The sequence below is a fragment of the Hypanus sabinus genome, chromosome 5, assembly GCF_030144855.1.
Source record: "Hypanus sabinus isolate sHypSab1 chromosome 5, sHypSab1.hap1, whole genome shotgun sequence".
NCBI lineage: Eukaryota > Metazoa > Chordata > Chondrichthyes > Myliobatiformes > Dasyatidae > Hypanus > Hypanus sabinus.
In genome coordinates this window covers 127487175-127631353 of record NC_082710.1, presented here as the reverse complement: position 1 = coordinate 127631353, position 144179 = coordinate 127487175, and the positions used below count along the sequence as shown (strand labels likewise).

Below are 144179 nucleotides of genomic sequence, written 5' to 3'. Positions count from 1 at the left end.
GTGTACCCTAGGCTACTATGGGGGGTGAGGGAGGAGACTGCTGAGCCTCTGGTAATGATCTTTGCATCATCAATAGGGACTGGAGAGGTTCTGGAGGATTGGTTGCAGATGTTGTTCTCTTATTCAAGAAAGGGAGTAGAGACAGCCCAGGAAATTATAGACCAGTGAGTCTTACTTCAGTGGTTGGTAAGTTGATGGAGAAGATCCTGAAAGTCAGGATTTATGAACATTTGGAGAGGCATAATATGATTAGGAATAGTCAGCATGGCTTTGTCAAGGGCAGGTTGTGCCTCTTGAGACTGATTGAATTTTTTGAGGATGCGACTAAACACATTGATGAAGGCAGAGCCATAGATGTAGTATATATGGAGTTTAGCAAGGCATTCAATAAGGCTTATTGAGAAAGTAAGGAGGTATAGGATCCAAGGGGACTTTACTTTGTGGATGTAGAACTGTCTTGCCCACAGAAGGCAAAGAGTGTTTGTAGATAGGTCATATTCTACACGGATGTCAGTGACCAGTGCTGTGCCTCAGGGATCTGTTCTGGGACCCCTACTGTTCATAATTTTTATAAATGACCTGGATGAGGAAGTGAGGGATGGGTTAGTAAATTCGCTGATGACACAAAGGTTGGGGGTGGAGTGGATAGTGTGAGGGGCTGTCAGAGGTTACAGAAGCACATTGATAGGATGCAAAACTGGGCTGAGAAGTGGCAGATGGAGTTCAACCCAGATAAGTGTGAAGTGGTTCATTTTGGTAGGTCAAATATAATGGCAGATTATAGTATTAATGGTAAGACTCTTGACAGTGGAGGATCAGAGGGATCTTGAGGTCTGAGATCACAGGACACCCAAACCTGCTGCACAGATTGACTCTATGGTTAAGAAGGCATTGGCCTTCATCAATCATGGATTCAGTTTAAAAGCTGAGAGGTAATGTTGCAGCTATATAGGACCGTGGTCAGACCCCACTTGGAGTACTGTGCTCAGTTCTGGTCGTCTCACTATAGGAAGGATGTCAAAACCATAGAAAGTATGCAGAGGAGAATTACAGGGATGTTGCCTGGATTGCGGAGCATGCCTGATGAGAATAGATTGAGTGAACTTGGCCTTTTCTCCTTGGAGCGATGGAGGATGACAGGTGACATGATAGAGGTGTACAAGATGACGAGAGGCATTGATCGTGTGGATAGTCAGAGAATTTTTTTCCCAGAGCTGAATGACTAGCATGAGAGGACACAGTTTTAAGCTACTTGGAGGTAGGTACAGAAGAGATGTCAGGGGTAAGTTGTTTTTTTTTTAAATTGTAGAGTGGTGAGTGCATGGAATGTGCTGCCAGTAATGGTGGTGGAGGTAGATATGATAGGGTCTTTTAAGAGACCCCTGTATAGGTACACTGAGCTTAGAAAAATAGAGTACTATGGGTAACTCTGGGTAATTTCTAATGTAAAGACATGTTCGGCACAGCTTTGTGGGCCAAAGAGCCTGTATTGTGCTGTAGGTTTTCTTTGTTTCCATTTCTATAACAATTTTTACAGTTTCCATTACACAAAGAGGCCTGTAAAACGGTTGACTCCCCTCTCCTCCAAATTAAAAAGATTTTCTTTTATATTCAATATTAATTGTTTATATTCAATACCAAATCCATGTTCAAAGTCTAACTTGAACAAGCTGGATGTAACGACCAGCTTCAGAATAGTATTTTACTGAATTCTGAACATAATAAATGTTATTTGTTAAGTCATTTTAAAGTACCTGCAGGTATGATTATTCATTGAAATATACTGCCATTCAGTACATGACTTACTAATTGAATTTGTTGTGAGGATTGAACAATGTTAATAATGGAGAGGAATGCAGATGTGAGGCTTGGCAAGTGGAGGCTGGAGGAGGAGGAGGCAGTGGCGGAGATGAAGGCAAAGGCAAGGGGATGTGGGAGTGAAGAAAGTCGCAATGTCAGACCAGTTTAAGTGCCAGAGCAAATTGGAAAGGATGGGTACGGACCAAATCGTGATGGTGAGTTCCGGGCTTTAGAGCTGCCCGAGAGCAAAAACAACACGATATTTAGTCGAGTCAAGATTCTGGCCAGACTGAAAAGGTCAGTGTGTCGGGACTGAATGCGTGGGATGGGCCAGTTCAGCTTGGTTCTGCTCACTGCTTTGTGACATTCACTTACTGTAGCTCTGCACTGAACAGAGACAATGGCCTGGTCTGGTTGCCGTCATGCCTGACTTCGCATCTGTGACCCAAAAACATTTACTTAGCTCTACGATAAACTGAGGCTATGACCTGCTTCTGATGCAGTGATATCTGGCCTTGTGTCTTTCATGAAACCTCAGCTCTGAATACAATTTGCTTACTTTATTGTTTGCATGATATTTTTTACTCTCTGTGCAGTGTGTGTTTGATGATCTTTCTTTTAATGGGTTACTTTGAGGGTTTCTTTGTTTTGTGGCTGCCTGTAAGGAGACAATTCTCAAGGTTGTATAATGTACAGGTAATTCTATAAGAAATGAACTTTGAACTTCGAAAGTGCGGGACAAATTTTCCTGTACCAAATGACAGATGTGATCAAGAAAAAAACAACTTTCCATCATGAAGTGACATATTAAAACCAAGGAAAGGGATGACAAAATAAGAACTAACATCTTTTTCCTCCCCTCAGGATGTCACAAAATGTCTTTCAGTCATATTAATTTGAAATATCAGTCACCAATGAATAGTAGAAAAATATGGTTGATTTTCATACAAAAATAAATGATTCATTTTATTCTGGTAATGTTAGATAAATTAAAGATGAAAGAGGTGAAATAAGGTATAAAAGAAAGCATGAGTGGAGACAAATACTGAGATATTGATCAATGGTTGATAATTGGTCCATACATGGTTGGCTATGAATTAAGCTATATGGGAATCTCAGTAATTTTGTCTCAGATTTCAGTTCCATTTTCTGAAGTTCAGAAGCATTGATTTGCAGTGCTAACGTTCAGCTTAATAAAAACTTAACATCCAAACTGCTGGAAACATGAGCTAAAGGACAAGAACGAAGGATCAAGGGTAGCGTTATGATTAATAAGACTGTGGCGACTCACTTCCTAGCACACTTGAACCGGCTCACAATTAGCCAGCATGCGGGCACAAAGGCCAGGTCTGCAACAAAGGGTGAAAAGACTGGGGGGTTTGTGAGTACGTGTCTCTTGGAGCGTCCATGCCCGGGGAGGGCGGGATGAGGGAGGCTTTAAAAGCAAGGCTGTGAAGTTTGAATAAAATTATCTTTGACTGCAGTTTACCGAATCCGTGTCATTATTTTAGCGCTGCATGTAGCACACTGCTACAAGACTGAGTTTTCAATAGCTCTGGGCCTGTATTCGATGGAGATTAGTAAATGAGGGACAAATCTCATTGAAACCAATTGAATATTGAAAGGACCAGATCAGATAGATGTGAAGATGTTTCTTGTAATGGTGGAGTCTAGGACACAGTCTCAGAATAGAGAGACACCCCTTTAGAACAGAGATGAGGAGGAATTTGTGGAATTCATTGCCACAGATGGCCATGGAGGCCACATCACTGGGTATATTTTTTAAAAAAATTGATAGGTTCTTGATTAATAAAGGTTTCGAACTCCTCTCATATGTCTGATGATTTTATGGTATTATGGTTTTCTAACTCACTGTTTCATTATTGAGATTGAAATAAAACCAGGAAGGCAAATTAGAACAGGTGAATTAAATGTGGAAGCACGTTCAGAAAGAAAAATAGAGAATAATTGATTAATGTTATAGGTAAGTAAAATGGACATAAAATTTAAAATAAGTAAACATATTTTTCTTCTTTTTTATTAATGTTTTAAAACAATTCACAATCTGAGATTCCAAATTGTTCACTATCTAGGCAAAGAGGATGACTGGCAGCCACCAAAAATAATAACCATTTTTAGAGGGGTAATTTCTGTAGTGAGTTAAATGGGAATTTAATGTGCAAGTGTATACATGCATGAAATGCTTGTTTAAATATTGTTTTTTGCAAAGCTAATGGGAGGAATACAAATGGCCAGTGATCAATTATGATTTATTGCTCATGGACTTCTTACATTACCTAACATCGTTCGAATTTGCACATTAACAACAATGTAAAGCTTTTAGATTCCATTATTTTTCTGCAAAATGTAATTGTTTATTACTATTTGATATTTAAAATCATGTCCTAATGGTCAATTTTGCTATCCAAAGCAATTCCAACAATCGATCCTCAATGTTTGAGATTTTATTTAATCACAAATGCCTAATTTAAAAATAAAACATAATTACTAAATTTTACCAACACTACTTGGTTTCATTTTAGGATTTTCTAGTCTAAAGTTCAAACAAAACTTGCAAAATGAATGCCCAACTGATCAATATCCTGTAAATGAAGACTTAATACAATGGGGAGAGATTTACCAGTTCTCTGCTTCCAACCTTAGTTTTGGTTTATCAAGTTACTGGGCACTTATTTGTAAAGAGATACACACAGAGCAGGTCTTTCTGGCCCACCAGTTGTACTGCCTAGCAACCCACAGATTTGGCTCACAGCCTTATTGCAAAACAAATTATAATGACCTATTAACCTACTAACCAGTGCATCTTTGAACTGTGGGAGGAATCTAGAGCACCCAGAGGAAACCCACACGCACATACACATGGGAAGAATATACCAATTTTCTTAAAGATACTAGAAATGAAATCCAAACTCTGATGCCACAAGCTATAATAGAGTTGCATTGGCTGCTACGCTATTGTAGTCCCTTACTCAAAGATGCCTATACAGTTCCGTCATTCAGAATACCAATATCACCAGAATGTTAGGTAAGTTCCTAGTTTACCTCTGCTCTGCAGAGTTCTTTCCTTCTCTTTCCCCTACTCCCCAGACCCAAGACACCTAACATCCACCAAGCTCTGAAAGGAAGCAAGAAATTTGCAAATTCCCCATGAAAATCCATAGGAATTCAGTACCATTATCTATGTTAAGTTTGAAGATTTCAATCATTTCATTCTTTCCAAATATTTTTAAAGACTGCTTAAGATTATACTTGAAGCCCAAAAACCTACACTTATGCATTTCTACTGTCTGTGAAATCTCACAATCCATTTCTTTCAAAGAGGCATTACTTAAGTTAGCAGAGGAGATGCAAACAATTTCACTAAAATATCTGGAGCAAGTGCAGACTTTGATGGCTGCTTTGCTGAGACACCGAGATGTATAAGCAGAGTCCTCGGACAACATTGTTGTTTTGACACCATGTTTCTATGGTATTTATTGCCTTCATGTACTCCAAGTAATTGTAATTTCAGATACTGCCCACTGTCATGGAATCAAATACATACATAGAGTTAAAGGAGAATCTGGCCACTTCGCCATGAGTGTACATGGAATAGAATAGGGGGCTGAGGATGTAACCTTGTGGAGCACTAGCAGTGGGAATACTCATGACGAAGGTGTGGCTGTCCATCTCTTCTGACTGCAATCTGTTGGTCAGGATGGTGGGGATCCAGCTGCAGAGGGCGTTGCTTACTCCGAAGTGTTGGGGCTTGTTGTTGAGTTTGCTTTGAATTATTGAAATGAAGGTGGACTGTAGACAATGAACAATAGTCTAATGTGAGTGTTTTTACTTATTTACTGCTCCAGGGATAAGTGTAGGGCCAGGGAGATGGCATCCGCCATTGACCTATTCGGGGCAGGCACTTTTTTTAAATTTAGAGATACGTCATAGTAAATGGCCCCTTTGGACCAAAGAGCTATTCCACAGGTAACCAATTGACCTACTAACCCTTTAGATTGTGGGAGGAAACTGCGACACCTGGAGGAAACCAGTGCAGCCATGGTGAGAAAATATAAACCCCTTACAGCCAACAGACAGTGAAAGTGAGTCTCCTGGTGGCGTAAAATCATTATGCTAATGGCTACGTGACCATGTTGCCCCTAAGGAGGCTGGAATTAATATGACCTCTGACAAGCCTCTCAAAGCACGTTATGCTAATCGATGTCCGGGCCACTGGGTGGTAGTTGTTAAGGCAGATTACCTTGAGCATGATCTGAACCACCTGATTTGATCTAATTACTCTGAGGGATAACATGCATACTTAGAATTTAAATTCCCTTTGATAAATGTAAATCTGAAGCACACTGAGATCGCTGAGGAAAGGGAAGCTAATTGGTAAATGGATGTTGTCTGGTGGCTGCAGTGATTTTAGTCTGTTGGTTGGATTCCCCTAGGCAGCAATATTATTACACCTGGTGTTCATCATTCCAAGTACTGAGCACACGTGTGACTGTGCAGCTTAATAGCAAATCTAAAACAGTAACCCAGTGCTCACTGGTTAATGGAGATGACTTAACATACAACTGAAGATCTTGTTACCTTTACTTTCTTCTTTGACACTGAAAATGTATAACAACCCACGTGAGATTCTTTGAAGAGCTTATGCTAATTACATTTTAGAACCACTGATGTCTGTAATTCAAAGGGTTTTGTTTGCTTCGTGATGAGTTCAAGTGGAACATTCCAGAATGCCACTTGCACAAACTGCATATTTTGATATGTCAAGGATGACTGGCTTAGTGCTTAAAACACTGTTGATATAGTTGACATAAAACAGAAAGTTAAGTAACACAAGATGTTCAGTATGTAAGCAGTGTCTTTTATAATGAGCACAGAAAACAAGCAAGAATGGATTCTCCAGTGCATTTGACATCATTGGTTATTAGACAGTAATGACTGTTTGGTGAGAGTTGAGCTTAATTCTTCAAAGTCCTCAAACAGCAGAATTACAAACAATTCTTATTTGTGTCTTCAAACACATATAATATTATTTATTCCATATCTAATCATGAGAAAAAATGAATTTAAGTAAATTTGTCTAGTTTTCCATATTTGGAGATGCTTTATTATTTGACATACTATATTTAAGCTTATACATATAAAGCTCAATTTATTTCATAAGTTAATTAACTAGGTAGCTTAATTTTTCAGACCATTGTTTAATGCTAAGGACATTCAGAATCATATTCAAAAATTCATTCAAGTTGTTTGATTTTTTAATAATGAAGTTTCCTTAAAGTTGATTTCACTCCACATGTCTAATTTCAGTTAGAAATGAAATAGAGACTCTTCTAAAGTAAACATCACGCAGAAATTCTGCTATGACCCTAGGAAAAATTCACTGGGAATGTTTCTCAAGCAGAGATTACTAAACATTCAATGGAAGATCTTGCTGAAACTCTTCTCTTCGCATTTCGGAAGTAAACACCAATTGCAGAAAGTTCTGTGCTGGAAGAGTACATTTATAAAGGGCAAGTTTCTTGGCAGCAAGAATGTGGAAAACTTGCCTCTGTTGAACCCTTGTTATTTCTAGATGACATTTCTACTTTTAGTCACCTCCACAACCCTCAGTCTCCATTAATTTTATCTTGTCTAAAACCATCTGCTGTCAGTAAAGCAGGCAGCATAATCAAGGACAGTTTTATCCTACTGTTGTTATCAGACTATTGAATAGACCTTTTGTACAATAATATGGATTCTTGACGTCACAATCTACCTCACTCTGGTCTTATCACTTACCTGTACTGCACTTTTTTGGTAGTTTTTACACTTTAACCTGCATTGTTATTGTTTTATCTTGTTCTATCCCAATGCACTGTGCAAAGTTTTGATCTGTATGAACAGTATGCAAGACAAGCTTTTCACTGCATCTTGGTACATATGACAATAATAAATTAATATCAATACCATCTTTTGCATCTATTGGCCCATTACAGAATTGCATATATTCAATTTGCTTAATGTCTTGAACATACCAAACTTGAACAAAGTAATTTGCATATCACTTGATGTCCATAGTTGCACACCCTTCCCTGATAGGCTATTCCACTTTCATATTGCTCTATGTGTCCCCATTCCCAATACTGACCCTCTTTGTTTCACCTCAGATCTTTATTTCACCATAGACATTTTTCCTCTAACATCTAATTCTTACCATCTCACTATCCATTGTTCAAATTTAACATTCGACTCGGTCATTCATTTCCCTTCATTGTCGCAGTTACCAAGCATCATTCTCTGATAATGGAATATTCCCTCCACATCTTATAAAGTATAAGTAATTGTGGGCTTTGTGCTTACATAATTGTGGATTGCTTATAGAAAAATAAATCAAAATTAAGATTTGCTCTAAATAGTCAAAAACAGCACCAGTTCAATATAAATCATCAGTTCACGATGCAGGTGATGCAATCCTGATCTGTTTTGTAGTGTAATATAATTAAGAAAAATGTCCATAATTCATAACCACTGACTATCAGAATCTGAGCGCATCAAATAGTTGTTCTCCTTGCCCGGCCTCAGTAATGTTAAGCTGTCTGAGTTAGCGGACCACATGCTGTCTCTCCAGGGAAATCACCAACATTTTATTTTTAAAGAACTCTTCATGCAGCAAATGTCTGATCAAGTTTGCATAGCTGTCCCAAATGCACCCATGATAGACAATAGGGAGCTTTCTAAAATGGCTGATTGTCTCCACTCAGACAGGCAATGGTGCATTATTCCCCCCTCCTTTCTCTTCCCCAGTAGGCCTGGTCAGCAAAACCCTCAACAAGAGGACGTCTACACTGGAAAACAGGCAATGCCAGGCCGGTGCTTGTCCCAAGTTCGTTTTGGTAGGAGTGATAGGAAGTGTGACTGTCTTGCCGTTTCAACAACGCCAGCACATCGGGTCATCAGAGGTCTGTGAACACAGTGGATTCCATCTGCCAGGATTGTCTACTATACATTACAGACAGCCTTTCAGGGTGATGCTTCCTGTATGACCCGGGGAGGTCAGATCAGTGTGCTGCCAGCATTGACTATTGATGGGAAGGCAAAGAGCGATGAAACTTCGCTGGAGGCTGCCAACGACAGCAGGATCCAGATGTACAGGACAAGATAGGTGATATTCGGCTTCAGTGGGTGACTTCGTCCTGGCTAAAGTGGCAAGACTTCTGCTCAGTGCAGATTTCCTATGTGCCCTAAAGAACTTTGTGTCTTTGTGTCTAATGTGTCTTAAGAACTGCTGTCTTGTGGATGTTAAGGACTTTGGGCTGTTATCCTGGTCCCCTAGAAACTTCCCCATAATGACTTTGTCAAGCACTTGCACCACTGCATGTGCATTTACCCGACTGCTGGATGAATTCCCAGACCTCACCAAGCCTACATTTTCCACCACAGTGGCAAAATATGGGGTCGAACACCACATTTCTACAACTGGACGTCAGTCCATGCCTGTGTGTGTAGACTGGACCCAGAGAAACAGGCAGCCGCAAAGGCTGGGTTTGCCAACGTGGAAAGACTTGACATTAAATAGCACCTGGGCTTCACTCCTCCATATTGTCCACAAATCCGATGGTGGATGCTGCCCATGTAGTGATTACCAATGCCTTAGCGAAGCCACTGCCACCTCCTCCAATCGTTTCACTGTGCCAATCCAAGACTTTTTTTGGCATGTTAACTTTTTTCCAAAAATGATCTAGTTAGGGGATACCATCAGGTGCCTTTGTGCTACAAGGACTTTTCCAAAACAGCTGTGAAAACTCCATTCAGCCTTTTTGAGTTTCTGCACATGCTGTTTGGAATGAAAAATACAGCACAGACTGCACAACAGCTGAGGGACTCTGTATTACAAGACTTAGATTTTCTTTCTGTTCATCTGGATGACATACTTGTTGCCAATGCATCCAAAATTTGAACACATATCTCACCTTTGTACATTTTGTGAGTGCTTAAACCAACATGGATTGATTATTAACCCCACTCAATGACAGTCTGGGTTGTCAGTCATTGACTTTCGTATCCATCGCATCTCTGCAGAAGGTGCAAAAACTCTCCCATCAGAAGTAGCAGCTATTATGGATTTCCCACTGCCCCGCATACAAAAAAAAAACTTTTTTAGTTATGGTAAATTTCTAACCCCCTGTATAAAGGCATCATGAGCACCAGGCTTACTGAACAACACTCACAGGCCTGCATATGGCTGACAATAAGTTCAAGGGAGCTGGGGTTTCTCTCCTGTGCTATGCCTCAATCAGTCACCCTCAGCCCATCATGTCTGCAAACTGGAGATGGACTGCTTTTGACTCCATCCATGGCCTCTCACGTCTGGGCCAGAAGGCTTCACAGAAAATGGTTGCACTAAAGTTTACTTGCATTGGCCTCAGGAAGGACATGTGTGTTTCGACTGCAGCTTGTGTGGAGTGCCAGTGGGCGAAAATTAACTCATATTCAGGTGCCATCAGCACCTCTTGAGGTCCTTGAGTAATGTTTTAACCATGTCAATGTGGAAATTGTTGGTCTTCGTCCTCTATCCTGCGGTTTCACACACCTTCTTACCATAATGGACTGTTCCACCAGGTGGCCAGAGGTCATCCCTCTAGCATCGATGATGGCTGCAGATCTGGTTTGGGTGTTCATCAGCACCTGGGTTGCTCAGTTTGGCATCCCATCTGATATTTTCTCTGACCGCGGTCCCCAATTCATTTCAGACCACTGGGCTACGATGGCCCAGAACCTTGGCATTAGGCTACATCACACCACAGCATCTCCTCTGCAGTCAAATTGCCCGTGCTAATGGTTTCCCTCTCCTTAAAGGCTGCTCTGAGGGCTTCCCTGACTGATGAGTGCTGGCATGATCAAATTCTGTGGGTCCTGCTGAGATTCAGAACTGCTCCAAAAGAAGACCTGCAGGCACCCACAGCTTAGTTGGTATATAGGCTGACATTACGAATGCCAGGTGATTTAATTTCTGACCCCATGATCACCTGGTTAGCCTCGCAACAGCATTCCACCCTCCTCAGTAAACTTATTTACTTTTCACCTATTCCTACCCTCCGTCATGGTGCACAGCACTCTTGGGTTCCTGTTGGCCTACTTCCCACCGTTCACTTTTGGCTGGCACCAACATCGCCTTATGCCCTGTTATGATGGCCCATTCTATACTTCGGAACAGGGAAAGGAGACTTTTATCTCAGCTAAGAGGGGTAAACCTGAACATATTTTGGTTGATCACCTTAAACCGGCCCACCAAAATTTAGAATATTCCACTGCACTGCCCCTGGTGTCACAATGTGACGATCAGCGTGTCCACGCGCCTCTGGATAAGCCAGAGGTACCTGCTGTTCCTCCACCCCTGGAAAACAGGACCTGATCCAGGTGGCTTGTCCCGGCTCCAAACAGGCTCACAACGCCAGTTTTAGTGAGTTCTGGGGGGGGGGGGGGGTGTCTATGTAGGGTAGAATATTTGGGAGAATTGTGCATAATTCACAACCATTGAGGTGGGGTTTCACTTTAAGAGGCTGGTCTGACGTGATGACGTTGCATTGTAAGGATTTTAAGTGAGCTTTTGTGTTGTGGGTTTTGGAGTTCAGTAAGATGTGTTATGGGTTTCATTAAGCATAAAATAACTCACTTCATTTTTTTGATATAAACCATAGGTTTCCACAATGAGCTATCAATGATTTGTAGCTATTACACTGGACAACAATTTTTTTTGAGCGTTGCTTTATCACAATTTTTTTTTCTTGGTTATGATAGACCATTTGAAATTAAACACAAATATAGTTTCACACTACTTGGATCACATAGGAATCAGAACTAGAAATTAATTTTAATTAAATACAATGCATTTAATTGTATGACACTGATACTTTGCAATAGTTCCATCTTGTGCCCAAGAATAATCAGCTAGCATTGATGGATTCCAGTTGCCCTGAAACTGTTTCTACATGACTGCAATCTCCTGGTGAAAACTTTCACCATGATTATCACTGACAGTGCCAAGCTTTGCAGGAATGTCATCTAAATGGGAATACAGAAAATGAAATTTTAGTGACATTTTGCACTTCATGCTTTTTTTGCTGGAAGCACGCTGTTAACCAGCTGCACGTAGTTTGGTGCTCTGTAGTTGCCAAGAAATTTTTCAGCAACATCCTTGAATTCCTTCCATGTGATTTCCTCTGGTCCCAATAGAAATTCTTCTAATTGCCTACTGATGATGACCAACAAAAAATGCTTTCCTTAGACTTGGCGTCAATTATTCTGACTTGAATTATGAACTGAAATAAATACTGATGATTTTTTAAAAAATAGAGCATGATAGAGAAGTTGCACAGTGACTTTCATGAGCAGCAGCCCAAAATCCATAAGATACATCCATAAGTTTTCAGAAAGCAAAATCTTTGTTGTACAGTGTTATTAGTGACATACCTAAATATGTCGATGATTTGGAAGTTACCAGACTTTAGGATTTGGGGGCCCATACCAAACTGTAGCTCAAAGACCAAGGAACATTGTAAGAAGAAGGCCCAGCACCTCCCTAGGTCCCCAGCATAGGGTTCCAGCTCGGGTACGTATGGCTCTTGAACTGCTTGTGTTGCCAATCCCAGGGGCTGTGCAGTTTGGGCGGATGGGGTTCTTGGAGGGGACTGAGTAAGGGAAGCAGATACCCACTCCATCTGCTAACTGACCTTCCTCACAGTCGTGGATAGCATACTAATGTTTTCCGTGACCTACTTGATCAGTTGGTCATAGGCGTCCAGTAGGTAGCCCTGGCTGGCAAGGGTCTGTTGCACAATGTCTGCTGGGTTCATTCTTGGCCATTTCATTCTGTTGCAAGGATGTGGCTGGGGTTGAACCCAAGTGCAAGACAGAGTCAGGAGGCATTAGCACAGTAGCGAGCGTGAAATGGGTATCCAGGAGAGACTTTACACAGAGACAAGGTTCACATCGAGAATCCAGGAAACAATACGGAACTTAGAACTGACAGTCCTAAAGAACCAAGAAACAAGGTTACTCATACAAGAGTCGACCAACGAACTGGCAACTCCTTGTTGTGATTCTAAGATTTTTATCCGATATTTACTGATGGAAACCAGGTGTTTGTAATTAGTGGAACTGGGGATGACTGAGAATTAGATGAGGGGATTGAGGGGATTACTGAGGTAATAGCCAGGTGGGAAATTGCCAGATGGGACCAGGACAGGTCCAAGCGTTTCTGCTTGGCAAGATTGCTCCCTTCTGCACAAAGCTTCATCAGTCAGACTGAAATCAACTTTCGTCAAGAAATTATCACCACACAGTCCTATAGCACAGAAGCAGGCCTTTTGTCCAATCTAGACCTTCTCCTGCTTAGTCCCACAACCTGCACCTGGACTGCAGCCTCCATACACCTCTCATCCACACACCCATTAATCATCCTTGAATCAGGGCGGCCTGAACTGAACTCAGTTTGGCCCGGACTCTTTCAATTTTAAGTTTCATACTCTGTTTTCATTTATTTTTTCTTGGTTGCCATTTGTGTGTGGTTTTTTTTGTTCGCGGGTGGGAGAGTCGATGATCTTCTTTGAACAGGTTCCATGGTTTTCTTTGTATTGTGGCTACCTTTGGGTAAGACAAATCTCAGGGCTGTATACTGCATGCATACTTTGGTAACAAATATACTTTGAATCTGTGAATCTTTCATTACCCTAATGTACTAAGAAATGGAATGATATGTGTGGATGCCAGTCATGTAAAGCTTTTCTCTGATCTCAGTGAACATGACTATAATAAACCAATATAAAACAAACTGGGGTATGGAATAGAATAGTTTGTTTATATATATATATCATGAGGTGTTTAACTTTAAGTTGACTATTAAGTGGTAATTCAATACAGGCTTTCCAATGAAAGGATAGTGAGGCAGCAGCAATCTGTGGTGGTAATTCCACTGAGTATTTCTTCTGCCAATAAAACAATCATTCAAAAGACTACTTTAGAGAACCATTAATCAAATGAGGTCCAGAAAGGAGAATATGCTGGAAAGCACTAGAATCTTGATTTACAATAATTCGGTTTACTCACTGACCAAGCTATGAACTCCTGGTGTAATGTAATGCCCTGGTTCACATTTTTACTGAAGGTGCTGCCTGTGAGGGCCACTCCATTGTTCCCCTTACAGACTGCGGAGCTGCTTGACCTACTGTGTATGGATTTCCTGTCAATAGAGTCAGATGCCAGCGACATGGCAAATGCCTTGGTCATTATGATCACTACACCAGATATGCACAAGCCTTCCCTACCAAGGATCAGAGGGAGTCCATTATGGCCAAAGTGTTATGGAAGAAGTATTTCATTTATCATGGCCTCCCCAGGCAGATATAGAGTGATCAGAGATGGGACTTTGAGAATAGGCTCATACATGTGTTACTGAGCAAGCTTGGAATTGAGAGGCTTCAAAGCATCCACCATTGATCCTGTACCTAAATAGACGAGGGTAGCGTGTCTGAGCGACTGGAGTCCTGTCACATTCACCTCAATAATAAGCAAATGCTTTGAGAGGCCAGTCAAGGACTACATCTGCAACATAATACCTCCCACACTGGACCCCCTACAATTCACCTACTGACACAACCGATCAACAGATGACAGAATGGGCACAGCTCTACACACCATCCCTACACATGTGAAGATGAGGGATACTTATGTGAGAATGCTGTTCATGGACGGCAGTTCAGCATTCAACAACATAATTCCCCCAGGCTCAACAGGAAGCTCAGAGACTTCAACCTTCACCCTGTGTTGTGCAGCTGGATCCTGGACTTCTTGACAGACTGCCAGCTGATGGTAAGAGTGGCTCCCTCACCTCTGGCCTTCTGACCCTCAACACGTGCTCGTCAGGGCTGTGTACTAAGCCCCCTCCTTTACCCATGACTGTATCACCACACACAGCTCCAATCTGCTAATTAAATTTGCTGACGACACTACACTGATTGGCCTAATGTCAAATACTAATGAAGCAGCCGACAGAGAAGTCATTACCCTGACACAGTGGTGTTAAGAAAGCAACCTCTCCCTAAGTGTCACAAAAACAAAGGAGCTGGTTGTGGATTACTAGAGGAATGGAGACAGGCTAACCCCTATTGACATCAATGGATCTGGGGTTGAGAGGTTGAACAGCTTTAAGTTCCTTGGCATAAACATCACCGAGGATCTCAGGTGGTCTGTACATACCAGCTGTGTGGTGAGGAAGGCACACCAGTGCCTCTTTCACATCAGAAGGATGAAGAAGTTTGGTGTGGGCCTCCAAACCCTAAGAACTTTCTACAGGGGTACAATCGAGAGCATCCTGACTGGCTGCATCACTGCCTGGTATGGGAACTGTACTTCTCTCAACTGCACGACCCTGCAGAGAGTGGGGCAGACAGCCCAGCACATCTGTAGAAGTGAACTTCCCACTATTCAGGGAATATTTACCAAGACAGGTGTGTAAGAAGGGCCCGAAGGATCATTGGGGACCCAAGACACCCCAACCACAGACTGCTTCAGCTGCCACCATCCAGGAAATTGTACCGTAGCATAAAAGCCAGGACCAACAGGCTGTGGGATAGCTTCTTCCATTAGGCCATCAGACTGACTAATTCATGCTGACACAAATGTATTTCTATGTTATATTGTTGTACATACTATTTATTATAAGTTACTATAAATTGCACATTACACATGTAGACAGACATGTAACATAAAGATTTTTGTTCCTCATGTATATGAAGGATGTAAGTAATAAAATCAATTCAATTTTATTCAATTCAATTCAAGTTGAGGACTATACCTTGTCAACTGCAGGATGATCCCCAGCCCAAGAGGTTCAATCGGACCTTGCTGGACATGCTCAGAATCTTGGAAGTCAGCAAAAAGAACAAGTGGAGTCAACATATTGGACATCTGGTCCACTGCTACACTGTACACAGAATGAAGCTACTGGATACTGGCCATATTATCTGATGTTTGGGCATGAGGTGAGGTTGCCAGTTGGCCTCTGTTTTGGGACTTGCAAGGAAAATCTAACACGGAAGACTTATCTAATATATGTGTCTGATAAGAGAAGGGAGCTGAAAATGGCTTATGAATTAGCTGAGGTCTTGGCTACCAAAGAGAATCAAGGAAATAAGAGGAGGTATGATCAAAAGGTTCGGTTTTCTCAAATCATGCCTGGAGACAGCGTCCTCATAAGGAATTTGGGGCTACCTGGGAAGCATAAGTCGGCTGACTGCTGGGCCGCTATGCCTTATGTAGTGGAGAGTCAGATGCCAAATGTACCAGTTTTCTGGTTGAAACCAAAGGTTGGGAATGGGCCTGTCAAGGTTTGCCATCAGAACTCCTTCTGCCTCTGGGACAAGAGATGCGTGTCGACCTGACCCTGCACCGAGTAAGAGGACTCTGCAGTGATGTGGAGAGACTGTAGGACGAGCAGATCAGCTGCTGCCCCTGAATGGGATATGGACTCAGAAGATGAGGAAATGAGGGTGCCTTTTACTAACTCCTCACTAAATGTTGAAGAGATTCCTAACCCTATTCATGCTGAGGCAGGGGAAATCAGGGGGACTAGCAGTGGACAGGCAGGCTTGCAGCTGGACTATGAAGGTGGCTGTGCTCTGAAGATTCTGAGAATGAAGCTGAGCTCGGTCAGATAGCTGAGGAATCTGAGCTCCTGGAAGGTATGAGTAATAGATCGGGGGAGGCCTCTCCATATAGACCAGCAGTATCCCAAGGAGTGTCTGAATCTGAAGAAGTAGATGATGGGATAAGAAGGTCTCAATGAGTCAGGAGACCCCAGATAGGTTGGCCTATGTATCACTGGGGAAGAGAGTGTTGCAACTATCCTCCTAGTGAGATATGTCACTTCCATTTACAAATGGATTGGAGGTTCTGACATCACAAAATTCCTTTGAAAATTATGTTATTAATGATGGGATGACAAATTATTTCAAAGCCATGAGGACATGACTATTTGTGGTGGGGGGAGAGTGAAAAGCCCTGGTTCACAATTTTACTGTTATGCTGTATATATTTCACTTAGCAGTTCTCTAAGAGTAGTCTGTGCTGCTTTCAGCCTGTCTGGGTAATTGTTGAAGATAAGGATGATGAGGAATATAGAACCATAGAACATTACAGTACAGAAACAGGCCTTTTGGCCCTTCTTGCCTACTCTTACTGATCTGCATCTGAACCATATCCCTCCATACACCTCTCATCCATGTACATGTCCAAGTTTTTCTAAAATGTTAGAAGTGAGCCAGCATTTGCCACTTCAATTGGCAGCTCATTCCACACTCCCACCACTCTCTGTGTGAAGAAGACCCCCCAAATTTCCCTTTAAACTTTTCCCCTTTCACCCTTATCCCATGTCCTCTGGCTTTTTTCTCTCCTAGCCTCAGTGGAAAAAAAGCCTGCTTGCATTCACTCTATCTATACCCATCATAATTTCATATACCTCTGTCAAATCTCCCTATAATATGTGCCATCCAATTAGAATGGTGGAACTGGGGGGAGGTTTTTGGTGCGGGGCATTAAGGTTGGTCTTGGGGCTTTTGTTCAGTGGGTGATGGAGAGAGAAGATGCTGGGAAGGACTGGTCATAGGATTCGACCCAGCGGCAGACCCATTTGTTTGTGACGGATCACGAGCGACATTCGGAAGGTGGTGTCGGCTTTCATGCAGACCAAGGGCCTAGCGTGTGAGTGACAGAGAAGTTCAAGATGAGTTCCAGCTTGTGCACATTTGACTGTTTAATTAAAATGGACCCTTTTCTTTTTGTTTTTCTTTACTAACCCCTTAGTTAAGATTCATAAGTATATTTCCTTTAATCGTATGCTGTGTACTCTTTGTTATTTTGTGGCACTGAGTTGTAACAGGATAGCAAATTACATAGCATCCACACAAACCAGGGTTTGTGGTGGGAGAGCTGTCTCAATCTCATGAGTTTGGTGGGACCAGAGAGTGTCTTCCCTGGACTTATACAGCCAAGGAAACCAGGGGCTTTCAGTAATATTAGACCTCATTGTTCAGTATGGTATTAGAGTCCAGAAACAGTGTCAGGCTTAAGTTATAATGCAGGAGAACAAACATGTCATGTACAGATTGACATCAGGGCGCTTTGGGAATTCACTATCTGAATGTGCTTATTGCAGTTAAGAAGAGTGGCAGACCTGAGACCTCAGTCTCTAGAGAGGAGGCTTACTTTATCAAGAAAACTGCTGAGATCTTTTTTGTACCATATGGTTTAAGCCAACTTTATAATCAAGATAACCATTATAAAGTATTAATGCAAATATGCCCTGAATGCTATTTCTTACATCTGTATCTAACTTGTTCTGAATCAAGGTGATACCTGAAATCTGTTTGATAAAAGCAGTGAAATGATAAATTAATTGTGGGATTGTTGATGTTACCAGTTTAGAATCTTTGGGGAGAGGGGGAAAAGATACTTAATTTTCACACTTTATTGGCTTATTTTTCTAATAAGTACAGCATACACATTAAGCACATCACCTCAAACCACTGGTCATGCTCTTATTATTGTGCTAATTACTGAATTTTTGAAATTACCGAATTAGTGAATTGCTGAAATTACCAAATTACTTAAAATAACCAAGGTGCTGAAGACCACTTGTTACTGACCTTGTCTAACTGGTTCAGAGGGTTCAAATAGTGCACAAAGGCAACCTGCCCATGAACCTCCCCCAACAGCATTGAAAGCTGGGAAACCCCCTTCCCCCCGCTTCACTGACTGTTAACATCATAAATGAATTAAATATTGCTGAATGTATGACATTCACAAACATTTAGGACATATTGAAGTCGGCTATGGGGAAATAAGTTAAAGAGCAGGAAATAAATTGAGGAATTAATTTTCTTTGTGAGCTGACATTGACGTAATGAGCTGAATAATCTTCTTTGTCATGAGGAAAACATTAAAAATAAAATACTTTAAACATTTTGAAGTTAAGGGAGTCAATTAAGAGCACAAAGGTAAAGGTAACTAATTTAAAAATATTAAATAAAACCTTCTTTCAATGCAATCCTACAATCCCTATTCAGTGAGACCACAAATCCTGTGCCATCTAACTTGGCACCAGATTGCAAGTGTGAAATCTAGCAGTGGGGGGGTTGTTGGATGATCTGGTGTCCAGCTTTGTTCTGTTTGCTCTGGACATCTGTGGCTGGGTTTGTTCATATCGAAAACTGCTGCTATTGTCTAACAGACCCAGGGCCTGTGAGTTGCAGCACATTACTCTGTTTATTTCTTAAGTGATGAAGCTTGATGTAGAAATAGTTTTGATACTGGAAAACACAAGTGGCAAATCCAGCCATCTGCTGCCACTACAGCAGAAGAAAAATTGCATATGTGCAGCCAATACAAAATAGTTACCTTGATGATTTCATGTGGATGCAGAAGAAGAAAAAATTGCAAAAATCAATACATTAAGAAATGGAAAGAAACAATCACTTTGCCATCTGTGAAGAACTGAGTATTACAAATAAGTCCTGTTATAGCCTAAATCCACCTGATCAATTTATATCAACCTGGAATATGACTTTTTAATGCAATAGAATTGATCAACATATTAACGTAATTTTCACTTGTGTATTAAGTATAATAAAACTGTGAGCTCATACTTTATATTCTTTTTGTTCCTTTCCTTAATTAATTCACAGGGGAAATGTTTTTCCTGTTTGTTTAATAAAGGAAATGGCTGAGGCTTCTGGGAGGATGGATGAAACAACTGGCAGCTTGAGACAAGTAGAGAATCATTCATGGAATAACTTCGCTGCAACTGTTTCCATCGAGCCTTCCATGTCCCAGTGATAATACACTCACTGAGTGCAAGGATGTGAATTCAAGTCCCATTCTCTGAGACAAGCACATGATCCTGGCTGACACTTCCATGCAATATCGTAGTACACTAACGGAGAGAACATTAATAGAGAAAAAAAATCTGTGAATTACAGTATTTTATACACACACACACACACACACACACACACACACAGTCAGCCCCCCGTATCTGCGGATTCAACTAACCACGGATTGAAAATATTCAAAAAAAGAATTCCAAAAAGTTCCAAAAAGCAAAAGTTTAATTTGCCCAACAACACACACTAAATGCCGGTGGAACACAGCGGGCCAGGCAGCATCTATAGGGAGAAGCGCTGTCGATGTTTCAGTCTGAGACCCTTCGTCAGGACACTGAAGAAGTTTAATTTGCCGCTCGCCAAGCACTACGCTGAATCCACCCAAATGAAGTGATGTAGAGGCATACCCTGCTGTAGCCTCCCACCATTTTCACACATCCTCAGTCTCTCTCCAGCATCTGTTGTTTGAGCATTGTTTGCTTCGTGTCTCATTCATTCGTTACTTGTGTTGTGAGTGAGAGGAAGGAGTTTAAGGCTAGTAAGGGATGGCTGGTTAGCTATGTAAAGTGCTACAGCCTCAAGAACTTAAAGATCATGGGAGAAGCGGCATCGGCTGATGCTTCAGTGTTCCCAGAAGAGCTACGATGGATGCGTCTGTTCTGGACATGTGCAGATATTTTTTCTTGTCATTATTCCCTAAACAATACGGTATAACAACTATTTACATAGCAATTACATTGTATTAGGTATTATAAGTAATCTAAGATGACTTAAAATATACCGGAGGATATGCGTAGTAAATATGCAAATACTACCCCTTTTTATATAAGGAACTTGAGCATCTGTGGATTTTGGTATCCGTGGGGGTTCCTGGAACCAATCCCCCACAGATACCGAGGGACGGCTGTATATATCATGGTTAAATTAAATAAGTAGTGCAAAAAATAGTAATTAAAAATAGTGAGCTAGTGTTCATAGGTTCCATGTCCATTCAGAAATCAGATGGCAGAGGGCAAGAAGCTGTTCCTGAATCATTGAGGATGTGCCTTTAGGCTTCTGTACCTTCTTCCTGATGGTAGCAATGAGAAGAGGGCATGTTCCGGGTGATCAGGGTCCTTAATGACAGATGCTGCCTTTCTGAGGCATCGCTCCTTGAGGATGTTCTGGATACAATGGAGACTACTGGCCCTGATGGAGATGACTAATTTTACAACTTACTGCAACTTCCTTCGATTCTGTGCAGTAACACTCTGCCTCCCCGCCCCCCCCCCCATACTAGAGGGTGATGCAGCCAGTTAGAATGCTCTCCTCAGTACATCTGTAGAAACCTGCAGGTGTTTTTGGTGACATACCAAATCCCCTCAAACTCCTAAAGAAGTATAGCTACTGTCTTGCCTTCTTTATAGCTGCATTGATATACTGGGTCCAGTTTAGGTCCTCAGAGATGTTGACACCCTGGAACTTGAAGTTGCTCACTCTCTCCATTTCTGATCCCTCTATGATGACTGGTGTGTGTTCCCTCATCTTACACTTTCTGAAGTCCACAATCAGTTCTTTGTTTTTTTTTTAGAACAATACAGCACAGTGCAGGCCCTTTGGCCCACAATGTTATGCCGAAACTTAAACCTTGTCTCCCATATAACCTCCCACCTTAAATTCCTCCATATACCTGTCTAGTAGTCTCTTAAACTTCACTAGTGTATCTGCCTCCACCACTGACTCAGGCAGTGCATTCCATGCACCAACCACTCTCTGAGTGAAAAACCTGCCTCTAAAATCCCCCTTGAACTTTCCACCCCTTATCTTAAAGCCATGTATCTTAAAGCCATGTCCTCTTGTACTGAGCAGTGGTGCCCTGGGGAAGAGGTGCTGGCTATCCACTCTATCTATTCCTCTTAATATCTTGTATACCTTGATCTTGTCTCCTCCCATCCGCCTTCTCTCCAGAGAGTAAAGCTCTAGCTCTCTTAATCTCTGATCATAATGCATACTCTCTAAACCAGACAGCATTCTGGCAAATCTCCTCTGTAACCTTTTCAATGCTCTCACATCCTTCCTATAGTGAGGTGACCAGAACTGGACAACATTTTACAGATGTTGAGTCTGCGGAATGCCTGGTTAACATTTATCCTTCAAACATCATTATGGAAACAGATTAATAGGACCTTAATGAGAGTGATTTGTGTTTTGGTTCATTTGCTACAATGATTTTCAAACTACTAACTCAGCCACAAAGTGCTTTGGAATGTTCTGTGGTTGTGAGAGGCATAATAGATCAAATTTGCTGCTCATAGTGTCTTACATGTTCTGGGCTACTGACCAATATTGTTAGTATGAAATAATATTTCCTGGATCTGTTGGAGTCAATGTGCTGCCCAATGCTATCCAGTTACTAAATACTGAAACCCTAATGTGACAGCAGGGCTTTGAATGGTCTAATATTGTTGTAACTACTGAAGTAAGTCAATGGGGAGATGCTGACCCTGGTAGATATAAAAAAAATCTTTATTTGTCATAACAAGCAGGAAACTCAGTAGAATCTCAATGAACTCAAAGTACTTTAAGATAAAAAAAATAACCACAGGTTGATCTATTTAATTTGAATTGCTACAATTGCATGTTACTTTGACATTTTGAATCCACTGAATTGTACATATTTACCTCTGAATGTTCAAACACCTTTATGGGACAAAGTAATTCACATGGATGATTTAAAGGCTTCTGAGGGCAGAGAACCCAGATATTCTTGACAAATATTGTGAGGGATGATTAGCTGAGTACACATATATCCTGATTATTTATGGTAAATATACATATCCATGACATTGTTTCATGTACTAAGTGTCAAAATCAGATTGGAAGCATCCTTGAGCGAGTCACAATGGTACAACATAAATTATCCAGTGTAGCGTGGCATGATGTAAGCAATTAACATGCCCCCATTTTTTACATTTGATTGATGTCCCATGGTCATGCTAAATTATATTTTTCAGCCAGTTTTCTGCTGTAGACCAGTAACTTGTGCTCTGTAGACAGTACTGTTTGTTTACAATGCTGTCCTTCTAACTTCAGATTGATTATCATTTGCAATTTCCACAACTTATGTCAAGAGCAGAAACATGGATTGGCATTGATTGAATGCCTGGCACAATTCATATGACTCCATAGCTCCTGAGTCCCTAATAATAGCATAAAGCATGTAGGGGAGTGAGATGTTTGTAGGTTTCCAAGGGTCAGGGAAAGCTGGAAAAGAGATGTAAGATTTTTTTATAGGACTACGTATCTTAACCTGCTAATAGAAGCTGACGAAGAGTATGAATAATTCTAAGTATCCCCAACATTTGAAAACATTAAACAAAACAAATTTAAAATGGTTTAAATGTAAAATTTATAAATAATATAAAATTCTATTGAAGTTATGTAGATTTTGTACTTGTGCCGTGCATGATTCTGTGCAGCTGGAGTGCTTTCCTGAAGATCTTGCTGCTTAAGATGTTGATGGGATATTCTAAATGAAAACACAGAAGTTTTAAAACGTGGAAGCAGGGCTTTTGTGTGCTCCAGTACAATTTGAATAGACTACTTCAATCTTAACTGCTTCAAAGAGCATCTCAACAAAATGAAGCTTAAAATCCAAGAATTTTCCATATCCAAAGTAAGCCTTTTTACCCTCGTGAAGGATTTCAAGAGTGATAATTCCTCTCCTAGATTCCCATCCTGAACACTACAAAACATTAACTGCAACCTGAGAAGAATGGTGGCTATCCTTATTTACTGTATATTCCTTCTACTTGAGTGTAAATGTGCCCTTAACAGTCTTGCTGCTTGAAATGGGAATTGAATTGAATTGACTTTATTTCTTACATCCTTTGCATATGTGAGGAGTAAATATCTTTGCATACATCTAATTTAAAAGCTCCCGAGGCTGAAGGTCATAATACAAGTTTCAAGCTTCATGAGCAGACATACAATTCTTGTGCACAATTATGTGTAAGACCCAGAATTTATGATTTTTCATAATCTTTATGTTAAACAATTGTTTCCTACCTGTGATTTTGAACTGCACTAATATGGTCTCCCAGGTCAATCCAGGTCACAAGTATTTTTAAGTATAGAAAAAAAATCCAACTCTTCAAATTAGTCTGCATATTTTTTTTTGATGATCGGTTTCCATTAGCAATCTGTTTAGGAAGAAGGGAACAGATTGTTAATTGTTTTGACTTGTGAATTCACAAAGACCTTGAATGCTCAATAAATTAGCTAGCCAAAAATAATCCAGTTGCACTCTTTGATAAGGTGCCTGAGGCACAATTGAGAAGAAGAGACATTACACATCATAAAGTTAGTACATAAAATCAAGCGATCTTTCAAGCTGTCCATGATTTTAATCTGCAGATGCTGGAAATCCAAAGCAACACACACAAATGCTGGAAGAAATCAGCAGGTCAGACAGTATCTATTGAAATGAATTAATAGTCGACCCTTAATCAGAAATTATTCTCCTCACTAAGAATGGCAGGATGAAGGGGGAAGTTCAAGATTATAATTGGACCCTTCAACAGGGAATTTAAGAAAGTCGGACACCTTCAAGATGGAAGAAATATGGACTTATTTTTCCACAAATAATAATTGACAACAGATAAATTATTGAAGTACACCTGGAATTGGTGAGTGTCTGTTCAAGCATAAGGGTAAAGGTTTGTATGCGTAGCTAGATCATGGATTGGCTACCTTTTGCTTTCTATAAAGGAATTAAAATTTGCAAAACAACTAACTGGAATGAATCTAGCTCACCGGGAGTAGATAGGCCAAATGTTTCTGTTCTTGCCATGCGGTTGAAGGAATAGGGGTTGCAATTTGAGTATAGACAAGAAGACACAGGCTCCCTTTCAAGGACATCCCTTTCAAACAGAGGTGAGGAGAATATTCTTTAGCTAATGGTGATGAATCTTGGAATTCATTGCCATAGACAACTGTGGAGGCCAAGTCATTAGATATATTTAAAGTGGAGGTTAATAGATTCTTGATTTTAATGGTTATGGAGAGAAGGCAGGAGAATAAGGTTGAGAGGGAAAATAAGTCAGCTATGATTGAATGCAGAGCAGATTCAGTGGGCCGAATAATTTCCGTTCTTATGCCTGGGTGCTTCTGATATAATTTCACTAGTGCCTTGAACTATTTCAGTAAGAGTTTCTTATTTTTGTGCTCAAACTCTCTTGAAATAAGGGCCAACATTTCATTAGTCTTCCATATTAGTTTCCGTACCTGCGAGTTGGCTTTTTATGCAATTACCATAAAAACACTGAAATTACTTACTATTGCAACTTCCTGGAAGTCTTTTCCATTTAAGTAATATTCTATTCCTTTGTTCTTCCTTCCCAAATAAATAGTTCATATTTTCTCACATTATATATGTTTCATATGGCAGCAATTTAAAGCATAAATGCATGCAGACATAGTAAAGAGGTTCAATTGTTGTTCAGACCAAACAAGTATGGGAAAGAAATTTGATCTGTGACTTTCACCGTGGAATGATTGTAGATGTCAGATGGGTTGATTTGAGCATCTCAGAAACTACTGATCTCCGGGGAATTTCACACACAACAGCGGATATAGTGCAAAAACAAAAATCATACAGTGAGCAGCACTTCTGTGGGTGAAAATGCATGGTTAATGAGAGAGGGTACAGGTTAACTATACTTTGTACTTTGAACTTTGAACATTAAGAATGGCCAGACTGATTCAATATGACTGGAAGGTGACAGTAACTCAAGTAATCACGTGTTACAACAATAGCATGCATAAAAGCATCCCTGAATGTGCAACATGTTGAACCTTGAAGTCGATAGGCTGCAGCAGCAGAAGTCCAGGGATGTATACTCATTGGCTACTTTATTAGGTACAGGAGGTACGGAATAAAGTGGTCACTGAATGTATATGTTTAAAGAAACTCTAATTAGCCATTTTTGATATTCATCACTAGTTTGCCTTCATACCTATAGGTGTTCCCTGACTTGCTCATTTACAGTGATTTTGATGGCCAAATACTGGACAGATGTTTTTCTCTTTTAGTAGCATCTAATTGCTCATTCTCTCATACAGTGTTGAAGGTTCATTAGTCATCTCTGCACTCCCTTACTCACACAGGTGTTTGTTTCTTTTAACCCCTCCAAATTACCTTTGGATAATTTTCACATCCACATACTTCAGCCATTTTGTTCCTTAATTATTAGTCTTGTGCAGGGGGTCAATTCCCAGAATGTTCTTATTCACTATTCTGCTTTCTCACATTTACTGCCCAGCTGTTGACCATATGGCTTTCTTTGACTGCACGATTTGTAATATAGTTCCCTGTATCGCTTGCTAGTCAGAGTGAATTCCCAAAGCCTGATGGGATACTTGGCATTCTATATCCAGCTACAGGCATGTAACAGTGTATATGTTACTTACATGGTCACATGGTCACTTACCTTTTCAAGGTAATCTTACTTACAATGACAGAGCACAAAACATGACATCAGCAATGAAGTCTTTTCAGCCCACATGTTTAGTACATCAAAGAAGTAAAGCTCAAACAGTGAAACGGTTACATGCACAGCACACTAAAGTAATGGTTAGCACAAGGCTTTACAGCACCTGCGACCCGGGTTCAATTCCCTCCACTATCTGTGAGGAATTTGTAAGTTCTCCCCGTGATAGTCTGGGTTTCATCTGTGTGCTCCGATTTCCTTCTATGGTCCAAGACCTACTGGTCGGCAGGTTAATTGATGATGGTAAGTTTTACCATGATAAAGCTCTGATTGGGGAATTGCTGGGCGGCACAGCTCAAATGGCTGAAAGGGGCCTATTCTGCACTGGAACTCAATAAATAGATAACTAACTAAACTTAGGATTATGTGGAAAGTACCTTCAAAAGAGAGAGGCCTAAAAATAAAAGTTAAAACAGAACTGAGGATGAATGTACATGTAGCAATGACAGACAAACAATATGAACAAAAGGAGCAGGAGCAGGTTTTGGATTTATTCTCCTTCATTGAATGTAATCACGACTGACTTTAAGGTCAGCACCAGCTTTCTGTACAAAATCCACAATCAGTGAATGCATTTGATATCAGAATAATATCTCAACCTCTCCCGTGAGGATATTCACAGAGATGTCATAGAGTTACCTTCAATGCTCCATACCTTTCAAGAGATTGCTGCATTACATGGGCACACCAATGCTGAGAGCTTAAGTTCAAGTTAAGTCTGTGTGTGTTGTTGTCACAGACATCCATACATACGGTATAACAGCATTGAAAATTAGCTTAATTTTGCAGAAGCACAGTACAAGATGAACAAACTGAAATTAACATAACGTTATTTAACATAAATAATACAATTATGCAAAACAAACAATAAAATAACCGTACCGACATTAGTGCAAGATTGAAGAGAGAAATATATGCACAATAGTCCAAGATAGTTTCAGTTCCCAGTAAGATCTCAAAATGTTGTAAAGGGGCATATTCTGCAGTCTGTGAATTATGCCATTAATTATGCTTGACATTTCCTTTTAAGGGCCTCTGTAAACTTATTCCTGTTTTGTCACAATCTGCATAAAAAATTAATCGTAGTATTGCACCACCCTGTTTTTAACCGAGTTTTCACCATTTTTAATGAGACTCAGGAAGAAGGACATGTTGGTATCCAGGTAACAGTTTTATTAATTAACGGAGATGGAAGTCAAACTGCCATTTACTTATTAATAGCTAACTACTCAGAATGTGTGAGATCTCTATACACAATGGGGTGCATTATTTACCAATCAATACTGTTTGGGCTGTTCCGTTTTAAAGTTGGTTTCCACTTGCATTTCAGATCTGCCTCCTAGAGATGGATATCAAATATAGGTTATAACATTGCAGCTCAACTGCCCTATAAACCATTATCTAAAATTGGATTGAATCATATTTAAGTCTTTATTTGCAATGCGACTAAATTTCAGTTAAATAAAAACAATAGCAAAGTGAAGACTGTTCAAGTGTTTACTTACATTTGTCTAGAAACTGGATTTTACGTACCTGTTTTTGGTAATGTAATTTTGTGTTAACTAGAATTACAAATGTAAAAAAAGTCACCAAAAACAGTTGCAAAATCCTTTCTTCAGAGGGTGGCACAGTGACCCAGCTAGACCAGCTGTTATCACATTCTTACATCCACCAGCATTCACTCCTGACCTCAGATGCTAAATGTGTGGATTTTGCATGTTCTCTCTTCTGTCTCATGTTTACCTCTGCTCACATCCCAAATGCATTCTGGGAGGTTCTCTGGTCATTGGGCATTAGAATCTGTAAGGAGCCAATGGGAATTTGAGGAGAAAACATTACTAGAAAAATGAATGGAAAGCACAGTAGCAGAGTAGATAGTTTCGCTGAACTCACAGTTCCAGTTTTACAAATTAATTGTTCCAACATGCAACATAATGTCCTTAAAATTTCTATGAGGTTTGATGACCTCTAGGGCCTGAATTTCAGATAATGAACTTATTGTTTCAGAAGCTTTGCCACAGGAATGTAAATTTATAAAATTTACTCCTAGTTATCCATAAATGCTTTAAATCAAAATTGAGTCATGGAACATCATACTTATTAATCAAGCTATTAAGCTGTTTGTATGTACTCCTTGTAATTGAGAAAGGCTTCCTCTGGGCACTCTGATTTGCTCTCACATTCCCCATATCTCCAAACATTACTCAGAATTAGGTTTAATACCACTGGCATGTATCATGAGATTTATTGTTTTTGCCACAGCTATACAATGCAATACGTAATAGTAATGAAAAACTATGAATGACAATATGTATTCTGTATATAATACAGCTGTATATATGAATATAATACATATATGTATATGTATATATGTATTATGTATATGTTACAGCTGTGCAAAAAAAAGTGAGGTAGTGATCACGGATTCAATGTCTATTCAGATATCAAGCAGCAGAGGGGAAGAAGCTGTCCCTAAGGGTGACTTCTTCCTGACAGTAGCAACGAGAAAAGGGTGATGGGGGTCTTTCGTGATGGATGTTAACTTTTTGAAGCATTGCTCCTTGAATATGTCCTGGAGGCTGGGGAGGCTAGAGCGTATGATGGAGCTGAATTTGCTTACAACTTTCTGCAGATTATTTTGATCCTGTGCACTGTCATTCCCCCCCCCCCCCATACCAGAGAGTGTTGCAGCCAGTTAGAGTACTCTCCATAGTACATCTGTTGAAATTGGAGAGTGTTTTTGGTGACATACCATACATGTGAATTGGCAGGTTAATTGTCTGTTGTAAATTGCTCTAAGTATAGGGGTGAAATGTAGAATATGGGGTATGGTAGAGTGGATGAAAATATGAGGAGAATAATAAAAGAGGTCTAATATTGGATTTATGTAGCTGGGTGCTTGATGGTCAGTGTAAGACTTAACGGGTTGAAGAGCTTGTTCCTGTGCTGTATACTTGATGGATAGAAATGGCCTCTTAGTGTGTCATAAAGAAATGAAGCTATGAAAATGTTACAATGACTTACTACCTTTAAGAGATATTAAAATCCTCACTTCTTGCATATACAGTAGGCTTTTGCTAGACAGGCAGCAATAAGTACATAATACATTGACCCACAGAAAATTGGTCATCATTTTTAAAGTAATCTCTCCATTTCAGCCTCATTTTGTGAGACAGCCACAGGAGGTCTCCCTTAAGCATAACTTGCTTATTGCCCATTACGTTACAGGCACTTAAGACAGCAATGAAGGACCTCCATATCTGTCTGTTGTTAGCCACTCAGATGTAGAAGAATTCTTTATTTCTATTTCTGTAAGAATTTTTTTTTTTTTACCAGCAGAGGTTGCTAGCTCTGAGTTGAACTTCCATACCTAGAGGACCAGTGCACCACTGTTAGTCTGGCCTCTACCCTTTGACCTGTTTGGTATGGGTGTCCCTACCAAGAGACAAAACATAAAGCCCTAACCCCAGCAACATAGCTCTCTGGGTTATTGAAGCACTCTAGCCTCCAAACAATGATAAGTTTGTGATCACCTTGGAGGCCTTGGGATTGAAATGGGCTGATAATACCTTGTGGATGAACATGATCTAGATTTTCCATAATCAATAAGAAATAAAGTATAAGGAGAATGTGCAGTCTCGATGCAGACTGCACTAGAGTTCAGGAATGAACCAATAATGTTGTGTCCCTTGTGCATTTGATACATAAAATAAGCAGTGGAACAAAAAGGAGATTCCCAAGACTTCTGGTAGAGAGGAATCAACACAATTGTCATTTTATACAGATAGCTCACTTCCATCTCAGTGCAACTTATAACAATATGATACCTGTTTATTTCTGGCCATCAAAATCACTACCAATGAAAATTAATTACTACTGGAGTGTAGTTTAATCTAACTATTTCAAGCTATAATTCATGTTGTTAATTGCAAACATGTATTAATTGAACATTTATTCTTCTTATAAAAGCTTTTTTCCCTAACTCTTTTCCTCCCTCTATCACTGAGCGGACATTGACTTTATCCACTAAAATTTTCAGCCTTTATGCAGTCCTCATTCTGTTAATTTCACAATCAACATGACTAATGTAGAAAATGCATAGCTGTTCACTCTACTCCCTCCGGTCCCAGAGTCCATTTACCATCAGTCGAATTTTGTCAACTCACACTTTCGGCAATTTGTAACAAAAATACTACTGTAGTTTAAAAAAATAACAAGGGAACATCTGATAAAAGGTGGATGCAATTTATTGCCGCGATTTAGCAAATTATGAACCATTAGGTTCACAAAACTGGGTGCTCATGACAATAACCAATAAAACACAGTTAATTTGGACATAATGTTGTGCCGTTAAGCACAATCTCAAAATATGTAGCTTAAGTTGACCATGGTACCAGCTCAGTGAGAAGCGTAGAAACAACTATATAGGATGTATAATGATTAACAAGTGAACTTGTAGCTAAAAGTCCAAAGTGCAAGCGAAGAAACTTGCAGCATTAGATATTAAACAGCAATACAGAAATTAACTTGGCATTTTAACTGCAATCAAAACAAATTGGATGAGGCCATTAAAAGGTTTTCAGATTCTAGAGTATTTAAAGATATAACAGCAGCTAGCAGGCAGAAAGCAACGGTGTTTAAATTATTTTTTATTTTGCAAAAACGTTCGCTTTCAGGTGTTGAAGGGCTCTTCATTGCAGTTTCCGTAGCAATTTTGTTTTATGATTCAGAGTTGTTAGCCCTGAGCTGAAACCCCAAACCTGGAGGACCCGTTGAACCTGCTATGTCTGGCCTGTATTCTCTGGCTTGTTTGTAGGTGAGCCTACTAAGGACCAAAACACAAAGCCCTGACTCCAGCCAGCATAGCTCTCTAGGTCATTGAGGCACTCAAGCCTCCAAATCCAATGAGGAGTTTATGGTTCCCTGAACACCACCTGAGATGGAGGACCTTCACTGCTGCCCTAAAAGCCAGAAATTTCCTTTCTTTTGCAACAATGTTTAAATAAGTTACTAGTCAATCAGTGACCACAAGATTTCCAATTTACATTCCGGCTTTTTTTTACAAGGACTCAGTTCTGAATTCAACTATTACTATTACAATTGCCACAATTTTCTAGAATGAACATGGAGAAACAAAAGTAATACTGTGGCGACCCACGTCCCAGCGCACTCGAACTGGCTCACAAAGTGGCATGCACCGGCATTGAGGCCGGTCCCAAAGAGGGTGCCAAGCCTGCTTCACCAGCAAGGGGAAAAGCCTGCGCGTGGGACGGGACTGTGAGAGTGTCCTCAACAGACACATGTCTGTCTGGTATGGGAATTACAAGGCATCTGACTGCAGCTCCATGCAAAGGATCTTGAGGGCTGCTGAGAGGATTTTATAAGTCTTCCACCCATCAGAAATATTTATCTGGAGCACTGTGTTCACAGGGTCTTTAGCATTGTTAATGATCCCACCCATTTGTCCAACAATCTCTTTGACCCCTTACTGTTCTGTTTGTACTTTAACAATGACAAACTTGTGTGAGTAAAAACACTGGAACTCTTTTATTCATAGATTTACAGAATGGCTTCAGTCATGGATTCAGCTCGACCATGTTTTTTCTTGGGGAATTTGAGCCCTCAAGAGAGAGAGAGAGAAAGAGAGAGAGAGAGTGTGTGTGTGTGTGTGTGTGTGTGTGTGTGTGTGTGTGTGTGTGTGTGTGTGTGTGTGTGTGTGTGTGTGTGCGAGCCATAAGACTATTGAACTTCCTGCCATCATGTATGAAGCACCAGTGGTGTTATACTGTTTACTGTTTAACTTATGTTGTAAATATTATTATTGGTTAATTTTCTTGTGGTAATATTACTTTATATGTTAAGTATGTGAGTTTTATGTACTCTGTTGTGCATTTGGTCTGTACAAACATTGTTTCTTCTGGCAGGATACGTGTCCAGTTAAATTACAATAAACTGGAACTTGAACTTTTTCTCCAGAATTGTGTCAAACTGTTGGATTGCACTTCTCCAACAACTTAAACTCAAAAGGATACAAATCGAACTTTAGACCAACTGACACTGTTTTATGGTATTTTTGTTTACTATAGTTTTAAATGTTTCCTTTCTTCACGGCTCTTCTATGAATTACAAATTCACTATCGGCTCAGTTGCATAGCCGCCAGTGTAAAACTGTACAGCACCATCAGTTTGAGGTCTATTGCTTCCACAGTCTGTAAAGCATTTGTAAATTTTCCCTTTGACCGTGTGGGGTTCCTCCAGGTGCTCTGGATCACTCCCACATTCCAAAGATGTATTGATTGGTAAGGGTCAATAAGTTATTGGCGCCAAAAGAACTTGCAGGTTGCCCCCAGCATAGACTCAGTTGTGTTGGTCATTGACACAAATGTACACTTCGCTGTACGTTTTGATGTTTAAATGTAAGTACCACAAATTAATCTAATCTTATCTTATCAATCGATCTTAAAAATGGATATACAAATTTTTTCAATGAATTCCTGATCTACAATTCATTTTTCTAAAGAAAGCTTTGAAATGAAGTTTATGCACATCAACTCTGCAACTGCCAGCCTGCATCTCTTCACAGGATCTCCATTTCTATCACGCTGCTGTCAAGACCATGACAAAATCATAGGCTAATTCAAGGACAAAGAAGCAATTTCGAACGAAGCTGGAGGCAGCATCAGATGACCGACAACTCTGGCAGGGTTTGCAAGACATTACTTCCTACAGAGCGAAACCCAGATCATGAATGGCAGTGATGCTTCATTACTAGATAAACTCAACAGTTTCCATGGCCGCTTTGAAAGGGAGAATACAACTACAGCTGTGAAGAGCACTGCTGCACCTGGTGACCCTGTGATCTCCGTCATGGAGGCCGATGTTGGGCTGCCTTTAAAGAGGGTGAACCCTTGCAAGGTGAAGGTCCTGATGGAGTACCTGGTAAGGCTCTGAAAACTTGTGCCAACCATCTAGCAGGAGTATTCAAGGAAATTTTCAAATTCTCACTGCTATGGACGGAAGTTCCCAATAGCTTCAAAAAGGCAACGATTACACTAGTGCCGAAGAAAAAAAATAATCTGAGTTGCCTTAATGACTATCAACTGGTAGCACTCACATTGACAGTGATGAAATGCTTTGAGAGGTTGGTCATGACTAGACTGAACTCTTGCCTCAGCAAGGACCTGGACCCATTGCAATTTGTCTATCGCCACAATAGGTCAATGGCAGATGCAATCTCAATGGCTATTAACACAACCTTAGAACACCTAGACAACACAAACTCCTATGTCAGGATGCTGTTCATCGACTATAGCTCAGCATTCAACACCATCATGCCCACAATCCTGATTGAGAAGTTACAGAACCTGGACCTCTGTACTTCTCCCTGCAATTGGATCCTCGACTTCCTAACTAGAAAATCACAATCTGTATGGATTGGTGATAACATGTTCTCCTCACTGACAATCAACCTCAGAGGTGTGTGCTTAGCCCATTGCTCTACTCTCTGTATACCCATGACTGTGTGGCCAGGCATAGCTCAAATACCATCTATACATTTGCTGATGATACAACCATTGTTGGTAGACTCTCAAGTGGTGACGAGAGAGTGTACAGGAGTGAGATGCCAACTAGTGGAGTCGTGCCTCAGCAACAACCTTGCACTCAATGTCAGAAAGATGAAAGAGCTGATTGCCGACATTAGGAAGGGTAAGATGAAGGAACACATAGCAGTCCTCATAGAGGGATCAGAAGTAGAGAGAGTGGGCAGTTTCAAGTTCCTGGATATCAAGGTCTCTGAGGATCTAACCTGGACTCAACATATCAATGCAGTCATAAGGAAGGCAAGACAGTGACTATACTTCATTAGGAGCTTGAAGAGATTTGGCATGTGAAAAATACACTCAAAGACTTCTATAGTTGTATCATTCTGACAGCTGCATCACTGTCTGGTACGGGGGTGCTACTGCACAGGACCAAAAGAAGCTGCAGAGGTTTGTAAGTTTAGTCGGTTCCATCTTGGCTACTAGCCTACAAAGTACCCAGAACATCTTCAAGGAGCAGTGTCTCAGAAAGGTAGCGTCCATTATTAAGGACCTCCAGCATCCAGAGCATGCCCCTTCTCACTGTTACCATCAGATTGTAGGTACAGAAGCCTGAGGGCACACAGTCAGCGATTCAGGAACAGCTTCTTCCCCTCTGCCATCGGTTCTTAAATGGACATTGAACTCGTAAATACTAACTCACTTTTTTAATACAGTATATATTATTTGTTTTTTGCATGACTTTTATCTATTCAATATACGTATACTATGATTTATCTATCTATTTATTTATTTATTTATTTATTTCCTCTTCTACATTATGGATTGCATTGAACTGCTGCTGCTAAGTTATTAAGTTTCATAACGCATGCTGGTGATAATAAACCTGATTCTGAAGCATATATGCCAATCTCCCTATTGCAACTATAACATGTATTGTCTCTGCAATGTATTTTCAGGCTGCAATATTCCGAGTCATTATATTTATGCCTCTCCTGTGCTATTTCTAAATCCAGGCTGAATTTAAGTCTCTTTCACCAAAAACTGTTTAATTCTACTTCCAACTAATCTCCTAGACTTAGGTTAGTGCCATAAAATCCTCGCCGATGGCTTTTTAATCTGTTCTGAAGAGATTTTATTTTCCCCATTGGTTAATTTGCTCATAAAAAAATGGTTGCCTGTATTACATCACCAGTCAGTTCACTCATTCTCCTCTTTCTGGTCTACATTATACGAGCTGGTCTTCTAAAGTTCCCTGTAAAAAGCTTCCTAGACTTCTGTTCAAAAGTGATTAGAATTGTAGTACATTTTTTTTGTTATTTTTGTAATCGCAGAGTGGTAGTGTATCGGTTAGTGTAATGCCTTATAATGTCAGCAATTGGGCTTCAGTTCTGCCACCGACTGTAACGCATGTATATGGCTTTCCAATGGGTTTCTCCATGTGCTTCGGTTTCTTCCTACAGTCGAAAAATGTACAGGTTAGTAAATTGTGGGCATATTGCTACCCCCAGCCCCCAGCAATTGACATTTTTTACTGTATGTTTCAATGCACATGTGACTAATAAAACTAACCTTTAATCTTTACTTTCTGTACCATTTCACTCCTTTCCCCTTGACACTTTGTTACTTTGATTGGTATTTCAAAAGACTTTCACCCGAAGTTGGTGAAGGTATAAAAACATCTGGGAATGGGACTAACTGGATTTTTCTTCAGTAAGATTTATTGGTTGAGAAAGGAAAAGAAAACAACGTGCGAAGGAGCAGAGTGAATTGCAATCAAGTTAGGTGCAGATGATAACGTAAAGGGAAGGAAAGGGAAAGAAGTGGCTATGAATGAGCAAAAGAGAAAAATAATTAAAAGGAATGAAATGCTTCAAATGCTTTTATTTAAAATGAAGGTTTATTACTATGCATTCTGGAGAGACAATTTGAATGGCATTTCAGGAATATAAACATGTTATTAAAATTGCCCTTGTTCTGTTATGCGCCAGCCGTGAATTTCTACTTAATTGGTAGTTAAAGTGCAAAATGAAGGACCTTTTTTGGGACTCGCAGCGAGTTTGAAGGTGAGCTGCTTCTTTCCTGTGGCTAATGATGAAGCAATTCAAATCTCCCAACAATTGGTGGTGATTCACTATTCACTTTGTCACTTTCTCATCACAAACTGCTGGGTTGTTTAGACACTATGAATGTGTGCATATCATTTACCACTGAATTCAGCACCAAGAATAACAACATGCATTTATCTAGCACCTGAAAGCACTACCCAATGGGTTTCATAGCATTGAGCACTTGACAGGCAAATCAGAGGAGATGAATGACGATAATAATTTGGATTTTGTTAAAATGCTAGTAGCAAAGAGGGATGCAACATTACAGGAGGTTTTAGTAAGAATATTAATCAGAAAAAAAAATATTCTGGCTTTAATTGAGTGAAAAAAACATACTTAGAGAAATTTATATAAATGGAATACAAAATAATATTGAGAGCATTTTATCGGCAAAATATTTATTCAGGACTATGAAAGTAACATCTTCGGAAAATAGGGAGATCGCATGTGAAATATATTAATGTCTTCTCAAGGTTTTGTTAGTATTTATATTGCATCAAAAGTTAGTTGCAAGCATCTACACATTGCACTTGGCCACACTCAAAAATGTGCCATCTAGATCTCCCCCAAAAATCTGGTTCAGGAGATCTGTCACATCCTGACTGGCAGCAGCGATATATGGGGAAGAAGGAAATTGAGTCAAGATCTTCTGCCATCAGTGGAGATCTAGCATGGGATTCTAATTGATGAAAAGGGAGTGGGCCAGCAGAAGGTGGGTTTAAAATCAGTCTTCTGTTTGTGGTGAGGAGGTCGGCAAGTGACATGTTCCATCAGTGGGATCGAGAGTGGGGCTGGGTTGCAATGGGGCAGGCAGATTGGGCAGCCTCAGCAAATTAATCATGGTTTTCAACGAAGACATCAAGGTGAGGGCAGAGGCAAGCAGGTGTTTGGCACCATCTATCAACCTCTCACTTGCTGCTCCCAGAGAAAAGTCCCTCCATTTGAATGGTCTGTCTCTCCCTCTCAAAGCTCCAGAGGATGGATCTCGGGAAATCTATTTGTAGATCGGACTCTGTAGTTCATGTTATGATGTGTTTCTGCTTACTCATTTTTGTTGCTATTTTGTGTGATTTTGATTGGAGCGGCTGGCTCTGTGGCCTGAAGTTAATGAATAACTTAGAGCTAGGTTCAATTGAACTGAGCTGAACTGAACGTGCTTGGACTGGTTGGATGATTTCTGGTTTGATATTTCATACTCAGTGTTTTTCACTTTTTTTGCTGTTTCACGATTTATTCTTTTTTTTTGCATGTTGGGAGTTCGATGTCTTTCTTCGAATGGGTTCCAAGGTTTTCTTTGTTTTGTAGCTGAGTGTAGGAAGGTGAATCACAGGGTTGTATACTACATATATAATTTGATAATAAATGTATTTTGAATGTTTGAATAGCGGGTGTGAGTGGTGAGAAGCATTCTAAATGCTTATAGGTGTGAGTTGGCGAAAGGGAAGTAATGCTGGCAAGTAGGTTGGTGGGGTGGAAAGAGGAAAGGTAGGCATCTTCCTTACCTTGCAAATGTTCTCGTTGAAAACCATTGATGGGCAGCTTCAGTGTGACCGTGGTCCATTTTCTGCTGCATAGGAGCAACGCGTGAGGAATGTTATCATCACCCTTGTCCCTGATGCTGATTGCAGGGGGAAATCACAACAAGAGAAGTCCTGACTGTTTTGACAGGGAAATAATCACAAATGAGAGATACTTTAAGTTAAATCAAAGTTAAGTTACTTTGAATTATGAAACACAACGCCTTGCAATCCAGATTTCTACATACAATAAACAATCATAAGTAAGGAAGGAGGTGATGATAAAAGTTGAATTGATAATCACACAGATTTAGGTACTCTGATCTGAAATGGTTGGAGTTTATCTACATTAGGCTAGATAAGATTTCCAATGGCATTTGCTTTTATTGTATTCCCAACTCTGGTACTCGACTGCTTCTGAAGGTTTAATAGTCCAGAACTAGCTGGAAATTTATTGCCATCTTCTGATTAATGTGAAAGTCAACCAGCAAATTCGGGGGATTAAGGGAAATGTCAACAAGTTGCAAATAATTGCTTTGTACAACTGGGATTGCCCCACAGTCCATAGCATTTGATGGAATTAAAAATGTGGGAAGATATACAATGAATGGCTGAATCAATCTTTTCCAATATAAGAAATGCCTTCATGGAGTCTAATTGTTTCTTATTTGCACCAGATTTCCATGCCGCATCTCTGCCGACACTTTAATTGCTGCAAACTTACAGACTGATGGAGGCCAGCAATTTTCAATAGGACGCCAGTCTTTCAAAATAAAAGTAGATGATATAAATTCAATCATTTTAAATTGTTTTAAAGAGCACACAGAATGCCATTTCTGTGCATATTTCTTAACTGAAAAATTGAGTGGAGTGGAACAAAAATGTACTCAAACCTGGTATAACTTGTTCAACAGTTCAGATTGTCGACTGATGGAACTAGAAGGTATAAGAGTAGTTGAATCAAATATAGATTGTGACTCTATATGTTAAAAAGATGGAATTAACAATATTTAATTCTATGAATACCAAATAAAATCTTGCAACCAGACATCATATTAACAAAAATGTGATAGGGAATGTTTGATTATTATTTTTTCTCCTATTTCAATTCGTTAGTACTGCAAGCATTGATGTGATGTGTTTTTTTAAGCTGCAAGGTAATATTATGAAACCCCTGGGTGTGTCGAGAAATGTGGCTCGTTAGCCCCTCACTAATAAGCCAATGGACTTAGTGGCGAGAAAACCGCCTTTCTCAAACTCCCTACATCTAGGGTTGGTATGACTGAGTCCCACCAAAAATGGGAAGTTGGGATTTCTGACCACACGAATCCAGATCTGTTCAAATACCGTGTAATTACTGGCCCTGTGCAATTAGCCATTGGCAAGAAATAACAGATCGTACACTGCATACAATTACAAAGAATATATATTTGCAAGTTTTTGCTTTATTGAAAAAGAAAAAAAAGTAAATAAAAAGGCCAATTATAGTTAACTGAGTCTAAAGGTGCACATATGTTGGAGCTCATTGTGAAGTTGTCTTTAACTCATACGCTGGACCCATGGTGTATGTGAAAGCACATACCACCTTCCAAGTGTTGCTTGAAGTACATCTTGAACAAATGGGCTTACCCACAGAGGTATTGGTCCTTCCTTCTTGAAGCTATTCATCTGCACAAAGCACCTTTTACAACAGGATTGGCATCCTCGGCCATCTTCCCTCTTGTCTTCTCCCAGCTCCTGTCAAAAAGCCCTCGACCCACATCAGTGTCCATCACAAAAACCTCTCTGCCCAGCATTCTCTAGAACCTTCTCCCAATTCCACCATCCTGAATGGCTGACACAACATTCCTACATTGAACAATACAGCCCCTTATCTTTAGCTTAAACACAAACATGCTAAGAACAAAACAGACTGCCCTTTCAGAACTTCTAAAATGAAATACATACAGCATAGCAGTAAAAATCTTAAACCAGGTTGTTACAGTTATATCTGAAAAGGGCATGTCATGTCAAGTTATTCCCTTGCGTTCTACTTGATGGTTTAATAGATAGCAAAGATAAACATAAATGGGTCTCAGCTCAAAATGTCAACTTTTTATTCTTTTTCATAGCAAGTCAGCTGCTGAGTTCCTCCAGAATTATTTGTGCAGTACTGTGGATCTCCAGCATCTGCAGAACCTCTTGTGTTCATAACTAGTAACGATGTAAAGATTTCTTTATAAACGAGAAAGTAAATTTTACATCCATGCTAAAATAAAAGCACTGCATCCCATAGATAAACACCAATCATTAATGTAGCAGGATAAGGAGTATTTTCTGCATTTGTATAAATTGTAGAAAAGTGCAAGCCCTCATTTATTTTAGCTGCTGTTCTACTTGATGGTGTGTTTTATGTCATCTATAAGCTCCTGCATCACATCTTGTAGTTAATATGAATCCTGCCTATGATCATGCTCATTACTTAATATATCTTTGATTAGGTTTTTAACTTGTTCGAGTGCTGAATGTAAGGTAATATGCTTATGCTGTTGATATATGGTTACTAATGTAAACTTGGCATCTGAATACCTGTCCTGCCGTTGCCTGTAAGGAATTTGTTCATTCTCCCCATGATCACGTGGGTTACCTCCGGGTGCTCTGCTTTCTTCCCTCAGTCCAAAGACATACCAGTTGATCATTGTAAATTGTTCCATCATTAGAGTAGGATTAAAAGTTGGGGGATTGCCGGGTGGCATGGCTTGAAGAGCTGGAAGGGCTTATTCTGTGCTATATCCCAATAATTAAATAGAATGATATCTGTATTATTTATCTTAGAAATGGGTAGTCTATGAGTGGTCATCAAAATTAAAACTACTAAAATTAATCTCATAGAAAATGTTCCCTAAAAATCTTTCCTTTCTGACTCATCTCTGAATGTGGATCAACCTGTGCCCTGTTTGAATGTCTAATTGACTGTACAGTGGGCCTTCTTCTATTCTGCTTCTGCACTTAAGAAAGTTAGAATCCACTGAATAAATTCTCATTTTCTAAATTTCCTCTTGTTTGGAGTATTATCCACCCAAAGAATTGAAAGCTCTGTCCTTGAATATTCTGGTTTCAACAACCCAAGCATTAATTTAACTAATTTTCTTCCAGAATGTTGTATCAAATGCAAATTCTTTGCCTCCATCGTTCTCCTGTTTGTAAGCATCAATAGGAATTCAGTTCCCTCTCCATTGTTATTGATGGGGAAAAAAAATACAGGACCTAATAGCAACAAGTGTAAGACAAAGAAGCATAAATTTGTTGTTAAGTTTCATTATCAAAGATCCCCACCATCTAAGCCACAGCATCTTCACACAATTACCATTAGGGAAGATGTGCAGAAGTATGAAGTCCCACACCACCACCACACTCAATCATTTGGATCTTCAACCAACTGACATACCCTAGACACTTGAGTTCAGCAACTCATGATCAATTAACACTGTAACGAAATACGCTTTTTGGACTAATTTTGCTTTCTCTTGTAAAAATTGTCTGATTTCTGTTGAAATTTATATTATTTTGTAACTGCTGCTTATATGATGCTATGAGCCTGTGATGCTGCTGCAAGCTATTTTTTCATTGAGAATGTACATAGATGTACCTGTCTATGCACAACAAATTTGACTTAGACCTTGACTTTGAAATGATCATTAGAGCAAGTTCTTATATTACACAATGCCATGTGATAATATATGTCATTATAATGCAAAAATATATATTGGGAATCACCAACTTGCACATTTAGACACATTCCTGTGTACTGTGGATGGATGTGCTGGCATCTAATTAGAGGTTAAATTTCTTGTGCATAAAATTGGCTTTGAAATTACCCAACCAATAATCCACTGCTATATACATATTTTACAGGCAAGAAACAGCCATTTAAAACACTCACTTAAAATTAATAGAGAAATGGAGAATTAAATAATTTGACTCAGAAAGGATCTACAATGCTTTATGCGAACAACACAGCCATATAAATATGATATAATCCAGAAAATAATTGAAATGAAAAACTAATTCATCATTTGCAAATTGCTTTATGACTCAATTGCTTGCTTACTTCCTCAATTCATAAAGTTACTTCCAGAAATTCAATGAATGGACATGAAGATCTTCTTATGATGGAGATTATAAATTGAGAAACTTAAAGATGTCAGCTCTTAAATAAGAGTGATGTTCATAAAATTCAAAGCTGTGCTGTTGATGAACAGTTGGAATAAAATTATGAGAGAAAAGTGCATGAGAGCTAATAGCATCACTCTAAAAATAGAGGGAAATAATTTGATCCGATAGCCTTGTGATGAATGCAACACTGAAGGAAGAATTGTATGATGACAGAAATCTATACATTGATTGATTTTATCAAAACCTATTAGAGATATTGGGCTTATGATTTTGTGCACTGATTACAAATGAAATTGCAGCTGGCAGGGTCTGTAAGTAAACTGACTAAAAAGACAGTGTTTTTAATGATTTAAGTATATTCTAGAATATGGTACGAAGATATATAGTTTGAGTTAAAAGTTTCATGTTGTAATATATGGATATGTGGATATACCTGGTTAGTGGAGCTAGACTCAAAATTCTGTCATATGAGAGACACATTCTATGAGCCAAGATCAATCAACATGCTATTTGCCAACTGTGCCGTAAAAGTCACCACCTCCAGGTCAAGGACAGGCAACAAGGTTCATCTAGTTGATGGGAAGGTATGCGTGAGAAGGGTTATTCTCAGAGAGGTGTTCGGATGCTGTTTGCAAAAGGGATAGACAAAAATTCTTGAATAGCAGCAATGCATCTAAGTTTTATAAAACCCGCTTCAAAGCTAAGAGTAGAATTAGTACAAAAAAACAAATTCCATTATAGTGCCAATTGATCATAGTGATCATAAGTGTTACAAAGTTTCAGTGACTAGAGTTGTACCAGTTGGTTTACTAAACAAATGATTTTTGCAAAGTAGCAGTTCTTGAACTGGTGTGGAGAGACTTCAGGCTTCTGCACCTCCTGCCCAATGGTAACTGCAAGATGTTTAAAGCACAACATAGGGGTGTTACAGTAGCATAGTGGTAAGCACAGTGCTTTACAGTACCAGCAACCAGAGTTCAATTCCTGCCACTACTTGTACATTCTCCCCGTGACAGCATGGGCCTCTGGTTTCCTCCCACAGTCCAGAGATGTACCAGTTGGTAGGTTAATTGGTCATTGTAAACTATCCCATGTTTAGGCAAGGATTAAATTGGGGGATAGCTAGTTGGCACATTTGAAGGGCTGGTAGGGCCTATTCTATGCTGTAAATAAGTAACATGCCCACAGCTTCCTAACCCTAACTCACATGTCTTTGAAATGTAGGAGGAAACTGGAGAGGCCAGAGAATATGCAAATTCCTTACGGACAGCAGCTGATGTTGAACCCTGCTCACACAACTGGTGCTGTAACCTGTGCACAAGCTGCTATGCTATTGGGCTGCAATTGTGTCAGCTGGGAATCCTAAACTCATTAGTGAAGCTCTACGGCATTTCCTTAAAACTGAAACCAGCAATGCTAGCGGTGGCATCATCTCCCACTTTCTATTTGATGCACCAACATTTGCATTCTGCCTAGTCACAATAAACCCATTTGTTTTGAGAGTTACAGCTGCAAAGGAAAAGGGTTAAAATAAGGCAGTTCATATTTTATTAACCAAATATACACTTTCCTTAATGTGTATAATTGTTACATCTTAAACAATTATTCACATTAAGGAATTATACAATTTAATGAGTATAATTGTTTAAAATGCCCTCATTTTCTTAAATCAATGTTCTAAGCATCTTGAAATTGTATTTAATTTGCGTTTAATAGTTTTTGAAATATCACAAATCTTCAAAAGCAACTTCCTTAGCAGTCTGGCAGCTTTGCATACTGTCCAGACATTTTGCAGTGATTTGGTGAGCAGGGATCTTTACATCATTACACAAGGCATCTATATTTTGGAGTGGCATCTTAACAACAATTTAAAATCTTCTTTACATGTCAGTGGTGAATGATGTGGCTCCCTTTCAGCAGCTGGCCCAAAACCTTGATTTCCCTGCCCCCTCTCAGAAAGTATTAGTGAAGTAGTTGGTATCTATAATTTGCCTGAGGCAAAAATAACAGTAGGAACTCAAGATATTACTTAGGGTCTTCATGCACTAATTTCCAACACCCAAAAATCTGAATGATTATTTAGTGCCTACTCATTAGTCTCCTGTGGAATCCTTAGCCATTTTAATTATCTTTCTAATATGTTCTAACAGCAGACTGCCCATGCAGTGAATCAGACTTAGTTTTCTATGCTGCTTTGACATCAACAGCCAGATATTGTATATGACATATTGTGTTTGTTATAAAATTTGATTAGCAAGAAAATAAAAGTATTTTTTACACAAGTGCTCATTTTTTAATATAAAAAGTATTGAGGAATTTTTGTTTTTTACTTCATCTTAAAGATTGCCACTGGCTTTTTCCAATTTAATAAACTGAATTTACTGGTAGAGGAAAGCTGCTCAATTTAAATTGCTAATTTTAATGTTTACTGCTGACATGTTGCTAAGGGATTGATATGGTCGTTGCATTCTAAAATAAATAATGCATTGGAACACATGAATGAAGGTCAAGAAGTTGAAAAGGTACAGAACTGAGCAAAATAAGGAAAGATAAGACAAAGGGAAATGAATAGAATTTTAATCAGCGTCAGTGAGCATTAGTTATCAAAATACACATATGTCACCATATAGTACCTTGAGATTAACATTCTTGCAGGGATTCACCGTAGAAAAAAGATATACAATATAATTAATGGGAAACTACACATAAAGACTGAAAAACAACCAAGGTGCAAAATAAGACAAACTGTACAAAAACAATGATAGCAATAATAACTATGGACCATGAACAAGGTATACATTGTCCCGATAGTAATATCTACTGGTATTATCCCAAAAGCACTACATAATAGCATTAAACAATTAGCAATATCTTTACAAATCTTTAGAAGGCCACAATACTAATCACAACTAGAATAGTCTGAAAGTTTCTAACAGTTGATAAATAAGTGTGCATGGTTATGCTCTTACCTCAGGTTTTACCAGCTTGAGCTGAAAAATAAATTAGCAAACAAACAAACACATGAATAAATGTATAATATTGAGAGCATGAGTTGCAGGGTCCTGGAAAGTGAGTCCATAGTTTATGGAATCAGTTCAGTGTTGAGCTGAATGAAGTTATCCACAATACTTCTCGAGCTTGATGTTCAAAGGGAAATAACTGCTCCTGAACCTGGTGTTGTGGCCCTAAGGTTCCTGTACCTCCATTCTGATGGCAGCAGTGAGAAGAGTAGGGATCCTTGAAGAAACAGAGCTGGTGATGAGCTAAGTGTTTCAATGGAAATACACTCCATTTGTTATAAACCTTCTATACCTTTCTAGAAGCTTACTTAGTTTCTGTCCCAGGCGGCTGAGAGTAAAATGAAATAATAGAGACTTCTTTTTACAGTAGATTAGACAATCAGTCACTGGTAGGCTGAGTTTCATAACACTATAATCATGTCTACTAAGATGACTATATATGATTTGATATTCAAAGGAGGGGCAACTGCTATTTTACTAAGTAGTGAAACAAGAAAGGCAGAGTGGGAAGTCTAAATTATGCATTTAACATGCTAAGAATATTGTCATGCTCATCAACATTTCAAGAAACTGAAAATTTCTTTCCCCTGGCTTGCTGTTTATTTCCAGACTTCTCTATTTCATATTTTAACCTTGTTAATACATGTGTGTCCCCCGCTTTACGAATGTTCACTTTACACAACTTTGCTTTTACAAAAGACCTACATTGGTAATCTGTTTTCGCATTATAAAGAGGATTTTCGCTTTTATGAAAATTTTTCCCCATATAAATTAATGGTTCTTCACTTTACGCCATTTTGGCTTAAGAAAGGTTTCATAGGAACGCTCCACCTTTGAAAAGGGGGGGGGGGAAGCACCCATAGACAGTTCCAGCTGTTGCTTTTCCTTGTCATTATTACATGTTCAAATTATGAACAAATTTTGAAGTACACTTTACTTACTTATTCCCCCACATGCAGCATAATGTCTATGACAATTCTATGAAGTCTGATAACCTCTAAGACAAAATCTTCCAGATAATAAACTCTTTATCTCCAAAGCAGTACCTCAGGAAGGAAAATATATAACCTTTACATTCAGTTATCCATAGATAACTTAAAAGCCCAATTTAAATTATTTCATGGAGCACCATAAATATTAGTTAAGCTATCTGTTTCCAAGTGTTGTGGGCTACCTTTATTTTGCATTTCAATATTGATCCTCTTTACTCTTTCTGTTTCCTTCACATGTCCTTTGACAGAGCTGTTCCTTTAAAATTCTTCTCTCCTCTGATCCCTTCTGTCCTTGTCTGAAGTTCTTCAGATCAGACTCTGCTTTCCTTGTTAGCCATTCTGTTGTGATTTATCAACTGTCACTATCCTATCTATATTTTTTATATATTTCCTTCATGCTGAAGTAAAGCTCTTTTACTGGATTTCCTGTGCTGTTAATACCTGAAATGGCCCATTACATTCAAGTGCCTAGCAGATCTGTGAAAGTTAACAGCAGACAATGATATATGTCAAAATCTCTGCTTCCATTAACCAAAGCATATCAGCTGTATCCTTATTTCATAAAAAAGAGTATCTTTTTCCTGCTAATCATTCTGTTAGTTTATTTATATTAAATTGGTTTACTATTGTCACGTGTACCAAGGTAGTCTGAAATACTTCTCCATGCCATCCATACAGATCATTTCACAGTTCAGAGTAGATTTTGTTGTCAAAATACATACACATCTCCATACACAACACTGAGATTTATTATCCTGTGGGCATACTCAGCAAATCTATAGAATAGTAGCTATACCAGGAGCCATGGAAGATCAGCCAGAATGCAGAAGACAAAAAACTCTGCAAATACAGATATGAGTAAATCACAATAAATAATGAGAACATGAGGTAATGAGATAAGGAGTGCTTAAAATGTGAACATTGGTTGTAAGAGCATTTCAACTGGAATAGTGCGGTGAAGCAGCATGAGGGAAAGCAATAACAAAATGGAGAATAAAGTGTCACAGAGAAAGTGCAGTGGATGAAGAAGGTGCAAGAAATTCTTAGTCATAGATTTTAAAGAGTGGAACGTTTAAGAATAGATCTGTAACTCTGGCACTATTGTGCACCTCATGCACTTTTCCATTCTATTTTACATGAATGAAATATCAAAACATCTGGCTACAAATTTATATCTTTTTGGCTGTCCCCTATACAATAGATATTATATATTTATATATTTTTTTAAAACCAAAAAGGAAACAGCTTGTGTGTTAAATCCATGCGGGTTTAAAGAATAAGCCATTTCCTCATTTATGTACCTGTTTTCTAATCTATTTCACATGTCCCTCAAGGCTCCTCAATTCTTCTTCCAACCACCTACAGGAGGGACAGCATACAGCAGTCAAGCATCCTATCAACCAGCAAATCTTTGGAATGTGTAAAGATTTGGAGGAAGACCCCCTCCAATTTCTTCCAATGTTCCCAAGAAAGGAAGGAAGTGCAGGATGAAGGTTCAAATCCACACAGATAGTACCAGAGATCAAGATTGAAACAAGTTAACTGGAATTGTGGAGCTGTACCATTGTGCCACCTACAGATCAATGTAATTTTTATCTCTTTAGTTTTCATTTCTGTTTTGTGATGCTTGGTCTACTCTCCACATTAATATATTCAACACAATCCTATTAAATAATTTATCCTACTCCTTTTGAAGTAACTTTTCCTGCCATGTATGATGAGCATTGGTGCAAGTAACTTAATGATTGCTTACTGTTATGTAATATGCCAAAGAAAAACATTTTCATTCAAACAGAAGTGTATTTCTTGCAAGCCTTTTGCAACTACAATGATAATTCTGCAGTGTGTATAAGCTAAGTTTCTCTTTTTGTTTTTGACAGTTAGTATAAGCTAAGATATATATTTAAATCTATTTATTGAGATACATTTATTATTTATTGATTATGGATCTGGAATGTTATTGTCAAGGCTTGTATTTAATGCCCATTCCTAAATACTCTTGAGAACGTGATTCACTGTTCTTTTGAGCCATTGGGGTCCTCCTGGAGAAGGCATTCACACAGTGCTGTTGATTAGAGAGTTTCAGGGTTTGTAACCGGTGACAATGAAAGACTAATTAAATATTTCAAGATAGGTAATGTGTGATTTGAGGGAAAACCTAGGGGTGGTGATGTTATCATTTGCATTTGGTAGCATTGTTGGGTTGGACAGATGCTGTCAGAGACTTCTGTGCATGTAACTGCAGTACATTTTGTGGACTCTGGACATTACAGCTCCTTCTGATAGCTGAGAGGGGATGGTCTGGCCCAGATGTTGGGAATCATTGATGATGGTTGTTGCCTTCTTGAGGCAGCATCTCCTGTTCATACTATCAATGGTTAGGAGAAGTACTCGTGATGTAATGGGCTACTCTCTACACCTTATCATGTTCTTGCAATTCTTGACGTCAATAACATTATTGATAGTTGTGCCTGTCAAAGGTAGGTTGGTAAGGACAATCATCAGTAGGTTTATTTTAGCAATTTGCTCCCCATCTTCTGCAGAGCCAGCCTGGCAACAACAGCCTTCCACAAAGCTCTCAGGTAGCTGATCCTGCAATTACATTAGGTGACTAATCTCATTGCAGAACAAGGAGGCAGATCTCTGAGATTATTTCTAGCACCTAATACTAATAATTTAAATGTACGTGATGATTATTGCAACTCCCCATCTGATTGTTTTTTTTTCTAAATCTCATTTGTAGATAAACTTGCCTGAAAAGTTTTTAAAGAATTTCACAGAGAACACTCATCTTTTGAATCCATGCCATTGAAATAACACTATTTTTCTGTGCAATTCTCAAGGACTTTAAGACCTACGTACTGTCAGAAAATGTGTTCCCATTTTCCTAAAGTCACACAGTCATTAAAATTATTGCTATGCTCTTCCACCAGTCTTCCCTCCCAAGAGAATATTAATTGAAGACCCTTTCTAACAACCTTATTATGAAGGGTGATTGATAAGTTTGTGGCCTAAGGTAGAGGGAATCAATTTTAGAAAACCTGGCACTTTTATTTTTCAACATAGTCCCCTCCTACATTTGCACACTTAGTCCAGCGGTGTTGGAGCATACGGATCCTTTCTTTGCAGAAGTTGGTGTCTTGGACCTCCAGAAGTGGTTGACAGCAGGGGTGATTGATAAGTTAGTGGCCTAAGGTAGAATGAGATGAGTTATACAGCTTTTGTTACACGTACGTACAGTTCAACTCTTTGAGTGATTGTGCAGAAAGTGTGGTTAATAACAATAACTTCATTTATTTAAATAATTTAAATCAAAATGACCAACAACTTGTACTTTTAATGTTGTTAATCAAGACACAGGATATTGGGAAAACAAGCATATTCTTCTTTAATGCAATCTAAATATCTGATCTGGGTGACCATTTGTCAAAGGTGTGGTTTTCCCTTCTGATTTCTTATTAAAAATTTTGACTCTATTAATGCTAATAACGTTTATTTTGTTTCCTGTTAACAATGCAAACAATTTTGGAATTATTACTTGGCCCTTAAAGGCACAGAAATGGCTCAAGTATTCTGAAATGATATTATATATTTGAAATATTAATGCTGAGTGAAAATATGCTAATACAAATATGCACATAAATATGAGAAAGATGGAAGCATATAAACTTTAATTTTTGGAGGTTTTTTGATTTACTGTTTAGATTGTTTGGTACAACATACTGAGCCGAGGGACGTGTTCCAGAGCTGTACTATATATGTTCTACGTAATGCAGATATTTTTCCTTTTTTCTTTTAGGATTCTACATCTAAGGATGTTATAAATTTTCTAAACCTATTTTAATAAAAATACTATCTATCCTTTAATCATGCTGTTATCTTTATTTTGACACCAAAAGACCATAAGACCATTAGACATAGGGGCCGAATTAGGCCATCTGGCCCATTGAGTCTGCTCCGTCATTCAATCATAGCTGATCCTTTATTCTTCTCCTCCTCAGCCCCAGTTCTTAGCCTTCTCCCCATAACCTTTGATGCCACGTCCAATCAAGAACCTACCTATCTGTGCCTTAAATACACCCAACGACCTTGCTTCCACAGCTGCTTGTGACAACAAATTCCACAAATTCACTACCCTTTGACTAAAGAAATTTCTCTGTGTCTCTGTTTTGAAAGTGTGCCCCTCTATCCTGAGGCTGTGCCCTCTTGTCCTAAACTCTCCCACCATGGGAAACATCCTTTCCACATCTACTCTGTCTAAGCCTTTCAATCATTCGAAAGGTTTCCCCCCTCATCCTCCTGAATTTTAGTGAGTACAGACCCAGAGTCATCAAACCTTCCTCGTATGATAACCCTTTCATTCCTGGAATCTTCCTTGTGAACCTCCTCTGGACCCTCTCCAATGCCAGCACATCTTTTCTAATGAGGAGCCAAAAACTCTTTACAATAGTCAAGGTGAGGCCTCACCAGTAACTTATAAAGCCTCAGCATTACATCATTGCATTTGTATTCTAGACCTCTTGAAATGAATGCTAACATGCTATTTGCCTTCCTCACCACTGACTCAACCTGCAAGTTAACCTGCAAGGGTGTTCTGCACAGGGACTCCCAAGTCCCTTTGCATCTCAGATTTTTTAGATTTTCTCCCCATTCAGAAAATAGTCTGCACATTTATATCTACTACCAAAGTGCATGACCATGTATTTTCCAACATTGTATTTCATTCGCCACTGTCTTGCCCATTCTCCAAATCTGTCTGTCTTTCTGCATCCTACCTGTTTCTTCAGTAATATCTGCCCCTCCACCAGTCTTCGTAACATCTGTAAACTTGGCAACAAAGCCATCTATTTCATCATCCAAATCATTTATATACAGCATAAAAAAAAGTGGTCCCAACACCGACCCTGCGGAACACTACTAGTCATTGGTGGCCAACCAAAAAAGGTTCATTTTCTTCCCATTCACTGCCTCCTTCCAATCAGCCAGTGCTCTAATCATGTTTTTAACTTCCCTGTAATACTGTGGCCTCTAAACTTGGTAAGCAGCCTCACATGTGACATCTTGTCAAAGGCCTTCTGAAAATCCATATATACATGATCCACTACATCCCCTTTATCTATCCTAATTGTAATCTTCTCAAAGAATTCCAACAAGTTCATCAGGCTGGAGTTTCCCTGAAGGAAATCATGCTGACTTTGCCCTATCTTGTCCTGAGTCACCAAGTATTCCATCACCTCATCCTTAACAATTGACTCTCACATCTTCCCAACCACTGAGGTCTGGCTAACTGTTCTATAATTTCCTTTCTGCTACTTTCCTCCTTTCTTAAAGAGTGGGGTATCATTTGCAATTTTCCAGTACTCTGGCACCATGCCAGAGTCCAATGATTTTTGAAAGATAATTTCTACTGCCACCATAATCTCTAACCTCTTTGAGAACCCGAGGGTACAGTTCCTCTGGTCCATGTGACTTATGTATCCTTAGCTCTTTCAGTTTTTTGACCACATTCTCTCTTGTAATACTAACTGCATCCACTTTACTTCCTTCACACACTACAACATCAGGCATACTGCTGGTGTACTCCACAGTGAAGATTGATGCAAAATACTCATTTAGTTTATCAGCCATCTCCTTGTCTCCCGTTATTATTTCTCCTACCTCATTTCCTGGTGGTCCTATATTCTCTCTTATTTCTCTTTTATTTTTAACATCCTTGAGAAAAAACTTTTGCTATCCACTTTGATGTTATTTGCAAGCTTGCTTACATATTTCATCTTTTCCCTTCTAATGAATTTTTTAGTTATTCTCTGTAGGTTTTTAAAATCTTCCCAATCCTCTATCTTCCCACTAATGTTTGCTTTGTTTTATGCCCTTTCTTTTGCTTTTGCAATAGCTTTCACGTCCCTTGGCAGCCATGGTTGTACTATTTTACCATTTGAGTATTTATTCATTTTTGGAATACATATGTGCTGCACCATCCTCATTTTTCCCTAAAACACTCATCATCGCTACTAGCAGATCCTTCCAATTTACTTTGGCCACTTCCTTTCTCATACCACTGTAATTTCCCTTACTCCACTGAAATACTGCTGCATCAGATTTTACTTTCTCCCTATCAATAATCAAATTGAACTCAATCATACAGTGATCACTGGTTCCTAAGGGTTCTTTTACCTTAAGCCTCCTAATTGCCCCTGGTTCATTACATAACACACAATCCAGTATTGCAGATCCCCTAGAAGGCTCAATGACAAACTGCTCTAAAAAAGCCATCTCTTAGGCATTCAACAAACTCACTCTCTTGTGATCCATTGCCAACTTGATTTTCCCGATCGAACTGCACATTAAAGTCTTCCATGATTACCATAACATTGCTCTTTTGACAAGATTTTTCTATTTCCCGTTGTAATCTGTGGTCCATCTCCCAGTCACTGTTGCATGGACCCTCCCCAACACTGGTAGTATACAAGCGAGAAAGGAACCCCTATAGTATCTGGGGCTTTCTATATAAATATCACAAAGATTTACTTTTTTTCCCTCAAATTTTAGTTCAATTGTTTCATAAGGTTCCCATCCCAGGGCATTATATTACTTGTTTTTCAAACTCAATACACATTATAGAAAATAATGTGTTAATAATGTGTAAAGTAATGTGTTCTATAATAGTTATAGAAAACTAAACACATTTGTCCAATAAATGCCAAGGGCTTGAATTTTGCAACTTATTTCAACATTTACTCAAGCAACTGCCATTTTATTTCCTGTGTAACTGTGAATGTTTAACTCTATAGGTAATCACAAAGATCCCAAGGTTGATGTGAATGGGTTACGAGTGTTTTTTTCGAATATATCCCTAAAATTGCAAGGTTACATCATTTTGCCAGCACTTGCAGAGAAGTACATGTAAGAATATCTTTTTTGTTTGATGAGGTTTCACCATTAATTTAAATAGAGTAAAATAACTGTGAGTGAGTCAGGAAAGACTTCTCTATTAGGACTTAGGATACCTTACTTTCACATCAATTTTGTGAATTCTGATGATCCAAATGTGGCACCCATAGACAAACAGGGCTGCCTGATGAACTGGAAGCTGGGTAGTTGTGAGGTGATCTGTTTCTTCTGCTGCTTACTCAGGGCTTCTGTTTGTTCCTGATGAATGATATTCCAATTTTCAGCTCCATTCCAAATGCTCTTCCATTTAGAATGGTCATGGGATTTGATTCCTAGGAGTCAATGGCAGTGTTGCATTTTTTTTTAAAGGAAGCTATGAGAACACCATTGCTCAATACCTGCCTGGCAACCCATTCCTAGGTTGGAGCTCAGAACTGAGTGTCTGCTTCAATAACCTGCAGTTAGAAATGGGGACAATGTGCACTGCACAATGGTGTTGACTAAGAATAACTAAAGCTTCAACTCTAGGTCTATTGAACTGCTAGCGGACATTGATGTTGGGAGGAAAACATGAGTAGTCTATTTCCAGCTCCTGTGTTGCTCCATTACTGTGGTCCATGTCTCAGGAGGTATGTAGAGGTAGAAGGGCAGAAACTGTCGTTGTAGTAATGCACAAGTTTGTTGCCAAGTCTAAAATGTTGATCTTCAAATACCTTTCCCTTCGTCGGCCAAAGGCATTTCCAATGCTTTGATGGCAATGATCTATTTCACCACTGATGTCATCTTCTCAAAAGTGGATTGCCAAGAGGAACATGTTTGCCAGGTTCTTTATAGGAACTCTCACTTAAAGAGGGCAGTGTGGTTAAGCAGAGCAATGTTGGTAGAGGACCATTGTCTCGTGGCTATTGAATGTAAAGTTTGCATGCTTCAGACACCTATGCATTGGTGCATGACTTCTACGCATTAGCAAAGATAAATGTAGACTGTATAATTCAGTTCCAATGGCCTCCGTGCGTAGTCACCATAGATTGAACAGTTCTCCATTGATTATGAAAATAAGCTTCACAACAGAAGGAATTTTGTCAAAGATGTGTTAAAACTTTGCGGTAAGAAATATTGAGAAATATGTTTTGACGCAATAGTATACCTTTGTCAGATATCTTCACTGTGACTAGTTTTGTTGTGACATATTGGTTTGAATGAGTGCCATTGTGGAGCAAAAGTAACATGGAGATAGACTTCTGTTGGGAGGTTAATTTCCTGTGTCCATCCAATTGATACAAACAAAATGGCTGTTGCTGCTCTCTCTATTTTTCTTAGGGCTATTGTGTGGTGAAGTTCATGTCAACTGTGTCTGTAGATAGATGGAAGCACACTCATTTGCAGAGTATTTTTGGCTATTATGAGGGTGCAGATGAGGAGAGTCCTGGTGATGATGTTCCCTGTGACAGAGAGCAGAGAAACACCTCTATAGTTACAACAATTAGACTTGTCTCCTTCCTGAAGATCATAATCTTAAAGCATTCTTAAGGTCCTTTTGTATATTTACCCTTTCACAGAGGTGGTTAATCAGATTGTGGATTTATGACTGATTTTTGAACTTCAGCAAGGATCTTTTGTTATACAGTACATCTCAGATTTTCTTGTGATCGAGAAGAAAATTATTCAGTCCTTCAAGTCACAGCTGACACTAAGAAAATCCTGAGAGTCCCATTCCCCTATATTTTCCTGTGACCTTTCTCTCATGTACCCATCAAACCCTCCTTTCCACTTTCTTATTGATAAACTTAATTGTCCATGTATTAACTCGAATGAAAGGCCAACAGTTGCAGCGATCATCCCATTCCTTAAATTGTTATACCTTTTTTTTGCCTCCAGATCTATGCTATATGAGCTGCACCAGCATATTCACTCAGAGTTCTTTCAGAGATCAAATGCACTATGAGGTCTGGGAGATAGTAAACGCAGGAGAGGCATTACATGCTGCTCACACTAGTTCTACTATCATGCTGTGGCATCCAGAAGTGATACCAGGAATGCTGCACCAATGTGTTTCAGTCTCAAATTTGTAAAACTGCACAAGCTAAAAATACAAAAATGAATGGCTTGCTGCAATGCATTTCAAGTATGAGAGGGTACATAGTTTATCCAGTTGCTCAAATTTTCTTCTTCCTTTTCTGGCTGCAACCTGTTTTTATTTCCTTGTTCCCACCGTGCATTCCACATTTAAACATTATGCATGTCTTGCTTTTCAAGTATGGTTTACCACTGAGAATCAAGCCAGCTTCACCCACCAGAAATGCCATTACAGGCTTCACTCTTAGCCAGTCAAAAATTTCTTCCCAAGTCAGTGGCAAGTGTGGACAGCTTATGTCATGAAACCCAAATCTGCCACTATCTAGTTCTTGATGTTGTCTATGTGTCAAGGAGGTATTTTTATACTTTATATTTCAACCTTCTCCAAAATCCATTTCACATGCTGTTAGCTTTATCCAGATACTACACAAAAAGTAAGAATGAAAACAGAACATAGATCAGTGCAGCACAGGAAAAGGTACTTCATCCCAAAATGCATGCCAAGCTAATTAAACACTTAACTATACTAATCACTTCTTCCTACATAATACCCATATCTCTCCATTGTCTGCATATTCATGATCCTGTCTAACAGCCTCTTAAACATCTCTAAGTATTTGCTTCCGTCACTATCGCAGGTACCCACCACTTTATGTAAAAAAAACTTGCCAAGCATATCTTCCTTGAACTTACCCACTCTAAAATGCATGTCATCTGCCTCCTCTCTCTCTATGCCTCTCATAATCTTATAAATCTCCAACGGGTCTCGTTTCAGCCTCCACCATTCCAGAGAATGCAATAGAAGTTTGTCCAACCTCACCTTGCAGTCCTCTAATACAGGCAGCACCCCACATCTCTACCACCTCCAAAAACATCATGATTATTTTCAACATTTTGAGATGCTAAGTATAGTGTGACAGAATAAATATCGTTGTTGTGCTGGCTCATGAAAAGAAAGGCTGAATTATTCCTATTTCCTTCATCTTTCCCCGAAGCTCTATAAATGTCTCCCTTTCCATGTATACAACCATTGTCCTTTAGAAGGTGGCTATTATCTCCACTTCCTTTATATTTTCATGCACACCACTCCAGAGCATTAATGCTGAAAGAAAAATGGCTCATCTCCCTCTGCCTGCTTTAGTATTACTTTAATTTTATGTCCTCCTTTGTAAGCTTTTCATCATTTTCAATATACCTGTCAAAGCTTCTTTGATTAATGGTGATCAATCCCAAAATCTTTGGACATGAAACATAATTTATGTTTTTCATTCCTAACAGAATTTTAATACAATATGTCATTCCATTCAATGACATAATATCCTTCTCATAATGTTTTCCTACCTTGAACAAACGCAGAACCCTTCCAAAACCACAAAAACGATTATTGGAATTACTGGCAACTGAGTTCTGATAAAACTGCTGAAGTGCTAACAGAATACAATTCTCCATAATTTAAAAATATTTTTTTCTCTGGATAAAATTTGATACAGAATACTTACTTTCTTAAGTAAAATGCATTGCCAAACTTCTACCATAATCGATGACTTACTTATGTGAAACACAAGGATTTTCCATTCCTGAAATAATTAAATATTTTCATTGAAAGTCACATTAGCAGTTAGGAATGCCAGGTAATTTAACATTGACAATCAGAGATGTGCATCCTCGGAAAAGATTCAAGATTGTGCTTGAAGTTTCTGTGGATATGTGCGTGCCCTTATGTATTCCTGGGGATCTCTGGTTCCTGTCGACTCAAAGAGGAGAAACCAGCAGGATGCTGTTGTGAATCTCGAGGATTTGCAGCAGGAGCACATAGAGATCCTGTGTAAGGGAAAGAAGAAATGAGCAGCCTCAGAAACTACCCACTTGCCTGCACCATCAGCCCCCTCCTGCTCCATTGATGGCAATGTCTGCATTTCCCACGTTTGATTAGCATTCACCTCAGATCCCATAAATCTTGAGTTACTATCAATAGTTAAGGCCGCCTAAGAAGGAGAAAGGATGTGCAGTAGCTCTGACAGGCCCTCAGCTGTCAAAAAATTTTGTTCTCAAGCCACAGGGAATGGAAACATAATGAATGATGAGATAGACAACCAGTTCATTGAAACCTGCTTCAGCAACATGTGCTTTGTTCTACAGATGCTGTCACAGTGAATTTCCAGGTAAATTCATTGCTATTTTTCTGAAGAAGACACTGAATCTGTTGACTTTCCTAATATTACAGATGTTAAAGGCTTCAGCCACAGGCTCATAAAATCTCAATAACCAGGAACTCTGATGATAGTTCAAAGTAAATTTATTATCAAAATACATATATGTCACCATCCACAATCATGAGCTTAATTTTCTTGTAGGCATACTCAATAAATCCAATAATCATAACAGAATCAATAAAAGACCATATCAACTGAGTGGACAACCAGTATGCAAAAGACAATAAACTGTGCAAATACAAAAAGAAAGAAATAATAATAATAAATTAACAGTAAATATTAAGAAGATAAGATAGAGTCCTTGAAAGTGAATCCATAGACTGTGGGGTCATTTCAGTGATACAGCAAGTAAAATTGAGATAAGTTATCCCCTTTGGTTCAACAGCCTGAGTGCTAAGGGTAATAACTGTTCCTGAACGAGGTGGTGTGAATTCTGAGGCTTTTGTACCTTCTTCCTGATGGTAGCAGTCTGAGGAGAGCATGCCCTGAGTGGTAGGGGTCCCTGATAACAGATGCTGCTTTCCTACAACAACGTTCCATGTAGATGTGCTCAATGGTGAAGAGAGCTTTACCCGTGGGCAATGCTACCCATGTCATTTAACTGCTTGTAATCTGGAGATGTTCTTGGATACCCTGACCAATTTTTAAGTCACAGCTATAATGTTCAGAGCACAGATGTCTGAACATTTAATGGAAAAGAGCAAGTTAACTTTTAAACAACTTTACAAAATCTTATTTCATGAAAGCTTTTCTCAAAGATTTGGTTTAAAATTTGTATTCACTTTTTTATCTTTAAATAATACCCTTGTGTTTCTGGATTTCAAAATTCCAGTCTCATTAAAGTACAGAGCTGTCTTATCATAGCACAAAATCAGGGCTAAAGTCTCAATAACGTAACAAGCAACACCCACAAAATGCCGAAGGAACTCAGCAGGCCAGGCAGCACCTATGGGAAGAAGTACAATCAATGTTTTGGGCTGAGATACTCTGAACCCTCATCTTTTTCTTTCCAGTCCTGATAAAAGGTATTGGCATTTTGTATGTGTTGCTTGGATTTCCAGAATCTGCAAATTTTCTATTTTTGTGATAAATGCAATGAGATCCAAATGTCTTCGACTCATACTCTACTTCAGTTCTTGGTATTGAACACACAGGCCTCAGATTTCTTCAAGTCATCTATTGCTGTGCCACTATCTTTTTCATCTCAGCACTGGATTTATTTATTATAACAGCTTCTCTATTTACCAGCTCAGCTGCATTAGCAATATTGATTCAGATCATGCTTGGATGTTAAAATGCACTCAATTCAAATATTATCCTAAGTGCATCACAGCATCACCAAATAGATGCTTTAGATTATGTTTGATCATTTCAGCTGCTATAAAAAATCCCATTTTTCTCCTCTGTGTTTGGATAGCCCAAGAATTTTTGGCCATATTCTGTCTGCAAACAGGGCTACAATGTGGTAAAAATATTTAGAAGGTCAAGCTATTTTGTATGAAAAGAAGATTGGTTGTAAAGTAAGAGTGTATTATCACTTTCTGCAAATGCTGAAGAGGGTAAGTGGCCAATTTTTCCCATTGTTGAGGTCAAAACTTTTATATATATATGTGAGGCCTTTCTTCCTGCCTCTTCCTAATTTGAAGCACTTTCAAGCAGTTTTAATCTGTGAATTACACTACTCATATTCATTCCTTTAACGTTATTTTGTAAGAACATAATGGTTTGGTCTTTGGAAAATAATCTCATAATGCCAATCACTGTGGCAGGTAGTCAGGGACTAGATTGTGGCATCACCCTGGGAGATGGTCACCACCAAGTCATTCTGCTATGAAAGATATTATGCTCTCAGTGAGATCTCTGCTTGTTGGCTATTAAACTGATTTTCTTTTGGCATTGATTTAATAGCTACACAATCCAACAATCAGTGGATGGATTCAAAGAACCGAAGTCCTGCCATATCCTGTCATGAATTGTTGGAGACAATGAAACATCTAATGGGAGGAGTAGTTTCCAAAAACAGCCTTATGTTCTATAACGATAGGGCCCAGCATGGTCAAATCCAGCAAAGCAGAAGCATATGCAGTCATGTTCAGCTGCAAATGTCCATTGTAGTTTTCTACTGATATCCCTACCATAGAACCATATAACCATATAACAATCACAGCACGGAAACAGGCCATCTTGGCCCTCCTAGTCCATGCCGAACCCTTAGTCTCACCTAGTCCCACCTACCCGCACTCAGCCCATAACCCTCCACTCCTTTCCTGTCCATATTCCTATCCAATTTTACCTTAAATGACACAACTGAACTGGCCTCTACTACTTCTACAGGAAGCTCATTCCACACAGCTATCACTTTTTGAGTAAAGAAATACCCCCTCGTGTTTCCCTTAAACTTCTGCCCCCTAACTCTCAAATCATGTCCTCTAGTTTGAATTTCCCCTACTCTCAATGGAAACAGCCTGTTCACGTCAACTCTATCTATCCCTCTCAAAATTTTAAATACCTCGATCAAATCCCCCCTCAACCTTCTACGCTCCAATGAATAGAGACCTAACTTGTTCAACCTTTCTCTGTAATTTAATTGCTGAAACCCAGGTAACATCCTAGTAAATCGTCTCTGCACTCTCTCTAATTTATTGATATCTTTCCTATAATTCGGTGACCAGAACTGCACACAATATTCCAAATTTGGCCTTACCAATGCCTTGTACAACTTTAGCATTACATCCCAACTTCTGTACTCAATGCTTTGATTTATAAAGGCCAGCGTTCCAAAATCCCTCTTTACCACCCTATCTATATGAGACTCCACTTTCAGGGAACTATGCAGTTATTCCTAGATCTCTCTGTTCCTCTGCATTCCTCAATGCCCTACCATTTACTCTGTATGTTCTATTTGGATTATTCCTGCCAAAATGTAGAACCTCACACTTCTCAGCATTAAACTCCATCTGCCAACGTTCAGCCCATTCTTCTAACTGGCATAAATCTCCCTGCAAGCTTTGAAAATCCATCTCATTATCCACAACACCTCCTACCTTAGTATCATCGGCATACTTACTAATCCAATTTACCACCCTATAGCAAAAAAACAATTTTCGGACAACTTGATTTAATCTGATTCAAGGGATCTCGATCTTTTTTATGCCAATTAGCCTGACCATTAAACCATGGTCCATGGACCTCCAGGTTGGGAATCACCGCTCTTTTCTCAACAGTTGGGAAAAAAAAAGTAAAGAGTATTGAATACTGAGTACTGCAAAGACTGAGAGGCCAGACAACATCCCAAATGTATTAATGAAGATTTGTTCCGCAGGACTAGCCTTACCTCAAGCCATGCTGATTCAGTGAATTTACAATACATGCACTTACTCAATGTTATGGTAAGTTACCCAAGGATGCCTTCTCCACAAAAAGCATGAGAAAGAAATTAAGGTATTATTAAAATGGTGTTGTAAGGATTGTTTGTGTGTCGATTGTTTGCTCACTGTTGTCTGGTTTGAATTTCAGCAAGACCATCAAGCTCCAAACCCTCTGAGGCTTTTCTAGATCCTACAAACCCCCAAAGCTTTTCTAGATCCTGTGCATTGGAGCCTCCATGCCAGATGCTAATGCAAACCAGTCAGAATGATCTCCATAGTACACTTGTAGAAATTTGCAATATTCTTTGGTGACATACCAGAATGCTCTTCCTTGATGGTCAAAGAGTCTAAATTCAGGAACTCATCTAATAGCACCGTGAAGATACCTTTACCAGAAGAACTTCCACAGAATAGGAAAACACCCCTCTACCATCTTCTGAAGGTCATTTCAGCATGGACAAATACTGCAGTCCTTGACAGCAGCATTTACACTTTGAAAAATGATTCTAAGAATAAAGCTTGGTCTGCATTCTGATTATTGCTTTATCCTCTGCAATTATTGTGCACTTGACTCTTTTCTTGCTTTGCAAGATTTTATTTTAACACTGACTTGGCATCAGGGGTTTCAATCTTGCTGCTTACTTCAGCTGCCTCTAGCATATGGGTCAGCATTTCTTGCAGGAGAATTTGCAGTTCTGCTCAAGTCCCCTTACACACCTTTTGTCCCTGTGCTTGCAAATTTTTGAGCCAAAGATATGGGCCAGTTTTAAATGAGAGAAGTTAACAGCTGAGAGCTTCTGGCGATCAGAGAGTTCTCAACACTCATGAAAACAAACGTACGGGGAATTTATTCTAATTGGAGGCGTAATCTTACAGATTATGTGAAACAAATCTGGTTACTTCTGTTTCATGAGAGAGAATGATGACCTGAGTGGCATTTTTGCTGCAAATATTGAATTAGTTCCTGATATTTATTTCTAAAGCTGTAATGTAGTCTATTCAGTAATCAGTTCCATGAAATGTCCTGCAATATTCACAAATGAAATAAACATTGGAAATTTGTGGAACTGAGCATGCAATATAGCAGCCCCCAAAATTTTCATTGAGCACAGTGGGATCATTTCTCATTTCTTCCTAAGATGTGGTGTTCTCCTCCTGAAGAGGAGTATGACAGTGCAATGAATGGAATAACCATTGCTTTATGATAGGAACATTGCTGCTGCGATGCCAGTAAAGAAACTTAAGTGACCGATACATTAAAAAAATTGACGTTACATTGCTAGTGACTGAGTGAGACCAAAAAGCCTGGGAGTTATGAAGTCAGAATGTATGTTGAATTGTCTACAGGAAACATCAAGAACATTGTTGCCACTGTCAGGGCAGCAGCTCCTGATTCTCATGTCATTTCTCAAAGAATACTTCCAGATACCAAACCATTTCTCTAACCTTCCATTTGCGTGCCTTTCCACCTCTAGAGCTGCTTTATTCAGTGATTATGGGATCACAGTAATACAATTTTCCATACTTCAAGATACAAACTACTTAGTTTTAAATTCTAACATGGTCATCTTTATCCAGGATGAATGCCCTCAAGCCCCTATGTAGTCACTGGTCCTCCATTGTATCTGTCTATACTGTGTCTTACTTTGCAAATGACATGGGAGCGGGCATAACCCTGGAAGAAGAGCAGGCAGAATCCTTGTGCTTGGGCAGAAACCATGATTACTTTCAACCTATACTCTTGAATGGCCACCTTGGCCAGGTCCAGGAGATCCTCTGACTGATCCACCAACTCCCCTCTCCGCGCTGGATGACTGTAATTTACATGTGGCTGGAGGAATGTAAACTTGGCCAGAGTAGTATTGGTAATTTACTTTCTTAACTGTTTGACAATAGTGTAAATTTTTCTTTGAAGTTGACTTTCATTTAAATTTTTAAAGTGCAAACTCAGTGTTCATGTAAATTATGTTTATTCTTTTAAAACAGTTTAAAAAACAATATCACGTGTCACTTGGTAGACAGTTGCAACGAGGTATTGTGCTTCAGTGTCAGTTGAGAGTCACCTCTCACAATAAATGATCTTTGTTCTCTTTTGCTTCTGGTATAAGACTATAAGACATAGGAGAGAATTGGGCCATTCAGCCCATCGAGTCTGCTTCACCATTCCATCATGGCTGATCCTGGATCCCGCTCAAACACCTGCATTGGCCTTCTCGCCACATCCTTCGATGCCCTGGCCAATCAGGAAGCTATCAACTTCCACTTTAAGTATACCCACTGACTTGGCCTCCACTGAAGTCTGTGGCAGAACATTCCACAAATTCACTACTCTGGCTATAAAAAAAAATTCCTCCTTACTACTGTTCTGAAAGGATGCCCATCAATTTTGAGGCTGTGCCCTCTAGTTCTGAATACCACCACCATAGGAAACATCCTTTCCACATCTGCCTTACCATGTCCTTTCAACATCCCATAGGTTTCAATGAGAACCCCCGCATACTACTAAATGCCAGAAAGTACAGGCCCAAAGCTGCCAAATGCTCCTCATAGGTTAACCCTTTCATTCTCAAAATCATGCTTGTGAAACTCCTCTGAACGCTCTCCAATGACAGTACATCCTTTCTGAGATATGGGGCACAGAACTTTTCAAAATACTCCAAGTGCAGCCTGACTAGTGTTTTATAATGCCACAGCATTATCTCCTTGTTTTTATATTCTATTGCCCTTGAAATAAGTGCCAACATTACATTTGCCTTCTTTACCCCAGACTCAAGACTGGGAGTCTTGCAGGAGGACTCCTAAGTCCCTCTGTGCCTTTGATGTTTGAACATTCTCCCAATTTAGATAATAGCTTGCACTAATGCTTTGCATTTTGGTCTGCTTATAAGCTTATGATCTGCATTTTAACACAAAGAAAACCCAACTTATTGTGATAATTATGCATTATCTTTCAATGAACAGTACTTTCTTTGATTTTGTTCTCTCTCTTTAGAGAAAAACACAAGTGTCTTTTAGATGCAACATGAGTGAATCTGCAGATGGTGGAAATAAATAAAATCACAAAATGCTGGCAGAATTCAAAACGTCTTTTAGATGTTTTTTAACGCCTTTAGTAGCTGATGCATCTGTGCATGTTGATTTGACTGGTTTTATCCATTGCTGCTTTGCTACTCTGTCTCTCAGCCAATGGAATGCAGTTCAGTAACATCCATCATTTGAAGCCTATGGTTTTGATTGGCTTTGGTGTACATATTTATGAACATGAGCTGTCAGACATATTGCCTCAAGTGATAATATATGAGGCTGCAATATTTGCAGGAGGAAGCTCATGACTTCAACCTTTGAATTGATGTCAGTGCTACCAAATTGGACTTTCACCTCAAGCACATAGCACACTTGGAAAACAAGGCTCACTGCCCTATTCAAAGGGCTCATCACTTACTTTCTGGTTTGATTGTGACTGCTTTTCAGGAATGTTGTTTTTAAGAAGTGTTCTTTCTTCTCTGTAGACTTTGCCACATCTTCCGAAGAAGACCATAAAACCATAAGAGATAGGAGCAGAATTAGGCCATCTGGCTCATTGAGTCTGCTCCGCCATTCAATCATGGCTGTCACTTATTTTTCTCCTCCACCTCAGTTCCCAGCCTTCTCCCCATAACCTTCGATGCCATGTCAAATTAAGAATCTATCAATCTCTGACTTAAGTACACCCATCGACCTGGTCTCCACAGCTGCATGTGGCATCAACTTCCACAAATTCACCACCCTTTCGCTAAAGAAGCTTCTCCGCATCTCCGTTTTGAAAAGGCTACCCTCCATCCTGAGACTGTGCCGTCTTGTCCTAGAGTCGCCCACCATGGGAAACATCCTTTCCATGTCTACCCTGTCTAGGACTTGCAACATTCAAAAGGTAACAATGAGATCCCTCCTCATCCTTCTGAATTCCAGCGAGTATAGACCCAGACCCATCAAATACTCCTCGTGTGATAACACTTCCATTCCTGCATTAATCCTTGTGAACCTCCTCTGAAGCTTCACCAATGGCAGCACGTCTTTTCTAAGATGAGGGGCCAAAAACTGCTCACAATACTCAAGGTGAGGCCTCACCGGTGCTTTATAAAGCCTCAGGATCACACAGGTTCTTGTATTCTAGACCTCTTGAAATGAATGCTAACGTGGCATTTGTCTTCCTCACCACTAACTCAGCCTGCAAGTTAACCTTTAGGGTGTTCTGTACCGGGACTCCTAAGTCCCGCTGCATCTCAGATTCCTGGATTTTCTCCCTGTTTAGAAATTAGTCTGCACATTTATTTCTACTACCAAAGTTCCAACATTGTATTTCATTTGCCACTTTCTTGCCCGTTCTCCTAATCTGTCTAAGTCCTTCTGTATCCTACCTGTTTCCTCAACACTACCTGCCCCTCCACCAATCTTTGTATCATCTGCTAACTTGGCAAGAAAGCCCTCTATTGCATCATCTAAATCATTTATATACAGCATAAAAAAGAAGTTGTCCCAACACCGATCCCTGTGGAACACCACTAGTCACTGACAGCCAACCAGAAAAGGATCCTTTTATTCCCTCTTGCTGCCTCCTACCAATCAGCCAATGCTCTAACCTGGTTAGTAACTTACCTGCAATACCATGGGCTCTTAACTCGTTAAGCAGCCTCATGTGTGGCACCTTGTCAAAAGCCTTCTGAAAGTCCAAATATACAACATCCACTGCATCCCCTTTATCTATCCTACTTGTAATCTCCTCAAATAATTCCAAAGGGTTCGTCAGGCAGGATTTTTCCTGAAGAAAACCATGCTGACTTTGGACTATCCTGTCCTGTGTCATAAAGCACTCTAACAATTGACTCTAACATCTTCCCAACTACTGAGGTCAGGCTAACTGCTCTATAATTTTCTTTCTGCTGCCTTCCTCCTTTCTTAAAGAGTAATCAGAATCAGTACTCCACCAGTAAGGAGGGAAGAATTGTGGGGTGTATAATCTAAGTTTCTGATAAACTTTGTTATTCTGGGATCTGGGATGTTGATAACTGTCCTGCATGATACATGGAAAAGAGAAGTGAAGGACAGATGCAATCAATCAAACACAGTTAAAGTTTACAGTCAATAGTATTCCATCTGATGAGGTATTCAATCTGCCTCTCTCTTACTACACACATGTTGGCTGATCTGCTGTTTTTTTTACCCAGAATTTAAAAAAAAACATAAACTGGGTGATCACACCTGCTCGTTAATGCAAATACCTCATCAGTCATGCATGTGGCATCAACTCAATGTATAACAGCATGCAGGTATGGTCAAGAAGTTCAGTTATTGTTCACACCAAACATCAGAATGAGGGTGAAATGTGATGTAAGTGGCTTTGCCTGTGGAATGACTTCTGGGGCCAATTGGAGTGGTTTGAGAATCTCAGAAACTGCTGACCTCCTGACACTATTACACAGAATAATTTCTAGAGTTTACGGAGAATGATGTGAGAAATGAAAAAACATCCACAACTGGCAGTTCTGTGGGTGAAAGCACCTTGTTTATGAAAGAGATCAGAGGAGAATGGCCGGTCTGGTTCAAACTGACAGGAAGGCGACGACAACTCAAATAACCAGCGCATTACAACAGTGTGGTGTTGAAGAGCAGCCCAGAGTGCACAACACATCATACTTTGAAGTGGATGACAACAGAAGACCACAAACATACAGTCAATGGCCACTTTATTAGGTACAGGAGGTAGCTAATAAATGGCCAATGAGCGTACCTTTCCAAATTGAAATAATACAGCAATTTGTTTTTAACTTATCACATCCAGAAGGAGGGAGAGGGGGAAAGTGTCTTACAGCCAGAATTACTACACACAAAAATGTTTCCTTGTAACTGTTCTAGATACACCAAGGAACAAAGTTTGTGGCAGAGAGAAAATAAGAAGTCGGATATTGGATATATCCTTTAAATTTGAAGAAATCTGGCGATCTTTTATTCAATATTTTCGTATGATCTACTTTTTGTACCGATTCTCTTCCAGCTATTTTTTGAGAATCTTGGATTTGATCAGAGTCTCACTTTTCTTGGTTTTTCTCTCAGAATGGATTGCCCAATCCTTTTTCCTTTTCTGTTTAGAATAGTGTTTTTCCCTCTTTTCTCTTATACAAAAATTTCTAATAGTCCTTTCTTTTTTCATAAATTGATAAGAGGAGAATTATACATTCTATATCAAATTTATACTTTGTAGATCAACACTATGTGTGATTTGATATTGTTTATTTTGCCTTCTGTATGTACTGCTATTGACATATATACCAGAGATATTCTCCTCCTGTTTGCATACACCCTTTTTAAAAAAATCAATAAAAAGATTGAAAAAAGAAAAAAAAAGAATCATCTGCAGAACATTACTGTATTTTACTCAAGGAGAATAAAATTTCTAGTCCTTTGCCCTTGACTGAGTGCGTTAGGCTGCAAAGGTATGTAGATTCCAAAGGGTTGAACAATATTGGATGTAATAGTTTGCCACTGTCTGCACACATATATCTTTGAGAACATCATATTTGAATCTTGAGATGTTCTGCAAATGGAAGGGACTTCACTCACCAAATATGTAGCTGAGTTGTGGGCATGTTGACCAGGTTGTAATGATCAATACCAATTACCTGTGTTCCTTATTTCCAGCATGTGTTGTCTAAGGATGTAATAATGATTTTACCCAGATCACCTCCTGGTGCTCCATGTTGTCAGTAATTTACAGCAACATGTTCCTGATGCCATTTGGCTCCTTTTCAAACTAGTGAGTCTTATTTCCACCAGTTGTGTAGGTTATCATTTTTCCCCCAATTACCAATCAATCCTGGCAGCCGAGTCCTTTTCCTCTCTGACAAATAGCATCTGAAAAAATATGTAATATATAATTATATAGAGAATCCAAAGAAACAAGGAAAATTTTGAGAACATGCAAAGCTTATTTATTCATCTCACTACAATGTATGCATATACACATTAACAAACACAACAGTGTTGGTCTAATGATTGTACTGTCATTGAAGAGGAAATGACATCCAGTTTATTTGCTTCAATGAAACCCTTTGTGATTTTGGGATGAAGTAAGAACAGAAAGGGTTAAGTATAGTTTTGAAAGATTTTTATTTCCTCGGGCACTGAGCAATCATAAAAAGATTGTTTTGGTGATAAGGTAAAGCTGGATGGTGAGAATGTTTTCTGGATCTTGTCCTGACAGATCATTGATTGTGTTGGATGGGTATTGATTACCAATAGCAACTGCACAGAGGGGATATTAGAATGTTGAGACAGAGACCATTTGTCTTTCATGTTACAATATTCTGGCTACAGGTCAAGAAATTCCCTACTTGAAGGCAGGGAGTTTTCATAGTTCAAAGTACATTTACGAGGGGTAATTGATAAGTTTGTGGCCTAAGGTAGAAGGGTCCATTTTAGAAAACCTAGCACATTTATTTTTCAACATGGTCCCCTCCTACATTTACACACTTAGTCCAGCGGTCGTGGAGCATCTGGATCTTGGACCTACGGGAAGTGTCCACAGCAGGGGTGTTTGATAAGCTCGTGTCCTAAGGTAGAAGGAGATGAATTATACAGCTCTCGTTACATGCAAATGCAGTTTAACTCTTTGAGTGATTATACAGAGAGCTTGAAGTTAATAACTCATCGCCATCTACCTTAGGCCACAAACTTATCAGTCACCCTGATGAGTTATTAACTGATAAGTTATTAACTTCAAACTTTCTGCCTAATCACTTAAAGAGTTGAACTACGTGTGAATGTAACGAGAGCCGTATAACTCATCTCCTTCTACCTTAGGCCACAAATTTATCAATCACCCCTCCTGTCAACCACTTCTGGAGGTCCAAGACACCGACTTCTTCAAAAGAAGGGATCCGTATGCTCCACGACCACTGGACTAAGTGTGTAAATGTAGGAGGGGACTATGTTGAAAAATAAATGTGCTATGTTTTTGAAAATTGACTCCTTCTACCTTAGGCCACAAACTTATCAATCACCCCTCATATTTTCAAAGTATGTCTAAATTATACAACACTGAGATTCATTTCCTAATAGGCAACAATGAAACAAAGAAACATGAAATGACTCATTAAAAAAGACTATCAAACAACTGTTGTGCAGAGAAAACACAAAGAAAAGATGAATATAATGAATGCAAGCTAATAGCAGTCTGAACTGAAGTCCACCAAGAGAGACCTGTCCACAGAGCCTTCATGCGCATCTGAGCAGTGAGCTGAAGTGGCACCTCACTCACTTCGAGTCCCGACCCCTCGACCTTTTCAAACTGGCCCAGCACCTAAAGTGTCAACCAAAAGTTATGTTCAGTTACTTTGGTGCACTCCAGTCAAGCTAAATCTCAATGTCCTATCTCTTCAAGTCCCCCTGTTGGTTCTTAATCCTTAATTTCTTGTAGAATGGATCATCATCCATTTATCATTCTATTAGCAGAAATATAGGTTTAGGAAGGAATGTGGTGATAAGAGGATAACTTCTTTGAGGAAATGATGATGTACACAGTAGATTGATTTAATCCACATTCATTCAAATCAATAGACTGTTTTAAAATCTGCACTTTCAGCATGGAAGAAACAATTAGTACAATAAAACAAGTGAAGACATCCTGTCTTCCTGCAATCATTGAAATAATGGCAGGCAATTTTATTTCTAACTCACAACAGAAAGTTCAATTAATGTCAGCAGATTTCAGCTTTTTACCCAATCATTTAGTTTACCGTTTCCACTTTTGTAAATACTGCACAGAGAGAATTGGAATGTTGCTGGATGAATTGAATTGAATTCATTTAAATCTTACATCCGTCACACAATATGAGGGAGTAAAAATCTTTACATTATGACTGTCACAATGTCAAGTCAAGTTTATTGTCAATTCAACCATAAACTGCTGGTATAGTACACAGTAAAAACAAAACAACATTCCTCCAGGACCCTGGTGCTACATGAAACAACACAAAACTATACTAGACTATGTGAGACAGCACAAAGCTACACTAGACTACATAAAACAACATAAGAACTTCACTAGACTACAGGCCTGCACAGGACTACATAAAGTACACAAAATAGTGCAGGGCAGTACAATAATTTATAAACAAGACAATAGGTACAGTAGAGGACAAATTACAATATAATAATAAATGATGCAGATGTTAGTCTAGACTCTGAGTATTGAGGAGTCTGATGGCTTGGGGGAAGAAACTATTGCACAGTCTGGTTGTGAGAGCCCGAATGCTTCGGTACCTTTTGTTAGATGGCAGGAAGTTGAAGAGTTTGTGTGAGGGGTGCATTGGGTCCTTCACAATACTGCTAGCTTTGCAGGTGCAGTGTGCGGTGTAAATGTCTGTAATAGCAGGAAGAGAGACTGATGCAACATCAGTAATTCTCGGAGACGGGAGGCGAACGATAGGCTTTTATTAGCTGCAAGAGACCACGATTAGCGGCAAGAGACCACCACACAACATCCTGGAGACTGAGGGAGGAGCAGAGCCTCCAATCGCCTTTATACCGGGGTCTGTGGGAGGAGCCACAGGAGCAGTCAGCAGAGGGGCGTGTCCAGACAGGTATATGTAGTTCACCACAGAGACCCTGATAATCTTTTCAGCTGATCTCACTATCTGCTGCAGGGTCTTGTGATCCAAGATGGTGAAACAGGCTTGTACAGATGTGAATTTATAAGTCTAATGGTTTGTAGAAAAAGTTGTCCCGTAGCCTGTTGGTCCTGGTTTTAATGCTGCAGTACCATTTGCCAGACGGAAGCAGCTGAAGCAGTTTATGGTTGGGGTGACTGGTGTCCCAATGAGCTTCCAGGCCTTTACACACCTGCTGCTATAAGTGTCCTCAGTGGAGGGAAGTTCACATCCACAGATGTGCTGGGCTGTCCATACCACTCTCTGAAGTGGCCAGAGATCAAGACTGGGGATATTCTGCAGTACCCTTGTGAACCCTGTTTATGTCAGCTCTTTGGTATTCTCATCTGCAGGCTGTTTCATTACTTGAAAACCGCATTGCAACTGGAAGTACTTGAATCCAGCTGGGGAAGTCATTTATGACCTTATTTTACTATAAAACCCAAAGAGGGCCAACGTAACCTACAGAAGGTCATATAACAATGAACTGTACAGGTGTCCATTGGTATTTTATTTGTTACTTGTCCGATGCCCCATGATTTATTGAGCAAGTTAACAGCAATATAATGATCACAGAAACAAACATTACATCATACAAGCTTTGAGTTATGAATCAACTAAATCAATTGATGGTGCACACACATCTTAGAAAGGCTTTCATATGAGGTCCTGAATGGAAGGTTGTTTAGGGAACATGGGGTGCAAGGGATTTTGGCAAACTAGATCCAAAATTGGTTTTGTGTTAGGAGGTGGAGGGTTGAGGTAGGATGATGGTTTTCTGACTGGAAGTCTGTACTTAGTGATATACCACAGCGATCATTACTGGGCCCTTCGTTGTTGGATGCCACATTTATTAATGACTGTCCCTCTCACTTGCTGCTCCCAAAGGAAAGTGCCTGCATTCCAATGGTCTCTGTCCTTCGAAGCTGTCAGATGATGAAGCCAGATTTCAGGGTTTTGGGCAAGGATTAATTGATGCGGGTTGTGGATTGGACTCTGGAATTCACATTTTGATGTTTTTCTGCTTTCTCATCGCTCCTTTTTTGCAGCACACACAAAATGCGGGTGGAACGTAGTAGGACAGGCAGCATCTATAGGAAGAAGTGGACTTCTTTCTATTGATGCTGCCTGGCTTGCTGCGTTCCACCAGCATATTGTGTGCATTGCTTGAATTTCCAGCATCTGCAGATTTCCTCTTGTTTGATCCTTTTTTGGGTTGTGATTTTGGGTGATTTTGATCGAGGCAGCCTGCAGATAACGAACTGAGCTGAAATTAGTTACTCTGGACTCTTTTGACCTTGTGTTTTATATTCTGTGTTTTTTTTTGCTCGGGTTTTTTTTTCTATTTGCATGTTTTGCTTTTTTTTCTCGTGTGGGGGGTTGATGTTTTTCTTTTGGATGGTTTCCATGGTTTTCTTGGGTTTCCTTTGTTGCGCGGCTGTCTATGGGGACGATGAATCTTGCGGTCTATCCTGCATACATGCTTTGATAATAAATGTATTTTGAATCTTCGATTTGGATGAGAACACCAGTGGCCTGATATGGGAGTTCATTGATTTTCAGAGTGCATAGAATGGTTATTGTAGGTTTCAGAGGGATATCAAGTAGTGGAAAAGTTGGGTGGTGGAAGATGCAATTTTATCCAGATAAGTGTGAGGAAATGTATTTTGGGTTGATTGATATTTATAAAGGTTAATCTACAGAGTGACCATGAAGTCCGAGTTCTTAGCTCCTTGAAAATGGTGACAGAGTGTGACAAGACAATGAAGAAGGCAGTTAGCTTGACTGAGTTCATTGGGACGGATACTGAGTATAAAATTCAGTATATCGTGATGCAGCTGTAAATAAATTGGTTAGATAACACTTGGAATATTTTATGTAGCTTTTTGACACTACTCATTAGAAAAAATGTGGGACTGCTAACAGAAAATACAAAAGAGATTTGCCAGAACTATTGCCGAGAATAGAGGATACAGAGAGGTTGGATAGATAGGGATTGTTCTTACTGGAGCAACGGAATCCGAGGGGTAACCTTACAGATAATAATAGACAAGAAAATCTGCAGATGCTGGAAAATCCGCAGATGCTGGAAATCCAAAGCAACACACACACAATGCTGGAGGAATTCAGCAGGGCAGGCAGCAATCATGGAAATGAATGAACAGTCAACATTTCAGGCCAAGACCCTTCTTCAGGACAGATATTTATATAGTTATGAGGGGATTAAATAGAGGAGAATTCTCTCTAATTCAAGGGTAGAAAAGAATAAAGCTAAAGGATACAAGTTTAAAAGGGAAAAGTTTAGAGCGGAAATATTTAAAAAAAGATCTGGGGGCAGGTTGTTCATATAGAGGGTAGCAGATATTTGAAACAAGCTGCCATTCAGTTTTGTACAGGCAGGAACAATTTGGACAATTAAATAGATAAGAAAGGAATAGAGGATATGGCCCACATACAGGCAAATGGGATTGGTATGGATGCACATATGCACATACAGCATGTATGATTTGACCTGAAGGGCTGGTTTCATGCTGCATTAGTCTACGACTCTATGTTTGGTCAACGTTCAAAGTAAAATTTATCATCAAAGTCCATACATATCACCACATAAAACCCTGAGATTATTTTTCCTGCTGGCATACTCAGCAAATCTATAGAATAGCAACTATACACAGAGTGAATGAAAGAGAAAGTGGAGCATAGAAGACAAAAAACAGCAAATATAAATAAGTGGCAAGAAATAATGAGAGCATGATAATGCTGCTGCTGATGGCATCTGTCTGTCTCGAAGGACAATGGACAGCAGCTCTGGAATGACTTCTCCAGGGTAAAAGCCTGGACAGAAGGTATGAAGAGCCTGGGATGTCCAATCAACAAGATTCCTCCTCTCGGCCTCACCGGTGTAGTCCAAAGGAACGTGATGCAATACGTTTGGCACCAGCTTGGCTGTGGAGCTGCCAGAAGGATATTCAATAATAACCAATGGCTTTAGAGGTTCCACTCCAGCTTTTCTGTCGGTGTTTACTCCCAGAGCCCTCATCTTTCCTGAGGTTGCTACAAGGCAGTGGGGCTATTTTCCCATAGCTGGCGACCTGGTTCATGAGCACTTGGGCTTGTCCACATGCCAGTGGGCCTGTGTGCTATGTGTGCAGGGGCCAGACCTCCTTCCCATTCTCTGTAGCTCAGCCTGAGACTAAAAGTACCTCTGTTTCCAGTGAAGAGGCACTATTTTGAGGCTTGCAGTAAGTGTATGACAGGAAGATACTTATGCACCCAGCTGTCCATTTCGTGAGACAGCTGGCCAGTGATGGAAGCTGAAAGTGAGAGTGACAAGCACTACCCACTGCATTACCACACTAGAAGCATCACGACAACCATCTGACACACCAAATGATGAGAACATGAAATAATAAGATAAAGAATCCTTGAAGTGAGATCATTGATTGTGGTACATCTCAATACTTGAGGGTAATTATCCTCTTCTGTTCAACAGCCTGATGGTTGAGGGGTAGTAGCTGTTCTTGAACCTGGTGGTGTGAGTTCTGAGGCTCTTCTGTCTTCTACCTGATGGCAGCAGTGAGAAAAGAGCATGGCATGGATGATGATGGATTCTGCTTTCCTACAACATTTCATGGAGTTGTGCTCAATGGCTGGGAGGGCTTTACATGTGAGGTACTGGGCCAGATCCACTACCTTTGTAGGATATTTTGTTCAAAGGTGTTAGTGTTCTCATACCAGGCCGTAATGCAGCCAGTCAATATACAATATACACCTATAGAAGTTTGATCTGGGTTTTTGATGTTACGCCAAATCTTCACAGACTGAAAAGGGAGTAAAGGCAGTCCCATGCATTCTTTGCAATTACATTTATTGGATGGGTCAAGGGCAGGTCCTCTGAGGTAGTGACACCCAGGAATTTAAAATACTGATCCTTTCCACCTCTGATCCTCCATTGAGGACTGGCTCATGAACCTCTGGTTTTCTTCTGAAGTCTACAATCATTTGTGGACTGTTGACATAGAGTGAGAGGTTGTTGTTATGACACCACTCAGCCAGAATTTCAATCTTCCTCCTGATTCATCACCACCTTTGATACAGTCCACAACAGTGATGTGATCAGCAACTTTGAATATGGTGTTGGAACTGTAGGTGTAAAATGAATAGAGCAGGGGGCTAATCACATAGACCTGTGGTGCACCAGCGCTGAAGGAGATTATGGAGGAGATGTTTATGCCAATCCAAACAGACTGATCAGTTTTCCATAGATGCTGCCTGATCAGTTTTCCATAGATGAGTTCCTCCAGCATTTTGAGTATGTAGATCAATTAGTTCTATATTTATTGTGTTCTTTTTATTATTATAGTGTTCTTTTCATTTCTTGTGTTGTTTTGTGCTGCATTTGATCCAGAGTAACAATTATTTCATTCTCTTTACACTTGTGTACAGGAAATTACATTGAACCATCTTGAACCTTCTAAATAAAAAGCTGAGGAAGGTTTAAAAACTGGAGGTTACTTGGAGATATAAAAGAACGGATTTTACATAAAACATTTTTGCAACATATCCATGTATTTTACATTATAATTTATTTGACGTAGTTTGTGCCATTTAGCAGGCAATTTGGCAACCAGTTAATCTGCGTGTTCACTGCATTTGGAGAAAGGAAGGTTATTTGCAAAGACATTGAAAAACATCTTGATCCTCTTTAGCAAATGTCATGATATTTTTAACCATCCACCTGATCAAGTAACTAGGCATACAACAGCAACACTCATTCCCCGTCAGAAAGAGGACTGGGTAATTCAACTGTCACTCAAACCTGGAGAACAGACTGTTCTAAATGACTCAGAGGTTTCTTATTAATGAAACAAAATGGAAGAGAATTATTCTTGTGATATTTTTTGTTCTGGAAATATGCTGCATTTTATATAGAGAAGTTATATCTGTTTCAGTGATTAATAGTGGTTTCTAAGCTTTTTCAATCATCTCTGTAGTGTAAGTAAATTGGCAATGTTATACAATTGATTATTTTAAGTTCAGACATATGTTCCATTGAGTGAATTGACTGGTACAATATTGTCAATAGAGATGTCACATATGTAGGCAAACACAATTTTTCACAAAATCCAAATCTAAAATACTTGAATTATTAAGCAGAACAAGGAGCTTCTATGGAGGAAGAAATACTTTTCTCTTCACACATGCTGCTTGACCCATTTACTATCCAATGTCCATTCAATAACACACTGGAGTGTCGACCTGGCTTACAGTATTTTTTACAATGAGTAAACCATCTTCATCAGACATCCCCACCACCTGGGCCATTCTCTCTTCTTGCTACTGTCATCAGGTAGAAGGTAGAAGATCCTCAGGACTCACAACCAGGTTCAGGAAAGCTTATTACCCCTCAACAATTAGGTTCCTGAACAAAAGGTGATAACTACACTCATTTGCCCACCCATTGACATGTTCCCCCAACCAATGATCCTACTTTAACGACTCAATATCTTGTTATCTCATGTTCTCATTATTTATTGCTATTTATTTATACTTTGTATTTTCATTTGCACATTTTGCTGTCTTCTGCACTCTGGTTGATCTTTCATTGATCCTAGTAGAGTTACTGTTCTATAAATCTGCCGAGGATGCCTGCAAGAAAATAAATCTCAAGGTTTTATATGATGACATATATGTACTTTGGTAATTTTACTTTGAAATTTGCACGTTGAATATGCAAGAGAACTTGTATACATAGGTTGGTTGTATGTTCGTAAAGTGACATTAGACTGACAGGAAATAATAAATTAGTGGTGGAGTTAGTGGGTGGAGATGTTTATCAAATTTACTGCTTGAAGAAAGGAACTGTTTTCGAGTCTGATATTTGGAGCATGGGTGCTACATAGCTTCCTCCTTGATGGGAGTGGGACAAACAGCTCATGAGTAGGGCTGGGGGGGGGGGGTGGGGAAATCCTTCTTTAAGTTATGTGCTCTTTTACCAGCATGCTTCTGGATATATATCCTTGATCGTGGATAGGCTAGTGTTGGTGATGTGCTGGTTATTTTTGGCTACCTGTTGTAGAACCTTCCTGCCCATCGCAGTGCAGTTTCAAAACCAAGCAGTGATGCAGCTTGTCAGGATGCTCTCTACTACACATCTACAGAATGATGTGAGGTTGGATGTGCAAAGTTCAGCTCTCTTGGCCTCCTCAGAATATAGAGACATTGATAAGCATTCTTGACTCTGTAGGATGTGTTCTGGGATCGTGAGGAGTTGTGTGTGATGCTTAAAACTGCAGTTTACACTGCAGTGCCGCCAATGGAAAGTGGGGACGGGTGAGTCACGTGATCACTCGAAATCGATAATCACCTCCTTTATCTTGTTGACATTGAGGAAGAGTTCATTTACCTGACACCAGGCCTTGAGCTCCTCTACCTCCTCTCTGCAGGCCGTCTCATCATTGTTGGTGACAAGTCCCCACCACTGTTGTGTCATCGGCAAAATTAACAATGTAATTGCTCAATTCCAACAATATAACAATGTTCAAATGAGTTTCAAGCCCAGCTGGGTCACAACTTGGGCAGCAGCAGTATCTGTGTGGAAGAAAGGCCTAGCAATTTACTTCCATAATTTAACATGAAAACCCTATGGACCTTATGACCCATGAGGTCACTAAGAGTTGGACTCAACTTAACAACTGAACAACCAAAAAAAAATATTGATTTTGTTCTATCCAGAATGTGGGCTGAGCACAATGACTTCTGATGCTTGCACACTAATTAATGCCAAAAGGTCAAAGGGAAATGCTATCCATAGATGAGAAATAAAAATCCTACCATTTGACACTGGTAAAGTTTAATGGACATGCCATGATGACATTGTACAGCTGCTGCCTCACACTTCCACAATCCCATGTTTCATGCTGACCTCCGGTGCTGTCTATGTAGAGTTTGCATGTTCTCCTCCAGGTGCTCAAGTTCCTCCCACAAGACATGTGGGATTGATAAGTAATTAGCCTGCAATGTCAGGTGAATGAGAGAAATTGATGGGAATGTAGAGAAACCATGGAATGACAGAGGAACTGTCCCTTTGCCCATGATGTTGTATTCAATTATCTAAACTAGAAATTAAATGCTTACAACACACACAAAATGCTGGTGGAACACAGCAGGTCAGGCAGCATCTGTAAGAAGCACTGTCGATATTTCAGGCTGAGATCCTTCGTCAGAACTAACTGAAAGGAAAGATAGTAAGAGATTTGAATTAAATGCTTAATTAAACTAAGTGCTTCTACCTATACATCGCGCATAGTAGTAGGATCGTCACTCCAGTCAAATATGATGTTCTGCTAAGTTAGGGTGGATTCCCTTAATGCAGAACATCTGTACGTGACTTTGTTTAACATGGGGGGGGGGCTGATGCACAGGAAGCCACCACACAGTCCTAGACAGATCAGGGTCAGGGTCCAATGGCATGGAATGCAAGATGACTGGGAATCCATCACAACTTCTACCTTCCTCTGCCTTCACTATTGTTGTGACTTATTATCATCTTCTGAGAGCTCGACCTTTGAGGTCTTAGTTGGATCTTTGGAACCTCCCCCTTGACCTTATCAGGTAAAAAGCACAAGACAGCTAAATTCAGGATGATGCCACTCTCCTGATCTCAGGAGCTGAAAAGTGATGATCTTTAAAGAGTGCCTATAACTTTCATACTCCGCGTACTGATTTGCCTATGTGCCTGTTGAAGGAACTTTCAAACTCTTTCATTGTATTTGCCTCCACTACCACCCTTGCCAGTCCATTTTGCAGACACCCACCAGCCTTTGTGTAAAATCTTGTACAGTACATCTCCTTTGAAATTACCCCACCCCCACACCTTAAACACATGCCTTCCAGTATTAGACATTTCAACCGTGGGAAAAGATGCCGACTGTCTATTCTATCTATGCCTCTCTTAATCTCAGACTTGTACCAGGCCTATTAGAATAAAATGGAATTAGCTGTAATGAAGGAATTCTGCAAGTGGCTACCCATTGGCTGGTGCAGGCTCAGTGGGCTGGAGGCTATATTTCTGAGTGTATGACTCTAATCCTTATGGAATTTATCAACGATGGCCACATCAATATCCAAAGGCTCATTATACAATGATTGCTTCATTAAGTGGGATTTGGGTGTGCTGATTAAAATAGCAAAGAGCAGCAGAATACTATTTTTGACGGCCTGTTATGATAGTGTCTTCTTAATTTTTAAATACCGTGTAACATAGTGCTCCAACAAAGTCACAATCTTTGGGTTTGATGCTATCCCCCATTCTGAAGATAAGTTGTGAATCATTAGCACTTCATGCTCTGTACTTGCAATCTTACATTCATAAAATCCAGAATAGTAATCGGTGAGTCAGATGCATGTGGGTGATAATTCTTGTCAGAATATTATACTTTTTGCTGAACCTGTATCTGGGGTTGCACACATTTGTGTTCTTCCCCATCATTCTTTTTTGTAAGGCAATGACTGATATTTTTCACAAGAGCCATTTTCAACAGAACAAGAGAAATAGATAGTTTTATTAAACTCCATCTCAAACTAAAGAAAGGGCTATACTTTTTGTGAATTTCAGTCATGTAGACAAGATTGACAAAAACAAAGTAGTTAAATTACAGTAAATGCATGTCAGTTCCATCTGGATTTCCCTCCTCTCTTAAATTATTCTTTTGCTCTTGCTTGTAGGAATTGCCAGTCCTTCAAGACGTGCTTGAGTGTCTCAGGATTAGGCAAATTCTCTGTGGTTATTAAATTATCTTTACTGTTCTGCAAGGGTTCTCAAACTGGTTTTCTTATGCCATGGACTCCTACCATTAGCTGAGGGGTCTGTGGGAATGCCTGCTATACTGCTGCTGCTATACTGCTGCAGGCCCTATAAATGTAGGTAAACCTAACCTTGTACTCACTGCTGGAATAATCACTGTTTCCTGTAGACAGTGGTAACCTGGCAACAATGCACTTAACATGTCTTCATCTTCCTCCTCCTTTAAAATTGTATGAGAAGGTTACTTGATATATAGACCAATTGGATTTAAATAACTTAAAATCATACTTATTTCAAGAATCCAAGAATGGTATAAAATAAAAAGGTGAAACTTGCCTATAAGTCTTTACTTACCACAATCAGATTTGTATATCACATACAGTCCGTGGCCACTTTATTAAGTACACCTGTGTACCGCTTGTTAATGCCAATTATATGGCAGGAACTAAATGTATTAAAACACAGAGATTCAGTTGTTCTTCATACTAAATATCAGAATCGGGAAGAAATGTGATCAAAATGACTTTGACCATGGAATGGTTGTTGATGTCAGATGAGGTGGCTCGAATATCTCTGAAACTGCTGATTGCCTGAAATTTTCACACAAACCAGTCTCTAAAGCAAGAGTTCCCAACCTGGGGTCGACAGACCCTTCAGTTAATGGTATAGGCCCATGGGAAAGATTGGGAACCTCTTCTCTAGAGTTTAAAAATAATAGTGTGAAAATCAATACAACAAGCTGACAGGGAGGGGAGAGTATGTTAAATAATTATTTGTTACTGAAGAACATCTCTGAATGCACAACATTTCGAACCTTGAACTGGATGGGTTACAGCAGCAGAAGCCATTGTGGCCACACACTCATATGCTCAATTACATACAGGAGTTACTTAATAGATTGACAACTGAGTTCATACAGTACATCAAAGCATGCAGTGAAATGGTTCATTTGTATTAAACCTGTCCAGTGCCAACAACAATAGGCTATTTAATCAAGGGGATTATTTTGGAAAAAAATAATTTGATATAATTTATTAAAAATCTGTTTGGATCATAAGAAAGCCCAATTTATACCTTCTGCAAATAAAGTTTGAATAAAGTGTTTGATATGTATCTGTGATATTGTTTTATTTATCTTTTTTCTCATCACGGCTCTTATTTTCACTTGCTCTTCTCTTTCTCTTATTTTTCTCATCTTTGTTTGCAGCCTCCCATTGTATGTTTTTCATGGTTACACTCTTCCTTCACTTCATCTTTTCTCTTGCTATTTGCCACTTCTGCATGGGTACAAACATTACTTTTTTTTTCATGTCACATGGAAGGATTTACTAGATAAAGAGCAGCACTTGAGCTCAAGCTTAATGTCATTATTTAGAAGAAAACTGCATGCATGTTTGAATCAAAATTTTTATGTTTTGTAACTCCAGAACATAAAACTAATTGAAAGGAAAATAAGGGAGATGGGAGATGAGTGTAAGGAGTTTTATTTTTAGTTTAATCAAAGCATGCACATAAGATCTGGTGGTGTGACAGCATATGTCATTCACATGCTTTTATGTATAATCCATATTTAATTTATTTAAATGACCAAGAATGCTTAGTCAACAATATGCTTACAATATTCCTCAAATATTACTGAAATATCAAATACACAACACTACTCCCTGCTGAGCTATAAACTCCAACTCAATATGGAATATATCTCAATGTATATAACCATCCATAGCAGAATAAATTTTAAATTGCACCCTTCAGGCCTAAAGATTTAATCACAGTGGATTATTTCTTACTCTTGTGAGATAATGTTTTTCCTGACAAGGCTGGTCACTCTGTTGGGCAGGTGAGACTTGTGGTAGTGAAACAACCTCAGGTGCTGGGGCCACCTCCATGGTGGGTTGTGGGAGCTGACTCTGAGACTATAAGACAGCTGACAGCTCTGGATACCCTTCTTCTCTATCAAATGACTCTGCTCTCCTCAACTGATCGATGTGTTGTCTCCAGATGATATCAGACACAATTTCCATTGCGTAGGAGAGTGATCCAGTTCTGGCCTTAATCTTTCCTGGTACCCACTTTTGATTACCTCTGCAGACCCCTGTCAGGACTGCTTATCCAGGAATGAAACATCAGACCTTCTCATTTAAGGGTCCCTCAGTTTGTCTCAGCTGTTTGTCCTGCATACTCCCTCTGAGAATAGACCTGTGGAGATCCAAGCCTGAGTACGGGATGACCCAGGAACAGCAGAGCTGGTGAGATGTTGGTTGTGGTGTATGCTGCATTTCAATATGCAAGGAGGAAATTGAAGAGCTTCTGAATCAGTATGTGTAGTGTGTTCAGCTGGCATCGCGCACAGAGCATTCTTTAGCCTCTGGACTAACTTTTCAGCAAACCATTCTTAGTTGGCTGTTATCCTGGGTGCAGTTGTAATATGTCCTGTTCAATTTATTTATTTATTATTTATTTATTTATTTTTAAGGAGTGACTGAAACTGTTCCACCACAAACTGTGGTCCATGGTCACTGAACAAGTGTTCTGGAACACCAGCTGTCAAGTTTGACTTCTTGTTTTTCTTTGAACATGTGCAGCCTACCCGCTTGAAAGAGATTGAACACACCTACCAGAAGGTTTTTTAACTGGATTCCACTCAATGACTGAACAACTTTTCCTTCATCCTCTTTTTATTTTTCGCAAGTGCAGCTGCTTGATAATTCCGTTAGTTCCATCAGTCATTAGTCATAAGGTGAAAAAGCTGGCTGCCTCTTGGACTTTGTAGACGAATTCCAACCTGCACAGTCTCCATTTCTCTAATGGACTGTTATGTTTTCAAACTGGGTGGCCCCTCCTGAAGGTTCCCCAACTCTTCTTAAACCTTGCACCATTTCCAAGAAGCGCTGCGCACGATGATCCCCGTGACGAAGCTAGCGCTAACCCAAATGCAGTGACAGCAGCGCTCTTTAAAGTTCAGCATCTTACCGCAGACTCCAATGCTGCCCCCAGACTGCACTATGACACTGCAAAGTCCGCCTAATTGCAGCACTCAGGCAATGGGTTCTGTCTGGTCTTTCAGTGAATTCTTGCTCTTACTTTTAAATTTTATTTTCTTTTGCCTCTAGGTCCCAATACTTTCTAGAAACTCAAGTTTGACTTGACACCAGTCCTCGAGAAAAGTCTTCTCAACAAATCAATAATGTGTGAGACTGTATTGGTGGCTATTGGAAACACTTCTGGCCACTTTGTAGCTGCACCCACTACCACCAAGAAATTTGTACCCATGAATGGTCCGGCAAAATCCACATAAATCCTCTGTCAGGGCAATGAAGGGTGGTGAGGTGCTGATCTTGGCATACACTAAACATGTCGTCATCCTGAAAAGTGCATGGGAAGCTGCTCAATCTGCTGGTCTATCTGAGGCTGCAAGGGAGAACGTTGATCCAACTCTTATTTTGACCATATCTACTGTAAATGACCAGCATATAGCTCCATCAACACTTTAGCTCTCAGCTTGGATGGTACAGCAACTCTCAATCCCCACATAAGTCAACCTCTGTCAAGGGCAAGTTCATCCCAGCAAAGATGGAGGACCTGGGATTTATGTTGCACATTCCAGGCAGTTTGAGTGGCAATGTAGACCTGAGACTTGGTGGGATCTTTTCTCGTCTCCTTTTGTATCATCTTTGTAGAGACTTCCAATTTGCATTAGGGGGAATATGCACAGTGATCTGTCCTATTTTGTAAATTCTTCAGGTTTTTCCCTTTTTGAAGGGTAAACGGGACAATCCATCAGCATTTCTATGATTATTCAACCTCTTGAATATGATCTTGTAATTGTGTCCTCCAAGAAACAGAGCCCATTTCTGTATTTGTGCTGCTGCTGTTCGTGGAACACTCTTCTGTGGACTGAAAATAATCACTAGTGGTTAATGATCAGTAATAAGGGTTAACTCTCCCATACAGGAAATTGTTGAAATGGTTTCCACCCTAAACCAAACTCCATGCTTCCCTGTCAAACTGTGTGTAATTTTTTCTGTGCAGAGGTGATGGAAAGGCTGTGGGGTGCTCACTTCCATCTTGCATAAGATGTGACATGACTGAGCCTATAACAGAAGGTGAGGCATCCCAGGCAGTGTGATTCACTGGACAGTGTGGATTATAACATGTGAATACCGTGTCTGATGTCACCATTTCTTTAACCTTTTTGAAAGTCAACTCACACTGCTTTATCTATTGCAATTTCTTCCCAATCTGCCATAATGAGTTCAAGGGGTGGAGTACAGTAGCCAGGTTTGCAAGGAACCTGTTAATAGACAAATCCTAAAAAGGACTGCAATTGTGACACATCCTTTTGACTTGGGGCATCCACCAATGCTTGAATTTTCACAGTATCCTTGAAGAAATCTTTTGACAATTGTAAATTATATTCATTTTAAAGAATTCACACTTGCTGCATTGTACTCTGTGCCCATAACATTCGAGTCTTTTTAAAACTTTGAGATTTTGGAGATATTCCTTGTCATCCTCACCAGTAACAATGGTATCAATCAGGTAATACTGAGCACCTGGGCAACCTTGAAGCGCCTGGTCAATAGCTTTCTACCAGAGTCCAAAAATATGCCTGTTATAGTGATAAAGCCCTTAGTGAGTGTTTATAGTGAGAAATTCTTTGAACTCTCCTTCCATCTGTATCTGTAGGTAGTCCTCAGCCAAGTCCACTTTGCTGAAGTGTTTCTCTCCAGAAAGGTTTGCAAAGATGTGCTATGTCCTGGAAGGATATTGATCTCTTTTCAGCATTTGGTTGATGTTGACCTTAAAAATCACCACAGATTCTAACAGACCTATTTTTCTTGGCTATTTGGTTTCGTTCATGGGCTCCACTCAACCTTGGAAAGAATTCCTTCAGCCTCAATGTGATCTAGCTCACTGCCCACTTTATCACAGATGGTATAAGGAACCAGATGGAATTTGCAAAATTTTGTTGCAGCATTTTCACTTAACACTATTTTTCCCTTGATGAGCTTTCCAATGCCATCCTTGAACTTGGTTGTGACATCATTCATAATTAACTTTCGGTTGAAGGTGATGTGACATACAAATGCTGGATGGATCTCCATTCAAGTTGTAGTGGTCTCAACCAATGACAGCCCCACAATGCTGGCCCTCCTGTTTTTACCACATACAAGCCCAACATGGCTTGTCAATTGTTGTCTTTCACTATTCTGGGTGTCATCCCCACAGGAGTTATATTTTCTCCAGTACAAGTTCTTAGCTGGATTTCGGCAGGCTTCAGTTCAGTATGTTTGAAATACCATTCAAACCCACTTTTTGGAATGACTGATACAGCTGAGTCAGTTTCCAATTCCATTTTAAATAAACTGTAGTTCACTTCTGGTATAAGCCATTTTGCTTGTTTGTTAATTTTCACATTGTAAATCACAGGGTTAATCAGTCCTGTGTTACTCCCATAATTATTAGATTTTTCATCAAATGGAGATTAGTGTTCCTTTTGAAAATGTAACTTGACTATTTATCTTTTTCTCTTCCCTGTGCAGTCCATTTAGTTTTGTTAGTCCCACATGCTCTGTATATTTGTTCTACTTTGTTGCATTTACTGCAAGTTTCACCTTTGTACCTGCATTGGGCAGGTGCAGGTGAGCATCTTGCACAATGTTAGTCCAATTTGTTTAGCCAGGCAAGTTTCCGTTTAGAAGTTGTCATTTTGCTTATGCTCCCTTTCCTTCCTGATTGCAACTCAGTTGTGTCTGTCTGCTGTTTCCATTGATGCAGCTATGTCAACTTCTCTTTTAAATATAGGTTGTGCTTTTGTTAAGAGCTATGTGTTTAATGTTTCTTGTAAGATTCCACCAAATAAGCCATCTCTCTGTGCATCATTATGCTGATCACAGAATGGACAATGCTGAGACAATCTCTTTAATTTAGCCACATATACTGAAATGGACTCCTCCCCCACCCCTTCCTTTTGGTTCTGCATATGAAACCTACAGCATTCTGCAATCAACGATAGTCTTGGTTCTAAATGTTCCTGCATTTCTTTCACAATATCAGCAAAGCTCAATTTGGTTTGTCAGTTTGGAGCAGTTAAACATCTAAGCAGGGGATATGCACTTAGCAAAACTGGCACTCACCTTTCATTGGCCGTTTTATTTGCTTCAAACTACTACTCAATTCATTCACTATACAATATCCGGTTATCTCTTGTGCAATCAAATGCGTCTAGCTTTCTGAAGTAGCCAGCCATTTCTGTATTTTGTTTATTTATAATTATCATCATCTGCTGCTCACTATTTATGAACTCATGAATTTTGTGCAGTCTTCTGCCTTTTCGTAGTTCAGTGGTATTTTCCTCTTGCATAAAAACATGCTGCTTTTTTTTATAACTCAAACATCTCACTGCACTTCAATAGGTAATGTAGGTGGTTCTTTCAGGTTCATTTAAAACTTCCTCACAGCTACTATTTTGTTCTGTAACTCCAAAACACAAGACTAATTGGAAGGCAATGTATGCAAGTTGTTTTGGTTTTACTTTATGTGAGGCACTCATGTATGTCATGGTGGCATGATGACATATGTTATTCATTTCCGTTTACATATAATCCATGATTAATTATTTCAACAAACAAGAATGATTACTCAACAATATATTTACAGTATTACTCAAATATTACTGAAATATTAATACATGACAAAAATGGCAAAGATAAAGGTAAAAAAAAATGATTGCAGCATATTAAGATTCTTGTCTGGCATCTTGCTCACAAGCCCCTGTTTATGGCACAATTTTAATGCAAATTGGAGATATTTTCTTACCTTGCTCTTTAAATGTTCAGGGGCTTCAATTCCCATTCCACCTTGGACGTTCACCACTATCCCATTCCCACATTCCTTTCAAAGCTTATAGTTCCCATGCTCCTGTTCCAGTCACTTGATTCAGTGGTGAGTTCATTATTTTCTATGAAACATCTGAAAAAATTAAAAGTGTATGGAGTATTTATAAAAGTAATATCAAATAGACTGTAGAATTTTGTGCACCGTGCAAGTGGCTGCCTCTTCAAGCTCATCTGCAAAAATAGCTTAAGTTCCTGTCTTTAATCTCTCCTTTATCCCTTTCCAAGGTGCTTGGTGTTCTAATGGAGTCCTGATCTGCAAACAGCAGATTTTTAAAAATAAAAAACAATGGACGAGTCCCTGTTCCAGAAGCTCGCCAGCCTACTGTTTTCTGATATTCTCCAGGTGCAGCTTGGAAGATGGTGCATCCAGGGTGGTGTCTGTGGACAGCCGATTGCAGGCCGGTGGTGCTGACTGAGGTGTCGTGGGAGATGAAACGTCAGGGTTTTGGATGGAGGTTGCTGTAGTGAAGCAACACTTCCTTGTTCTCTCTTCCTTGTTGATGGGAGAGTTTACTGCTGATTCTTGAGTTGGAGAGTCTCGGAATAAAAAGCAATGTGGCAGACTGTAATATCACAGTGACCTACAGTCTCCCCCTTCACTGTGAAAATGGGGATATCCCTCTGTCCCTTTCTAGGGAGAGCCTGTGGTATGTCAAACTGATGGGTATACAATAGTTTCTGTTGACCGTAGATCATGGTCTCTCTTTGGGTGCTCTGCCGTTGCTTGGTGGGTGCTGGGCGCCAACACTTTTTGCTGAAATCTGTGGGGACAGGGGAGATTGATGCTTTCATCCTTGCTGTTGCTTGTGTGGGGTAGGGAGGAGAGGGGGCTTTGGGGCTCAAATGTATTTCTGTCATTCATTCTTTGGGGCTCTTTTTTGTGATAGTCAAGTATTTCAGGTTGTATACTGTATACATTCTCCGATAATAATCGGAACCATTTGAAATCTGAGGGTACTGCATTATCAGTGTATGAAGCTTCATTTGTAGAACTAGATCTGGTAAACACACCCTTCTGTGTTACCACTGGCAATGTAATTAAATCCAAATACTGTAATGCAAGAGCAAATCTTTTCTTTTGTTTTGCAATAAAAGCCGTGTGTTCTGAAATTTCTCATGTCATTACATGACTGCTGAGGACTGCAAAAATTGTACAAAAGAAAACAAAACCAGAGCGAAAATAAACAGAGCTGCTGATCCAACAGAATTAGAATCCTGGGGCAGGATTTTCTTGTCATTATAACTAAACTGCAGCTTACAAACAAAGAAAGGATCTCTAACAAACTAAAAATTCTGTTGCTGTTTTGTGTCAGGCAGGTACAGAGATCACACAAGCAAGTTAATGTAAAGCCATGTTATGTCTCTGGATGGAGAATGGGGATTGCCCGACACATTTTGCTATCACTCCCAAGAGATAAGAGACAAGACACTAGCACATTGTGAGGAGGCTAAATTGACAAATGAAGGCTATTTACAGAGGTAAAACAACTAATAAGATAACTTAAACTAATATAACTGACCTGTGTAATGCAAACTGGTTTGGCATTTCAAGTAGATCACATTCACAAGTACATGTATACACAGGTTGTATGAGAAACTGTCTTGCAGCAAGATTAAAGGTAGAATTTGATAAGCAAAGTTCAAAAAAATAATATAACAAATTATATACAATTTTTCCAAGAATGTAAAGAATTAGAACACACACAAGTGTGAAGTGCTTGAAATGGTCATAATGTTACCAAATTGAGAGAGTGTCCACTTTGATTCAAGAATTGAATGATTGCAGAGAAGCTGATATTCTTGAAAATGGTGCTGTAGGGCTTGAGGTATCTGTACTTCCTGCCCAATGGTAGCTGTGAGAAAATGTCATGTGGTGTGGATTTTCAATGACAGATGTTGCCTTCTTGAGGCAATCCCTCCTGTTCGTACTATTGATGATAGGGAGACACATGTCTGTGTTATATTGTGCTAAGCCCATCTTGCAGGAGTGAAAATTAAGTTCCTATGCATTTGAATTTACATACAAGATCATGATGGAACTCAATAGAATTGCTTTTTCTGGATAATTCCTGAAATTCCTTTAAAATGCAACTTATTTATAATAGCATTATTAGGAATTTATCAACCTAAATAGAAAGTAAAACAACTAAAAATGTAGACTACAAATGATAAAATCCCTTGAGGAAATACAATTGTTGGAGATCATGTTGAAAAGCTGTATTCAATTCAATTCAAGTTTAATTGCCATTCAACTTCACATGAATACCCATGAATACAGCCAAATGAGACAGTGTTACTTTGGGCCAAGGTGAAAAATGCAGTAACAATAGTCACACACAGTACAAAACATACATAGCAAATAAAAGATTGCAAGCACATGTAAGATATCAGTAAAATACAGCCACACAAAAGTCCAGACCCTGAATTCATGAATGCAACAGAAATCTGCAGTCGAACATAATACAGCTTGTCTTCTGCTGATCAAACACCAGGCGGCAGCACTGACTTCAGCTTGGACACTTATGCCACACCACCCCAAATGGAGAGTGCCTTTAATGCTTCTCTAAATTGAGTGGAAAAGCAAATTGTGCAGTAGGTATGGAGAGTCTGCAGAGAGATATAGATAGGTTAAGTGAGTGGACAAGGGTGTGTCAGATGGAATATGATGTTGGTAAATACACTTTGGAAGGAAAAATGGAACAGCAGATTATGATTTAAATTGTAAAAATTGCAGCATGCTGCTGTGCAGAGGGACTTGGGAGTGCTTGTGCATGAATCACAAGAGATTGGCTTGCAGATGCAGCAGGCTATCAAGAAGGGAAATGGGATGTTGGCCTTCATTGCTAGAGGGAATGGAATTTAAGAGCAATCTTCTTCTTCTGTACAGGGTACTGGTGAGGCCGCATCTGGAGTACTGTGTGCAGTTCTGGTCTCATTACTGAGGAAGGACATTCTGGCTTTGGAGGCAGTGCAGAGGAGGTTCACCAGGTTGATTCCAGAAATGAGGGGGTTAGACTATGAGGAGAGATTGAGTTGTACTCACTGAATTCAAAAGAATGCATGGAGATGTCATACAAGTATAAAATTATGAAAGGGATAGGTAAGATAGAGGGAGGAAAGTTGTTTCCACTGATAGATGAGACTAGAACTAGGGGACATAGCCTCAAGATTGTGGGGAGTAGATTTAGGACTGATGAGAAGGAACTGCTTTTCCCAGAGGGAGGTGAATCTGTGGAATTTTCTGCCCAGTGAAGCTGTGGAGGCTACCTCAGTATATATATTTAAGACAAGGTTGGATAGATTTTTGCATAGTAGGGGAATTAAGGTTTATGGGGAAAAGGCAGGTAAGTGGAGGTGAGTCCATGGCCAGATCAGCCTTATTCTTATTGAATGGCAGAGAAGGTTCAACAGGCCAAATGGCCTACTCCTGCTTTTGTATCTTATGTTTTTATGTTTTCCTTGTGTTTGTAAACAGGCAACATCACAGAGGCCTGGACCTCTCCATGATCAGCTGCCTTGCCATCCATTGCTGCTGTCTGACAATAAGTCAGTGATTTGAACTTGTAGCATTTGATTGAACAGTCCATAAAGTTACAAGGGAAGTTATTCCATATGGATATCAGTGATCCTTACTTACAACTTAGAATATCACTTAATTCCCTAGAACGCAGATCCATGTATATCCAGCAGTTATTTGAAATATGTTACACCAGGAATCACAAGTGATTCTACTTTAATGCGTTTTCCCACCAAGGGCCAGCATTTGAAGTACAATTTAGCAAATGGAGAATATGCTCGACTTCAGAACCAGCCTTAAAAACTATCACAGAAAGCCGGCATACTAAGGATTTGTGGTTCAGCAGACCTTTAAGCAGAAATTTGTCAGGAATCAAAGTATTAATAAGATAGTCAATCTGTAATTACAATCAATTTGCCAGTTGCAATGAAACTGACAGAACTGTTAACATCTATGACACTGGCTTCTTTCAGCCACTGCTTGATAATTGTGCAGTGTTCAGTCAACTATGTTGAATTGCTTCAAGCAAGTTGCAGACACCTTATTCGAGAAACAGATCACTACACATGTCTGCCTTGAACAAAGAATTAACAAATGGACTTTGAAGGTGTTCTACAAATCTGCCGTTGTAATGGTACTGGTAAAACTGTAGAACCATGGGCAAATGTTTCTGTATTCATACTTTGAAAAACCATTGATTTAATTAATATGAAACTTGACTGAATATCAACAGCGTAAGTACTGCAAGTTACTCAGGATTGTGGCTTTTTTTACATTTTAAACATCAAAGTTCAAATTTCATTTATTATCAAAGTATCCATATGTTACACAACCTTTAGCTTTGTCTCCTTACAGGCAACAACAAAACAAAGAAACCTCAAAAGTACATAATAAAAAAGATCATCAAATGCCCAATACACAGAGAGAGAAAAAATACATGCAAACAATAAATGTAACCAAGTAACATTCAGAACTGAAGATTTTTGAAAGACACAAAGCCAAATATCACTGCAGCTGGAGCAGGCAACAGACATATTTCATTGCAAAGCCAAGTAAACTCCATCTTAAACTAATCACCTGTGAATATTTGGAAGTTAAGACCATTTTGTTTTGCATAAGGGATTAAATTGGACTGGGCAAGAACCTATCTTTCACTTCTGAACAGTATCAACACGCTTTCAAACCAATTCCGGTGTTGTTTCAGCAATGACTCACAGATGTTTCAGCTTTTTAAACTGTGCATTCAGAGGACCATTGCACGGTTACGCATCCTGAGCAATGTTAACTGAGCACACAACACTTTTGGGAATAATTGTTGTCAGTTTCCTGCTGCCTATATTTACTTGTTTACCACATGAACAGAAAACTGAAAAGTTGAACATAAAAAGAAAGTAAACTAATTAGATAAAACGAAAACAATTTAAAACCAAATAAACTTACCATCTGACTTAGAAAACATGCTGTGTTCAAACGATGTTTTGCATAACATGAAGTATTAATTGGATTTTAAAGTAATTGGATAAATCACTGAAAATGTAAGAGAAAAAGTGCTTGACTGATGACCAGCTATTCAATGCAATAAGATTTTAGATGTACATTGGTCCTAGAAAGTTTGTGAACCCTGAAGAATTTTCTCTATTTCTGCATAAATATGACATAAAATGTGATCAGGTCTTCACACAAGTCCTAAAGCTAGATAAAGAGAATGTCAGGTTCTGTCAGGTTACAGTGGGACTCAAGTGCAGACCAATGGATGCTCTTTTACCAGGATTTATTAGGGAGCACAAAGGCAACAGTCTTTCAAAAACAGGAGACAGGCACGAATCCAAAATGGCAGACAGAGATCTTACCTAGGAAAGGCAGTCCAGCAAGGGCAGATGATCGAGAGCACACAGTCAAAAATCAGGACCCAGAACAGGCAAAATCCAAAAACACAGAATCAGGCTAAAAAGTCAGTTGGCAGCAGTCACAATGACAGACTAGGACAGCACAGATCAGAGCTGGGACAAACCGGCAGAGGATGCGAGTCAAGGCAGGGTTTAAATGGACAGGTGATGCACCATCAATAACCCACTCTGAGACGTAAGGCGAGGTATCGGCTTTTATTGACTGGAAGAAGGAACCAGGAGTGAGTGACCATCATACTACGTCCTGGAGACTGAGGCTGAGCATAGGCCTCAGATCGCCTTTATACAGGGGCCTGTGGGAGGAGCCACAGGAGCAGTCAGCAGGGGGCGTGTCCAGACAGGCACACGTAGTTCACCACAACAGGGTAATGAGTGAAAATAGAAACAGGTGGGTGCAAGTGAGGAGACAAGCAGGTAGTTGGAGAAAGTCCAAAAAGGAAAGGGGCCGGGCCAAAACCCACATGGCCAGGTGAAGGAAAGCAGAAATTAAAGACTGTCGTGGTCCAGAGCTATCAGCAGAGGCCCTTCGACCCAGTGTTCAGGCCGGATCCATAACAGAGAACCCAATCAAATAACCCAAAAAAAATCATGGTTACTGCTTTAGATCAATGGCCTATCATCAGAACTAGAAAAAGGAAGAAAGAAAGGGAGATTTCAGCTGCTGTGCGAGAGGGGAAGGTTGGAGAGAACACAAGGGAAATGCGTGACACAAAGAGTGATAAAATGAAGCAAGTAGTAGCTGAAAGAGAGTGGTAAATAAATTTTCAGAGTCGATGTAGAGAGAATAAAAGAAATTACTACCACAGCATTGGCTGGGTAACAACTAATTATCTGCAATTATTGAATTCAGTGCTGAGTCATGAGGGCTGTAAATGCTTCAAGGCAAGAAGTTCAAGTGGTGTTTCCTGATGAAGTCAAAGGCCAAAGGAAAACTGTTGAAGTGGGGTACTGAATCCAGCTGACAGGTCACTGGAAACTTAGTGTGTTCTTTTGGACTGAGCCAAAGTTTTCGGCAAAGTGCTCACCCAAACTGCACTTTGTTGGTCCACTGTAGGGGAGAGCATATTTGAAAAAGGATGTAATTCACTAAACTGAAGAAAAGAACTGTTGAATTGTTTAAGATGCAGGGAACAAATAATGTAAAGAGGCAGGTATTGTATCTACTCAGCAGGGAGGGCGGCATCCGTTGAAATGAGCAATCAACGTTTCGGGCCCAGACCCTTCGTCAGGACTGAAGGAGGAGGGGGCAGGGGTCCTATAAAGAAGGTGGGGGGGGGGAAAGTGGAAGGTGCCAGGTGAAAAACCAGTCAGAGGAAAGATCAACAGGTGGGGGAGGGGGCATAGGGAGGGGATAGGCCAGAGAGGTGAAGAAAGAATGAAAGGGGAAAGTGCTATGGGTAGTAGAAGAAGGCAGAATCATGAGAGAGATGATAGGCAGCTGGAAGAGGAGGCAGAGTGAAAGTGGGATGGTAGAAGGGAGAGGGAGGGTATTACGAGAAGTTGGAGAATTCGATGTTCATACCTCAAGCACCATATGCAATAGATTACCCCAACAGACTCACAAGTGAAGTGTTGCCTCACCTGGAAGGACTGTTTGGGGCCCTGAATGGTGGTAAGAGAGGAGGTGTAGGGACAGGTATAGCACTTACGCTTGCAGGGATAGGTATCAGGTGGGAGATCTGTGGGTAGGGACGTGTAGACCAGGCAGTCATGGAGGGAATGATGCCTGAGAAAAGCAGAGAGATGTAGAGAGGGAAAGATGTGCTTAGTGGTGCAGTCTTGTTGAAGGTGATGGAAGTTGTGGAGGATAATATGCTGGCCTCCTGAGCTGCCATGATGAGGCCAAACTCAGGTTGGAGGAGCAACACCTCATAGACCGTCTAGGTAGTCTCCAGCCCCTTGGCATGAACATCGAATTTTCTAACTTCCGGTAATTCCCTCCCTCTCCCTTCCACCATCCCACTTTCACTCTGCCTCCTCTTTTAGCTGCCTATCACCTCTCTCATGATTCTGCCTTCTTCTACTACCCATAGTGCTTTCCCCTTACATTCCTTCTTCACCTTTCCGGCCTATCCCCTCCCTGTGCCCCCTCCCCACCCCTTGATATTTCTTCTGATTGGTTTTTCACCTGGCACCTTCCACTTTCCCCCCACCTTCTTTATAGGGCCCCTGCCCCCTCCTTCTTCACTCCTGATGAAGGGTCTCGACCGGAAATGTTGACTGCTCGTTTCAACAGATGCTGTCCGACCTGCTGAGTTGATCCAGCTTGTTTGTACGTCTTGATTTGACCGCAGCATCTGCAGTGTACTTTGTGTTTAGGTATTGTATCTCCTAGCTTTGCGTTAAATGGGAATGGACATTCATGAAGATAGAAGTTTGAACCAGAGTGTTATGAAAGATTAGTCGCTTAGCAAAAGGCAAAGGAGTAAAGATGTGCCTGCTAGTAATATTGTGTTACAAATTTCAGAAAGAGATCATTGATGGAAATACTGGTGGGTTAAGTGGAAACTTTATTCTCATTAAGTTTAGATGAGAAGGGATGAGACCAGAAGTGTGGGAAATGGAACAGGCATATTTGATGAAGAAAATAAAAGGAAATCTCATTGGAAGCCACTGGTGTGAAAAGCATTGCCATCAAATGAAAAGCCATGGAAATAACGAAATCCTGTTCTCCTTTGACTAGAGAGTTCCAACAAAGTGAAAATCAAAAGCAATTGTAAATCTAAAACTTGTTGACTGGTCTGTTCTATATCTTACTGTATATACTATTTATTACAAATTACCATAGTTTCACATTGCACATTCAGATGGAGACGTAACATAAAAATTTTTAATCCCCGTGTATGTGAAGGACGTAAAAAATAAAGTCAATTCAATAAAATTAGTGGATAATAAATGTAATAAAAAATCTAAAATATTTATAATAAATAGTAAGTATGAATGATAAATATGAAATATTTATATAAATAATAAATATGAAAGATGGTAACAGTGAGAAAAGGACATGCCCTGAATGCTGGAGGTCCTTAATAATGGACGCTGCCTTTCTGAGACACCACTCCCTGAAGATGTCCTGGGTACTTTGCAGACCACATCTATCTTTACCCAAGATAGAGCTGACTAATTTACAACCTTCTGCAGCTTCTTTCGGTCCTGTGCAGTAGGCCCTCCATACCAGAAAGTGATGGAGCCTGTCAGAATGCTCTTCACTGTACATCTATAGAAGTTTTTGAGTGGATTTGTTGATATACCAAATCTCTTTAAACTCCTAATGAAGTATAGCTGCTGTATTGCCTTCTTTAGGACCACATCAGTATGTTGGGATCAGGTTAGATCCTCAGAGATCATGACACCCAGGAACTTGAAACTACTCACCCTCTCCACTTCTAATCCCTCTATGAGGATTGGTATGTGTTCCTTCATCTTAACCTTCCTGAAGTCCACAATCAGGTCCTTTATCTTACTGATGTTGAGTGCCAGGTTGTTGCTGCAGCACCACTCCACTAGTTGGCATATCTCAATCTTGCACATCCTCTCATCACCACCTGAGATTCTACTAACAATGGTTGTATCATTAGCAAATTCATAGATGAAGATAAACAACAAATGAACTTCGCCATAATTTACAAGTTTACCACCCAGACGATTTTGGAAGACAGTGGGTTAAAGATGGATTGTGTTTTTTTCCAAATAGAGGTACATTACCAGACGGATGTGGCAGGAAATTAAAGCTCAGACAGACGACAGGTTCAGGCAGAAAACTGATGACAGCGATGCCTGTCTTCCTAACAGGCTTAACAAATTCTTTGCAAGCTTCGAAGCATCAAACACTACAGCAAGGGGGAGAGTCAGTCCCTTCTTACCATCTGATCAGCCAGCTCCAATCATTGATTCAGAGCAAACACAGAGGACCCTTGCCAGGTTTAACCCACGAAAAGCGGGAGGTCCCGACAACATCCCCGGATGTGTGCTCAAGGAATGTGCTGATGTATTAGCAGATGTCCTGACAGACATTTTCAACATATCCCTTAGTCAAGCCATTGTCCCCAGATGCTTCAAAACCTCCACAATCATCCCTGTAGCAAATAAATCAGTTGTAGCCTGTCTGAATGATTACCGTCCCGTTGCCCTGACCCCCATTGTGTTGCCTTTATGGCAGTTATTTAGTTTATAATATTTTCGCTTTAGTAAGTCATTTGTTAGCATTCTAGTTAAAGTTAGGATTGTTTAAAGTAAATTTGTTGTCTGTGATATATCGTGGCATGCGTTGACGTCACATCCGGTTTCGCCGCGTCCTGTGGGAAAATACTAGTTTGGAGAAACGGGAAGGTGGGGGCTGACATGTACGAGTCCAGCGCAAGAAAAGTTGTCTTCTACGCATTAGAAACATAGTGAGGTAACGCCGTAAGTTCATGAGATAATCGACATGTTGAATTAAAATGTTAACGCTGATTCCGTTAAAAGTAACAACGGTCGATAAGGTTTAGGTTGTTTTCGTTAGTTAAAGAGTTGCGGATAGTTTGCGTTGAAGTGTATTTAAAGCAGTCAATGGCGTAGGTAGATTCTGACTGGATGCTGCACTTTAATGTAATGTAGTTGTTGTAGTTTTCCTCTTGCAAGTATTTACAATGTAAATGTAATATCAAGAAGGAAACAAATGCTGTACAAATCTTGTATTGTTTTATCAACAGTTCTCACCATATGTTAATGTGGAAGAGTGAACAGTAAATGGTTAATCTTACTGCGACCTCGTTTTCATTGACTACGGTTTATCTCGGCGTTTAGTTTGGTGTTCCGTTACACCCGAGCGAGAACACTACACCCATAGTGATGAGATGTTTTGAACGGCTTGTCAAGCCTCATATCACAGCCAGCTTCCCCTCATTGCTATATCCTCTACAGTTTGCTTATCGTCCCAACCGCTCTACGGAGGATGCAATATCCACCACACTGCACACAGTTCTCTCTCACTTGGACACTTATGCCAGAATCTTGTACATTGATTTCAGTTCAGCGTTCAATACCATCATTCCGCAGAGACTAGTGGAGAAACTGTCGCTGCTTGGCCTTTACACTGCCATGAGTCGCTGGATCCTGGATTTCTTGACAGCGAGACCACGGTCAGTCTGTGTTGACAGGAACATCTCTGATTCCATCACACTGAGCACTGATCCCCACAAGGCTGTGTGCTCAGCCCACTGCTGTTTACACTGCTAACACATGACTGTGCAACCAGATTCAAGGAGAACCTGATCATTAAATTTGCTGATGATACCACAGTGGTGGGGCTCATCAGCAAAAATGATGAAACAATGTACAGGGAGGAGGTCAAATACCTAGAGAGCTGGTGCAGTGACAACAACTTGATGCTTAATGTCACCAAAACCAAGGAGATGATCGTCGATTTCAGACAGTCTCAGCCTGAGCACACACCCCTCAGCATCAGCGGCTCCACAGTGGAGAGAGTGGAAAACATCAAGTTCCTTGGGGTGCAGATCTCGGACAATCTCACCTGGTCCAGGAACATCAATGGGATTGTGAAATGAGCTTTTTGAGGAAGCTTAAACAAGCATCACTCTCCACTAACATATAAACTACATTCTACAGAGGCATGGTTGAGAGTGTGCTGACCTTTTGCATCACAACCTGGTACTCCAGCTGCAGTGCTGCCGACAAAAAAGCCTTGCAGAGGGTGGTTAGGGGAGCAGAGAAGGTTATTGCGGTCTCCCTACCTTCTGTCCAAGACCTCTTTCAGAGTCGATGCCTCCAGAAAACACGGTACATCATTAAAGACTCCTCACACCCTCTCCATGAACTGTTTGGTCTTCTGCCATCAAGTAAACGTTACAGGAGCATCAAAACTAAAACCACAAGGCTACTAAACAGCTTCCTCACACAGGCAGTCAGACTGCTATGTAGCTGCTCTATCTGACTCTGCTTTAGACACTTTTAACTTGCACTGGACACTTATAACTTGATTTTAACTGACATGTGGTTGTTGTGTTTTACTATTTATTGTTATGTTTATTATTTAGTGTTGCACTTGTTATGTTATGATTGCACTGCTCCTGGGAAACAATGTCTCATTCTGCCCTGCAGAGCTGATGTACGGTTAGAATGACAATAAAGTTTTTGAATCTTGAATTACAATCAGGAGAAAGAATTATGTGAGATTCATGTTCCCAGCTATCGAGCACTTTGAGATTCTGTGGTAGCTAATGGAAAGATCCCATAATTTATGCTATGAAAATATTATAGGAATACATTATGCGTTGATAGAAGGTATTATATTAGATATGTCTTGTTGGCATCCATCTGTCTTGAAGGACAATGGGTGATGTTCATCATCACATCTTGCGTGGAAGGTATGGAGATCCTGAGATGGCCAGTCATCAAGACTTCCCTCTCGGCCTCACCAGAATAGCCCAAAGGAAAGCTTATGAAATAATACGTTTGGTACCAGCTTGGATGCAGGAGCTGCCGGATGGATGTTCAATAACATCCAGCTGCCTTAGGGGCTCCACTCCGGATTTTCTGTCTGCGTTTACTCCCATAGCCTTTATTTGTCCCGAGGCTGTCCACAAGGCAGTGGAGCTGTTTACCCAGAGCTAGGGATCAGCAGGGCCTGTCCATATGCTGGTGGGCTTGTGTGAAATGTGTGCAGGGGCCAGTCCTCTGTAGTTCAGCTTGAGTCCGAAAGGAGTTCAGTTTCAGTGAACTCTACATGGCATGGGGCTTGCTGTTGGAGAGGCTGTGTACTGGTAGGGAGAGACATACAGATTCAGCTCTCCTTTTCACAAGACTGCTGGCCAGCGGTGGAAGCCTACTACACTGCCACACTAGAAGCATCACAGCAACCATTTTGACACCTAGATATGTCTAATTAATCAAAAATTAGTTAACATGTCAATCTGTTTCTTTATTTTCCAAAGCTGAAAATTCCATCAGTTACAACAGAGATATATTCACAGAAATAGGCAGAGTGCATCAGATAGTCAAATATCCAGCAATGTCATTTAAAAAAAGAACAAATCGGTGGACATCATTACAAGGATATAAGAAACAAAAATGCATATGCTGAAAGCTAGAGCGGTTAAACACCAGCAGTTTTTAATGCATTGGAGTGTTCAAGACTTTTATACATACAATAGTTTTCAGGCAGTTCTGAACACTCACAAATTTCTACAGATACACCGTGGAGAGCATTCTAACTGGGTGCATCACCATCCGGCATGCACAGGATCGAAGTAAGTTGCAGAAAGTTGTAATATTAGTCAGCTCCGTCTTGGGCACTGTCTCCTGTGGTATCCAAGACATCTTGAAGGAATGGTGCCTCAAAAAGATGGTTTCTTTCATTACAGATTCCCACCACCCAGGACATGCTCCCTTCTCATTTTTACCATCACAAAGGAGATACAGAAGCCTAAAGGCCCACACCCAGTGAATCAGAAATAAATTCTTCCCATCTGCCATTGGATTTCTGAGTGGACATTGAGCCCTTGAACACTAACTCATAAGCTTTTAATTTTTATTTTTGCACTACTTTTTTTAACGTAACTATTATATATATATATATATATATACTTACTGTAACTCACAGTTTTGAATTGAATTGAATTGAATTGACTTTATTACTTACATCCTTTAAATACCTGAGTAGTAAAAACCTTCCTGTTACATCTCCCTCTAAATGTGCAATGTGCAATTTCTAGTAATTTATAATATATAGTATGTCGAACAGGATAGTCAATATATCATAGAATAGAGTCAGCATGAATTAACCAGTCTGATGGCCTGGTGGAAGAAGCTGTCCGGGAGCCTATTGGACCGGGCTTTTATGCTGCGGTTCCGCTTCCCGGATGGTAGCAGCTAGAACAGTTTGTGGTCGGGGTGACTCAGGCCTCCAATGATCCTTCGGGCCCTTTTTATACAGCTGTCTTTGTAAGTGACACGAATAGGAGAAGTTCACATGTACAGATCTGCTGGGCTGTCCACTCCACTCTCTGTAGTACCCTGCGACTGAGGGAAGTACAGTTCCCATACCAGGCAGTGATGCAGCCAGTCAGGATGCTCTCTTATACCCCTATAGAAAGTTCTTAGGATTTGGCAGCCCACACCAAACTTCTTAAACCATCTGAGGTGAAAGAGGTGCTGTTGTGCCTTTTTCACCACATAGCTGGTATGTCCAGACTATGTAAGATCCTCAGTGATGTTTTCGCCAAGGAACTTAAAGCTGTTTGCCCATTCGACCCCAGATAATTGATGTCAATAGGGACTACACACACAACAAGCTGGTGGAACGCAGCAGGCCAGGCAGCATTTATAAGGAGAAGCACTGTCGACATTTTGGGTCAAGACCCTTTGTCAGGACTAACTGAAAGGAAAGATAATAAGAATTTGAAAGTAGTCGGGGGAGGGGGAAATGTGAAATGATAGGAGAGGACCGGAGTGGGTGGGATGAAGCTAAGAGCTGGAAAGGTGTTTGGCGAAAGTGATACAGAGCTGGAGAAGGGAAAGGATCATGGGACGGGAGGCCTCAGGAGAAAGAAAGGCTGGGGGAGCACCAGAGGGAGATGGAGAACAGGCAGAGTGATGGGCAGACAGAGAGAAAAAAGCAAACAACTAAGTATGTCAGGGATGGGGTAAGAAGGGGAGGAATGGCATTAACGGAAGTTAGAGAAGTCAATGTTCATGCCATCAGGTTGGAGGCTACCCAGCCGGTATATAAAGTGTTGTTCCTCCAACCTGAGTGTGGCTTCATCTTGACAGTAGAGGAGGCCATGGATAGACATATCAGAATGGGAATGGGATGCGGAATTAAAATGTGTGGCCACTGGGAGATCCTGCTTTCTCTGGCAGACTGAGCGTAGGTGTTCAGCGAAACGGTCTCCCAGTCTGCGTCGGGTCTCACCAATATATAAAAGGCCACACTGGGATCACCAGATGCAGTATACCACACCAGACGACTCACAGGTGAAGTGTCGCCTCAGCTGGAAGGACTGTCTGGGGCCCTGAATGGTGGTGAGGGAATGAACCACCATCAATAACTCTCGGAGACGGGAGGTGAATGATAAGCTTTCATTAGCAGCAAAAGGGAGCATGGTTTCTCGTAGATTGTGGGAGGAGCAGTGCCTCCAATCGCATTTATACAGGGGTCTGTGGGAGGAGCCACAGGAGCAGTCAGCAGAGGGGCGTGTCCAGACAGGTATACATAGTTTACCACATCGAAGAAGTGTAAGGGCAGGTGTAGCACTTGTTCCACTTACAAGGGTAAGTGCCAGGAGGCCCCAGACAGTTCTTCCAGGTGAGGCGACACTTCATCTGTGAGTCGGCTGGTGTGGTATACTGCGTCTGGTGTGGTCTTTTATATATTGGTGAGACCCAAGGCAGACTGGGAGACCTTTTCACTGAACACCTATGCTCGGTCTGCTAGAAAAAGCAGGATCTCCCAGTGGCCACACATTTTAATTCCATGTCCCATTCCAATTCTGATATGTCTATCCATGGCCTCCTCTACTATCAAGATGAAGCCACACTCAGGTTGGAGGAACAACACCTTATATACTGGCTGGGTAGCCTTCAACCTGATGGCATGAACATTGACTTCTCTAACTTCCATTAATGCCCCTCCTCCCCTTCTTACCCCATCCCTGACATATTTAGTTTGTTTTTTTCTCTCTCTCTGCCCATCACTCTGCCTGTTCTCCATCTGCCTCTGGTGTTCCCCACCCCCTTTCTTTCTCCCGAGGCCTCCCGTCCCATGATCCTTTCCCTTCTCCAGCTCTGTATCACTTCTGCCAATCACTTTTCCAGCTCTGAGCTTCATCTCACCCCCTCCGGTCTTCTCCTATCATTTTGCATTTCCCGCTGCCCTCACTACTTCCAAATCTCTTGGTATCTTTCCCTTCAGTTAGTCCTGATGAAGGGCCTTGGCCCGAAACGTCAACAGTGCTTCTCCTTATAGATGCTGCCTGGCCTGCTGTGTTCCACCAGCATTTTGAGTGTGTTGTTTGAATTTCCAGCATCTGCAGATTTCCTCGTGTTTGCGCAATAGGGACCAGCCTGTTTCCATTCCTCCTGTATTCCACAACCAACTCCTTTGTTTTTGCGACGTTGAGGGAGAGGTTGTTTTCTTGACACCACTGTGTTAGGGTGATGACTTCTTCCTTGTAGGCTGCCTCATTCTTATTTGGGATCAGGCTAATCAGTATAGTGTATTCAGCAAATTTAATTAGCAGATTGGAGCTATGGGCGGCAACACAGTTATGGGTACATGGACAGTAATGGAGTGGGCTTAGTCCACGGCCCTAAGGGGCTCCTGTGTTGGGGCTCAGTGAGGCAGAGGTGAGGGAACCCACTTTTACCACCTGACAGTGATCTGACAGGAAGTCCAGGATCCAGCTAAACAAGGCAGGATGACAGCCGAGGTTTCTAATCTTCTTGTCGAGCCTGGAGGAGATTACGGTGTTGAATGCTGTACTCTAATCCAATAACAGCATTCTCACATAAGTATCCTTCTTCTCCAGATGTGTAAGGATGGTGTATAGTGTTGTGGCTATTGTGTCATCTGTCAATCGGTTCTGTTGGTAGATGAATTGTAGGGGGTCCAGCTTGGGTGGTACCATGCTACAGATATAGTCCTTGACCAGCCTGTAAAAGCATTTGCTTATTATTGATGTGAGCGCAACAAGATGCCAGTTGTTCAGCCATGCTACCTTGGTATTCTTAGGTACTGGAACAATGGTAGATGATTGAAAGCAGCAGGGCACTCTACACTGGGAGAGGGAGAGATTAAAATTTCTGTAAAAACCTCTGCTAGTTGTGCCGCACATATCCTGAGTATCTGCCGTGGGATGCAGTGTTTCTAGTGAGGATGCTTTTACAGTGTTGCTGGGGAGGGCAACAAAGGCCTTCAGTACAGTGATGGTGAAGCAAATGGTGTAAAATGGAGGAAAACCTGTAGGGGGTGGTGCCTTCCAAGCACCTGCTTGCATTTGGCCTTCCTGGTGATAGACCAGCAATCTTCAATGCCATTTCAATGACACCTCATTGTTAAAAAGAATTAGAATGATATAATCTCAAAGGAACCCATTCTTCAAATTTATTAAAACCCACGGTATGATGACACTTTGGATTTAACTAACACCCATCCAAGGAAGCAGTTCATTACTGCTTTCTGTAACTTCATTTTCTGTGGTATTAATCATCTATCCTTTTGCCCAAGTGTAGCCGTGAAGTCAGTTATTTCTGACATCACTTCAATGACCTTGACAACATTTCTTCTTAACAACCGGATAGATACTTTCATTACGACATTAAAATCTTCAAATTACTTCTGTGTGCTTCCATGAATATTTATATTCTTGTGTTGTCTTCAATTTTATTTACTCATTTTAACTTATTTTTACTTTTTTTTAGTAAAATTGGATTGTGCTTTACCCACAAGCCCCAATTACCATTCTGCAACAGGTCAATGGAGATGAAAGAGATATAGCAGTCATTTATTTGAGAAGCAACTCCAATTCATTCCCTGATATTTTTATGGAGGAAGATTACAGATGCATGAAGTAGAGAAGGAGATAAGCATTCTTCTGCATGAATCACTAAAAGCTTGCAGAAAATGGTAGTAAGTGGTTAGGAAGACAAATAGACATTATTTATTGAAAGTGTATTAGAGCTTAGAAATAGGGAAGTATTGGTGTGGTCATTCCTAGAGAACGGTGCACAGTTTTGTTCCTCTGTTTTTTTTTAAATGATATACTGACATTAGAGGAAGTTCAAAACAGGTTCTTCGCGACTACTTCCTGGAAAGAGAGAGTTGTCTTCTCATGAGAGCAAAAAAAAAGAGATCAATATTCTCTGGAATTTACAAGTATGTGCTGCAATCTTATTGAAACATACAATATTGTTTCAGGGCATTTTATCAAGTGAGTGAATCTCGTACGAGGGCATATATTTACCAGATTAGTGCGTAGTCAATTAAAAGTGAGGTACATACGAGCTTCTCACAGAGGGCAGTGAACCACCAGAATTCTCTGGAGGATTAGTGAGGCTGGATCATTGGGGAATTCAAAAACTGAGGAATTAGAGATGAGTAGTGCTGGCACAGAGAAAGATTAACTATGATCATATTGAATAGCAGGGCAGGATTGAGAGGCTGATTAGCTTTCTCCTGCTCTTATGTCACTGACAGGTAGCATGCAAGATAGTGTCCCAATTTGAATAGGGATAGTACTTAGATAACATATTTGATAAAAAGGATCCCACTGCACTACATGTGGTTAATTGGCTATCAGATAGGTTGCTCATGGAGTGAGATAAAAGCTGATGCAGGCATCTATAGAAGTCAGATGCAGTTTACTGAACTTTTTGTTGGCTAACAGGAGGAAGATCACCTCCTCAAGCATCATAATGATATTTTTGGCAATTCTTCTACTGATCACTGAGACCAGTAGCTCACATTCCATAACCATCCTTAGTCTCCAACTTGTCAACAGTCCCAAATTTCTGAGCTCTGACCTATGGTTATCTGACTGTCAGGCAGGGAACAGGAAAGAGAAAAAGTAACATTCTTTTGCAAATGCAGTTCTGTCCTACAATTTATGGATTGGATTGTAGTCCATTTGGATTTATGTTTTTTTTATACTGTGTGTTTTCACCCATTCTTTCTTGTTACAGCTTGTGCAATTTGTTCTTTTTTGCACGAGGCAGGTTTGCATTTAAGGCAATGGGATTATAAACACACAGCAACTATCTCGCTGGCAACTGTGCAGTCTCTGGTGAATAAAATCGATGATCTCAGAGCTAGGGTACTGAATCAGAGGGACATTAGAACCGTGTGTGTACTTTGTTTCACGGAATCCTGGTTAACCCCTTCTGTACTGGGTGCAGCAATTCAGATTGATGGATTTACTATACAGTGTCAGGAGAGCTCTATAGAGGCTCTCAAAAGCAGAGGTGGAGGAGTATGCTTCATGATCAACTCTCTTTGGTACACAAATATATCAGTATGGTACCAATTCTGCTCATCAGACCTTGAATATCTAGCAGTTAAGTGCTGTCCATTTTAGCAACCATTTCCGAGATCATGCCACCTCAGGCTTTAGGTGATCTAAGGAATGGGATCAGCATACACAAAACAGCACATCCTAACACCTTCATCATTGTTTTGGGGGATTTTAACCAGGCCACTCTGAAAAAAAATCACTAAGCAATTACCATCAACAGATCACCTGCAAGACCAGTAGAAACAACAAATTGGACCATTGCTACACGACCATCAAGAATGCTTACCATGCTATTCCATGCCCACACTTCAGGAAGTCTGCTCACCTGGCTGTACTTCTACTCCCTGTGTCCAGACAGAGTCTAAAGACTGCAGCACCAGAAGTAAGGACCAAGAAGCTATGGACAAGGGATGCACAGGAGCACCTAGAGGACTGCTTTGAATCGGTAGACTGGACCGTATTCAGGGATTCAAATTTGAATCTGGATGAGTATGCTGCAGATGCAACTGGCTTCATTAAAAACTGTGTGTATTAGTGTGTGCCAACAAAGATTTAATGTACATTCCCAAATCAAAAGATGTGAATGAACCAGGAGGTACATCATCTGCTGAAGGATCGATCTGTGGCTTTTAAGTCTGATGACCCAGGTCTGTACCAGGAAAACACACATGATTTGTGGAGGGCTATTTCAAGGGCGAAGAGACAATTTTGAACAAAGTTGGAGGTGACATCGGATGTACAACTTTGGCAGAGTGCGCAAGACATTACTTCCTACAAAATGAAACTCAACAGCATGAATAGCAGAAATGCTTCACTACCAAATGAACTCATCACTTTCTATGCCCACTTCGAAAGGGAGAACCCTGCTGCAGCCATTGACCCTGTAATCTCTGTCTCAGAGACCAAGGTTAAGTTGTCTTTAAAGAGGGTGAACCCTCACAAGACAGAAGGTCCCAATGGAATACCTGGTAAGCCTCTGAAAACTAGTGCCAACCAACTGGCAGGGTGTATTCAAAGACAGCTTCAACCTCTCACTGTTATGGGCAAAAGTTTCCACTTGCTTCAAAGCGGCAACAATTATACCAGGGCCTAAGAAGAATAATGTGAGCTGCTTCAATGGCTATTGCCCAGCAGCACTCACATCGAAAATAATGAAATGCTTTGAGAGGTTGGTTATGACTAGACTGAACTCTTCCCTCAGCAAGGACCTGGACTAATTGCAGTTTTCCTATTGTCACAATAAGTCAACTGCAATTGCAATCTCAACGGCTCTTCACATGACCTCAGACCACCTGAGCATTACAAACACCTATGTCAGGATGCTGTTCATCGACTCACTATTTAACACCATCATTCCCAAAATCCTGACTGAGAAGTTTTAGAACCTGGGCTTCTGTACCTCCGTCTGCAACTGGATCCTCAACTACCTAATGGGAAGTTTGGTGATAATATCTCCTTCTCGCAGACAATCAACACTGGTGCACCTCAGGGGTGTGTGCTTAGCCCACTGCTCTACTCTCTCTAAACCAATGAGTGTGTGGCTAGGCATAGTTCAAATGCCATCTATAAATTTACTGAAGATCCAACCATTGTTGGTAGAACAGGAAAGACAAAGGAACACATACTAATCCTCATAGAGGAATCAGAAGTGGAGAGAGTGAGCAGGTTCAAGTTACTGGGTGTCAAGATCTCTGAGGACCTAAACTGATCCCAACACATCAATGCAGTTATAAAGAAGGCAAGGAAGCAACTATACTTCATTAGGAGTTTGAAGGGAGTTGGCATGTCAACAAATACACTCAAAAACTTCTCTAGTTGTACCATGGAGATGACTCTGACAGGTTGTATCACTGTGTGATATGGGGTGGGGGGAGTGGGCAACTGCACAGGACTGAAATAAACTGCAGATGTTGTAAATTTAGTTGGCTCCATCTTGGGTACTAGCCTACAAAGTGCCCAGGACAACTTCAAGGAGTGGTGTCTCAGAAAAGCAGCGTCCAATATTAAGGACCTCCAGCACCCAGGGCATTTCCTTTTCTCACTGTTACCATCAGGCAGGAGACACAGAAGCCTGAAGGCACACACTCAGTGATTCAGGTACAGCTTCTTCCCTTTTGCCGTCTATTTCTTAAATAGACATTAAACCCATGAATGAATATACAATATTTCTGTATTTTTGCACAATTTTAATCGATTCAAGATATATATACACAGTAAATTGATATACTTATTTATTAATATTACTACTTTTTAATTATTTTCTTCTTCGATATTACCTATTGCATTGAACTGCTGCTGCTAAGTTAACAAATTTCACGACACATGCCAGTGATAATAAACCTGATTCTGATTCTTCTTCTGGTTTATCATGGATTCTATTGTGTTTCTTTGTTTTGTGGCTGCCTGCAAGAAGGTAAATCTCAAGGTTGCATATCGTGTGCATATTTTGAGAGTAAATGTACTTTGAAATTTGAACTAGATCCAGTTTGCCTATTTGGTAGTAAACAGACTATAGAAATTCCCCTGTTTTCTCTGTACATTCCTTTCTTTAGCAAAGCACTTGGGTTAGTTTAACAACTGAGGATATTTTACTGTCTAGTACAAATTAAAGTCACATTGTAAAAGAAGTACCAGGAGATAAGACTATGAAATAAAGCTATGGAAGAAATAAATGGGTAGACTATTATTTAGATGGGGAGAGAATTCAAAATGCAGAGATGATAAGGGACTTTGAAGTCCTTTTGCAGGACACCCTAAAGGTTAACCTCCAGGTTGAGTCAGTGGTGAAGAAGGTGAATGCAATGCTGGCATTCATTTCTAGAGATATAGAATATAAGAACAGGGATGTGATTTTGAGGCTCTATAAGGGACTCATGAGGCCGCACTTGGAGTATTGTGCGCAGTTTTGGGCTCGTTATTTTAGAAAGGATGTACTGACATTGGAGAGCGTTCAGAGAATTTTCACCAGAATGATTTTAGGAATGAAAGGTTTACTGTATGAGGAATGTCAGGCAGCTCTTGGGCTGTATTCCCTAGAGTTCAGGAAAATGAGGGGGGATTTCATTGAAACATTCTGAATGATAAAAGGCCTAAAAAAATTAAATATGGCAAAGCTATTTCCATTGGTAGGGGAGCTTAGGACAAGAGGGCATGACTTCAGAATTGAAGGATATCCACTTAGACCAGAGATGCAAAGAAATAACTTTAGTCATAGGGTGGTAAATCTAAGGAATTTGTTGCCACATGCGGCTGTGGAGGTCAAGACATTGGGTGTATTTAAGACAAAGTAAGATAGGTTCTTGATTATCCAGGGCATCAAAGGGTATGGGGAGAAGGCAGCGGAGTGGGGATGACTGGAAGAATTAGATCAGCCCATGACTGAATGGCGATGCAGACACGATGGGCCAAATGGCCTACTTCTGCTCCTATACCTTATGGCCTTATGGAAATTTAGAAGCTGGTCTTGAATTCATGATTGATCAGATAACACTTGAACAAACATGGAGAAACAGTGAGTCTGGTGACTCTAGTGAGATACCACACCATGGAATAATAGGATGCCCCAGTCACTGGCTTACTAGGCAAATAACTTGCCAAAAGAAAAGAGGTGACTTAAGAGAAATCTATCAATCATATGTAGAACTAGATATGGCAATTAAACATATGAGATGGGAGTTGAGATTAAATTAAATCCCAATGGTCACAAGGAAAGAGAATTGTGCCATATCATAAAGCTGTTAAACATGAATCAGGGAACACGTTAGATGCATGATGAATATGTAGCAACATGCACAAGAGGCAGTTAAATAAGACCATAAGGCCATTAGAACATAAGATAAATGAGCAAAATTAGGCCATTTGGCCCATCGAGAGTGCTTCGCCATTTCATGATGGCTGATCCAATTATCCTTTCAGCCTCAATCTCCTGCCTTCTTCCTATATCCTTTCTTGCCCTGATCAATCAAGAATCTATCAATCTCTGCCTTACATATACATAAAGACGTGGCCTCTACAGCAACCTGTGGCAAAAAGTTTCACAGATTCACCACTCTCTGGCTAAAGAAATTCCTCCTCATTTCTCTTCCAAAAGGACACCCCTCTATTCTGAGGCTGTGCTCTCTGATCTTGGACTCTCCTACCATACAAATCATCCTCTCCAGATACACTCTATAAAGGCCCTTCACCATTTGGTCGATTTCAATGAGGTCATTCCTTCGTCTTCTGAATTCTCCTTTGAATCCTCTTCAGCTTCACACATCATTTTTAAGATAAGGGGCCCAAAACTGCTCAAAATACTCAAAATGAAGCCTTACCAATGCTTTATAAAGTTTCAACATTACATACTTGCTTTTATATTCTTGCCTTCTTAAAATGAATGATAACATCACATTTGCCTTCCTCACCACAGTCTCAATCCACAAATTAACCTTTAAGGAATCCTGCACTCGCACTCCCAAGTCGATTTGCAACTAATTTTTTTTTGTATTTTCTCTCCACTTTGGAAAAACTCTTTCATTTATTCTACCAAAGTGCATGGCTGTACACTTCCCAACACTGCATTCCATCTGCCATTTCTTTGCCCATTCTCCTAATCTGTCTAAGTCCTTCTGTAGCCTCTCTTCTTCCTCAGAACTACCTGCCCTTCCATCTATCTTCATAGAATATGCAAACTTTGCAAAAAAAGCCACGATTTCCATCATCCAAATCATTGACATATGTAACCCTCAGGTTCGGCTGGTGTCATTAGTCTGAAGACAGTCTAATGTTCACATTGGAGCTCATGGTTTCCCTTCCATTAGTCATCCATTGATTTCCCCCAGCGTCATTGACTCCCGGCACCTCACGCAAAGTCCACTCCATCCTGTGATCTTCCACCTCTCCTTTCTCATGTCTTCTCGCCAAACAAAGGACACGGAATATCTTGCTCTTGGGCGCAGAAGAAAAAAACACTGCCCTCATTGGACGGCGCATATTCCAAAGCCCCCATTATCTCTAGTCATAGCCCAAACACTGCTGCTACAGAGAAACCATTACGTTAGCAGTGGATCCTTTCCCAGGACATTACACATATAACTTAAAAAGAATCAGTCTCAACACAGATAGACAAAATCAAAAAGGGTGAATACAGGCCTGAATGTGTGCTGTGTATGGAACAGGAGAGATGAACTTGCAGCACAGTTGAAGATTGACAGGTATGATATTGTAGACATCACTGAATTATGGCTGAAATAAGATTATACCCAGGAGCTTAATGTCCAATGATACACATTGTATCAAAAGGGCAGGCAGGAAGACCGAGGGGGTGGCGTGTTAAAAAATGAAATCAAATCATTAGAATTAGGTGACATAGGGCCAGAAGGGGTTGAATCAATGTGAATAGAGCTAAGGACTTGCAAGTGTAAAAAGACCCAGATGGAAGTTGTATACAGACCCCAAAACTATTCTGGATTAGGTGTTGTGCAATGAACCAGAATTGGTTAGGGTAAAAGAACCCTTAGGGGAAAGTAATCATAATATGACTGAATTTACCCTGAAATTTGAGAAGGAGAAGCTAAAGTCAGATGTATTAGTTTTATAGCAGAGTAAAGGGAATTACAGTGGCATGAGAAAGCAGTTGGCCAGAATTAATTGGAAAAGAACAATGGTAGGGATGACAGCAGAGCAGCAATGGCTGAAATTTCAGGAAGCAATTTAGAAGGCACAGGATAGATATGTGCCAAAGAGGACTACGTATTCTAAAGGCAAGATGACAAAACTGTGGCTAACAAGGGAAGTCAAAGCCAACGTAAGAGGCAAAAGGAGGGCGTATAATAGAACAAAAATTAGTGGGAGGATTAAGAAGCTCTTAAAAACCAACAAAAGGCAAATGAAAAGTCATTAAGAAGCTAAAGATGGAATTCAAAAGTGTTACCATGGTTCGGATATGGCCCAAGTGTGGAATGAGAGACACCAAAGTAGGTCAATAATTCACAGACTTTAATACAAACAGTGTTAAAGGAAAAATAAAACAATAAATGCAGGGCCAAAGAGGGATATTAACAAAAACTCTCAAAAGGAAAATGAAGGCTACGCTGTTTGCCGAGAAAAACATCTAAACGTTAAACAAATACCGCTAGTCTTGAGAGTCAGTTGATTTTGAAAATCCAATATCTCAGGGAAGGCCGAATGCAAGACAGCAGCGAAACATTGCTATGCTCTGTCCAAGTCTCGACAAGCACTATGACAACAGCAATAGAGTTAAATACTAACACAATTAAATAATAATTACCTGACACGTGCAAATTCACAAGAGCAATTGCTGTATCTACTGCGCTGCCGAATCCTTGGCTGTGACACAAAAGTAAGCTAGCCAATAACGTTAAAGAAGGTACTAAAATGTTTCTTCAGATATATAAAGTGTAAAGGATAGATGAGAGTGGATATCAGACTCATGGTGGAAGGCACTAGTAGTATGATGGCAGTTCCAGATGTCACAGGTCATGAAGTGCACAAAGTTAGCATAACTAGAGAGAAGGTTCTTGGGAAATTGAAAGGTCTGGAAGTAGATATGTCACTTGAACCAGATGGTGCTCACCACATGATACTGAAAGTGGTGTCTGAAGGGATCATGGAGACATTAGTAATGATCTTTCAAGAATTACTAGATTTTGGAATGGTTTCAGAAGACGGGAAAATTGCAAATGTCACTTCACTATTCAAGAAGGAAAAGAGGCAGAAGAATGGAAGCTGCAGGCCAATTGGTCTGAGCTCAGTAGTTGGGAAGATGTTGAAGTCAATTATTAAGGATGAGGCCTCAGGGTACTTGGAGGCAGATCATAAAATAGGCCGTAGTCAGCATGGTTTCCTCAAGGGAAAATCTTGCCTGACAAACCTGTTGGAATTCTTTGAAGAAATAACAAGCAGGATAGACAAAGGAGAACCGGATGAAGTTGTGTAATTAGATTTTCAGAAGGCCTTTGACATGGTGCCACACACAAGTCTGCTTAACGAGCTATGAGCTCATGGTATTACATAAAGGATTCTAGCATGGATAAAGCAGTGGCGGATTGGCAGGAGGCAAAGAGTGGGAATAAAGGGAGCCTTTTCTTGTTGGCTGATGGTGACACATGGTATTCCAGTAACTAGTAATAGTTCTGCTTTTTTTCACTAGCAACCAGGAAAAGGGAAGTTGTTTTGATACTTTCTTAACAAGGCTAAGACTATTAGATCATTGCAATTATACAAATTTTAAGAACTCCAATTATAAAATCATGGTGTCCATATTAAGAGAATAGATACCAGATGACATGTAAAGTAACTGAGTTTTCCAAGAAAGTATTTAATTGCCAGCCAGTGATGTGCATATGATGAAGTGTGAGACAGAAGATCAGGGGAACCACAATCAAAGTGGCTTAGATGTTCAAAGTACAATATGCTGTCATGAGTGAGAATGTTTGTCATCAATGGACTGGATGAAATTAAATGTGTGGGGCCAGACAAAGGCTATAGTTGCAGAACCAGTTGAGCTCAGTGTCCCTGGAACTCTGATTCAAGGACAATTCTGAGATAAGATGATTTATGCAGGCTGAATCAAGGAGGCAAGGCCCTGGTCTGAGAGTGGGGTATGAGTCAAAATTTGGCCATTGCTGGAATGGATAGAGGCAATTCAATGGGGCAGAACTGAGGCAAGATGAGTAGAGGTGAGGCAAAGACAAGTGGAGGGGCTTGGGCCCAGGATTCAAATGTCATTAGCAATTGGGATGGTGCCGGAGGATTCAAATGTCATTAGAAACAGGGATGGTGCCGGAGGATTGGCGTATTGCTCATGTGGTTCCATTGTTTAAAAAGGGTTCTAAGAGAAAACCTAGCAATTATAGGCTTGTCAGGTTGACGTCAGTGGTCGGTAAATTAATTGAAAGTATTCTTAGAGATGGTATATATAATTATCTGGATAGACAGGGTCTGATTAGTAATAGTCAGCATGGATTTGTGTGTAGAAGGTCATGTTTGATAAATATTATTGAACTTTTTGAAGAGGCTACAAGGAAAATCGACAAGGGTAAAGCTGTGAATGTTGTCTATATGGACTTCAGTAAGGACCTTGACAAGGTTCCTCATGGAAGGTTAGTTAGGAAGGTTCAATCATAAGGTATTAATATTGAAGTAGTAAAATGGATTCAACAGTGGCTGGATGGGAGATGCCAGAGAGTAGTGGTGGATAACTGTTTGTCAGGTTGGAGGCCGGTGACTAATAGTGTGCCTCAGGGATCTGTTTTGGGTCCAAAGTTGTTTGTCATATACATTAATGATCTGGATGATGGGGTGGTAAATTGGATTAGTAAGTATGCAGATGATACTAAGGTAGGTGCCATTGTAGATAATGAAGTAGGTTTTCAAAGCTTGCAGAGAGATTTAGGCCATTTAGAGGAGTGGGCTGAATGATGGCAGATGGAGTTTAATGCTGATAAGTGTGAGGTGCTACATTTTGGTAGGAATAATCCAAATAGGACATACATGGTAAATGGTAGGGTCATTGAAGAATGCAGTAGAACAGAGTGATCTAGGAATAATGGTGCATTATTCCCTGAAGGTGGAATCTCATGTGGATAGGGTGGTGAAGAAAGCCTTTCATATGCTGGCCTTTATAAATCAGAGCACTGAGTATAGGAGTTGGGATGTAATGTTAAAATTGTTCAAGGTATTGTTAAGGCCAAATTTGGAGTATTGTGTACAGTTTTGGTCACCAAATTATAAGAAAGATATCAACAAAATAGAGAGAGTACAGAAAAGACTTACTAGAATGTTACCTGGGTTTCAGCACCTAAGGTACAGGGAAAGATTAAACAAGTTAGGTCTTTATTCTTTGGAGCGTAGGAGGTTGAGGGGGGACTTGATAGAGGTATTTAAAATAATGAGGGAGATAGATAGAGTTGACATGGATAGGCTTTTTCCATTGAGAATAGGGGAGATTCAAACAAGAGGACATGATTTGAGAGTTAGGGGGCAAAAGTTTAAGGATAACTCGAGGGGGAATTTCTTTATTCAGAGAGTGGTAGCGGTGTGGAATGAGCTTCCAGTAGTGGTAGAGGCAGGTTCAGTGTTGTCATTTAAAGTACAATTGGATAGGTATATGTGTCTACTTTCTTGAAGTTTCTTCCAGTCAATAAAATTGATGCACCATCAATAACTCTCTGAGTCGGGAGGTGAGATATGGGCTTTTATTGACTGGAAGAAAGAACAAGCAGTAGTTGACCACCACACAACATCCTGGAGACTGAGGACAGGGCTCAGGCCTCAATCGCCTTTGTACCGGGGCCTGTGGGAGGAGCCACAGGAGCAGTCAGCAGGGGGGGCATGTCCAGACAGGTATATGTAGTTCACCACAATATGGACAGGAAAGGAATGGAAGGTTATGAGCTGAGTGCGGGTCAATGGGACTAGGTGAGTGTAAGCGTCGGCACGGACTAGAAGGGCCGAGATGGCCTGTTTCCGTGCTGTAATTGTTATATGGTTATATGGCCTGAGATTTGATTGATTTAAGCAGAAGGCTGAATTGGAAAGGACACGTGCAAGCTGAATCAAGGTGGCGGGATCCCCAGACCTGAGAGTGTATCGAAGATGCAAGGCCCGTGTCTGAGAGCAAAGAATTACCCAATGTTTGATTACTTTAAGCACCAGGCTGAATTGAAATTGTTGGATACTAGCAGAATTGCAACAGTGGAGCCCAGGCCTGAGAGTGCATCGAAGTGGCAACAGCAAGGTCCGAAAGTAAGGGTGAACCAGGGATGATCAATTTAAGCATCTGGCTGAATTGGAAATGTTGGGTATGGGTCAAATCGAAGTGGCTGGACCAAGTGCATAGCCCAATAGCAGGGTCTGGGTCTATGAGTAAAGAACGACAGGAGGTTTGGAGAATCCAAGCACCAGCCCTGATTGAAATGGACAGCGTGTCAGCACCAGAGGCGAGGAATAGGCTGGTTCAGCTTACTGTGCTGTGAGTTTTACTCATCTCTGTGTTGAACTGAGGCTGTGATCTCTATTTATCCATCTATCTCAAGGCAATGAATTAATTAGTCGTGGATCTGCAATGTTCCAGCCGGCCACAATGAGGCCACTAGGAATACCCCTTGAAGTGACTCCAAGACTATGATACGTGTTTAGTTGCAGATGCTCAGGAAGATGTTACATCCACAATGGGAAGTCGCGCAGTCCAACCGAGGGGATGATAAATGCTCACCATGACAATATCAGAGAAAAAGGTGTGGGGCCAGAATTGAAGATTAGTTCATCAATGCAGCATCTGATGGAGTTTGCATCAAAAAGAAACTGCATAGTTATGATGGACAATTCTGTCACACACCTCTCTCTGTTCTTTGTACAATAATTTAATCACAAATTTTAGCAGTGTTTAAAAGACAAATGGAAACAGTCATAACTTCGGTAAGAATTCTACCCTGAAATTTTCCTTGGCAGTCTTTTGGACAATTAGGGAAATTTGAAACTTATATGTTTGTAGAGATATGCCTGTCACCGGCTGGTAACAGTCCTTTTCTTTGTTAATTTTCTCTTTCCCTCCTGAAGCAAGTGACAGCTCACTGGGCTGAAGATTTACAAATATAAATTGCATTCTATTACTTTGTCCCAGGTGGTCAGTCAAGATGGCAATTTCCAATAACTGTGTTGCCTTTCAAGAAGTGGAGCTTGTGATTCTTCCAAGGGCATTCACTTTCACTGTGTCATCAGTGAGATCTGGAGACATTCTCTTCCTAATTTACCACTGCTTTACCAATTGTGAAGTTTCCATCTCCTTGCGTCAGCTCACTCAGCATGTCCTAATGTCAAACCAGAGATCTTCGTGCTCCACATAGCTCAGCTAATCAGCTAACTGCATCAGCTTGCTGAGCTGTCAGGGAAGCTAATTTTAAACCTATATAGTACAGCAGTTTTCTCTTAGGCTGTAAACTATGATGGGCCAGCAATAAAACACAATCATTTGTACCTACAAATAGGTACATGTCTCACATCCTGTCACAATTGTGTGACAGTTAGACGGTTTAACATTCCAGAATAAACATTGCATTTTTACTTTACAAAACATATACCAGGACTTCTCTTGATATTTGATCAATGTGTGTAAACCTGCTGTTTCTCCTATAGAAAGACAACGTAGCAACATAGGATTTGACGCATAGTTAATGGTGAGAGTCCAGCATAAGACCAGAAGATCATAAGACATAGGAACAGATTTAGACCTTCTGACCCATCAAGTCTGCTCTGCCATTCAATCATGGCTGATCCTTTCTTTTTTCACCTCTTCAACCTAGTTCCTGGCCTTCTCCCTGTAACCTTTGACGCCATGTCCAATCAGGAACCTATCAATCTCTGCCTTAAGTACACCGAACAACCAGACCTCCATTGCTGTATGTGGCAACAAATACCACAAATTCACCATCCTTTGGCTAAAGAAATTTCTCCTGATCTCTATTTTGAAAATGTGCCCCTCTATCCTGAGGCTGTACCTTCTGGTCTTAGACTCTCCCACCATGGGAAACATCCTTTCCACATCTACTCTTTCTATGCATTTCAACATTGAAAACGTTTCAATGGGATCCCCCTTCATCCTTCTGAATTCTAGCAAATACAGACGCAGAGCCATCAAACTTTCATTCCTGGAATCATCCTTGTGAAACTCCTCTGGACTCTCACCAATGCCAGCACATCCTTTCTAAGTTGAGAGGCCAAAAACTGTTCATAATACTCAAGATGAGGCCTCACCAGTGCCTTATAAAACCTTAGCACCACATCCTAACTCATTATTCTAGACTTTTTGAAATGAATGCTAACATGGCATTTACCTTCCTCACCACTGACTAGACCCTCAAGTTAATCTTTAGGGTGTTCTGCACAAGGACTCCCAAGTCCCTTTGCATGTCAGATTTTTAGATTTTTCTCCCCATTTAGAAAATAGTCCACACATTTACTTCTACTACCAAAGTGCATGATCATGCATTTTCCAACGTTGTATTTCATTTGCCACTTTCTTGCCCATTCTCCTAATCTGTCTAAGTCCTTCTGCATCCTACCTGTTTCTTCAACACTACCTGGCCCTCCACCAATCTTTATATCAATTGCAAACTTTGCAACAAAGCCATCTATTCCATCATCTAAATCACTTATATACAGTTTAAAACAAAGTGGTCCCAACACCGATCCCTGCGGAACACCACTAGCAATGGCAGCCAATCAGAAAATAATCCTTTTATTCCCACTCACTGCCTCCCACCATTTAGCCAATGCGCTAACCATACTAGTAGCTTTCTTGAAATACCATAGGCTCTTAACTCGGTTTGCAGCCTCACATTTGGCACACTTGACAAAGGCCTTCTGAAAGTCCAAATATACATCAACCACTGCATCCCCTTTATCTATCCTACTTGTAATCTCCTCAAGGAATTCCAATAGGTCTGTCAGGTAGGATTTTCCCAGAAGAAAACCATGCTGACTTTTTACTATCTTGTCCTGTGTCACCAACTTCTCTATCACCTCATCCTCAACAATTGACCCTAACATTTTCCCAACCACTGAAGTCAGGCTAACTGATCTATTATTTCCTCTCTGCTGACTTCTTCCCTTCTTAAAGAGTGGAATGACATTTGCAATTTTCCGGTCCTCTGGCACCATGCCAGAGTCCAATGATTTTTGAAAGATCTTTTCTAATGCCACCACAATCTCTAATGCTACCTCTATTCAGAACCCAAGGGTGCAGTTCATCTTGCCTGGGTGACTTATGTACCTTTTAACTCTTTCAGCTTTTTGAGCACCTTCTCTCTTGTAATAGTAACTGCACCCACTTCTCTTCCTTCACACACTACAACATCAGGCATATTGCTTTTGTCTTCCACAGTGAAGGCTCATGCAATATACTCATTTAATTCATCAAGCATCTCCTTGTCCCTCATTATTATTTCTCCTGCCTCATTTTCTAGTGGTTCTCTGTCCATTCTCATTTCTCTTTTATTTTTAACATACTTGAAAAAACTTTGATATTATTTGCTAGCTTGCATTCATATTTCATCTTTTTCCTTCTAATGATATTTTTAGTTGCTCTCTGTAGGTTTTCAAAAACTTCTTAATCCTCTGACTTCCCACTAATTTTTGCTTTGTTGTATAACCTTTGTTGGATGTATATCATAGCATCTCACCATGATTTCAAAAAGAAGGCCGTTTTCACTTGAACGAGTGGAGGTTTCCAATTAATATCCAATAGCCTCCAAATCTGTTCCAGTAGTGATTATGTTGTGTAAATTCAAAACATTAAACTAATTGCAAGAAAAGGATGGGAGCCCAGGAGAATGAGCCTTAGTTCAGTTTTTTACTTTATTTAAGGCGGGCACATATGATGTGGTGGTGTGATGATGTGTACCATTTACATACTTCTACATATAACCCACAATTAATTATTTAAACAACAAAGAATGCTTAATTAAGCAATAAACTTATAATATTACTCAAATATTACTGAAATACTAAATAGACAACACTCCTCCCTGCTTAACTATAAACACAAACTCAATGCAGAATGCATCTCACCTTCTATTCATATATATAGTTTACAATATATATACAGTACAACTACTATCTAGACATCAACAGCATACCAAATTATAAATTGTCCCATTTAGGCTTAGATTTAATCACTGTGGGGGGTTTTTTACTCTTGCAGGATAATGTCTTTCCTGTCAAGGGGGATCATTCTGTTTGGCAGGTGAGACTTGCATCTGTGAAACAATCTCACGTTCTGGTGCCTCCTCCGTGCTGGTTGTAGGAGTTGACTCCGGGACCGCAGGAGGTTTTTCTGACAGTTCTGGACAGCTTTATTCTCTGTCAATTGTCTCTGCTGTCCTCAACTGATTGGTGATTCATCTCCAGATGATATCAGATACAATCTTGCCTGTGCAGCAGAGTGATCCAGTTCTGTCCCTAATCTTTCCAAGTATCCAGTTTTGATCATCTCTGTACTCCCTTGTCAGGACTGTTTGTCCATGAGTGAACCATCAAACCTCCTTGTTTAAGGAGCCCTCAATTTGTCTCATCCTGCATTTGCCTTCTGAGATTGGATTTGAGGAGATCCAAGGATGAGTGTAAGCAAGGGCCCAGGTACAGCAGAGCTGGTGATTTGTTGGTTGTGGAGTCTGCTGCAGTACAAAATGTAAGGAGGAGACTGACGAGCTTGTGGTTCAGTGTTCGTGTAGTGTGTTCTGCAGTCATCGCTCATAGCCCATTCTGCAGACTCTAGACAAACATTTCCGCCAAACCATCTGTAGCTGGGTGGTACGGTGCAAATGTAATAAGCCTATTACATTAATTTTCATTAGTTATTGAATCTGTCCCTCCAGAAACTGTGTTCCATTGTCACTGACAAAGTGTTCTGCAACAGCATTCCAAGTGAGGAGGTTTCTTAACATATTAACAGTGTGCGAAGCTGTACTGTATATAATTGGAAACACTTCTAGCCACTTCATAGCTGCATCCATTACCACCAAGAGATTTGTGCCCATGAATAGCCCAGGAAAATCCACATAAATCCTCTGCCAGGAAACGCAGGTCATTCCCAGGGATGGAGAGGTGCTGTTCTTGGCACCTTCTGGATATGATTGCATCCTGAATAGAGCATGGCAAGCTGTTTGATCTGCTGACCTACCCTAGGTCACCAGACAAAACATTAAGCCACACTTTCTGTAGATGACCAACATGTAGCTGCTCCAACAGCTCACCTTTCAGCTGAGGTGGGACAACAACCCTTAATCCCCATATAAAGCAACCTCCATCAAGGGTGAGTTGGTGCTTGTAAAAACGTGGAAATCCGGGATTTCTGCCACATATTCCAACAGCTTGGGGAGGCCATGTAGACCTGAGACACTGTGGGATCTTATTACTAAAATATTAAATACACGACCGTAGTGAGCAACACATGTCCATTGTACCCATAGATATGGACTCCATACCAAACATAGGTGGACCTTTAGATGTTCTGAGCTGCACTCAACAGTGGTCCTGAACAAACCCACTCACAGGAACTACATTAAGGCAATTCTTAGAGTCAGTTGAACTAAATTTCAAATGAAAGCTGTTATGATATAACTTACTTTAAGCTAATATATATTATGAAAAGAATATAATTCTTCCAGATACACGTATAGTCCATAATTTAAATTATGGCAGTATCAGGGTAATTATTAAAAAAAACAAAGAATAATAGCAAATGTATATGGAGTGATGCAGACTGAGAAGATAAAGGAAATTAATGTTTTTGACATATTGATAAATCACCTATTGGACAGTTTTCAGGAATGGTAGACTTCCATTACTAGGGACTTCCCAGACTGCTATTTTTTTCTTTATACTATTTCTAAAGTACCTCATCTCAATGTCTCAATCATTGCTGATAGGCTTCTGAACTCTTGGCCTTTGTGACGTTGAACAAACGCTGGAGGAAATTCACCAAGCTTAGCTGAGGCACTTCAACATACTCAGATTGCTAATAGGCAAGAAATTAGAGGGGGTAGAGTGGAGGAAGGAGTAAACAAGGTCCTACTCACTTTCTGGGGCTATGGGGCTTGGAGGCAGCAGAAACTTTCAGGGGTGTGATGGCTACGAAAGAGTTTCTTGAGAGCAACACATTTGATTACTTATTCAGTCAATAAGAAGAGAAGTATATGGAACCAAGAACTCTGAAGGAATAATGGCAGCAGAGGCGGTGGGGGGGGGGGGGGGGGGGGAGAACTGATAGTTGGAGGAACCATTTTTGGTCTCAGTCAATAGTAAAACTCATCTCTCACATGCAAAGACAGAATGCTCTCAAGTCCATCTCTCTGCATAATATAAATGTTGAAATTATTTAAAGTGGCTTTATTGGCAGAAAATAAATGTTTGCTTTCTGCCTGTGAGTTTTTTTAAAAATAACTCTAATTTCTGATGTTACATTATACACTTGCCTTGGAAGACTTTGTGCTTAATTTCTCAGTCAGTCCCATTTTGAATCATCATTTTGGACTGGAGTACTAATGAAAGGTCTCAACCTGAAACATTGTCTGTTTATTGTTCTGTTGCCTGACCAGCTGATTTCCTGCAGTATTTTGTGTGTAGCTCTGAATTTCTAGCATCTGCAGAATTTCTTGTCTTTAAGAATGGCCATATATACACTGTGATTTTTAATCTTTGTTGTTATCAATCACTGTTTGACTTTGATTAATTTTTAAATCTTTTTTGGGGGATTGCTTCCAACATACAATTGGATATTCAGAACTCTTTATTCACAAAAAAACTCAGAAATTACTTACAGAAATATTACTATGCACATATTCCATAACTATTTCTTAAACTTCAGACTGTTTTGGGAATCTAACATTACATTCCAAAAATAAAAACAGAAAATGGAAGAATCATTGAATGGGTCAGGCAGAGTATGCTGTAAGTTCAAGGACTATTAGATAATTTATTCTTGTTAGTTTGGCTTTATGATACCTGCATTGTTCTGATTTTTAAGCTTTTGCATTTTTGTCACTCAGTAGGGGAAAAGTAGCAAATTTGTGATTTAAAAAAAATTATAAGGTCATTAATTGGTGATATGTTGTCAAAGAAAATCAGACATTTTAAGTATATTAATAAGACACATAAAGTAACATACACATCAATCCCATCAGATTCACCTCAAATAAAGTTAGTACATAAATTAACTTAAACCAATAGATTGCAACCTTTCTCAGGTAACATTTTATCATATTTTTTCTTCAAAGTTGAATGCATCACAGGCACAATGCATCATATAAGTAGCATTTAAAAATAAAAATGTAAATCAGACGTGAATTATACATAACTTTATTTGCAAAATGTACAGAATCACAACACGAAGTCCATTTCAGTGCAAAGTGATCAAAGTGGTCATAGTTTTGCCAGTCGGTTCAAGAACCGAATGGTTGAAAGATAAAGCTGTACTTGAACTACTTACTGTGGGACTTCAGGCTTCCATACCTCCTGCTAAATGCCCAGAAGCAGGGAGTCATTAATATTGAATGTTGCTTTCTTGAAACAGTACCTACTGATTCTATCAACATTAATCTAGTTTAATTGTGGAACTCTATGTCTGTTCCTCTATTAAATTGAAGCAGGAAGAAGGAAGAGCTATCTAAATATCGAAGGCAGTCTGCATGCTTTAATTGAAACAAATATTCCAGCATAAAAAATAAATTTCCAACAGGGCAAGAATAGAAAGAATAAATTTAAAATAGGAAGAAATGAGTTATGTGGGACAAGAAGAGGCTGAAATGATAAGACAATATAGAGACAAAATGCGACTTATTGGAGAAACATGCAATGTATTCTTTCTTCTAGCATTGCATCCCCCTTCAATGTTAAGTTCTGTATTTGTTTTAATCTAACATCATACCAATCCTTTTTATGCATCAACCATAGTTGCTAATAAGACCATGTTTCTTTTCTCATCTTACCATCAACTCATGTTTCCACATTATATGCTGCCAAATATGAACCAATTCTAATTATTGTGAAATTACTTCTGCTTAAATCAGTATTGTCTTCCTGCAAAGTTATTGGAAGTCTTCTATTTAATGGAAATTAAATGCATTACCTCAGAAGACTGCCCACATCCTTTGGCAGAAAACTATGAGATACAAAGACAAATTTGTAATACATAGAAGGGATTGGAAAAAATTATGGAATCTTTGCAAATGAGAACACCTTGATTTACTGTTTTTGTTTTTCAACAGAATTTTTGGATTCCAACTAATATTAATATCCTACAGATCATGATGAAGAAAATTTTAAAATACCCTTGTCACATTAACTAACTCTAAGCACTCCTAGATTATTTATATTTTTGCACATTTTGAGTTACTATTGCTGAACTGAAAATTTTATATTTGCAAATAACCAAAGGATAAATTAAAAGGATGAAACTTCATCTTAGCTCTCTGAAGCTGAACTGACAGGACTTAGAAGAAACTTCCCATCTTATCAAAGTCCCTTTGTAATGATAGATGTTCACTATGAATAATGTGTTTTGATCATCTTGAAGGAAAGACCATGTAATGTTGGAAAGTGAGATGAAAGTGAGGGAAAAAAATTGGGGACTAATTTTGTTTCACTTCAGAGTCCATATGACTCATGTCAGATGTGGCTTTGAAAATCATAAACTTAATGTCCTTGATTCCATTGAAATTAAGTCCACAAAAATAGAAGCAAAGTTAGATTTACATCAATGTTAAATCTTTTAAAACACATTGATGCTACCCTGCCATAAGCAATATTCAGTAGTGCTCTTAGCAGCTCCTTAGGACATAAATTTTAACTCATGCCTGTTAAATGCATGCAGATGAATATAATTTTGTCAGGAGTGACAGCAACATTATGAACTACCCTGATCTCACAAAGTTCAACCATAATTCAGACATATTAAAAGACACAATGATTATCTTATGTATTAACTAAGATAAATTTGCACCTGTCATAAATGAATCACTCTCATACAGCTGCAATTTTTTTGCACTGCACAGTGCTCAAAGGCAATGCGTGAGAAAGATTTGTCAGGGAGTTCAGGAAAAAGTTGCAATTACTCAGCCCTACACATCCATCTGCATATTGTAATGCATGTAATTGTAAAGAATTATTGGTAGATGAAATAATTGTGACGGGAGATCTAGGCGAGGATAGTTAGGACCCAAGTGCTGGAGTATCTAAGACTAGAATCGAGACTGAAATGAGGACATGGTTCCAATTTAGATGCTAGACAAAAATCCAAAGTTGAGCTGATGACTGAGCATCAGAACTCAGTTCAGATCCGCTTTAAACATTAAAAGGCAGATTTGCAATGTCTTGTTGGCCACGGATGAGTAAATAGAGAGACATGGCAGAGCAAGATCTGCATTATACCAGTTTTTAGGCACATAGGGATGTCAGGTTCATGCTCCTTTAAAGTTTTACAACAAAAAAAATGTCACAGAGGTGTTTTCAAACAGATTCGATGCATCAGAATGCTAACCACTTTCCTCGTTTTAGGCTTGGTCAGTTCAAGGCTTTTTACGGTGCTCTCCTTGGAAGATATTGTAATAATCAGATGGAAATGTTCTTTTTTAATCCATTGCCACTACTTATTGCTCATCCCCACTTATCCCTGCAAAGGATGAATGTGATGAACTGCTTCTGTCAACCACTGTAGTCAAAATTACCCGCTATGTTCACAGTTCAATTATTCACAAGTCATGATTTTTGAAAAACAGAACTCAGCAATTAGGATAGGGACCATCTAAACCCATATGTTTTATTAAAGATTAATTTAAGCATTCTAGTGAATGGTTCTGCCATACAAAGAGAATTCTTCTACTTCCCATCATCAATTACAATTTATTGAGAAAATCTACAAATTAGTGGGATTTGGACAATGCAAGGAAGAACGATGGGCAATATGTATGTCATGTTTTCATAGTTGTGGTTATCTACGAAAACAACCAAGTAAGTTGCCAGACTTCCACTGGCTCGTTTAATGAATCTGTCCCAAGAAAGTTCCCTGAAATTATTGAAACAAATTAGAATAGAACACACTAATTTCAAGCAACATAACAAATGCCTCAGGACAGCAATGAATCAAGCAACTTCATGAGAGGGAAATGGACAATCACGCTTTTGGTTTAAAACCTTCATCTCGACTGAGCTCCTCCAGCACTTTTCATGCTGCTGCAGATTCCAGCACCCATTGTTACTCGTCTTTCTAATTCCCTCTCAAGTATCTCTTTATGTGTTTGTGCACTTACCAAACTTTTGTTTAAGGTGTACATTCTATTGTTGAAATGTAGTCTGTGGAATCAGTGAGATTGTTAGAGATCTTGTCTCAGTGGGATCCTCCTAGGATTGTTATTTTCTGCCCTTTCATGCACACTGCTTCTACAGTATCAGAAATCTCGGTTCTCATTTCTGCATTGCAGTAAAACATTTTTGTGCCTCACTCACCAGGTAAGGACGATAGATTTTTTTTCCCTCTCCGGAGTCATTGATAGATAGAATTTTGGTTTTAGGGAAAACTGATAATTGTATAGCTATGAATGGAGACAAAAGCTAATTGTCCATTTTATTTAATTTCTTGATTACGAGGAATCAAGAACAGATGTCAGATCAGCAGACCAGGCTTTGGATATAGGTATTGTACTTAATAATAAAGCTACCATCTTCGCTTTTTTTATATCTCACATGATGCAGTATTTCTGAAACTACTTCTGCCAAGTCCATGATTAAAGAAGATCTCTGTCTAGTCTTCACTGCTTAAAGTACTGAGAAAAGAGGCAGGGCCAGCCTTAAAGTATTGTGAACTACCAGAAAAGCCATGACTCTCATATCTGCCGTCAATAGCTACTAAGTCTTTGTAGAGTAAATCCACTGCATGGAATCAGGCCTATGAGTCACAGTAAATCCAAATTTGCCTTAATAATTTCTGCACATTATCTGATTGTGCTGAAACCAAGCAAGAAAAATTTAATAGAAACATTGATAATATACAATGTACAGTGCAAATCGAGTTGAAGAACTTTGATCTTTCTAGATTATGTGTGCTGAATTCATAGACTGGAAAAGCCATTGTGCAAAAAGCACAAATATAGCCAGAGAACACTTCAAACTTCAATCCAGACAATAGAAAGTCTTCAGATGCTGGAAATCCAAGCAACGCACACAAAATGCTGGAGGAACTCAGCAGGTCAATCTGCACCTATGGAAAAAAGTACAGTCGACGTTTCAGGCCAAGACTCTTCGGCTGGACTGGAGGGAGAAAAATGAGGAGTAGATTTAAAAGGTGGGCAATGGGAAAGAGAAGCACAGGGTGAAGGGTGGAAGCAGGAGGGGGAGGGATGCAGTAAAGAGCTAGGAAGTTGATTGGTGAAAGGGATACAGGGCTGGAGAAGGGGGAGTCCGATAGGAGAGAACAAAAGGCCTGGGAGAAAGAAAAGGGGGTAGGAGCACCAAAGGGAGGCGATGGTCTGGCAAGGAGAGAAGATGAGAGAGAGAAAAGGAGATGGGGAGTGGTGAAGGACTATGGAGTTTAATTGCACACCCTCCAATAAAGATAGAACACTGTGTTCTGTTATGATGTTAAGTGCAAAGAAAGATCCATGAAGTTCAAATCTGTAGATCATCAGCCAGCCTTAGATAAAAAGTCTGAAGCTGGAAACTGGAGTAACAAACTAGAAACTAAAATAACTCAGCATCTTAGACAGCATCTATGGAAGAAGATGGGTAGTCAATATTTCTAGATTGAGACCCTTCAACAGACTGAGTGACAAGGACAAGTATTGAGGAAGGGCAAGTGGCTGTGGGTGAGAGTCCAGTGAAAAGGCAGAGGAGCCACAGAGATCATACAGTAGGAACAAGTGAGACAAGATTTCACATTACTCCTGTTGCAGAGAGGAGGAAAACACCTTTACAGTCAATGTACTATGAAGAAACCTTGCAGTTGTGTAGAAAAATGGAGATAGAAGAGGCTGTTGATGCTGAAATCAAGAGCAATGGATGAGAAACTGCAGGAACTCAGCAGTACTAGACTCAGATAAAGGCTTTCGACACAAAACATCAAATGTCCATTTGCCCCTGTGGATGCTGCCTGACCTGCTGAGTTCCTCCAACATCTTGCTAAAAGAATTGAACTGGATTGAATTGACTTCATATACATGAGAAGTAAAAATCTTTATGTTGCGTCTCTGTCTACATGTGCAATGTGCAATTTATAGTAATTTATAATAAATAGTATCTACAACAGGGCTGTCAATATAACATAGAAATTCAGTTGCATCAGCATGAATTTAGCATCCTGTTGGCCTGGTGGAAGAAGCTGTCCCAGAGCCTGCTGGTCCTGGCTTTTATGCTGTGATACCTTTTCCTGGATAGTAGCAGTTGGAACAGTTTGTGGTTCGGGTGACTCAGGTCCCTAATGATCCTTTGGACTTTTTTACACACCTGTCTTTGTAACTGTACTGAATAGTATCCTACACAAGGCAGGGTGAAGGCCAAGGTCTCTAAGTTCACATCTACAGATGCACTGGTCTGTCCGCACCACTCTCTGCAAAGTCCTGCAATCGAGGGAGGTACAGTTCCCATACCAGACAGTGATGCAGCCAGTCAGGATGCTCTCAACTGTGCCCCTGTAGAAAGTTCTTAGAATTTGAGGGGCACGTAACAAACTTCTTCAACCGGCTGAGGTGAAAGAGGCAATGGTGTGCCTTCTTCATCGCACAGACAGTACGTACAGACCACATAAGATCCTCGGTGATGTTTTTGCCAAGGAACTTAAAGCTGTTCACCCATTCAAACTCAGATTCATTGATGTCAATAGGGGATAGTCTGTCTCCATTCCTCATAATCCACAACCAGCTCCTTTGTTTTTGCGACATTGAGGGAGATGTTGTTTTCTTGACACCGCTGTGTCAGGGTGATGACTTCTTCTCTGTAGGCTGCCTCATTATTATTTGAGATTAGGCCAATCAGTGTAGTGTCGTCAGCAAATTTAATTAGCAGATTGGAGCTGCGGGTGCTGACACAGTCATGGGTATATAGTGAGTAAAGGAGGGGGCTTAGTACACAGCCCTGAGGGGCTCCTGTGTTGATGGTCAGAAAGGCAGAGGTGAGGGATCCCACTTTTATCACCTGCCAGTGATCTGACAGGAAGTCCAGGATCCAGCTACACAAGGCAGGGTGAAGGCCAAGGTCTCTAAGCTTCTTGTCGAGCCTGAAGGGAATTATGGTGTTGATTGCTGAACTGTAGTCCAAGAACAGCATTCTCACTAATTGGGTTTCCAACCACCGAACTCTTGTTCTTCATGCTGTCAGTAGATCTTCCTCTTGATTAAGATTTCTCTGTATATTCTAGCACTTCCTCCTGTGTCGGCCAGTCCTCCCTCCAGCCCAAACAGGTTGTGTTGAATGTGTACAGGAAATATAACAGTAATAGGCCTAGTGATGGTATATTATAATGAAAATTCTTGTTCTATCTTTACTTCAGTGGAAAAGTGACCTTATCAGCACAAGGAACTTATGGGCAACTTCACTGACAATGAAATAGATGTCTTTGTCAAACAGTCCTCTAAAGACTACCAGCTAATCTCCCCAAACAAACAGCCATTCTAAGGGACAGACTTTGTTGTTCGTAGTGTAGAATGTTTGTAACTATCCATTTTATCGCAGTTATTGCTATATTACAGAAAGTGCAATCCTTGCAGAGAGTCAGAGAAACATGCCTGATGGAAATTGACCCATCATGTCTATGCCAATCACTGAACACCTATTTACACTAAATGGGCACGAAACCCTTTTTTTTATCCTCTTCACATTCTGCTCATTTCCCTTCTATTACTCACCTACACAACCTAGCTATGACTTACAGTGGTCAGATATCCTGATTCACTAGATATCTTTGGAATATACTGTAGGTAGAAATGGAAAAACCTGGAGGAATTCCATGTGATTGCAAAAGGAATGAAGAAATCTAATCAGACAATACCAGGAGTCAGAATTCAATCTGAGATGTTGGGGAATTGAGGCACCAACTCTACTTAAACACAGAAATTCTGTAGATGCAGGAAACCTCAAACAACACACACAAAATTCTGAGGGACTCAGCAGATCTGGTAGCATCTGTGGAGAGGAATGAACAGTTGATATTTCAGGCCAAATCCTTTCATGGAGATTGGAAGGGAAGGTGGGAGAAGCCAATGGGTGTACTGGATTGGGTGGGTGTGGATTAATTCAATAGATAAGATGCAACAGAAAGCTAAATGGATAGATTGGCTGACTAGCAGAAAGCAAAAATTGAGAATAAATAGAGCCTTTTCTAATTGCTTGCTGGTGACTAGTGATTTTCTACAAGAGTCAGTATTGGGGGACCGCTACTTATCACATTATATATTGATGATCTGAATGATGGAATTGATGGCTTTGTGGCCAAGCTTGTTGAAGATACAAAGAAAGGTTGAGGGGCAGATAATCTTGAGGAAGCAGGTAGTCTGCAGAAGAACTGAGATAGATTATAAGAATTGACAATGAAGTGTGAGATGGAATAGTGTAGGGAAGTGTATGGTCATGGTTGTAGAATATAAAAGCAAGGATTTAAGTTGAGACTTTATAAGACATTGATCAAAGTCAAAATAAAATTTATTATCAAAGTACCCACTGTATATGTGAACATATACCTTGAAGTTTATTTTCTTGTCAGACCAAAATTCAGAGAATTGTAGCAGTTATAGGGGCCCACATTTAAGAAAGGATGTGCTGGCATTGATGAGAGTCCAGAGGGGATTCATGAGAATGATCTCAGGAGTGATAGAGTTAGTATATAAGGAACGTTAAATGACTCTGGACCGATACCCGCTGGAGTTCGGAAGAATAAGGGGGATCTCATTGAAACTGATCCAATATTGAAAGGCTTAGATAGAGCCGCCAAAGAGAGGACATTTCCAACAGTTGGAGAATCTAGGACCAGAGCACATAACCTCAGTATAGAAGGACATCCAGAATAGAGATGAGGAGAAATTCCTTTTGCCAGAGTGTGATGAACCTGTGGAATTCATTGTCACAAATAAGAGTGGAAACCAAGTCATTGGGTATACTGTATTTAAAGTAGAGGTTGATAGTTTCTTAGTTAGTAAAGGTATAAATATTACAGGGAGAATGGGATTGAGAGGAATAATAAATTACCCATGATTGAATGGTTGGACAGACTCAATAAGCCAAATGGCCAAATTCTGCTCCTGTGTCTAATGGTCTTATGATCCTTTCTTGTGTATCTGCATGAGGTGCACTGATGCAAATGCTATGAGTGTTCTTTTATGAAGCTATGAGAACATAAGATCTGAATGAGGCTCCATACATATATTTTCTTTCCCATTGTTTGATTCTCCTTGTTCTTTGGAATGAGTTTAAGTAGATTCATAGAGCAGGGAAGCAAACATTTCAGCCCTTTGAGACCATGTCCACCATCAGGAATCCATTTACATTAGATCAGGGGTTCCCAACTATTTTTATGCCATGGACTCCTACCGTTGACCAAGAGGTCCATGACCATAGGTTGGGAAAGCCTGTATTAAATGTATAGATTTCTAGTTATATGCATGGAAACATGCCCCTTGGCTTAACTTGTCCGGGCTAATCAAGATGTCTATATAAGACAATCTCATTTGTCTACATTTAACCAACGTCCTTCCAACCTTTCCTATCCGTTTTTGAAATGCCTCAACTGTACCTGCTTCTACCACTTTGAGCTTCTTCCATATACTTGTTATCATCTGTGTGAAATGTCCTTCAGAACCCCTTTAAAGGTTTGCACCCTCACCTTAAACAAGTGTTGTCTTGTTTTAGACTCTCCTACACTGGGAAAAAGATTGAGACTATCAATTCAGTCTCATAATTTTACAAATTGCTGTAAGCTTGTCCCTCAATTTCCTTTGTTCCAGGGAAACAGTCCCAGCACATCCAGTCTCTCCGATTAACTCAATGGCCCCCAGTTCTGGGAGACATCTTGCAGAACTTTTCCTGCTCTCTCTCTAGCTTAAACACATCCTATGCTATTCAGGTAATCATTCAGCTCCTGAATTATCAGTCTGTAAACCCATTGCTACCATTCACTATTTATGGTCCTCAGTGTGAAAAAAGAATTACAAACGATGAATTTTACATGAAATTGAGTGCATGATGAAAATTAGTAATGTGCTGATATTGCACCCTGAAGGGAATTCAGAATGCTTTTGATTATGATGGGCAATCAAAAGTCAACTGTTGTTTTCCTTTCAAAAGCGGTGCGAATAGCAAAAAGATTGATATGAATGAGGATGACTGTATGAACAAAGCTAAAGATGTGTTGATATTTGCTCCCAATGGGAGTTGGAAATGCCTTACTTCTCCATGAATGATTGCGAGACAACTGCCTGTTTCTGTGTAAAATGATACTTTACAAGCCAGCAATATTCTCAGTGGATATCTTCAGTGATTTAAATATTGTGAATGCTGCTATGTTTAGTGGTACCAATATATCAATGTCTCCATCTGTCATTGAACTATTTTCTAAAACAAAGTGTTACTATCTTTTTTTTGGATAGAAAGAAGAGCCAATTGATTCCTGTGTTATTTACACCTCACTGATGCTTGGCAATTGTGACATGAATCCTTGAGGTTCTCATCATCTTATTGCTAACTAGGAAGGAACACCAACAACATTTTGATGGAAATTTATGCTGAACTGCTTGTTTAATTTATAGCATTGTGACCTGTAATAGCTTCTAAGGGCTTCTGACAAACTCACCAAGCGTATTATTTGGAGAGGTTTTGTATTTGATACTAACACATCCAAAAATCCAGAGAACTGGAAAAGCCTACCTTTACAAATTAATTGCTGCATTAAGACATAACTGGCATGATTCATGATGGCAGCTGGCTTGAGATAGCACAGCTGCCATGTTTGTGCCACTGGGAACCAAGGTAAGTGTGTCAAAGCATTGAAGAGCCAGAACAACTGCAGAAATAGTTGCTGTGGAAATGAGGTAAGTATTGGATGAGAGAAAATGCATTGTAAGTGGCAACTGTCATTTCCACTGTACTGCCACTGAATTGTAGTTCCAATCCAATCCCTGAGTGGGCACAAAGTACTGTGAAGAATGTCTGATTCCCTTTCAGAGATCACAGGATCTCAATATGTATGCCTGCTCTGTACAGCGAAGACATGTGTTGTGAGATGATGTTAAGAAATATACAAAATATTAAAAACTTAGACAGGCAGCCATATATTGATGTGCCCATGGGGACTTCTTAATTCAAACCTCCTGATTGACTAGCTACAGGCTTGTTTTAAAGGGAGTTTTGAACAAAGTTAGCAGTCAGCAGATTACTTTCCAACTTCAGCTAAGGGAAAGGTCTATATCACATATATTAATGATATTCTAAGAAATAACAGATTGTTTAAATTCTGCTTTGAGTGCCCAGTCCCGTTTGACAATACACAGGATTTAAACGGGAAATGATCAAAATTGTGTTAAAACATAAAATAAACTGTTTATATGCTTGATTCATAGTATGAGGGCATGTGGAAACAACAGCAACTTCTGGGCAAAAGATTCAATTTCCTAATAATTTTAAGAGATAATATCATTGTGGTGTTCCCACAGTCAATGATCTTGCTTTAAGGACACTTTATCTTGTTATTTCAAGTTGTCATCATTTATTACTACTTATCTACATTTGGACTTACACAGTCTGTTGTCTTCTGCACTCTAGTTGAGCTTTCATTGATCCTGTTATAGTTACTATTGTATAGACTTGCTGAGTATGCCCACAGGAAAATTATTCTCAAGATTGTATATGATGACATATATGCACATTGGTATTAAAATTTACTTCGAACTTTATTATTTAAAAAAAAATGAACCTTATATTAGGAACAAAAAGGCCATTGGGATAAATATCCCTGCATCTTCATCCTGTGAGGGTTCAATTACTGAGAATAAGCACCAAAGAAAGGTAACAGATACTGTATTTTTAGCAGCTCATCAGCTGACAGGGCACTGATTTCAGTTTGTAAATAATTTTCTGAAAGAAAATGAGATGCAGAACTGAGAATCTTCACCATACAGGAAATGTCTGCTTCTCATTACCATGGGGACAAGGTACAAAAGCTTGAAAGCTCACATCACACTTAACTATTTAGAAACAACTTGTTCCCATCTATAAACATATATCTGAGTTATTCATGAATGCCACCTCATTATTACTTTTATTTTGCACTATTTATTGGTATGTAATTGAAAGTGAATTTTGTGTCTTTGCACTGTACTGCTATTGCACAACACCAAATTTCACATCATTGCTGTATATGCTATATCATATGGCATTGGCAATCATGATCTCTTAAGCATGATTGTTCTTGACAATTTTTTCCACAGAAGTGATTTGCCATCGCCTTCTTCTGGGCAGTGTCCTTTACACAACAGGTGACACCAGCCATTATCAGTACTCATCAGAGATTGGTTGCCTGGCATCAGTGGTCCCATAACCAGGATTTGAGATATGCACTGGCTGCTCACACAGCCATCCACCACCAGCTTCCATTGCTGCACATGACCCTGATGGAGGGGCTAAACAGTTGCTATATCATGTCTATGGGTAACCTGCAGGCTAGCAGAGGGAAGGAGTGCTTATACCTCCTTTGGTAGAGATGTTTTTCCACCCTACTACCCAAAGAGAGTAATTCTGATTCTACTTTTTTAAAATTCACACCCTGTGAGAAGCTGATGAGGAAAACTAAGGTATTGTACAGTTTCCCACATTAGCTTCTATTGTAATAATCCACTTTCCATTTGTGATATTTCTGCATGCAATCAACACCCTTGAAAATGCAGGTGAATTATATTTATATATTAATTAACTGTGCAGTTTTAAACACACTGTTTGGAAATCTTCTGAGAAGAAAGTTCTCCAAAAATAAAATTATCCCAAAAGGAAGGTAGTTATTACATTTGTAGAAGGCCACTTAACAATCATCATTATCATCATTTCCTAAGTCATATGACGTGGGTGATCATGGTCTTCAAATCAAATCAAATCAAATCAAGTTTTATTGTCATTCAAACCTAACATAGATACAGCCGTTCCTCTGGGGCCAAAGAGCAAATGCTTACGCAAGCATTCAAAGTGACCAGTAAGAAAAAAATAACATAGTTATGTAAGAAGATAAATTTTAGACAATGTTCTTGAGTTCCAGGTTCTAAGTCCTGCAAATTAATGGTTCCCAGCAGTCAAACCTGTAATTCCAATGATCCACCACAGGGGCAGCACCAACAATTGAGGCCACTCCCAAAGGAGCCCCACACTGGCTTTACAAATCCTTCATCATGACTAAGTTCCGTCATTACAGGCAACAAAAGTATCGGTCCCATGTATTTAATTCCTTTGTTGTGTGTGTCTGTCCAACATGGCCCTGAACAATGTGCCCAATCAATCATTTATTTGAGTTTAGTCTGAAACTCTGTGCTTTGCCATTCAATGCATTTTGAACTCATTAATAGTTCTATTCCAACAGTAATCAAACAAGATATTTACTCCTGACAAATTTCTGATCACCCCCACTTTCAAAGATCTGCGCAGTATTGCACAAGCTCTGTTTTAGTGCTCTTCTGAGAAAGTCACTGCCAGAAAGTGGTTAAACTAAAACATAAACGCTGTTGATGTTAAGCACATTATAATATAAAGTATGAGACACCAGTCTGCTTAGGCAGCTGAGAGCTGGCACATCCTTAATAATGTTAATTGTATCCATGTCTCTTTATGTCCAATATTGTAACTAAAGACATAGCTGGTGGTATCTTGTAAGCAGCACATTTTATGAAATAAGCTACTGTTCAACACATGATGACTATGTACAATTATCATAATAAGAATTTGAAAATCAATAGCATATTGAGGTAACTAGTTCAGCATTGCATCACGACCATCATTCGTTTGCATAAAGTGTAAAACATGCATTATTTCTGTCAATAAAGCAAGTGTCCTGTAATGTAGGTAGTATAGTAATGGTGCTGCAAAGTCTATTCAAATAGCTTTGGCAAATTAGCTTAAAAACAGGGATCAGCAGAAAGCCAAGATAAGCTAACTTTGATTAGGCCAATATAGTTAATGCAATACCATAGCTCATTTTATCAACACACTGTAACACCTCAGGATTCACCATCTCTTTGTCTGAAAATTGCTAGCTTCTCTTTTTTATAATGAAATTGGCAAAGCTTGCAGAAATACTCCCTGAAAGTAAGTCTTGTATTCCTTACAAATAAAATGAGTCCTTTAAAGCAACAATCAATGGTTAGATATAGTCAAGGGATGAGTGGATTTGCCCCTAGTTTGACACCTGAATTGTGGTAAGTTCAACAATGTCAGATCCAGTGTGAATATGGCATACAACCTTATTAGCTTTGTGACCCCTGGGCTGTGAAACACAATATATGAAAAGAAAAGATCAGTGAGGTTTCAACCTCTTGATTGATGCCTTGTGTGTTTATAAGGTAAAGTTTCTGTTCTCCCCCAAAGACTCCCATGCTGCCACAGTCAGATTTCATTCCAGTTCTTATGTTTATATCAAAAAAGTAGAACTTTCAACAGGAGAAATAATATCCAACATGTTTTTTTACGATATATTTCAGATTTTCCATTTAACAGGAGTATAAAAGTCAGTGATCATATAAATCCAGTGAACAGTTAACTGTCATTTTTGTCTGCATCAAACCAGAAGCTTTGTTACTCTCCTTCAAGAAACTTTTGCAAAACTTTCATATCAACTTCTATATACACCATTAGATTTTCTCTGCCCATTCAATAAGATAAAGTTCACTTTTGTTATAAGCATATATGCACAGCATATTACATACTGCCCGTTACACCACTGCAATGAAAGTCCTCCATCTCTGTTGGTGTTCAGGGCTTCCTTCATTATGTCAGTAGCTTCCTCCCAGTTTTCAGTACTGTCAGTCATGCAAGTCCCAGGTGGGGACTCGGGAATGCTGTCACACACAGATGTAGGAGAGTTCTTTATTGCTGTTTCTGTAACAATTTTGTTGTTAGTTCAAGGCTGTTAGTTCTGAGCTGAACCCCCGATCCTGGAGGATGCACAGGATATAGATGACGTGAAGATCAGTTTTTTTTGCAGCCGCAGCAAGATTGGAATCAGATTTATTATCACTGACATAAGATGTGAAATTAGTTGCAGCCGGACAGTGCAAAGACATAAAAATCTATAAGTGACTAGAATAAGTACATAGTGCAAAAAAAGGAATAACAAAACAGTCCATGGGTTCATATAGATCATTCAGAAATCTGATGGTGGAGGGGAAGAAACTGATCCCAAGCTGTTGAGTGTGTGTCTTTAGACTCCTGTATCTTTTTCCTGATGAGAAGACGCTATGTCCTGAATAGTGAGGATTCTTAATGTTGGATGCTCCCCTCTTGAGTTACCACCTCTTGAAGATACCCTTGATGTTGGAGAGGATTGTGTCCATGACGGAACTGGCAGTGTCAGTACCTCCAGTTGAACTCTATCTTGTTATGTGTTTCCCCCTAGCCATCAGTCTGTGGTTTTGTATTGCCATGTACTCTTGTTTGTTTTTATACCCCATGTGCTCCTGACCCTGTCCTGCTCTACTCTTGCCCCTGTATCACGGATTACTCCACCCCTCACCTATTTCCCAATATTACCTGTATTGCTGCCACCTGTGTCTCACTGTACTCCACCTATCATCTGCCTCTCTGTTTATTGCTCAGTGTATTTCAGTCCTGTGTTTTCACCTGTGTTTTGCCAGATTGTGCCAGTGAGTTTTCCTGAGCCTTTTCCAGCATTTATATCTAAACTCTGTCCTTCTGAGTATCAGCCCTGTCTGCTTGCTGACCCTGATTTTGCCTATTTATCCTGATTGTTCAATTTTTTGACACTGTCTGTTTCCTGATTCTGATTTTTTGGATTTCTCTGGAATTTTTGATCTCTGCCTGAACTTTGGTGCTGACTTTGTTGCCCCTCTGGGTTTGTTACTCAATAAATATCACAGTGTGCACAGTACTCGGTCTGCGATTGGGTCCCCGCTCCAGTGTCCTGACAGGCTGAGTTTATAACTCTTATTAGCCTTATGATCATGACCATTAGAGGCTCCCTGCAAGGTTGTAATGCAAGCAGTCAGAATGCTCTCCACTGCACATCAACAGAAATTTGTAAGGAGTCTTTGGACATACCAAATCCCGTAACACTGTGGAACTGCTGCCAGGCATTCTTCATGTGCCAAGACCAGATCAGATCCCCTGAGATATTGACACACAGGAATTTGATTCTGCTCATCCTTTCCACTGCTCCCTTGGTTCTATTTTCCTGTCTAATTCCCACCACTCTTCAACCTGTTCTGATCCAAAAAATAAGAGCATAAGACTGTAGGATATAGGAAGGAATTAGGCCATTTGGCGTATTGAATCTGCTCTGCCATTTCATCATGGTTATCTAATTTCCCTCTCAGCTTCAATCTTCTGTATTCTCCCCATATCCCGTTATGCCCTAACTAATCATGAATCCATTAACCTCTGCTTTAAATATATCCACTGACCTGACGTTCACAGCTGCCTGTCTTAGATCTTAGACTTGAAAATATTAAAAAATTAGCAATCACAGCTACCTGAGAGGGAAAACTCTGAAGACTCATATTGCTAAAATAGGAAATTGCTAAACAATAATCCAGGGACAATCCTGTCTGATTCTTGTTAATCACAGCATGAAAAATATCCTCAACATATCAGTGCTGTAAAGCCCCTCTTAATCATATAGATTTCACTGTGATCACTTTGCAAACTTCCAAAACACATGAGTATAGTCTCATTCCACACCATCTTTCCTCAGATAACAATCATTTCATTCCACAAATCAGTCTCACGAATTATTACTGCAAGGCTGGTGCATCCTTTCCGAGATTCAGAGACAAAAACTGCATCCTGTGCTCCTAATGCGAGCTCAATGAAGTACCATATTGTTCAAAGTAAATGTATTATTAATATATGTACAGTATATGTTACCATGTACTATTTAGAGATTATTTTTCTTGAAGGCATTTACAGGGTAAGAAAGAAGTACAATAGACTTTTTGAGGGAGATTGGCGATCCGGTTGAATGATTCCACAGCAACCTCTTGCTTAATGTCAGCAAAATCAAAGAGCTGATTATTGCTTACAGGAAGAAGAAACCAGAGATCCATGAGCCATTCCTCATGAGGGATTGGAGGTGGAGAGATCAGTAAGACCAAAGCACTTGACACTATCATTTCAGAAAATATACTGGATTCTGGGACCAAAGCATAAGTGCTATTGCTTGGCTGCGCCTCTGCTTTCTTAGAAGTTTACACAGATGCACAGTGGAGTTATCCTGACTGGTTGCATCACAGCCTGGTATGGAATCAGCAATGCCCTTGAATGGCAGTGCTGACAAAAAGTAATGGATACCATCCTGTCTATCATAGGAAAAGCCCTCCCCACCATTGAGCACAACTCCAAGGAGTGCTGCCACAGGAAAGAGGCATTCATTATCAAAGACCCCCGCCATCAAAGTTACATTTTCTTCTTGCTGCTGTGTGAAGGAGGTACAGGAGTCAATATGTTCCACACCATCAAGTTCAAGAATAGTTACCCTTCAACCTTCAGACTCCTGAACCAGCATGGATAACTTCACTCAGCTCAAAACTGAACTGATTACAAACCTGTGGACTAACTTCCAAGAATTCTATAACTCACCTTCTCAATATTATTTATTTTTCTTATTTTTTTCTTATTATTATATGTTTTGTTCAGTCTTTGTGCGCAATTTTTCAATCATTCTATTGTATTTATTTTTCTACTGTGAATGTTTGCAAGAAAATGAATTTCAGAATAGTATATGGTGACCTATCCATACTTTGATAAACAACTAGCTTTGAACTTTGAACTTCAAACTTTATATATAAACAGAGTTGACAGGCAAACAGCCAAGGTGCAAAAGAAGACAAACAGTGAAGATAAATTAATAAAAATACTGGGCACATAAGTTGTAAAGAGTCCTTGAAAGTGAAACTATAGATCATAGAAACAGCTCAGAGTAATAATGAATGAAGCTATCTATGTTGGTTCAGGAGCCTGATGGTTGCAGAGTAATAACTGTTCCTGAACTTGGTGGTGTAGGACCTAAGGCTTCTGTACCTACTGCCTGATAGAAGAATTGAGAAGAGGGGGTGTTTGCTGATGGATGCTGCTTTCTTGTGGCATTGCTCCATGTGAATATACTCAATGTTGAGAGGGATTTGCTGTGCTGAATTGGGCTGTATCCACCACTTGCTGTAGTCTTTACTCTCTCACCCCATCTCCATCATTTTCCATTCATAATCTTGATTCTATAACAGTGGTTTGCAACCTTTTTTATACCATAGACCAATACCATTAAGTAAGTGGTCCATGGACCATCGATTGGGAACCTTTGCTCTATATGTTCATCCTTAATTCTATAGTTTCCCAAGGGCATTCTCTTTATGATTAAATAATAACGATTATTATTTAAAATTCTTCACTTTGTCTTGCTCCTTGGTTACCTATTCTTTTGGTATGCATTTAATCACTTGTTTAGTGAAGGCACTTAAAAAGGACACTGCAAATCTGGAGCAAAAACAGTTTGCGGATGGAACTCAGTGGATCGAGCAGAACTGTGGGAGGAAAGGAAATATCAATATCTGGGGTCCAAATCCTGCATCTGGATGCTCAATGGCTCACAAGTATTTAAGAAAGCACATACAGTACATATTCGGTTAATGTGTCTGTCATTTGCATTTGACCGAATTAGTACTAATAAAGGGGTTTTAAACTGAAACATTAGATTTAGATCTATTTCTCTTTCCTGAAACACTCCCTCACCTGTTATCATAAAGTCAGAGAGTCATAGAAAAGTACAGTACAGAAACAAGCCCTTCAGCCAATCTAGTCCATGATAAATAACCTACTCCCATCGACCTGCACCAGGACTTCATACCCTTACCATCCATGTACGTATCCAAACTTCTCTTAAACGTTTAAATCAAGCTTGCATGCTCCACTTGTACAGGCAGCACAATCTATACTCTCACAGCCCTCATGCTCCCCTTAAACTTCTTGCCTTTCACACATAACCCATGGCCTCTGGTTGTAGTCTCGCCCAACCTCAGTGGAAAAAGGCTGCTTGCATTTACCCTATCTATACCCCTCATTGTTTTGCATAACTCTATCAAATCTCCTCTCATTCTTCTGTGTTCCAAGAAACAATGTCCTAACCTATTCAATCTTTCCTCATAAATCAGGTCTTCCAGTCCGAGCACCATCCTTGTGTTTCCCAAATGTAACTATTTTTACTATTTCTTCTAACTTCTAAGGGATCATGTTTTATTTTGCTATCATCTTTTTGATGCGGTTTCAGAAGCTCCAACAATTTGGCTTTTTTTTGGTTCATGCTAGGCTATCACTAAACTCTACATTTCTCTTGGTTTCAAGTTTTAGAAATCTTTTTGCTGGTGTCTAGAATTCTCGCAGTGCTGAGAACTACTATAGTTATTTGTAATTTTGCCTTTTTTTCTTATAGCACAATTTTTTTTATTTAGATAGTTGTGGGTGGAAAATTTCTTTGTTACTCAATTCTTTAAGAACTATAAAATATTTTTCTTCAAAATGAGCTGCTGCTGCTGGTAATCTGCTATCATATCTTTCATATATAATCATACTTAATTATTTCAATCTGCCTCAGACAAATTTACCTTTCATATCCATTTTGTTTGAGACTTTATTTTTGGGCTTAAGTTCATCTCTTTAAAACTGTACACAAAATTCTATGATATTATGAACACTTATCCTCGGAAGGTTGTTTGCAAATCCTGTTTCACTAGATAAGTTGAAATAGATATTCCTGGGTTTGGTTTGCAAGTAATTGTTCTGGGAAAACATTTTGTTTGTAAAGAAATGATAAATCAACTTGGTCTTCTTTAGCTACAAAATTAAAAACAAAATCTGAAGTAAATTCTACTTCCATGACTTTGCATTGGGAGTTTGCGTAATAAATCTAAATAATTTCTAAATAAGTGAGCATCATATCTAAATGAATCATTTCCATTTGACTTCCTCAAGAGGTGATTGTTCCACAACTGACATGTTGTAACAAGCACAAGAATTCATATACTCATTGTATCCTCATCTTGTAAACTAGTCATGGTATAAAAGGCAATAATCTCTTAATCCCTGTTTCATTTTACATAAATGGGGTTCTGTCTAGTAGATAGTCCAAGTGCCCTGATGTATTTTCCTTGTTTACATTGATTAGACTAACTGTTCACACTGATCAGAAATCAACAGGTTTGAAGGGGAAGAGTAGGGCTGAGTTAAACTAGTTGGGTAATAGGAGGAAACCGGTTAGAGACTCTGGTTAGAGTTGAACAGAAAGTGGGTTATTATTTTTTTTGTCACAACTAGGGGCTTTTTTTTAAAAAAAACAAAAAGAGATTATTTTGTCAATTAGTTTGTGGATTGCCTTTTCTCACTGTCATCTTGTGGGCGTACAGTGTTCCTTAGGTTGTTCACCTTTTGTGTCTAATTGTCTTTGGACTGGCTCTGTGTCTTCACCTTGTTTTACAGGGGTCTCATTTGGTATCATGGGGATTGTTAAGCTCTCTTTCTATTTATCACTTTTATTCAATTGGGGTAATTGAATTAACACAGGATTTTCAATGTTTTGCATTGCAGTTGGGAGTTACTGTTTTGTCTGGACACTGGGGCTGTCTGGTTAGTTCCGAATTTCTACATTCTCCAGGGTGTGTTTCGGGAGGGCTTGGCAACACTGCTTTGCTTAGTTGTTGTGGATCTTTGTCTGGTGTAACTGTGATTGAGGTCTTCTGCGTATTGTGAGTGATTTCAGTTCTTCAAGATTCTGAATAGTCTGCCTGCATTCGTGTTAGCTTTCCTGGTTAATTTCTGTAATAAATCCTTGGTTTTGTTTCAATTGCCGAAATCTCTGTGATTCCTGCGCTTGAGTTTACTAGTGACCCTGGCATTTTCTGGAGTGTAGAAGAGGGGAAGACCAGAGAGAACTGGAAGTGCAGGGAAATATTTTGAGCTCAGAGGTGCACTATAATCAATCACTGTGTATCCTAAATATCCTGCAGTAACTCCTGGCTGTTTGGTTCCTCAGTGTCCAATTCAAGGTGATTCCATAGGTCATGGTGCATACTCCAGTAGCAATCTAGAGTTTCATTGGAATCCCACAGACAATGCAGGCTTCTTACAGAAGAATTTTATTTATGAAAGTACACGGCCAACTGTGGTACTATTGGAAGTGTGTTTTTCACTGCACTTGCACATGCACTCAGTGGCCATTTTATTAGGCACACCAGCACTCCAGCTCATTAATGCAAGTATCAAATACGTGGCTGCAACTCACTGCATAAAAAGCATGCAAACATCTTCAACAGGTTCAGTTGTTGCTCAGACCAAGCATCAGAATGGGTAAGGAAGTTGATATCAGTCACTTTGACCATGGAATGATTGTTAGTGTCAGATTTAAGAAGTAGCAGGTCTGAGAAACTGCTTATCTCCTGGGACTATCATGCATAAATCAGTAGAGTTTACGGAAAACGGTGTGAAAAACAGAAAGTAGCCAGTGAGTGGTAGTTCTGTGTGAGAAATCGCCTTGTTAATGAGAGAGGTCAAAGGAGAATGTCCAGACTGGTTCAATTTGATAGGAAAGCAACAGTAACTAGGCATTACAACAGTGGTGTGCAGAAGAGCATCTATGAACACACAGCACCTCAAACCTTGAAGTCGATGGGCTGCAGCAACAGAAGACCATGAATGTACACTTAACGGCCACTTTATCAGGTACAGGAGGAACACAGAGTATATTTGCACTTTTTTATCTGACAATAAATTCAACTTTGACTTTGAACTCAGTTCCTAATAGTAAAAGAAACTGTCTCAAAAATTATCATTCATCTTAAACATTTATAAAAGTTGGATGACTGAAAGTGCATCTGGCTCTCCCGACGTGTTTTCCCCCGAACCATCTGTGAGCATTCACATCACAGTTCTCCTCACTTTATAATCAAGTGGCTTTTTGAAATGCCTGAAATTCCTAGTCATTGGCACATAAAACAATGAAGTTCTGATTTATTTCCCTAAAATGTTATCAACATAATGCTGTACTTTCACACCAGGCTCTTGAAGCTGCTTATATTAAGTCTATCCGTGGCTTACACTTTCAAAGATTTTTATCAAGTTTCTCACAAGCAATTCTCTCCAGAGAGTCAAAAAAATGAATCCCCAAATCTTGGAGGCTGGGCATAAAAATGTAACTGACCATTAATATAACTGATTGATTACTGCTATTTAATTATTAAGTACAAATAACTGATTACCACCTTCTTCTCTTAATAGATCCCATGTTAGATGCTTTTTTTTTGTTTCAACTGTTAGTCTTAAGCCAGGAGATGTTAGTTAATTCTCTCGTTCTTGCTAAACTTCTTTTATTTATAGAAATTGTTACAATCATTCACTTTAATACATTTCTGTTCTTCATGGGAGTTATTAACAGAATTCAAATCTGAACACAATGAATCAAAAGGCTTTATGATACTTACACACACACACGCACTGCAAAATGCATCATTCACCAAGATACAGTGGACATTTCTTCATGATGTAGCTGCAGGAGCTTCTGTATTTCTTTCTCCATGGAAAGTAACAAAATGTGAATATCCGTTAATGAATAATATTCTGTGAATGATCCACTGTGTGTGTTGAGTGTCAGTATGAAATGTCAAAGCAGCATAGAGGTGTAAACCTATGTCGCAAGAATAAGGGGCAGATGTCAGGATCAATCTCAACTCAGGATGATAGACCAAAGAAAGAAACAAATAAGATATTAAAATAATATATTTTGTCTCCATTTCTTTTCTGGAATAGTATGAATAGAAGACAAAAATGTGCATTTGTTGGTGTTTCTCTCTCAGAGTGCTCAGTCCTGATTGGCCACTCTTGCAGTTGACCTTTGAATTCTATTGGCCCACATTTCTTTGGCTCTTTGGGGTTTGTAGATGTTGTCTATTTTGATATTGTGATGTTCTGGGTGGGGCATGGTCAACAGCCCACCCCTGCATTTCTAATGATCAGGACTGTTTATTGTTCTTGTGTTAAAATGCTTTTGTGGGATTATGTTGGAAAGTCCAGTTCATTTACTATTACATTTTAGCTTGGGTTATATGGTTATTTGCTTGTGTATTTGTGGGTCACCCCAACTGTAACACAGTGTGTGATGGTCACCTCCCCCGTCTCTGTGGGGTTCACTCTCCAGGTCATGCTATTTGTTCTGTTTTTGCCTATCATGATAAAACTGTTGCTGATTTAAGGAGCTTCTTCGTCTGTCATTATGGACCAAATGCTCACCACATTAGTGTCAGGAGTGGGATGCAGATGGATGACAAGACTGAAGAGCTACCACGGCAGATAGACTTAAGACCCAGGGAGTAAGACAAGGGTCTGAGCAATAGGCCTCCCCCACACCCACAGGCAGGGTTCGTGAAGACAGGACCTTAAGGGAGGACCTGGGAATCGAGCATCGTGCCTTCCCAGTGACGCCTGATGGAGCAAGCATACCCAGGCTCCCCAACCCGGGGGAGACAGAGCGGAGCGCATCACTCGCCTCTGTAGGGACCCGCACCGGGGAACCCAAGGCGCTGTAGCCATGGGAGGATGGGCACCAAGACAGACACTGCCAGAGCAACAGGAAGATTAAAGGGCCTCGACAACTTGTGCTTCAAGGTCTACCTTGAAGTTCCCCAGATAGAGCGGTACCAATCGCCCAGAGCCATACCTAGCACAAGTCAAACTTGTCGCATGTCACAATGGGTGGAGTACCAGCAAGATGGTGCTGGCCCCTTGCCCTGGCTCTAGAGGAAGATGCCCTGCCGGCCCTCCGTGACCTTATGCCGGTGGAACAGCGTGACTGCAAGGCACTTGTAGTGACGCTCGAGCAGCGTTTTGAGCAGAGGCCATGGGCAGAAGCAATGAGGGAAGAACTGTGCAGCAGACAGTGCCATATGGGAGAAATCTTGGGGGCAATTGCTGCAGATGTGCTCGGTGTGGCTACCCTGAGTTCCCTCCCACAGCCCATGAAAAGCTTGCCCTCCATGTCTTTGTAAAGGCGCTGACGCTGGTGCGCCTTCGACAGCATGTTCACCTGAGGTCGCCATCATCACTGGCTGAAGCGCTGGCCGAGGCGGAGAGGACAGAAGCGATTTTAGCACCTCAAAGTGTTCCAGTATCACCCCACATGCAGCGAACCCGAGCTTGTGTCACCGAGGCGGAGGAGGAAACTGCCGAGGAGGAGCCCGTGAGACGGGTCCAAACAGCTTCGCCGGCCTTGAAATGACCTCTGCTCCTCGTGTGGTAAGACAGGTCATTTGGTTTGGGACTGCCCCGCACCGGCACCACGCCTCAGGAAACGCCGAGTGGGACACGCTGCCCGAATCCTCCAGCAGAACCCCTCCATTGATCTCCCTCTGGGTGGGCCATCTTGGGTGAAGTGCAAGGCTTGTAAGTAGACTGCGAGGTGGAGGGCATCGGGACACGGAGTCAACCATCA

The 144179-nt window shown here is 39.9% G+C and overlaps 1 long non-coding RNA gene across 1 annotated transcript; it reads right to left on the bottom strand.

Annotated features, from left to right (window-relative positions):
• Window positions 1-68393: 68393 nt before the first annotated feature.
• Window positions 68394-142262, bottom strand: LOC132393762 (uncharacterized). Its single transcript, XR_009512077.1, has 3 exons — window positions 142177-142262; window positions 85462-85614; window positions 68394-68485 (listed from the first exon to the last, which is right to left on the bottom strand). It is a non-coding gene; the product is annotated as an uncharacterized LOC132393762 (long non-coding RNA).
• Window positions 142263-144179: the final 1917 nt, after the last annotated feature.